The 114,240-nt window shown below is 38.9% G+C and overlaps 1 protein-coding gene across 1 annotated transcript; it reads left to right on the top strand.

The window, feature by feature from the left end:
• The first annotated feature begins 27,932 nt into the window (after positions 1-27,932).
• Positions 27,933-86,827, top strand: LOC120719884 (sucrase-isomaltase, intestinal-like). The gene is made up of 47 exons (XM_040009443.1): positions 27,933-29,170; positions 29,360-29,445; positions 29,634-29,754; positions 30,374-30,483; positions 31,157-31,308; positions 38,565-38,736; positions 39,023-39,122; positions 39,796-39,908; positions 40,032-40,157; positions 42,162-42,293; positions 42,553-42,672; positions 45,717-45,830; positions 46,032-46,116; positions 47,089-47,206; positions 49,873-50,044; positions 51,167-51,283; positions 52,630-52,784; positions 54,240-54,324; positions 59,115-59,171; positions 61,135-61,259; positions 61,450-61,538; positions 61,816-61,865; positions 62,213-62,395; positions 63,738-63,872; positions 64,317-64,523; positions 64,623-64,777; positions 65,446-65,614; positions 67,316-67,412; positions 68,037-68,149; positions 68,441-68,566; positions 70,713-70,841; positions 71,034-71,150; positions 71,294-71,356; positions 71,491-71,607; positions 71,719-71,809; positions 71,950-72,088; positions 72,759-72,892; positions 73,070-73,104; positions 73,726-73,842; positions 77,409-77,557; positions 78,367-78,451; positions 78,546-78,602; positions 79,030-79,154; positions 79,483-79,571; positions 81,727-81,776; positions 83,872-84,036; positions 85,445-86,827. Exons 1-47 carry the CDS (start codon positions 29,050-29,052, stop codon positions 85,520-85,522), a joined length of 5,445 nt encoding a protein of 1,814 aa, XP_039865377.1. The 5' UTR covers positions 27,933-29,049; the 3' UTR covers positions 85,523-86,827.
• The last annotated feature ends 27,413 nt before the right edge of the window (positions 86,828-114,240 follow it).

Here is a 114,240-nt window from a genome sequence, read left to right as displayed (position 1 = left end):
CATATATTTATTCTGTAATTTCAGTGAAGAATTTAATTGTAAAGGTAATGTTAAATCAGTGTATAGTGATTATGCGTCTGGTATAGCCTTCTTAATAAAAACAAACTCTTCAATCAAATGATGAAAGGCTGAATTGGGCAGGGACGTGTGTGTGGAGCACTACTGACAGGGACTATATTTGGTGTCCTGTTACAAAAAGGCATGATGAAGCTCTGGTCAGCCATCATGAGAAAATGCTGCTAGAATCAGAATAACAGTGTGCTAGACAGGAATGTAGTGGGAAAAAACATTTAAACTAAGTTCAGCTTAGTGATATTTTTCAGATTAGTACTAAATTTATATACGTTTTAAGTTAAGTGTTGGTAAGAGAACCAGATTTATTTATTTTTCCTAAAAATTTTTATGTCTATTCATAGTATGCCCTATGGTCTTTACCTGCTGAATGTCTTAGTGTGCCGTTTTTTTCACCTCTACATTGCTGGTCTCAGTTGGATAATACCTGGAGCAAAAATCAAGTGCAATGCCACAACACGTCACGTGAATGCTGCGGGGTTTGAAGTGGATATAGCAGTTGATACCAAATCAGTGAGGCATGCTGCGATTGTCATTATCTAAACGGGTATTGCTGATGTAGGCTAATAAACAGTAATTGAGAGGGTGAATGAAAACGTGATTGGAAGATGCTCTTTGAATTTGCACATCTAATTTCTGTGACTCCCTCCACAGTAGCAGTGTGGATTCGCTCCACTGGAGGGCGATAAAAAGGTGTTCAGATTCAGTTGGGCATTTATTAGATTTGATGCAGTTATAAGGTGATGCACAAATTGTTCATCCTAAAAGGTCATACAATCTCATATTCAGATGAATGGTCATATGAATTATTTTTAAAGTATATATATATATATATATATATATATATATATATATATATAAAACAAAGAAATGTGAATAAAATGCAGTGACATAAATTTGATTAACTTCAGTTTCATAACCGCTTAATTTTTTTCACATTTGTTGCCCTTTTGCTCCACAAACATGTGAGTGTGTGTGCACATGCACATGCACATATACATATATATTTATTTGTTGTTGACAACTAATAAATGGTTTAAGGTAAATTAACCCCCATTATTCTCCTCCACAGGACTCAACGTTTGATTAATTTAATGTTTTGTAATAATTCAAATGTCCATGTTTAAGCCTCATTCATTTCTGGGCCCATGGCAGACAAAAAAGAAAAATTAAGAAATATATGGTTGAACCTGCTACATTTGGGTGAAGATGCTATAGAACAGATGCTGTCATAGGATCTTGTGAAATTCTAATTATTAAAAGAAGAAGTTCTGTGTTTTTGATACATTTGTGATCATCTATGGAAGGAAGCCGTGTTTACGTTGTTTTTGAAAATGGGGATGATATGTACTGGGTTTTGTAGGAATGGTGAGAGTTGGTTCATATGTGTCAGCCTACACTAAGTGAAAGAAAAGTAGCGCACCTGATATTTTCCTGTTAAATAAGAATGCCCTTAGCTAGTCAAACAGTCATCTCCAATATCAGTGATCTGGTCTATAAACTCGCATAGTATGTAACATTTTACATTGTGTTGTATTCATTGTTTATTTTCGAATTATTATTGCTCAAATGTGTAGAAGCCACACTCACATAAAGCCTGTAGACGCATGGTTGCATAAAGTCAAGGGTCTTTGTTTTCTGCTTCAGAAAGCTTTTCACTGCTCCGTGATGAAATTTGCTCTTGCTTTAAATTGTATCACTTACACACATATGCAGATACATTTATGCACAAATGCAACTACACACACACACACACACACACACACACACACATGTATGTATATATATATATATATATATATATATATATATATATATATATATATATATATGCATAGCAACACACATAAAAGCTTCCTTTATCTGACTGACCCTAAGGTCAAAATATATGATCAGCATTTTTAGTGTGCACTCAATTTGATTAAAAATATAATGCATTACATTGTCGACTCCCAAGTCACACCATCACTTCTTTTTTAATGATTCATAAAAAAAATGGGATCACTGATAATTTGCTTTACCCCAGTATCTTGGCTACCTTTTATCCTAACCCACCCACCATAGTATTTCACAAATGAGTGCTGGGCTTTGTCCCATTATCTCATGCTGAGTGGTTTTATCCCAATAAATCCTCTTGTTATCCTGCGCTAATATCTCCAAGTGATTTCATACTTTAGTGGAATGCTAGATAAAGGCGACCAATAGGAGAACAGGATTGATGCATGTTTCTATTCCATGTGGAAAATTGCTTTTACCTATTGATGTTGAAATTGGCATTTGAGTTAACTTATTCCTTCTCTCAAGGTTTCTACACCGGCAAGGCTAATGTGGGGGGTTTTGGTGCTTTTTTGGTTTGTTCTTTGCTTTCACTGTGTTACCGTATCTCTGTTTTATGGATTCTTTTCTCTACTTGTGTTTTACTGCCTGCCTAAATGCTTCATTGTGATTCTGGGCTTTGGCTCCATTGGGTATTGGGATCACTGAAAATTCTGAAGACTTCCATCTAATTATTTAAACAAATTCGAAATCATATTGAAGGAGAAGATCTGTGCTGATATTGCAAGAGCTTTTGTTTGTTTCCACCTTAATTTTATCAGGCTATTGATGAAAACTGATTGGTAGTTTACTGGTAATTTTAGACTGACTGCCTTTTTTCATCATGCAGTTATCACAAAAATGTATGAAGTATAATATAATATAGGCAAATGCAAGCAAACGAACACAAATAACAGATAATTCTATTTTAACTGACTGATTTAAACTTTGACCATGGCCGTGCTGTTTCATATGAACTCATTTAAGCTATACCATAAGTTTATTAGATAAGCTTTTGTGGGCTCTCCAAACTACTGAGTTTATTCCAAGCATTTGATGTAAATGTAAGTGGAAAATCTTTATGTTGTATGGAATCAGTAACCCAAAAGTGACTGTGACATGCAGACTTTTATTTGATCTCAAATGGTGTTAGGTATGGTGTTATAGGTGGTATAGTTTGCCAGAGGAGAAGGTAGAGGACATAATGATAGGATGATGGAAGATAGATAGAAAGACACACAGTCAGCCTTGAAGAGCCTGAAATGAAAGAGTATAAAGTACAGAGACAGCGTGTTAGGAAGCAAGGGTTGTGACCATGTATATTTTGCATTTGTGTGTGTGTGTGTGTGTGTGTGTGTGTGTGTGTGTGTGTGTGTGTGTGTGTGTGTGTGTGTAATGCATGATATGCTTTCTCCATTTGGGAAACAGAGAATTATCTCCAGTTTGCTGAAAAAGCCAATCTGTCTCTGACCATGGTGCTGAAGTTGCAGTCTATTGCAGGTGCTGCATACAAAGGCACGTTCTACTTTTTATGCATATGTGTGTTGGTGTGTGGTGGGAGACTTGGGTAACACTCTCTCTAGCCTTTCTATATTTATTTTGTTTCTCAGAGCTTATCTAAGTGTTCTGTGATAATGCTGATGACTCAACTAACTTCTGGTTGTCTTTGTGGTGTCATGAAAGTGCTAAATTTAAATCTGCTGTAGGTTTGGCCATAGCACTAGCATCTGTGAACACAAAGACTTTTCTTTTACATGATATAAGCACATTTCATTCAATAGTGATGAGCTTAAGTGATTTAAAATAAACCTGTTCTGTGTAGGAATAGAACCTTTAAATATTTATGCCCTCATTTAGAGCTTTGATGTCTGTATCGAAGCATGTTCTCTAATATATGAGCCCAAAATCTCCCATAAGCGTTCAAATGGGTGGAGCTCTGGTGATTGCAAAGCAAGTAGCATATCATTTTCATACTCACTGATGACCTCTTGTGCCTTGTGGATGTGGACGTTATTGTCCTAGAAGACTACATTTTCATCTGCATAGAAACATTTCATCACAACAACTTTGTGATGATTGTCAGTGACTCTGCAAATTAATATAAGCATTAATATAATTAATATAAGGTTTAAGATTGTCCTTTCTTATAAACAGAGAATTTAAAAGCATAATGAAAAGGCACCCCCCCCCCCCCCCAAAAAAAAAAAAAAAAAAAAAAAAAGCTATAGTTTGCTTACTACTGAGATCATGAAAAACCCTTTAACACATCACTCATCTATGCTGCAGTGCAGGAGCTCAGCTGACCCAGTATGTTGGAGAGAAAGTGAGAGGTGGGGGAGAAAGAGAGAAGAAAGGGGTGCAGAAAATTGTACAGTGAGAGTGAGGCAGAGAAGGTGAATCTCAACCCTCTGCAAGTTCTGCTGCTGCCTTTGCTCTAAAGCTCTGCATTCGTATTGTTTGCTAGTGAATTTCAGGTCCCCTGAGACCATGGCCAACTCTCCTTTCTGAAAATACTGCAAGTTTGGGAAAAGTTGCAGTCATTTGTGCTGCTCAGCAGTGTGCCACAGTTTTAGCTATTGTATGTAAGAAAGATTAACAAATCTGTGTCGTTGTCTCTTTTTTTTTCAGAAAAGAGGAGGGGAGGACAAGAGGCATAATTTCATAAAATAAAATATGGAGCATGGTGTCCCTGGCTGGTGTTCTGAACAGTCCATCTCTCTCTCTCTGTTCCGCAGTGTGGGGCCTACTTTGTGCTTTAGCGTGGAGTAAATTTACTATGGACTGCTGCAGTTGCCTTCTCGTTATTCTGCTCCCTCTTTCCCTCCTCCTTCTAATGAGATGACATTTGCACAAAGTCACTCATCTGTTTCCTCCCATGAGTCCTGATTTCACATGGTTTTCATTTTCCTCTGCCTCACTTTCAACCTGTTTGTTTTTCCATCTAATATTCTACCCTTCTGCCCCCTGGTACAGCTACCCATCCATGTATGTGTTATTTAGTACATATCTACACAAACAGCAAACGGTTTACCTACCGACCTTGATGGTTGTCTGTATGTCTTGGATGGGCAATATTTGACCAATATAAAATGAGTTCAGTTGTAGAGTTGCTTTTCTTTGTCTGACATGGTGGAAATACGTTTTCTAGTAATCTCCAGGGATGAGGCTAGATTACTGTGTGTTTCTGTCTATACAGTGCTAGCCAGGTGCATTGTATTTTAGGGGTCTACAAGTGACCCAACAAAATAGGCAACAATGCTTGAAATGAGAGCCTGCTACCTGAGTAGTTTATTTTGGACATCAAATACATGACTCTCTGCTGGACTGCTGTGTTTCTTGATGTTGCAGACAACAAAAAAAAGGTACATATGATTCCATGATGTTATTGGAACTTTAAATGGAATTCTTTCATCGACTATTTATACTTTTTTTTAGAGAGAAATTAAGTTCAATATAAGGGAGACTAGTTTCTCTTGTGCTTTTGTGTAGTGGTTTGACATTCAGCTGCTCCACTCAGATCATGAATAGTTTAGTTGGCCAAGGTCACCCGCTGGTTGCTTGTTTAGCTGATGTGCCTGGTTGTTTAAGTGCATAATGTAAAAGCTGCCTTCAGGGGGTTGATTGCTGATGCAGATTTAGAGATGTTTGGCATTCAGAGATTTAGTGAAAGCGAAATGTAGCTGCTGATTTAAAGATAAAAGCATCAAAGCATGTGTTTAATTTCTGCCAGTACACCCAGCCTTGAATGGTGCAATGCCGACCTCTGTGCCAGCATACCGTGCTTATTTGAGTGACATTGCAATTGTGAATGAGGAGCAAAAGAAGTTAGAGGGAAGCAGAGATGATGACTGAAGAAGAAGCGAGAAATGGAAGAAAAAAAGAGGGGAAGTAGAGATGAAGGGAGAGGGTCGGGTCTTTCTCTATCTGCTTTTTCCACAGTACAGATTATGGTGCACTTGCTGGCTGCTCAAGTTGTGTGACTATGGATGGAACATCCCACACTAATGCTTTAAATATGTACTGCAGAGTAAAGCAAATTAGATTTGCATGTGATATAAATGATTTATGTTTTTTCCAGGGTTACCGTCGCGCAAACCTGAATTTATGAGGTCAATTGATGTATACATTCAAATGTAATTATTCTACATGAATATTGCTTTTATACATATGAATAGAATTTATAGCTTATTTGTGTGTGTGTGTGTGTTTGTGTGTGTGTGTGTGTGTGTGTGTGTGCTGTGTGTGTGTGTGTGTGTGTGTGTTTGTGTGTATGTTGTTGGCTTGGACTGTTCAATTGGCTTGCTTACTTCCATTAGTCTGAGGCTATGGCCATTGTACAGAGAGAGGGCAAGTGGTGGAGGAGGAGGCAAGTGAGCAGCAATAGGGGGAAAAGAGTGATGTAGGACATATGGCAGAAGACAGAAAGGGCAGAGGTATGCCTAACAGGCTGGCATAGAGGGAATAAATAACATGTGCGTTTTGATTTTTCACTGGAATATCTGGTATCTGTTATGTTTCCCCCCATGAGGCACAGCACGTTGTTCATTTACGTCTACTGCTAATGTCATAATGTCTTAAGAAGCCTAATGGTAGTTAAGTTACTGTGTTACAGATTGTGTTTTAGAGCCCAGGTAGAGCTGCAGATATTTTTATTTTATTTATTAATGTGGGTGTGTGTATGTGTTGATAGGGTGGGCTTGTCAGGGTGGGGGGTTCATTTGACTTACCAGTGAAGAAAACTGGTGTGTTCCCCACTGATCTAATGTTAGTCAAACATTTCTGCTTGGTTAGTGAGCATAATGATACTCATATATTATGTGTGTGTGAGTGTGTGTAATGATGTGGAGCTGTTATGCTTGTTAAAGTGCTCTGTAAAAACTACTACAGCAGAGAGAGAGAGGGGTTTGTGGAGAGTTTTGCCTAATGTGCAGGGATTGCTTGTGTTGTTAGTGTCATCTGAACAATGGAGGAGTTAGCTTAATTAAGGCCTGGCGGTTTGAGAGGATCAGCGCACCCTCACAAACACACTTCGATACACTTCAATAGGTTATAAGAGTAGTGTACCCCCTCCCCACCCCCCGCAATATCATCTTTGGAATTTATGGAGAAGCCTACAAGTGTGAACTCAGGAGAGCTTGTGTTTCGTATGGTCACTGTTAAGTGATTGTATCATTTCTGTGGTGGTGTAAATAGAGTCACACCAACAGGGTAAACTTGAAGGTAAGCGATTTTTTTTTTTCATTTAAAGGCATCACAGATGACTCTTGGTGAGGTTTCTGCTGCTGCTGTGTGTTGCTGTTGTGTGTGTGTGTGTGTGTGTGTGTGTGTGTGTGTGTGTGTGTGTGTGTGTGTGTGTGTATGTGTGTGTGTTTCTTTGAGCAATGTCTAGAGAGTGTGTGGGTTGTGGAGAGAATCCATAATGCAGCCCTATAATTCAGGCAGAATGCTGATTCACAGTAACAGGTAGGACAAAGGCAGTATGCTTGCATGGGATGGAGTGGGAGGGGTGCAAATGCCTGCATGTGCTGCATGTTCCTTTGCTTACAAATGTAGAGTGTGCGTTTTTACAGATATTTTTTGTCAGTGTACATTCCTGTGTTTCCCTGCAGGTTTTATGTGAACAGTTGTATATAGGCAGGTGCACATGCAAGGTATCCATTGTGTGTGCGCATGTCTGTGTGTGTGTGTGTGTTAGAGAAGCCGAGGACCCTTAGACATACAGAACTCGACAGAAAAGACCCTTGGACTACGTGTGTGTGTATTTGTGTGTGTGTGTGTGTGTGTGTGTGTTAGAGAAGCCGAGGACCCTTAGACATACAGAACTCGACAGAAAAGACCCTTGGATTACGTGTGTGTGTGTGTGTGTGTGTGTGTGTGTGTGTGTGTGTGTCTGTGTGTGTGTGAGAGAAAGAGACAGTTGGATAGTCAGATAAAAAAAAAAAACACACAGGAAAAAAGCCCCCATCCAATTCCCTGTAAGCTGCTGTCACTCTTCTTCCCACTATCTCTTCTTCCACCCTGGTCTGTTTTCCCTCTCCTTTCCTGCCTGGAGATGAGAGGGCAGGGTGTGATAAGAAACCAGGGGAAAAGAGGAAAGAGTGATGAGATGGAAGGAGGAGAGAAGAGAAGAAGGGAGATAAACAATGTAGACACTGCAGACAAGTGAAATTATCGACACCATACTAAAGGATGAAAGGGGAGATGGGGAGGGGGGTACTGTAAAGAGTATACAGTATTTCCCAATGTCCAATGTATATGCATGCTTAACTACTCTGAGTAATTTTTGGAGCTTCTTGGCTTCAAGAATGAGTGAACGGCGAAGAGAAGAGTTGAGCAGATGGACATGTAAATGAAGACGTTGAACTGTAAAATGTAAGGCTGTATATTTTATCAATGCAATCTGAACTTGCACGGAAGGCAAAAGCTAGGGTAATTTATCACAATTTTCACTGGTCATTACACCAAATTATTTTGTTTTGGGAAAAAAAACGAGAGAGAGCGAGAGAGACATCACTTGGGATTTGCAGAGAAAGATTGCTGCTTCATTTAATTGGAGCATTTAGCATTTTTGCTTGCATCAGTTCTCTGAAAGTGAAAAGAAATGGAGGCAAATTAGTAGTTAGGCAAAGGGGAAGAGGAGGTGCGGTTATACCAAAAATAATGAAAAACAGGGATGGACATATAAACATTCGTCAGTTCCTCAGTGGCCTCAGGCCCCTTCTTTTGGTCAGCCAGTCCATTGTCTTCTTGTATCTCAGAAGTAGCTTTGAAAGTGGACTCCCTCTTTCTGACCAGAGTCTCTTCGTCCTCTCTCACATCCTTATCCTTCCCTCCATCTCTTGGAGCAGCAGAAGCAGCATTTGATGGATCGTTTGGGTCGGCAGGGTTGACAGGCAGGTTGATGTAAGAGACAGAGAGAAGGAAAGACATGGTGTGCATTTGTGTATGTGTGTGCTTCTAAAAGACAGAAAGAAAAAGGTGGTGAGGTGGCCGCCTTCTTTCTCCCCTTCACCTGTTTTTCTTTTTCTTTTCATCTCCCTTTGAGGGCCTCATACTTTATGTCACTTCTATCAGATGCTAATACTTTGACCCCAACAAGCTCCTGCCCCACCCTTCTTTGTCTTTCTGTATCAGATTATTGTTTTATAGGTGAGATGACTGCTGCTAACCTGTGGGAAACATAACTTCTAATATATTTACTCACTGAACAGAACAAAAATAATTACTCACAACAATGGCAGCATTATGATTAAGAAAACAGTGCTGATCATCACTTTACAAATCCAATGTTGTGTTGGGGAATTTTCAATTGTGACGGTCGTGGTGGCCCACCCACCACGACACTGTTGCAAACCAAACACAAGCCAGTGGCAGGATCTTTGGCCGTAAAAAACAAAAAGCCCATGCAATCCTGATACTGCAGAATACCCCCACATAGGTCCTGTTTCTGAGATCCAGTGGTTCAGCCGTGTCCTGCCAGCTGGTTTTAATGTTGTGGCTTATCTGTATTAATCCTATTTTCTCCTAAAATGCGTATAGCTTCAAGCCATTGTATTATCGTTGTATTATATACCACCCATTTGCAATATGAAGTGCCAGCCAGGCGATATCTATCTAGTTTAATTTAAATGTGATTACACTAATCACATTATAGCGCTTTTCCTTAAAGAAATGCTTTTCACCTTTAATTTAATCCAAGAGCACCCTGCTTTGCACAATTAACCCTTTGACACATATAATTTAATGCATGAGATGGAAGTGTAGTAGTCTCAGCAGAGCACACGTTTACATGAAATGGCAGAGAGCTGTTGATAGTGTTTTTATGTTGCGCTTATCTATGGTGAGCCAAAACTCAGAGCAAAAAACTATTGATTACAGTCATGGATACCTAAACTGTGCTTTGTGTCTAAGAGATAAAACAGCGCTTTAATGTCATAAACTTCCCTTAATGTCTTATAGAAGCTCTTACCTTCACTTTACTATCATGACTCTGTGTTGTAACACAACACCCAGACTGATCACATATTGTTCAATTGTTGAGTTTAGAGAGAAACAAGAGGACATGGATATACCATCTTTATTTTCTGCATTTTGAACTCTTAAATGGGTGAATGAATGCTCAAGTATGCATGAGTACACAGATCCAGGGTCTTTAAGAGCTTGAAGTGGACTGACACTGAGATTGTGGCCAGGAGCTGTTGGTTATCTATGTATGTCAGAGGGAACTATTATGCCTCAGTGGGCCTCAGTGGGTCTCAGTAGGATATAAAGGACTGAGAATGACTTGCAAATGTATTGCACTTGTATCTTCCACGTTAAGACAGAAACACACACACACACACACACACACACACATATGACATTAGAGTCAGAGCGTATTGTTTTACATTCCTGAGAATGTTGTGTTCATGGGTTTATACTTTGACATCCTCAGCATCTTGTTCCTGTTTTGGTTGTTCAAAATACATGTGAAACACTCATGAAATGCGACTATCTATAGGTAAGCAGGTGAAGCTGTTTGCTGTTTTTTTGTTTTGTTTTGTTTGTCCAGATTTCGCTTAAAAACGTATGTGGGATCTTAAAGGTGCCTGTCACAGTGGAGTAGGATGAGTTTCACTCATTTGTCTGACAGCACACACTTGAGAGAGCTAAATTTATGATTGAGTTCTCAAAAGACATTTAAAATTGAGAAGGGTGTTTTGTAATCTTTACCTTTACCACTATTGTCCTCTCCTATTTATATTCTGTGCTAACCCTGCTTAATTAGCTTTACTTCACTGTTTTTTGTAAATGTCATTTTGAAAGAGTTACATGTCATCTATTCATGTGTTGTCACAATAACTAGCTTTTAAAAGTGTAGCCAAAAGTGAAAAGAAATAGTTCAGTCATTTGAACAAGATTCTCTTTTAAAAAATAGTAACAACAAGAGAAACAGAAAACTAATTTTGAGAAAAAGATGGAAAAAAATGTACTTTCTCATAACTTTGTGTCTGTGTTGATGTGTGTGTTTGTGTGTTTTTTTTTCTGTGTGTTCACATTGTAGATCTGAGTTTAGGCTGTTGTTTTGCAGACCTGATTGAATCACTCCCTTGGATTGGTCGACACATCAGTAAAGCCTGACATGGCAAAGGGCTGCTGCTGAGCTCGCACTGCTTTATTTATCACCCCAGTGTGTGTGTGTGTGTGTTTGCATGTGTGTGTGTGGGTGTGTGTTTGTGTGTGTGTGCGTTCTTGAATATCATGGTTTCTCACAAGGATATCTTTGGTATGGATGCATGTGTGTGTGAGAGAGGAGCTGGAGTAAGTTTGTGCGAATGTGAAAACATCCACATATATACACACGGGCATTCAGGACTTTGGACTCAGTTCAGCTTCTGTGTTCTTTGTTGTATATGTGATATTTATACCACAAGGACAATGGTGAAGTCAGGAACAAAATTCCGATGAAGTGTGCGTTTATTTGCATCTATGTGTGTGTCAGAGTGTGTGTGTATGTTTTTACAACACAAGGACAGTGATGTGGAGAGGAGCTGCATACTGATTAACTGAAGTCGAAGAGAGGGCCTTTGTGTTGGCAGGCAGATCCACACAGCAACAACAAGTCATTCACCTAATTTAGGACACACACACACACACACACGCGCGCGCACACACACTTCTGAATCACAGATCTCACCCCTGAATCTTTCTCAAAATGCTGCAGAAGCTGCATGACGAGACACTTTGAGAGGAACATTTTTTGTCACCAGCTGCTGTGCTGTACTTATGCTGTTTATCTTTCAGTACAGTCTAATAGTTTTTTCCCCTAATTATCGTTACAGCTATATAGATATGCCATAACTCTTCATTGTCTCTGAATCAGCAAAGAGGTCATTAGAAAATAAGGAGGGGAATAGAGTAGAATGAAGGGAGGATAATGGATAGAGGAAGACATGGGGTGAATGAGAGGGAGGACAGAAAAGATCAATGCAGTCTGTACTTTGAGAGAATCTGCATATCATGGAACAATGCAAGGCGGGAGTGTAGTTGCAGAAATACAGGAAAGCACACAGCAAGTTTTCTTGTTTTACTTTCATGGAAGGAAACAGGAAGAAACAGGCAGGAGAGGAGTTGAGAGCAGAAGAGGTGATGAGAACGTAAAGTCTCTTTATGTCAACTTCAGGGAGGGTGAAAGCATGTGGCAAGGGTGTATCTGAATGAAAGATAATCGAAGCTATGGAAAGTGTGGCTGAGAAAGAAAGAGAGTCACGCTGCTGGAGGAGTGAGAGTGACAGACCGAAGGGGGATTTGCAGTCTTCTTCAAAGATAAGCACACTGTTTTCTTTCACACATACTCATGGTGACACCATGTGCAAGTGTGCATGTACATTAAGACACACAGACACATGCACACACAACCAACACTTTCTGTTGGAGCAAGCTCTTGGCATCTGACAAAAGTTCACCCTCTCACGTTTCCATAGCAACGAGGACATCGTTGTTGCTGCACATACGGCCCAACAGCCAGCCTGACGAGAGAAAAAGATAATTAAGGTTTAAATGAATATCCTAATTTGATTGGAAAAAAGAAATGATTGGAATGTCATGGAGGAAAAAGTGTGTGTGTTTTTTTTAAAACTGACATTTAACCAACATGTCATTTGGTAACAACAGAGATAGACAATAGAGATAGTGAAGTTAGCTGGGGTAAACCATCCAAAGCAAAGGTGCACAAGAGAAGTGAAGAAGAGAGTTTAGGTCAAAGTGGAGCAGGTGGAGACGAGTGTCACAGGTGATTTATGACAGAAGAATAGAAGTGAGGTTTAAATGGAAGGTTTGCAAGAAGGTGGGGGTTTGGAGACTGTGGCAATGACACAAAGACAGAAGGTGAAGCTGCAGGTGGCAGGTTTGAAGATTTTTGTATGGAGTGACCAAGAGGGACAGGATTAGAATGAGTAGAAGCATAGTGGACATATTGGAGAAAACATGTTGAAGATGGAAAAGAAGAAACCCACAGAGAAAATTCATGAATGTAGTGAAGGAGGACATGAAAAGAGTTGGTGTGACAGAAGTGGATGCTGTGGATAGAACACAGTGGAAGCAGATGATGCACTGTGGTGACCTCAATGACTGTATAAAAGATGGACGACGCAACACCGCCTCCTCCCATTGTGCAAAAATGAAGCCAAAATATCTTGCAAATTTGGAGCCAGAGTCTGTGCAGTAGTGACTTGAGGTGGAGCGACTGTGTAACGCTCCCGCCCACACACCCGCTGGACGTGACCGCAAACACGCCCCCCTACACTTTTTACGTAGCCCGGCTTGAGTTTTTTTGCTGGTTTACCGCGACTGATGACTCGTTAAATTAAGGTAAATACAACCATGTCGCTGTTATTAAAAAAAAGACACACAGCTTATCGTCTTATAGTTCTGAAACATCTAAAATCACTCTGTTGTTAATTTGTTTGCTAGATTAGCCACTAGCATACGCACTGTGTTGGAGGCTTGTTGCTAGCTAGTTAGCGATGCTACACACCTGTTACTCTAATAGTCTGTGTTATTGAATGATTCAGCACTCCTTATGTTTTTTTTTATCCATTTTTAGACAGCGATGAGATCAGCTGCACACTCCACAGATGCCCAGAGTTACTGTTAATATCAAAAATATAATGCTGTCCTTTGAGATTTTAACATAAGACTGTGAGTGTAATGGATCTAAAACTGTTTAAATCTTCAGAGCCCTCTACAGCCTGGTAAAAACATCAGCAGAACGTTTCAGTAGTGTAGTCTAATTTGTTTTTTTCATTTAATAATAGAATCCATATTATATCAACAGCTACATTCACTCTGGGGAGAAACTACTGAGGGAGACCATCAGGACCAAGCTGGGTTTCTAGGTCCGGAGGTTTGGAGAAACTTCTTCCCTTTCTTTCATCACAGCTGTCCTGTGCCATAAGTTCTGCTGACCCACTGTAAGAGGCATCATTTAAGAAACACCAGGAATACTGAAGCTCATCGCACTGATCAAGCAGGACTCATGATCTTTACCAGCAGCTCCTTCACAGGGAAATCTTCAGCACTCCTCTGTAGGCCCGCCCCAGGAGATGGATGAACCCAGCATTTCATGAACACTGTGATGGAGACCTTTGGTTTGTGTAATATTATAAATACTCGGATACTCCCCAGAGGCTCCAGGCTTTTACATAAAGATATTATATTCAGTCCTGTAGAAAGTTATATATTTAAAAATATATTATTCTCTCTGGTTACTCTGGTATGAATAACTCTGAATCACTTTATGGTAAATAACACACCATCTGCAAAAAACTGTGAAAGAATTCCAGATGACAAGTTTGTAGTTCAACATACAAGTGACGACCTTTGACCTTCATCGGGTTTTATTTAATTGTGTCAGAGAAACTCAAACGTGCTCTTCATGCAGCTGAGTACATCAAGTGTTTAAAACAGAAGCTTTGCAGGTCTGAGATCAGCAGCTCTGTGAAACACCAAACTGAGGTCCTGTTAATGCTGATATATAGTGACACAGTTACATGGATGATTAATCCTTTTGTTTTTTTTGTCCTTAACTTTATCAATAAAACAGCTGCAGCTTTCACTACAGCACATGTGGTACTTTAACCTTTGTACTGTTTTCATCAGTTCGTTTTGCAGTTAACATGTGAACATGTTGGATGATCTGTCTGCTATCATTGGGTGGTGCTGAGGTCTGAATCTGAGGGCAGCCCTTGTAATCACAAAGAGAACAGAACCATCAAACTTAAATATAAATTTTATCCATCAAAGTTTAAATAAAGCTGATTCTTCTGTCCTCACACACTCAGGATCTGAAGTTCTTTTACATTTTTTCAGTATTACAGTACACTACAGTACTTTAATCCATAGTTCCTGATTAATGAGTTACTGAAGTACAAGCTTTTAAAAAAAATGTTACTGTCTTTACAGATGTGGCAAGAGACTGAAAACATGCCGTTGTTTGCACATCTTTAATATTCAGCTCTGCACAGGAACTGAAGCAGGGTGCAGCCTGTTGCTTTTACAGTATAATACTTGTAATAAAAGTACAGTAACAGTAATTAGTGACTGAGTAGCCCGGAGCGTTTCTCTTGATTTCTTTAGTCGGTGTAAATTCATTCACCTGCACAGCTAAACGAACCACCACAGCCGAGTGCTCATTTTAGCTAGCTAGGTCTCAGGACCTAGCTAAGGACGGTAGTTACGGATTAGCTTACAAACACGTTTAACTTACCGAAAAAGTGCAGCGGGGCCTCGGGTCCTTCTGTCGGGTAGTCCAGTTTACTGAAGAACACCTCAGGCTGTCAGGTTAAAACACTCGGTCGTGTTTTCGTAACGTAAACGCTGGCCCTCCTCTCAGAGCCTACGCTCTATCTGCTATTCCCGAACAGAGATACGCAAGTTTCTCCATGACTGCAGCTGTCAGTCAAAGCTGTTATGATGACGTTTCACCCCAATTTAACATCACCGCGGTAGGAATTAGAATCAAACTTATGGGAAAGGAGACCCCTTTGGACATCAATCAGCATGATGAGAACTATTGAAAACAAAAGAAAGAATCTTTGGAAAAATATTATCTGAGGAGAATAAATTTATTCTAGTCGCACCCCCGTCCCATTCACTAACATGGAGGAGGCGGGGTTTATGACCTATACTGCAGCCAGACACCAGGCAGCGATAGAGACGTTTCGGCTTCATTTTTGGGGATATATACCAAGTATCAGACTGTTATAAAAATATTGTAAAATTGGACTGCTAACAAGGGAAACTTGCATTTGACTATTTTTTTTTTTTTTTTTTTTTACAAAAATCTATACAGGCTGAACTTTTGTAAAACACATACAGAACCAGAAACACCTTGTCTCAGCAACATGTCAGCTAGTTTCTTGATGTTTAGATTTCCTTTGATCTCTTCTTCTTTGAGTTTGTTTGGCAGGCAGAGATGATGAGTGAGTGAAGCTGTGGGTGTTTTATAAGGCTGAAGCTGCCAAAAGTAACTGTTCTACAAGTCTCTCTGTACTTGGCAAGATCACACACAAATATAGTATTACACGTATTATTACATGCCATATTACATCTTCTGAAGAAAACTGTATGCAAGAAAGTATAATTAGTTTTAACATATAAATATATTAGATAAATGCAATTTACTGTATATGTAGAATTCCCTTTCTTCAGTTTAATCAAATATGTGTTTGTCCAAACCTACTTTCAAACTCTTTCATTTGCATTCCAACTACACACATGTAAAGTTTTGCTAATCTTTGCTTGTCTACCACATTAGCAAAATCATCCATAAAGGCTTTCAAAAGTACTTCTCCCTACATTAGATGTCTTTAAGACCTGCATTTTGGCAGAATGACAGATTTCAGTCATAGAGTGAATACAATACCAGCCTTACAGTTGAAGTTAATGGTTATAACCATCATTCTATCACCAATGAAGATATGCTTTCATCTTTTTACAGGCGAGTTGAAGGACAGGATCAACAGCACAGCCACACCTCCAGATGAATGATTTTTACAGGGAGTCATGTATGTTATTCCAGTAAAGGTATCTCAAGTGAATGGTGGTCTTTTGTAACAACCACTATAGGCAATGTGCATTCTTTGTATTACACTCATTTCAGATGTTTAAGTTTTGATTACACCAAATATTAACTCACACTGATTAACTGATTTCATGATGCATAAAACAAGCTTTATTTAAATTTAGCGTCATTTAATTTTGGGTGCCAAAATAGCGCTCTTTAGATATTATTGAAAACCTCATAGTCTTCAGAAAATACAGATGAAGAATTTTGATGTAAGATTAAGTATGCTAAGTATGCATGCTCAATTTAGGTTAGTATAACGATTATACTATCTTCTGGTATCTGACAACTAAACTGGGGAAACTGACAGAGCAGTCTAAGCCCTAAAGAGTATTTTATATGCACATACATAGGAGCCATAAATATACACAACACTTTCCTCCTCTCCTGAAGAAAACAGATATGAAATAATGAAACTCTGCTGATACTCCACAGAAGAGCAGTGTATCAGCAGTAAATAAATCTCAGCAGAGAACACAAACTTTTTCTGTATTTTTCAACTTTTCTAGTTTCTGTATAATATCCTTATATTCCACTGAACCTCAGGTCTCCTCAACTTTATAAAGTCACTAGCAGGTTTTATAGGACTGTATAAGACTTACAGGGAGAGGAAGGATATTCACACTTTGACCATTTTCATGCTCGATACCAGCATCTGGTGATCTTTCCATCCAACCATCAGTCACACAAAGATCCACACCAAGATAGCGGTTAATCATTATGCAGCAGTTAAAATAACTGTCACGCTGCACACTGACAGCTGCTGTCATACTCTTGTTTTATAAGCACGTGTGTCTACACGTGGACAAAACACCCCTGCTGTTTTAGAGAAATGGCACATATTAGGTTAAGATATGATGCAGCAGAAGCTTGGCTTGTGTGTGTGTGTGTGTGCATGTGCGTGTGCGCACACTCATATATAGTTAAAGTCACACATATGGGTTGTTCTCCTCATTTACTTTGCTGTTTGTTCCCCCACAGGGGTGTAACATCTGTGCCATGCTTATGGGGGAAAACGGCATAATGGGAACACTTAGATAGGCCACCTGCATATTACGGCTTGTGCGGCCATTTGTGGAATAACAGCTACAGACATATGCACGCCGACAATCACACAGTGAGAACAACCACAACACCACAGTCTAATTGCTTGATGACTTTGTCTCCCAGGAGGTTGAATAACAATATCAACATGGGCAGTTCTTTGTCATGCCACAATTTAGTGGGCCTGATTTCAGTGAGACAAACAAAACAAAACAATATAAAGATATTTCTTTTCGATCACTAAAAACAAATGCGTTATCCCTTTGGCAAAGGAACACAACATAGTGTGGGTAAATTCAGATGTTTTGGGAAACACTGGACAGATTATCACAGTCAATTGCATTTACTGTTTATTAGAAAAGTTTAGCTATTTTGACCAGGATTCATAATTTTTTCTATTTAATTAGCCTGTTGTAACTCAGCAGCACATGGGATCTATAAGACTGTTGCCACTATTTAACAAACAAGCTGAGTTGTATTGGAAAATTACATTATTGCTTTGTGCCATAGTTGACTTCAGCACCTTGGAGACATTCTAGTTATGCAACAGTGGGATTACTCAACAATGGAAAAAGACAGAGAAACTGTGGCACCAACAACATTATGAGTCCAATACATATAATTAGCTGTGTTGGTAAACTTTTATCTGCCTGCTATTGACACTTTTTTTCTTAAATGACAGTGGGGATAACATTACTACAGGGAGTGCAGAATTATTAGGCAAGTTGTATTTTTGAGGAATAATGTTATTATTGAACAATAACCATGTTCTCAATGAACCCAAAAAACTCATTAATATCAAAGCTGAATGTTTTTGGAAGTAGTTTGTAGTTTGTTTTTAGTTTTAGCTATTTTAGGGGGATATCTGTGTGTGCAGGCGACTATTACTGTGCATAATTATTAGGCAACTTAACAAAAAACAAATATATAACCATTTCAATTAGTTATTTTCACCAGTGAAACCAATATAACATCTCCACATTCACAAATATACGTTTCTGACATTCAAAAACAAAACAAAAACAAATCAGCGACCAATATAGCCACCTTTCTTTGCAAGGACACTCAAAAGCCTGCCATCCATGGATTCTGTCAGTGTTTTGATCTGTTCACCATCAACATTGCGTGCAGCAGCAACCACAGCCTCCCAGACACTGTTCAGAGAGGTGTACTGTTTTCCCTCCTTGTAAATCTCACATTTGATGATGGACCACAGGTTCTCAATGGGGTTCAGATCAGGTGAACAAGGAGGCCATGTCATTAGTTTTTCTTCTTTTATACCCTTTCTTGCCAGCCACGTTGTGGAGTACTTGGACGCGTGTGATGGAGCATTGTCCTGCATGAAAATCATGTTTTTCTTGAAGGATGCAGACTTCTTCCTGTACCACTGCTTGAAGAAGGTGTCTTCCAGAAACTGGCAGTAGGACTGGGAGTTGAGCTTGACTCCATCCTCAACCCAAAAAGGCCCCACAAGCTCATCTTTGATGATACCAGCCCAAACCAGTACTCCACCTCCACCTTGCTGGCGTCTGAGTCGGACTGGAGCTCTCTGCCCTTTACCAATCCAGCCACGGGCCCATCCATCTGGCCCATCAAGACTCACTCTCATTTCATCAGTCCATAAAACCTTAGAAAAATCAGTCTTGAGATATTTCTTGGCCCAGTCTTGACGTTTCAGCTTGTGTGTCTTGTTCAGTGGTGGTCGTCTTTCAGCCTTTCTTACCTTGGCCATGTCTCTGAGTATTGCACACCTTGTGCTTTTGGGCACTCCAGTGATGTTGCAGCTCTATGGCCAAACTGGTGGCAAGTGGCATCTTGGCAGCTGCACGCTTGACTTTTCTCAGTTCATGGGCAGTTATTTTGCGCCTTGGTTTTTCCACACGCTTCTTGCGACCCTGTTGATGATTTTGAATGAAACGCTTGATTGTTCGATGATCACGCTTCAGAAGCTTTGCAATTTTGAGACTGCTGCATCCCTCTGCAAGATATCTCACTATTTTTGACTTTTCTGAGCCTGTCAAGTCCTTCTTTTGACCCATTTTGCCAAAGGAAAGGACGTTGCCTAATAATTATGCACACCTGATATAGGGTGTTGATGTCATTAGACCACACCCCTTCTCATTACAGGGATGCACATCACCTAATATGCTTAATTGGTAGTAGGCTTTCGAGCCTATACAGCTTGCAGTAAGACAACATGCATGAAGAGGATGATGTGGACAAAATACTCATTTGCCTAATAATTCTGCACTCCCTGTACTGGAGTGAGTGTGACTCAGGAGGTAGCACAGGTCATCTAATAATCTGGAAGGTTGGTGGTTTGATCCCTGTCTGCTCCAGTGTGCATGCCAAATATCAAATGTAGTGCTAAGCAGAATAATAATGCACTATAATAATATTTTATTACAAAAAAGTAAAAATGGTACTTTGAAAGGTTTCTGTTGGGTTTTACCAACACTATCTTCCACCTGACTTAGGTATCACTAAGACTTTCATTTTAAATGCAAAAATCTAGGACAACAGGTTAATTATTGGTGCTGCTGTCTGAGTGCTCAGTACCATGTTTGCATGGACTGTGATTATATCGCACCTTTAAGCTACCAACTGAATGTAGGTACTTGTTAGGGAGGCAGACCCACATTAAAGTAAGCAAAGTGGTAAACTGTGGAGTCCTTAAGAGCTTCTGTGTCACAGGAGTTAAGTTGAGTGTGAATGTATGAAGGTACTTGTTGAAAACATTAAAACAATGGTTATATTATAGTAAGCATAATGATGGTAAGTAGCAGGATCATAAAAAGGTGTTCACAAAGGCCACTCTGCACTCAGTGGAATATTATTTTTACCACCTGGTACTAATAATACCCAGCCATATGCGTGTAAGAGTATGTTGTAATAGCATATACAAAACGCAACTGGCTATGAAGACTGAGAAAATTCATGACTGTTTAGAAAATTTCTCAATCTAAGAAACTCCACAGAAGGATTTTGACAAATGGAACCCTGCTAAGAAGAATCAACAACCACATCCACTCTCACAACAAAACTTAACAACATTCAACCCATGTGCACATACTACATGACAATATTTGGAGAGAGCTCATTTGGTAGAAGTAGAGATACAGAATTCAGTTAAGCTATTTGGCAGAAAGGAATCCGAATTTGATAGGAATTAAGACATGACTCCCAGGAATCTAGATGTTGGTGGTGGTGAATATGAAGATGGAAGCTAGAATGGAGCTCTGAGTGACTGGGATCAGGCAGAGATGCAGGGGAGGCAGGCAACTTTATAAAGTCACTAGCAGGCTGCCTGAAAGGAAGAATTACAGAAGGGCACTGAGATTTAAACTACGCAGAATGAAGGCTGATTGGCTCAGGGAGGTAAGAAAAAGATTAGACTAGAGCAGGGGTCGGCAAACCTGGGCACGTGTACCACAGCTGGCACACGTAGGGTTAACTGGCACAACATTAGCTGGACTGGCTATCTGGGCCGATGGTGATTTTTCGTTTTTATGGGCCGAAGATTTTTTTTTATTTATTTATTTATTTTTAATTTAGTAACGGTATAAACAATGAAAGGTGGTGGATTGGCCAGATGCTGGCAGATTTGTAAAAATAACTCTGTTGTTTGGTGGTAACTATGGCGGAGCTTCCACAGAGGCCAGCAGGTGGATGAGGGAAAGAGGAGGCAGGAGGAGCAGAGACCGAAGGCAGCCGCCGAGTGTCAGGTGAACTGAACTTCAGGTAAGATGTTATGACCTGCAGTCTATCTGGGTCAGATATAAACCAAGTTTAGGTGGAGTTTATTTTCGTTGTGCTGACTTTTTACAATCAGTTACAATAACTTGTACTGCGTACTAGCTAGCATGACAGAGTTTCTATACAGCTGGGTGGGTGCTGTGATGTTACTGATAGTGAACTTTATTTTATTCATAAGCTTAGTTAGTAGAGTTGCCAACCGCCCCTTAAAAAATGGAATCATCCCGTATTCAGAGAAAATATTATGTGTTTTGTATTGAGCTGAAAAGGAAAGCAGTTTGTCCCTTACTTCAGCTAGAATGGAAAAAGACACAAAGCTGGAGATATTCTGCATCTTAAGCTGCACAGCTGCCTCTTCTCTCATTCTCTCCCCCTCCCTCTCCTGTTGCTAGAGGAGATCATAAAACTGATCAATGATCAGCTGATCGGCTTTTCTCTCTTGTTTGTTTATCGCCCACTTTGCGCCAGAAAGAGGAAATGCTAAACAACAGCAGCACGTTTAAGCTTAATTAGCTGTTGGAAAAAACAGCGGCCGACAGCGCTGTAAACAACGGTAGACTTGTGTGTAACAAGCAAGCGAATAATGCAGAAAACAGATTTTTAGATGGGAAACTGTTCTTGAAGTATACAGAGAATGCGAGAGAGAGAGAGAGAGCTGTGCATGAAGCATGGTGGAAGCAAAACAGCAAAATCAGTGGGAATTCATGACGATGTTTTTGTGAAGCGTAGTTTGGATCTTCTTTTGCTGCTGGTTCGGTCAATAATGTTTGGAGAGAGATAAAACTAACAGCTTTAGAATCAGCGCAAAAAAGGCGTAAACACAAAGCGCAGACCGCTGAAACATCGGAATCAGCGAGCTGTCGGCTTTCAGCCCCGACTGTGTCCGTGCCGTCGGGTGAGAAAGGCGACATCTCACTGATTCTGATCCGTCGGTGGGTCTGAGCTTTGTGTTTACGGCTTTGTGCAGAATCCGTGTTTCTGCTCTCATCTACTGTTTTAGCTGTTTGGTGGTTCTTGAAATTTTGTGAGGTTTAACCTGAGATTCTGGCGTTTCCGGCAAAATAAATTAATATTAAAAAAATCGATTCAGGATTTTAATGAATCGATATCACGTTATCCAAGCCAGAATCGATTTTAATCGATAAATCGATTATCAAAACCCACCCCTATTTTCTAAGTAGCTGAAAGCTGGTAACTGTGAAGGGGCGGGTCTAGCAAAGTTTTGCCAGGGGCCAGGTAGGGCAATAACAGGGAAAGGGGGGCACAAAGAAATACCTTTCTTTCTTGTTCTCATTTAAAATGTCTAGCTTTTACTAAATAATTATCTGAAGCTTATAACCAAAGTTTTTATCTGATGTAAAATGTATAGAAATCATACATATACCAACAAGACTGTACATCACTGTCACAACAGCATTTATTTTTCATTCAAAGGCTTTATGGCTTTTCCTATAATACCTGGTGGGCCGGTCCCTAGTCAAAATGCCCGGGTCGATTTTTTGTCCCAGTCCAGCTCTGGGCACGACACGCAGTGAATTAATCTAAGCAGGTGCATTAAAAAATAAATGGCCGGGCCAGCGGTGCACATCGCAAATTAGCTCGCATAGACACATTAGTTGTGCCGCTTCTTAATGACGGTTCAACTTGTAATTGGCTAAAAATCACTGAGAGGGATGTTGCTAGCTGGCAGTTTTTTTAAGCGATGTTGAAATTTCCACATTCCAACTCTTCAAATGCTTCAGGAGCTCTCCGCTCAGCGCAGCATCAGCACCGCGGAAATACACGGATACATCCGTAGACTCGAGACAGAATTCACTATGCGTTTTCAGGACTTTCAGGTGTATGGGCCAATGTTTTCTTTTCTGATCAAACCAGAAAGCTTTAATGAGCAGCTGGATTTGTCTCGCATTAACTGGCTGGACACAGAGGACATCGAAATGCAGCTGATTGAACTGAAAAGCTCGACTCTGTGGGGGTCAAAATTTGCAGAACTACAAACGCAGCTGGAATCCACAGCTGTGCGTGTTCATGGAGCTTGCATTTTCACCTGCTGGACATCACTACCTGACAAGTTTAACTGCTTTCAGAACATTGCAGAGACCTTATTGACAGTTGGCTCTACATATCTGTGTGAGCAGATTTTCTCTCACACGAAGAGTGTCCTCAGGTAGCCGTCTGAATGCTGGACACTCGGAGACCTGTGCCTCTGAGTGGGAGACCAGAGATCACATTAACGTGTATCTCTGTATTAACAAACATGCCATTTTGGCCCAGTTTATTTTTCTTATCATTGCTGTGAGGAGACAATAAATAGCATTTGGATTTTCTGTTGTACAGTTCATTTGCTGTTATGGAGTTCTTGTTATGAATAAAAAAAAGTCTTTTTTTGTTTCAAAATAGCTGAAAACTATTCGCTGATAGCTGCCAACATCTGCGAACAAATATAATTCTATAAAGTGGTTCTATATAGTGTGTAACTGTTAATATAGAGTGTTATTAAATTTATTGCTAATGCAATCATATGGCACACTGACTTCTGATGAAATTTTAGATGGCACTCATCATCAGAAAGGTTGCCTACCCCTGGACTAGAGCAATGACATCATCATTGAGTTTGTCAGTGTTGTAAGGAGTAAGCAATGTAAAGAATACACTAGGTAATTAAGTAAAGTTACCTCCAAATGTGGTGCCATGATAGCTAATAAAAATCCACAATAAGACACAATAAAATAAAGAGGTGGTTTAAAAAAAAATAAAACTATGCCACAGAGTCCACAGAGTCAGTTAAATGTAGTTGTAGTGGTAAACTGTTCCACAGCTTTGGTGCCACAGACCGACAGAGGTTCTGTCCCTCTTAGTCTTTAGTCATGTACAAGGAACAACTAACAAAAACAGCTTTCTTGGTGTATAAGAAAGTAAATACAAGAATTTAAAAATGAATCCTAAATCTGTTGGGAGTACCTTTTAAGAGTACAAAATTGAACTGATGAGAACTCACTTGCTAGCAGCCAAACAGCCCGGAAAACAGGCAGATGAGTGATTAAAGATCTTGCTTGATGAACTTACGCCTAAATTTCACGTGTGAATTTGCTGAACTTGTGCGATCAGTGCATGAAAACTCCATACAGCTCCTCGTCTGCTTTGTATTTTTTATATTGTCAGTACTGCCGTTGTTTCACTTCATAACACAGCAGCATGTGAACACCTAGCAGCCATGGTTAGCAAGTACAATACTGAAGAAAACATCGAAGGAATACTGAAATAAAAATGTATAAATAAGCTAGATAAGAAATGGCACATTGTGCACATGAAAAAATACAAAACTTTATCCTCATGAAAAAGTAAATTAAAAAAAAGATGTAACACACCAGTTACAGGAGTTTTTACATTTCAGCAACAGTCCATATGGTGTCATGCAATATATGTAACAGACAGTTTTTGGTATGTGAAAGTGTTCCAGTTCTTCTGTTGATCATTATGCTCCTGGGGATGAGTTGAGTCATTGTATTAGAACAGCAAAATCAAATCAAATGAAGAACATAACAGCACACATTAAACAGAGAAAACATATTAGTCTGAGTGGTATATTATTTCGGTCAATTAATTTTAACTGGAATTTATTGTTGGTGAGAATACCTTATTATAGAAACATTATCAGAGAACTGATGCCATATCTGAAACTGTATTACTGTGTTTATAATATTGAGACCTTGAGTGTTTTATTGTGTCCTGAGAAAACAGGTTGGTTGCAAAATATCAACAGCAAAATGTAGAAGCACACATGTTCATATCTACACACGCACACAAGGTCTTAGTCGTCCGATATGCTGTACAGGTTTCCTTTCTAGACCCACAAGCAAACAAAAAGAAACACAGGTATACATGAACCCCATATATAACTTGGTTGGTTGGCAGCTCTCAATGTTGAGTGCCTAGTTTTAAAGTGACTGGATCGATACAGGGGAGTGAATTGCCAATTTCAGTTTGTTCTATTGAAATTGGCTGGCAGTGCATTCTTGAGGGAGAGCACCAGATATTGGCAGTGACAGAGTGGAATTGGATTTGTAAGGAGAGAAAGACCAAGAGGGAGCATAATGATCAACAGAAGAACTTGAACACTTTCATCCCCCAGCATGTACTACATGCAAGCTAAATATGCTCTTATGTATTTGCTGGACAGTTAAATTATGGCGACAGGGATAGAAGCCTCTCCTGCTTGAATGATTACACACAGAATGGCTCATTGCATTGTTTATTACCATCGAGCTCTATATTGGAAGACTACTGTGCCACTCATGTTCTTCCTCACTATTCTGCTTTGCAATGGTATAGAATAAATTTATTACTAAAGTATAACATGAAATGGCATAGATTATGTCTTGGATGTCACGTTTTGGATGAGCTAAATCAAGCAGCACTCGATCATGGAATAACTTTTCTTGGTCTCATGAATACGAGGCCAGGGAAACTTCATAGTCATGAAATTATGTGGAAAGGAAGCCCCCTGTCAAAAACGGGACTGCATCTTAACAAGGAAAATCATGAAACTCATCAACAAGGAGCAATGTTGGTCAAGTTACTTGAAAAAAGTAATCAGTAACTAATTACTGATTACTTCCCCAAAAAAGTAATCCCGTTACTTTACTGATTACTTATTTTCAAAAGTAATTAATTACTTAGTTACTTAGTTACTTTTTAAAAACACGATTTACAACCTGAAGAGGTGATAAAGCAATAGATCTTTCAGCCCAATTCTACTTTTTCTGCATAATCCATCATACAAAATGTAATCAAATGGAAAAGTCTCCTTTTTTTAACTTGTTTTATCAGTTTTAATCTTTTAACTTTATGCATCAAGCAAAAATTTAATTATATGCAACATTCTCTGACTTGAATAAATTAGTTTAACATTTAAACCTATTTTCTGCACATTCCAGCACATAAAATAAAATATTTTTTGTGTTTACACTCACTCTTTCAAATAGATGCAAGTAAGACACAGCAGAAAATAAATAAAGTCAAAGACTCAGCGGTCCTGTTGCTCTATTTTCACCTGTAAAGCAGGACTGGGTAGGCGGAGGTTTACCCTGGTGCAGGTGTGCCGCGGTCAGTTGAAGAATCCGCGAGTTTCTCTGTGAGTTTCCCATTACGTCGTTGCACACTCGGTGCTTGCTTGGAAGTTTAGGGGTTTTTTTCGCTGTAAAAAGTTTTCTTCCCACGCACAACGGACGCTAATGTTTTTGTCACTTTTTATGGAATCAAACTCAAAGTAAGGTCAGTACTTCCACGCTTTAAACGCTGCACGCTCATACTCTCTCCCACAATCGATATGTGATCCACTGTTGATCTGCACACAGCTGTTGTCACCAACGGCGCACTTGCTTACATCACTGTCATGAGACATTCTTGCAAAAAAATCACGGTTTTAGTAACGCAGTAACGCAGCGTTCCTACGGGAAAGTAACGGTAATCTAATTACCGATTTTGCAATAGTAATCCCTTACTTTACTCGTTATTTGAAAAAAGTAATCAGATTACAGTAATGCGTTACAAGTAACGCGTTACTGCCCATCTCTGACAAGGAGTGCATCATACAACTCCTTAGGATAATACTTAGGAAGTGCTTTTATAATCTCTTATTTCAAGTAGAGCTCTGTAGTATGTTGACATAATTCACAAATTCTCATCCTCGAATGTAAATATCCACTTGCAGCCAGCTGTGGGGGGTTCTCCAAATTGAATTATTGGATTTGTTGACCCTTTATTTGCTAAACTGATATAACCTGAGAGTAATGTCCTCACATTTACACAAACAATTATTTCCCAATAAATTAAAATCTTTTACATAATATTCTATGTTCTAAAAGTTCCTAAAAAGTTTCTTCTTCCTGGTATAAAAATTCAGTTTTCTACTACCAACTGAGTGAATTTGAATCTGTACATGTGTTGACTACTGAGTTGAAGTGCTATAGCAACAACGGTGTAAAGATTGCTCTCTCTAAGTCACATCTTACGTAAACCATTGAAAATGCACAGTAATCTTTAGTTAAACTATAACCATACAAGCATAAACATGCAGACACACCCATACAGACTCCGTGACTGTGGTAAATGAATGATTTTAACACCCAGATGAGGGGATTTTGGGTTTTACTTCTTCTCTCAAACAGTAGATGGTTTTCAGGCACACGTACACAGCAGAGACACAGCCCTGCACACACACAACCATTCATGGAACAGTAAAGGGGGCTGAGCCTCCTTGTCCATGTGCAACACTTCCACATCCTGTGGATTGAAAAGCTGTTATCTCTCTTGAACTGGGCACACTTTGCTCCAACCTCCAAAGAGAGCCAAGGTAAGATTACAGAGGCAGGCAGTTTCAGTCAAAAACTAATAACAATACCTTACAGTGTATATTACAGTCTTTTGATTGTACTGCATGAATTATGATTTTGCTGAATAATGATATATAAACAGAAAAGACAATTTTACATTCAAAGATCTTTCTTGTTATGACTACATACCTACAAGAAGCTGATGTTCAGTGGGAATTTTCTTCATTTTTTAACATTTTGTAGATTGTAGGCGCTTAAATTATATAATTATACTCACATTAATGTGGACAAAGAAAGACTGCATTAATGATTATGTTGGTTATATGAAGCTCTTTGCCAGTGGCATAAAAGCATAGTGTAAACTATATTGCGGTTCCATTGAACAGATATCTTATGACGGTTCTTTGATGCTGATTTTCTTTTCTTTCTTTTTTTTGTTGTTGTTACGATGCACATCACATACGCAATTTTTATGCTAGTCTTAAACTTAATTACAGGTAGCTAACTGCCTCCTGGTCTGTCATTGAGTTTAATAAAAGTTCTATTTAAATATAATATTTTAAACTGGCTGTACTCAGGGAACCTCAAAAGTGCAGCTGTAAAACAGTGTTAGTTTCAGGATTTCTGTGTGTTGGAAGATTTAGTGAAACCTACTTTTAGGTATTCAGTGGAAGCCAAAAGGAGGAGTAGAGAGCCTAAAGAATTTGTACTTTAAACATACACTATGTTTGTGTATTGTTTTCTCTGTGCCTTACATTGCATGTTTGCAGGTGCTTTTCAGTGTTTCTCTATAATGTGCAGCTGATTGCTAACACACAGGGGCATGCAGACATTTGGCTCTCTGTCTCTCTCTACGCCCTCACCTGCTCTTCACAGCACATTAAACAGGATAGCTATAAGCTTCTCACACACCCAAACAGACACATAGCCACACACACACACACACACACATCCAGATATTCACCTTGTTTTTGTCTACAAGAGTAGACTATACTGGGGTGAAGCCTAATTGCTTGAGCTGTATGTTGGGTGCCTTTGCAAAGAGTAGGCTAAGCCTGTTGGACATCTTTCCTTTCCAGATTCTCTTTTTCAGTCTCACTCCACTCTCCTTCTCGCTTATGGTTTTATTTTACTGAATTTAATACCTATCCCACCTTTGTAAGACTTTTTGCCAAAAATTCAAGGTTAATGGAAGGAAAATTCATGTGTGTGTTAAATATGTTTTTATTTATTTTTATTTTTTTGCACGTCTGTGAGTGTGCCTCCTGCCAATGGGCATCATTAAGCAGCTAAAGGTTTTTGTACCTCTGAGACCTTGCCTGTAGTAAACTTGCTATCATTAACGAGTGTTAATGATGCTGGCCTTTGTAATCACTGTGTACGTATGAATATTTTGTTCTTGTGCATTTTTTTCTCTGTTAGATGGCGAAAAAACGCTTCTCTAAGTTGGAGGTGATGTTAATGGTGATGTTTACGATTATGACTGTTATATCAATCGCATTCATAGTTCTGTTTGCCACGGGACAATCTGGTGTGAAAGAAGGTAGGTGGACCACAGAGAAATACACATCTAAGTTTTAAGCAACATAAAATCACTTCCTCCTTTACTTTTCTTTTGCTCACATGATTATCATTTCTAAACCAGAGAATAATCTGCACACTAATGTCAGTTTGTAAAATTACAAGGTTTACCCTTTATAATTGTGACTTAGTTGTATTGTTCTTTTCTCAGAAATTACAGATACATTTGTGCCAACATGTCCCAGCATGCCTCTGGGTGAGAGAGTAGATTGCTTCCCTGATTCTGGAGCATCACAGGTAAACTAATTTCCTAAAGTGTAAAGTGTGTGTATGGGGATTTTTTTTTTATTTATTAATTTATGAATAATTAAATAAATAAATATTATTTGCACAATTTAAGCATTTGCTATTGTGACAAAAATCACTTCTAATAGTAACAGTAATGACACTACAAATAATTATATTGGCAACAATACTCTTAACAGGAGAAATGTCAGGAACGTGGCTGTTGTTGGAGTCCACGGGATGAGAGTAATGTTCCCTGGTGTTTCTTCCCAACTAACTATGGATATACTGTGGAATCACAGGAGACACCAAATTCTTATGGTAAAACCTTAAACCCCCTCTGTATTCTTTAATTCAGAGTCATGTGCTCACTAACTGATAAAAATATGCACATAAATAGAAAGAAGTCTGTATGTGCTTGGACTCAGTAGAATATTCAAAAACAGTCATGTTATGCCCAGCCTGAGATTTGTATGTGTTGGGAATTGAACCAACACATAAAAATGAAAGCATTCCTTTTTTTTTTATCCATATCTAATTTAAAATGTCATGAAACATTTTGACATCCATTTGGCAAAGGTATTGCTTAAGGATACTATGCAAATTAGTACAACAGAGCCAACTAAGTACTCTGTAACCTTTTATCATGGCGGTAAAAAAAAGTTGGCAATACATATTGTTTAAATAAAGTCCAGTCTAAGTTCACCTGAAGATTTTAATGTGGTGCTACACCTGAATTGAACGACTGACCCTGACGAATGTTTGCTCACACAGTTTCTCTTTATAATAAAATATAACAAAACTGAATTGTTGTTTTGTTTTCATTTTTTAAACTTATGTTTCTTATGTAACTGATTTCTACATTATGTAAATATATTGTATTATGTGGATGATATATTAAACTTCTTGCCATCTTACTGTCATCTGTTTATTTTTGCAGCTATAAAGGCAAAACTGACAAGAATGGAATCTCCATCTCTATTTGGTCAACACATAAAAGAACTGGCAATTGACGCAGAAATGCAGACAAAGAATCGACTCAGATTTAAGGTGAACATTGACACCATTCTGGCTTTATATTCTTGTATACATGTTTGCAGAGCCAGATTTTACAGCAAAGTAAGAAATTATGAGATACACTATTCATTTCAGAAGCAGTTTAATCAAAGTATCTTTAATATAAAAGATCATGGCTCAAGAGTTGGCAGTTCATCTTGTAATCGGAAGACTCTTGGACAGTCTCGGTCGTTGTGTCCTTGGGCAAGACACTTCACCCGTTGCCTACAGGTGGTGGTCAGAGGGCCCGGTGGCGCCAGTGTCCGGCAGCCTCGCCTCTGTCAGTGCGCCCCAGGGCAGCTGTGGCTACAATGTAGCTTGTCATGACCAGTGTGTGAATGTGTGTGTGAATGGGTGGATGACTGAATGTAGTGTAAAGCGCTTTGGGGTCCTTAGGGACTAAGTAAAGCGCTATACAAATACAGGCCATTTACCATTTACCATAAAAGCTGCTGAGAATGAAGAATAGAATAGAATAGAATAGAATTCAACTTTATTGTCATTGCACATGCACAGGTACAGGGCAACGAAATGCAGTTTGCATCCATCCAGAAGTGCTTTAGTGATATAGATAGAATATAGAAAATAGAAATATACACAACTGAGTATTACTGAGACAGCGAGAGTTCTGTCTCACTGCCTAAAATTACTGTTTCCTTTCCCTCAGATCTATGATCCCAACAATAAGAGGTTTGAAGTCCCCCATGAGCACATCCTTAGCCTCAACCCTACACCATCCAGTCCCATCAACAACACACTGCAGATCACACAGAAACCCTTTGGCCTTACTGTACGCAGAGAGGAGAACCAAAACGTTGTGTAAGTGCTCATTGTGTGTATATACCATGTATATTTGCTGTTTCAGATTGGATATACAAAAGATATCAGACTATGCAAACTGTGTGTATTCATTAAAAAAAACATGATTTACATTAAGGTAATTGTTATTATCATTTCTTATGTACTTTATACATTTTTTTCTATACTATGGTTGCGTTAGTAAAGAGGGATAAGGGCATTTCTGAGTTAAAGCATGTATAGCAGCAGGGGATTGCGTAGTGTGGAGGAGATTTTTCATAATAATGCTAAGGTGCCATGGTACTGAAATTTTAATATAAGATAAATTGACTTACTAAATATTTATTTAGAATTACAATTATTACTTATCAGAACTGTCCCCTTAGACATTTGACACTGGAAATTCGGAGCCACAGGTTATGTGTATCACTTGAAGCAGATGTGTAAGAAAGCCACAAAGGTGGTCTCAGCAGCACACCAACTCGCTGTCATGCAAAACTGGCAGGTGACACCATTCCATGTTACAAGACAGTTTCTCAAACAATAAGTCATTGTTTTCGTGTTGATTCAGTGCATGCTTTGTTGGCCCTGTGTGACATTGCAGTGACAAACTCCTCCACAGAACACACAAACACAGATAAATAGAGCAAAACAACAATTGCATATATTAGTGCTAATGGTGTTTTGTACATCATTATTGGCTTTTATGGTGCATGACAAATTTCCCTACTACGTAAATGTGGATTTATTTACAGGAAAAGTGAAAGCCAAAGCAACCTTTGAAAATGTTTAATTTATAATAGGGGTGCAAATTGTGTGGATGTCTTCGATATAGGTATCACTGCGGCTTATCAGTCTTCCTTGATGTAACGATAATGAAACTTACAACCAGGCACCAGTCAATGTGCTCTTTGTGCAGTTGTTTGATAAAAAACTAATTATTATTATCATTGGTGGGGAAAGGTTAAAAGGAGGTTTTTATCATTTCATTCAATGTAGGAAAATATATTTATTTTTAATAAATTCCATTGGTATAATAAATAGTTTGTAGACAGAGGTCCACAGTTATTTCATGAAAAAAATAGGAGGTCCATATTTTTTTCTGATTCAAACTCTCTACAGTGTACGGGGATTTCTTTGGTTGATTGCAAATGTTCAATACTTAGAATAATCTCTGTGCTCTAAAATACTGATAACGATAGTTTACACTCCTGTAGTTGATCTTTGCTCTTGGCAGAAAGTGCTGAAACAAAAGTTACACTGCCAATAGAGAATTCATATTGCTCAGACATGCCAACACACTTCAAAATGACAAAACATGTACAACAGTCATTTTATCGAATCCTTTGCTTTTAGTGTTTTGTCTTTTATTGGCTTTCTTTCATTGTTGAGTTATGTTTCTATAAGAAAAAAAAAGAGTCAGTTAATTATTTTCTTTGACACTCTTTACTTACCAAAAATAAATAATGAAAGACAATTAAAGTTAAAGTCACAGTTACATAAAATGACAGCTGTTGGCTTGACCTGCTTATAAAAGTTGCTTTTATCTTTCTCAACACTGCACACAACTTTTAGTCACAGGCCTTTAAAATTATTTTCAAGATAAATTTTAAGATAAGCAGATGAAGATTATTTGTGATTTAGCAACCAAACTGATCCTTTTTGGCACTGTGGATGAAGCATAGCTACAGAGACTACCATTGTGGGATTTTTAAGCACATGGAATGTTTACCAAGATCTAAATTATTATAATGTAATTATAGTTTGATAAGAATATGAGAATAAGCAGGCCACGAACTGTAAAAGGTCCATAAAATACAGTGATAACAATATTTACATATTTACTTTTAAATCATAAAAATTGCAGCAGGTTACCCCAGGTATTTATTATGGCATTAAATTCCACCGAGATCTGTTATTTATTTACTATATAGATAAATGGACAATGTTGCTCATAATCATTCTATTAAGCCTGTGTGCCTGTCATGTGGAAATGATCTTTTTGAACAGAATTAGGGTTAAGATGTTAAATGAAAATAATATCATATATTTACTGCATTTAAAACCTTTACTTGTAATATCTGACAGCTGTTTGAAAGTTCAGCAGGCTGTGTATTTCAGTAACCAGTGTATGTCTTGTTTTGAAGACTACAGAAATGCTACCCAGAGGGCTTATTAGAGCTTGATGGGATGGCCTGTCTACTGTTTTTTTTTTTTTTTTCTGCAACTCAATTTGTCAAAATGTCTCTGCTTCAGAAGCTCCAGAAGCTAGGTGAGGCTAGAGTCTGAGTAGGCAGGACTGGGGAGAGGGTTGGTAGAATTTTAGTTAATGGTTGTCTTGACACAACACATTTTATATCGCCTGTTTTTGGTTGTGTAGTGAAGGTGTTGTGTGGCCCTTGAGTGGTTAGCTTGTGTTTTGCGGGCCGTTTTGAGTTTCATGGCCACTTTTGATATTGCTGGATTTATGGCAAAGCCGTCGCTTGCCCTGCTGGATGTTTGTAGGAAGAGGGATATGGATGAGGTGGCAACATATTACGGGATCAGTGTCTCCACTGGTCTACGCAAAGCGGAGCTGAAGGCCGCTCTGGTGTCTGGGCTGTTGGAGAAGGGGGTGGTTGTAATGCAAGAACCCCCGAGCACACCCAGTCCGGTTGGACCAAGTACAGCGCCTCATGTTCCAAGCCAGGTCGTAGAACCGCCAGTGTCTACACCTGTGGGCCAATGACACTGCCCCATTTTGATCCGCTCTCCACCCAGTCATCGGAGGGTTCTAAGCAGGATGCTAGGCTCAGAGTCCGTCTGGCTCGTCTCCAACTGGGAAAGGAGGAGCGTGAGAGAGAGTTCCAGCTGAAAAAGGAGTTAGAGCTTAGGCGTTTGGAGGCGGAGCTGGCTAGCGCTAGGGAGGTCGAGCTGAAGAAGGTGGAGTTGGAGGCGGAGACTAAGGTCAAGCTGCGACAGCTGGAACTCCAGCAGGCCTCCTCCCCTCCTGTGGCGGCCTTGCTGTCACAGACAGAGGTACAGTTTGATGTAGGCAGTAATAGTCATCTGGTCCCTGTGTTTCGTGACACTGAGGTGGAGGTTTACTTTGAATCATTTGAACAGATAGTGACAGCCTTGCGTTGGCCGCGGGATGCGTGGGCCATCCTGCTGCAGTGCAAGCTGGTGGGCAAGGCACAGGAAGTTTGTTCCTCATTGTCCGCTGAGTGCAGTTTGGATTACGACAAACTGAAAAGTGCTATCCTGTTAGCCTACGAACTAGTCCCCGAGGCTTATAGGCAGTGATTTTGGGGGTTGAAAAAGGTGCAGGGTCAATCCTTCCTGGATTTTGCGAGGGAAAAGATTGTCCTCTTTGACCGATGGTGTATGGCCTGTAAAGCTGCAGACCTAGTTTCGGTACGGGAGTTAATTCTCATTGAGGAATTTAAAAACTGCATCTCCGAGCGGATGGCAGTGCATCTGAACGAACAGAAGGTCTCCGCGTTGCAGCAGGCCGTGACACTGGCTGACGAGTTAAGCATGAGCGACGCGGCACCCTAGCGGTGCTAGCGGTGCTAGTGGTGAGCAAGACACAAGGGGAGAGGTACCTGTGCCTTGTCCCAGGTAAGACCGGAAATGTTTTTACTGTTTTAAATCTGGCCATTTAATAGAGGACTGCGAGGCCTACAGACAGCCAGCCTCAACACCACGTAAGCCAAAAGGGATGGGGCTGTTTAAAATCACTTCTCCTGTTAACAGGTGGACCTCAAAGCCAGGGGAGGACTGGAGTGTAGTCCAACAGATAGTGGTCCCGGCTAGTTTGCATCAGCATGTGCTACAATTAGCCCATGATCATTCATGGTCAGGACATTTGGGGATAATTAAAACGTTTGACCGTATTCTGCAGCACTTCTTCTGGCCAGCAATGAAGGCAGATGTTACAAGGTATTGTAATACCTGTCGCTGGGTTTCGGGCAGGTTCGCCAGGTAGAGGCAAAAGTCGAGGCTGCCCTCAGCTACCCAGCCACTAGGCGGGAGCTAAAGCGGTTTCTGGGCATGAGTGGATACTATCGCTGTTTTTGTAAGAACTTTGCGGTAGTTGTGGCCCCTTTGAAAAATCTATGTAACCCCAAAATCCCTTTTGAGTGGTCAGGGGAATGCCAGCATGCATTTGAGTCTGCAAAATCTCTCCTTTGCAGCGCCCCGGTTCTGGCAGCCCCCAACTTCTCTCAGCCTTTCAAACTGGAAGTTGACGCCAGTGCCACCGGAGCTGGTGTGGTGCTGTTACAGGACGACACAGAGGGTGTGTGTCACCCAGTCTGCTGCTATTCTACAAAGTTCAAGCGTCATCAGCTAAACTATTCCACCATAGAAAAAGAAGCTCTAGCGCTGCTGATGGCCTTGCAGCACTTCACTGTGTATGTGGGCTCTAGCTCCTTTCCAGTTACGGTGTATACAGATCACAATCCAGGGCTCGCAAAATTTCAAAATCCCTGGTAGCCCTTCGGGCAGGGACTCTTCAGTTTTTGGTAGCCCAAAATAAATGTAAGTAGCCCGAATAAAAAAGAGCAATTTTTTGATTGATGTTTTGTTTCCTGTTTTGTTTCCTTTACAATATTATACTTTAATGTATAATATTGTAAAGGAAACAAAACATTAATCAAAAAATTGTTGAAAAACAAATTACAACATTGTATAAAAATTACAATCATCAACTCAAATACTTGGTTCTAATTGAACAGAAATTTCTATGAACTTGTAAGAACTGTGTAGGACATGAATCAGTCTGTGTCAGATCCTGAATTTGAAATTTCCGCTGAAGTCACGGGTAAGAGACAAGTGGAACCAAGATCGAGGCCATTTGCTTTTTGAAGTTTGCAAAGACTGCTAAATTTTGCCAGTGGTAGTTCACTCTTTGCAACATAGTACGCTGTTCTAAACAGATTTTTCAGGTTTATTTTTAGTATGTTATTTGCAATTGGTGTTTGTTCTGGGAAAGATATTGCAGACTGAGCAATAATGCATTTCTTGCATTTCTCATGGGTTCTAATGGGGCCTTTCTTAAAATGACTGGTCCCAGTAACAAAGGCGCTTGTCGACTCAGAAATCGAGAGAAAACCAACAACACACCCGGCAGAACATTATGTTATTTACACGGGTGCACATAAGTGGTCCGCATGTGCGCATTCGCTGTCAAAATAAAAGACGCGCACCAGATAAGAAGTTGCAACGCGCGTTTGCGTCCATATAAAAAGCACTGTTTTTGTCCGCTAGAGTGGGATTTTCACGGCACATTCCGCACCACATCTCTGTGCGTTCATCATTTGTTTGAAGCCAGCTCACCTCCTGCAACCACTTTTCCGAGAATACGCGCTTCTTTTGTGGTTCGGACTCCTTCTGACATTTGTTTGGAGGTGGAGGAACACCAAAGTAATTGCTTAAAGGAGCTTCTTCGACATCTTTAAGAGTTTTAAACAAATTTCTGTCCTCCTCCAGAAAATCGTATGTATGCAAACACGCGTTGCAACTTCATATCTTGTGCGCGTTTTTTTTTTTTTTTTTTTCCACAGCGAATGCGCACCTGCGAACCAGTTATGTGCAGCCCCGGTTATATAGCTCGTCATATTGCAGCCACAGAAATTCTTTTGTCCATGAAACCATAAAGCTGCACTTTCTTTTTGCCTTATAGTCTGATTTGTCATAACTTCTTCACCCTGACCTGTCTTATTTGGCTCAGCAGAACTAAAATATATATCCTGCTGCTTTTACACACACACACACACACACACACACACACACACACATAAGCTCAGCGATTCTCTGCGCGATCAACCTCTCACATGTTTAAGCTTGCTGCGGGAGATTTCACTCGTCATGTTTGCATAGTAAGCTAACGATTGATAAGACGATGTCAGAGGAATTGGTGCGCAAATTATCATCACTCACCAATCAGTGCTGTCGCTCACTATACACAGTTCACGCGATTGCAAAGTGAAAGCAAAAAAACAAGCGCAAATTCAAACGCGATTTCAATATGTCACATATTGACAGTGGCTCACCGATGCCAATGACATAATTACCCAGCTACATTTCCGAAAGAATGCAAAAGCATTGACATATATTTTTCCTTCCTACAATAGCCCGACGGGCAGGGCAGAGATAGATTTTGGTAGCCCGACTGGAAAAATCGCTAGCCCCGGGACGTCGGGCTAGCGATTTTGCAAGCCCTGCAATCCCCTTACATTCCTCCAACGTATGTACAACCACAACCAGCGACTAATGCGCTGGGCATTGCTGGTGCAGGATTATGATCTGGTTATCCAACACCAGAAAAGGACTCAGTATCTGGTGGCTGATGCACTCTCGCGCAGCGCATAGTGATGCGTTTGCTCTGTGTTTTGTATAGTGTGAATGTAAGGGGGGGGGGGGAGTTACATCCTGTGAGGACGTGGGAGTGTGTGGGCATAGTGTTGTCCTCTCCCTCTCCTCCTCCTTCTTTCTTGCCCCTCCCCTTATCTCTCTCTGCCCCTGCCTTCTCCTTTAGAGCACACCTGCTGCTCATCTGCCCTCGTTTACCACCAATTACCCTCCAGAGGTGATATAAGCTGGAGGAGAGTAGTGAGTCTGGTCTAGGTGTGGAAAAGGCCTGGTGTGTGTGTGTGTGTGTGTGTGTGTGTGTGTGTGTGTGTGTGTGTGTGTGTGTGTGTGTGTGTGTGTGTGTGTGTGTGTGTGTGTGTGTGTGTGAGAGAGAGAGAGAGAGAGAGAGAGAGAGAGAGAGAGAGAGAGAGAGAGAGAGCAGCCAGCCCCACCATGCGTGGCTTTTTGTGAGTAACTCAACTGGTTATTCCTAATAGCAGCGTTGCTGTCTTTTTCTATTGAAGCCTTATAGTTGTTTTCTTAGTTGAAGCGGTCACCATCTCTTTGGGTTGGCCTGTCTGATTTGTCATTAAAGCAGCGTTGCTGTCTCTTTCTGTTGTTACTGCTTATATGATTATTGGGTTAATTAATTATAATAAAGATTTATTTTGTGTTAAACACCTCTGCCTGGCGTCCTTTTCATTTCAACCCGGATCCAACTGTTACTGTCCCCCTCCCTCTTCGCCTAGCTTTCATGTGGGGACGTAACAGTCTCTGTCTCATTCCCACTCTCTTCTTGCTCCATCTCATGCTCATTTTCTTTATTTTTGTGTCTCACACAAATTCACTCTTATCTGCTCTCCCTTATTCCACATCCCAGTGCATCAGTGTGTCTCTTCACTTCCTACTTAACTTTACTTTTTTTCTGGTTTGACATTCAGGTTTGACACTAGAATGGCTCCAATTGTGTTTGAAGACCAGTACATACAGCTGTCTGCTAAGCTCCCATCCCATAATATTTATGGCCTGGGGGAGCATGTCCATAGGCAATATCGGCATGACACAAACTGGAGAACCTGGCCAATTTTCACAAGAGATGCTTTTCCTAATGGGGTAAACACAGCACACACACACACACACACACACACACAAACACAAAGAGACATATGTGCTTAAAATAAGGCCTGCTCAAATCAGGCCTGCTTAGTTGTGCGTGTGTGGCATGTTTACATGTGTGTCTTACATGTGCATTTGCCTTCGCAAAAGGCTTATAATTGAATGCCTTGTAAGCTGATTATGCCGTGTAGGCACCCCCTCAGTTTCAGTAAGTCTCCCACATGGTGGTCTCACAAGGCACCAATGCCCTATATTCATTTGTCTCCTCCTTTCTTCTCTACAGGGAACACATAACCTCTATGGACACTATCCCTTTTTCCTCTGTCTGGAAGATAATAGTGGGAAGTCATTTGGGGTCTTTCTCCTGAACAGCAATGCTATGGGTAAAGTTACGCTAACACAAATGCAAGAACACTTGTTGGTACTTGGATAAAAGCAAATACACATGGGTTCGAGCATGCAAACAAATGCACACGTACGCATAAAAAAACATTTGAGCAGCACTGTGTTTAAAAACTACAGAATATATGTGCACAAGCACTCTCATACATACTGCCAAAAAAGTACAAACATACCGTATGTTTACACTGATACATGTAACATCGGGACAAGAAAATCATCTCTAAATGGTTCAAGGGCATACGAACCGCCAGTTAATCCTCATCCCCCAACACAAAAGGAGCTACTGTTGCATCAATCAAAGAATTGTGCTGACAAATCAAAGAGAATATTTCATGACTGCTTTATTCTGAGAAGGAGATGACTGAAAGCATTAGTGATTCCCACTGACATGTTTCTGTCGCTTATGCTTACAGTTGCTTCATGTAAGTTTTTTTTAATATATTGATTTCCATAGGAATTGACTGATACGTCCTCCTTATACAATTGTGTTTAGGTCTAAAGTAATAATTCTCTGAAGAATTAAAACAACAAGAAAGTTGTTTTATCAAAGCAGAGGACCGGTGGTACACAATGGTTTACAATCAATTTGGGGTTGTAATTTATTTTTAAACATAATACTGATACTTATACGTTTTGTCTCTGTGTTTTCACCAGATGTGACACTGCAGCCCGCCCCAGCTGTGACCTACAGGACAATTGGAGGGGTGCTTGACTTCTACATTTTCTTTGGTGACACACCAGAACAAGTGGTGCATGAATTCCTCGAGGTGATTTTCTAAATTCAGAAATATGTCTGGCAGGTTTTCTGGTTAATACTGTTGGGTGAAGTGGGTTTTGTGTTGCCTTGACGTGGTAATTACATTAAAAGTATTTCCAATTGTTCTATTCAGCTCATTGGCAAGCCTGTCATTCCTGCCTACTGGTCACTGGGATTCCAGCTTTCTCGGTGGAACTATGGCAACCTCAGTATAGTCAAGGAAACAGTGGAGAGGAACCGTGCTGTGGATCTTCCATATGTAAGATTCTGTCTGCTTGGTTTTTATTCCTTATTTGTCTTTCATAACATGCATATTTTAGAAAAACATTTTCTTCAAACTATGTAAAATTGCTGTCAGAGCTACTGCCGCCCCCTTAAACATCTGTGATTTTGTCCTTATGATATTTTGATAAAATGTTGAACAACTTTGCTTACATATTTTACCTCCATTATATCACAATATCATGCATTGTATGTAATAAATGTAGGGTCCATTTACATACCACTGTTACTGACCATGTGGTCATGATGAACATTCTGGAAATGGAAAACATGTGACTTGGTGTCACTGACATCACCTGGCCTTTTACTTCTTCCTAGTTCTTTGTTTCTTCCTTAGAAAACATGCATTTTAAAACTCGAGGGTGTGAAATGTAGTGGCAATGCATGGTTTTTATAGAGAGGGATTCCTTTGACTACTACCACAATTGTAAAGCTTTCAGAGGTCGGGGAATGTGGGGAATCAATACTTCACCTTGTGCACCCCTTGTTAAATTTGAAGCACTCATGCACCACTGTGTGGTTCCGGAGGCAAGAGCCTTAACCACTACACTATCTGTGGAGACGTGATACGAAGGTGGAAACAGGAATTCGACAGACAGACAGAATGATAGGGATGGCCTTTAGCTTACACAGGGTAATCCAGCTTTCTGTCAAATAATGGCGAGTCTGCTGGGCTATATAGGTTCAATCCTGGGATCACTATTTTTCATACGTCACTGAATGTTAGTGGCGATCAAAGATCAATCGATCGACTTCCTTTCATTATCTCATTCACGCTGAACTGAATGCTAAAACTACTCCAGTGCCTATTCCTTTCTGAGACATTTGGTAAATATCAATTCTAGTTGGCATTTTCTTTGGAATGAGCCCTACTGCTTATCTTTGTCGAGCCATGAGAGGTAACTGCTAAGAGTTTTTTCGATACCGAGCCTTTTGCAATGCTGTACATTTTTGTCTTTAATTACTAAGGTAGACTCCTATCCATGTTCTTTATGTGTCCCAATAAAACATTTTAACTCTATCACAACTCAGCAGTGATGGCAACAGTCGAGGATGTCATTTGAACTCTGTTTTATCTAACGCTCAAATGCAAACAAATTTCCAACCCATCTCAATATTTCACTCTTATAATCTCCAATCTCTTTTTTCATATCCAAAGACATTAGGATGCAGCTGCTTTCTCTCCGGCTGTACTCAGGGACATGTTTGATAACCATTAGATAGACCACAGAGGGTATTATCACATTCTCCCTAATATGTCTGGAGCTGATTACCATTAGAGGAAGGATCTGGCAGAGCCTTCCAAACCATCTGCTCCATCGATATGAAGTAGATTTTGGCAGGCAACAGACAGAGAGCAAGCATAAAGTCACACCCTGGCAAAAAAGGAAGACTGTGTTAACATTGCTATTGTCCTCCCAAGGTTTAGCAGCACATTACCAAAGTTGTTTGCACTCACATTAGGTCTCCAAAAGTCCATCAGAGGTCTTTCTGTTAGTAAGACTCTATGCAAATGTTCAATATTTCTTTTGCTAGCTCTGTTAAGATGAAAATATACAGTGTGAAAGACACATTTAATTAATGCTGAAAATGATGATTCTTTTTAGCAGATGTGCCTAAATTAAGCACAAAAAGCAAAAAAACACGAGTGGGTACATTTAGGAGGCATTATGAGAAATTTGGAATCTATTACGCTGCAATCCAAGATGCAAATTTAATTTTAATAAATAGAAGCCATGCCAAAAGTTTTGTATTTCAAAAGAAGCTTTGAATATCTAATGCCCATTTCTAAAACTCATTTGAAATTAACTCACAAGGGTCAATGCATATATAAAACTTGGTAAATGAACTTCATATGCTATTAGATTTAGAGCTTTTTTTGAAACACAAAGATTTTGGCTATGCTAGCCTATATAATTTCTGAAGTAAAAAATGCATGCACATCACATACCAATGCAGCATTTTTCTTTACCCTATGCAGGACATTCAATATACTGACATAGACTACATGGAGGATAAAAAGGATTTCACCTATGACAAGGTGAAGTTTGCAGAACTTCCACAGTTTGCTGAATACCTCCATGAGAAGGGGCAGAAATATATCCTTATCCTGGTAAGAAATACTTTGCTGTTCACAAAATAATTTGTGTAATGGACATGTTAACAAATATTACTACATGAACTTATTCTTGTATTACAAGCAATTTTGTGATATGAGTTCGGTATATAATGTGTGATGATACAATAATACAGTACACAGTAACATCTTTGTAACATCAGATACAACAAATAACAATTCAAACTCATGCCAATGGTGCTGTGTAATTTGTATGTATTTACTGATTTGTTTTCAACTTATATTATTATGACAGGATCCAGCAATAGCCACCAGTAAGAGGGCTGGGGATGCTCCGTATGAGTCCTATGACCGTGGAACTGCGAAAAATGCTTGGGTCACTGAATCAGATGGAGTGACTCCTCTAATAGGAGAGGTGAGCCACATTTGTGCACAAACCTAATTTAAATAATTACATGCACACAACAAACAAGAGGAAACTCACTTAAAAAGAAAATTACTTAATTAACTTTGAAACTTCAACTGTTCTTTCAATCAAAATTAAACACAGGAATGAATGGGAACTATTTTCAAACAGTTTAGAGTCCGCTACTTTTAAGGCTTATGAAATTAGAGGTTATATATTAGCATATTCTTTCAGTTATCAAATTTGGCTTTTTAAGATAAAGCCTTTCAAACCTTTCAGCTGCTTAACCCAAAACATAAAAAAGCATAACAGATTTTGATCAAATCAGACAGTCAAACAGTTTGACTGGCATCCAAATGACTCATCATGGTCTGTTATTTATTTAACCTTGGGGGACTCATAAAGGGTTAACTAATAATAAAATTAACAAAACTATGTGAACTATAACTATATAAACTTTTATTTTACTATATAAACTTTTATGAACAATTTAAAACAGTTGTAAAAAATAAAGGACTTTATGCAGCCATGTGAAAAACTAAATATAAGCATCAGTAGATATACCAGTAGGGTTGTGTGTGGTATGGTTCCCACTATATAGATTCAGTCTGGTTTAATTCCTGAAAGGCACGCAATGATGCAAAATAATCGATACCTCCCCTAGAGGTAATGAATCTTTTTTGAAAATGTAAGCAGTACAAATATCTTTACTTCATATATAGTTTGTAGCTCTGTTGACTAGTAGCTCCTTCCTGCTACTTATCCTCTTAATTTCTATTGAAGCAATAATAGCACACATAGCTCTTTACAGGACTGCTTATATTACTGACACAATCAACTGATATTTGATGCAAGGTCACAGCTTTGTTCTCGTGGAAAATAATTTTCCATAGAACAATCATAGAACATAAATGTATTCATTGAGAGATCTTTTTCCCCGTTGAGAACATTTTTTAAAAAAGAGAGTGGAAGTGCGGAGTAAAATGTATTGCTCAATACTTTCTTTAGTGTTGCTTTTGATTATGCACACAGCGAGACCCTGCCCCACTGTTAATAGTTTTTCCATCCTGTTTATAACAGGTCAAACATATGCATTGATTCTGCATTAGTGCTTAATCTTAAAAAGTTCTGCATCACCACATCACACATTAGCCATGGGTCTGTGCGTGTGTGCGTGTGTGTAGGCCTGTGTGTGAATGTGTAATGGTGAGAAAGACAGAGAAAGGTAGAAAGAAAAGACCCATAGTCCCTGCGTTCATTTATGTGCATCCAGCTGTGTGGGTTAAAAAAACTTTTTTGTAATTTGTGGTTTGTTTCTGCACACAAGTGTGGCCATACTTGTGTGCAGTTTATTTACATATGCAGTTCTATGTATTCTCATTGTGAACATTCAAGTGTCTCTGCCAACAACCTCTGCTGTTGCTGCCTCTGTAATCAGGTAGGCACTGAAACAGACCTGGTATATATTCTGCTTTTAAAATAGATAATAATTGCTGAGAAATATGTAGATAAAAGCTTTTCCTGGTGGCACCCATGTTGGAGTACCTTAGTAAAATCATAGCAGGACCTCATTCAAACAGGTGGACATTTCTGTTCATACCACAAAAGTAAAGATAGATGAGAGTTAAAATAAAGGGCAGTGGGGAGAGCTAAAAGAAACCTATGTGGATTTAAAGGAAGGTTTAACTGTTGACAGAAACATGCACAGAGAAAGGGGTATGTGCAGACAGTCAGAGAAACACAAATAATGGATTAGATGAAAATGTAAAGGGAAACAGACTGGCTGTCTTACTGTGGCATGGTGACAGAGACATGCACAGGAAGCAAAGAGACAGAAGAGACAAAATAGATGGGTTATCAGATACAGACAAAAAAGGAGGGGGTAGACGATATGCGAGGTAGAAAGAGACTTTGGAAAGAAGGTAGGCAGAGGGACTGATAGCGGTAGAAGAGAAGAGAGACAGGTGGATAACAACTTCGAGAGACAGACTGACAGACAAAAGACCATAAAAACAGTAAAAGAAACAGTGAGATATGCAGCTACAAATGACAGCACTTTACTTATCCTGTTGTCAGTATTAGTACGCAGCTGGAGATCACAAAATCTGGTCTTGAAGGTAGGAAGGGCTCAAAAAAAAGATGCAAGGGAAAGCATCTGCAAGTGACTATCAATAAGCTTTGACCTTGGATTTCTGACCATCTGCCAAAAACATCTGCCTATAAATCTTTGTGTGTGTGTGTGTGTGTGTGTGTGTGTGTGTGTGTGTGTAGGTGTGGGTGTGTGGGGGGTGTCTGTGTGCGTGTCTGCAAGCACATGAGCGTACATAAGTATGATTCATGTCTTTGCTGAAAACTAGGTTGTAAAGTTATTGCCCATGGAAGTAAAGGTAAAAGATAGCTAGAGTGGAGCAACCTTGAGATTTAATATCTAGTGTGCTCTTCAAGAGTGTTCACATACAGAAATACAGCCACATACACACACACAAACATACACACACAAACGCACAAAAACTCTGCCTTTCTCAGTGGATTAATCATTTTTCTCAATACATGTCATTAAGGACGACTTCTAACACACAGTCACGTCTGGAGATTTCTATTGCATTATCGATTTCTCCTCTCCTTTCTACTCTTCCTCAACTCATTTGTCTCTTTATCCCTTTTCTCCTTAGCCATCTCTCTCTCATCAATCCCTCTTCTCCTGTATTTCTTCTGTCCTCTATTTTCTGTCATTGCCACTTCCCTAAACTGGTCCTGCAACATCTACATAGGAACATTTATATTTTTCTTGCAGAGCTCATAATTTTGACTGATCGTGCCCTGTTATGTTGATTGGTGATGTTGTGTTATGTTGATATAGATTATTTTGCAGACTAAATTGCTGCTTTGTTTCAGCCATGTTTCACATCCATATATGTTAAGTGCCTAAAAAATGAGCACATAAATAAAAAAAATTTTACTTACACCTACACAGAACCAGAATTGAAAACTGTGAGTGATGTTAACTAATGTAGACTAGTCAAAGTTTTTTTCTCACATTCTCTCCCTCAAAGGTGTGGCCAGGAGAGGCTGTATTTCCAGATTACACCAGCCAAGCCTGCATAGATTGGTGGGTGGATGAGTATGAGCGATTCTACAGGGAGGTCAAACATGATGCACTGTGGATTGTAAGTCAGTTTTGAATACAGAAAACGGAGGTATGAATAGTTGTGGCCTGACCGAAAATTGTCAAAATGGCCAAGGGCCAAGAAAGAGCATTAATAATAAGAATTTTGTTAACTTAACAAACATGGAAAAAATTTTACTTCATAACCGGCTTTAAACAAAACAAGAGTCCTCTCACTGAAATCTACTGTATGTCCTTGCAGGACATGAATGAGATCTCTAATTTCAAGCAAGGATCAGCAAAGGGCTGTGCTTCAAACAACCTCAACTACCCTCCATTCATTCCAAGTAAGAGATGTTGTTTTTTATCTTCTGAGCCATGATCATGCTAATCATTTGACGTACTTAGCTGTTCTTATAGCTGTAAATTGTGGCTTTTAGAAGGAAAAAAAGAAAAAAAGAAATCCAGAAAAAGCTGGGCAGTCATTTAAAATATAGCTCAAGAAAATGCAAACTGAATATTATGCTACTAAAATACCAAAGAAGAGGCCCTGAACTATAGAAATTATATTTCAATAAAGAGTAGAAAATCATTTACTATGGCAACTAAACTCTGCAGTTATAATTAATTATAATAATTTTTAATTAGTAATCTATTATTATTAGTATTATTATTAATTAAGTTAATTATTTATTTATTTTGTGGCTACCTAATTCAAAATGGGCACATGTCAGTAAAAGATGCAGGTTTTAATGATTTTCATTTTTTCCCCATTTTCTGCCTTTTCTGTGAAAACTAGTCATACTGGTATACATTTAATACAAAGAAACAAAGAAGGATACCATAGAAATGCAGGTCATCGCCCAAATATTGTACACAACTTGATAAATTAGCTACACTAGCACACATAATAATAGAAAAGCCCTTTATTGTCATCGTACATGCACAGTGTATCCTAGATGGTTTTCTAGAAAACTCATCTAGAATCGTAGATCCCTTAAGAAGAATTTAGAAAATGACTCTTCTGCCATGTCTTTTATTCTGACTGTGTCCCAGATAGGATGATCATAACTGGAAAAGGCACGCTCCCCTGATGCCATCCTTGTTATTGCCCTCCTCCTTAGTCATCTTCCTGCATTGCTCTCTTTTCTGTCATTTCCTCATTGCTCTGACATCCTATAGGAGTATACATCAATGTCTATCTCATTCTTTCTGTCCTTTTACTTCATCGCAACACCATCCCTGTTTTTTCGTATTCTCTTCATGCCTCCTCACCCCTTGTTCCAGCTCTTCACTCCTTTATCTTTTCTCTCCCTCAGACATTCTCGACAACTTGATGTACAGTAAGACTCTGTGTATGGATGCCAAGCAGTCTTGGGGAAACCATTATGATGTCCACAGTCTGTACGGGTACTCTATGGTGCTGGCTAGTGAAAAGTGAGTACATCAATAATCAATGACAGGAAGAGTTCAGGTTGTGCTACGAAGGCCAACTTTCTGCCACCCATTCAGTATATTGAGACTCTGGGAAACTCAAAATACACTGTGAAAATAATGTAATATACATAATTTTCTAAATGAAGAGTTGTAGAATCAGATGTTACTGACCCATTGTGCTAAAGTCCAGAGCAGTTGACTTGACTTCAATGTGTTAAATCCGAAAACTTGTTTTAATGAGTCTAGCTTCCAGTGTGTTTGAATGAATTTCTCATTGGAGTCTGGCCCTGAAACAGTTTAATGACCCATTATGTGCACAAACTTAGAAAGGAGTATTAAATATATTGTTGGTGCTGGCAATCTGTTGAGGAGGGATAAAAAAGTGCTTCACCATACTCAGGTTTATTATTATTAATGTTTTATACTTGCTAACCAGTTAGTATTGGTTCATCTTATTTCCTTATCTGAATGCTGTTGTAGGGCTCCATTGTCTTGAACTACAGTAGTCCTTGTTCTCAGCAACCTTGCTGAATTTGGCATAGATGTGTATGAGCCATTTTTTGGCCTACTGCAATTTCTTATTACAGTGGCCTCTGAGCCCATTGCTGATCCTCCAGAGAGCAGGACAAGGCCTACCATCACTACCTGCAGTCCAACGCAATGCAGTGGGAGTTCTTCTTAGAGACAAGATACTCAGTAGACAGAAAAACACTGGGGAAAATAAAATAAAGATCCCTAGCCAGCAAGCATTTAAAGAACCAAGAGATTAGGGATGGGTACCGGTTCTGACATAAACGGTAGTAACCAGACCGAAAAGCAGCGCACATTTTTGTGCTTTATTTCGGTGTTTATTTTCCCTGAGATGTCACACACTTTGGATTCCAGCCAATCATTTTACCTTTGCAAGCGTAGTAGGCGGGCCCAGGTACATATGTTCTTTTAGAGCAGAGCTACAGAATAAAAAGTCTGGCTGTACTTCACAGCAAAAGATGCAAACTCAGCAGCCTGCAACAAGTGCTTTAAGCTGATACTGTGCAAAGGAGGCAACACCTCGAATCTGATGAAACACCTGACGACATATGGCGTTTTTTTAAAAGCCGAGAACTGCACCGTATTTGATAGCTTGCTGCGAGACCTCACATTGAGCACATCTACTGCGGGTGTGGTGCCTGTTATCGGTCCCGGAGTTAGCAACATCCCCCAAAAACCCGAAGAGGAGAGTCCTGGCTCCTAGCCCTGCCAGTGTAGCAGAAATGATGATGGCAGTAATCTAGAGATGATGGCAGCAGCAGCCGTTCTTCTCTGGGTCAGTAGCTTAATGTTGTTCGTGTGTAATTTACGTTGAGTAGGCTAACCACGTTATTACATTAATGCATGTAAGGTGAACTAGCAAACACCGTCTTAGTTACATGAGGCTGTCTTCGTGTTTGATGGCAGATACTCCCTTCACCCTGGCCAAAAAGGCTAAAATGACCAAAGAAAAAGTGGGAAAACAGCTAAACATGAGCGGTTTTTGGACAAAGTTGGTGTTTCTCCCCCCCCTATTGATTAAGCACTTTTTCCAGCCAAGAGTGATACCATAAATCCCCTATAGCTGCAGAAAAGGCTAACACTGTTATCTTTTTTACTAAAAAACAGCTAAACATAAGAGGTTTTTGGACAAAGTTTGTGTTCTCCATTCTTTAATCACCGGTTCGAGCACAGTTTAAGCACCGGCACCGTTTCAAAAGTACCGGTTTGGTACTGGTATCGGATAAAACCTAAACAACACCCATCCCTACAAGAGACATGATTCAAAGTTACAGTTTGACAGGTTGGTTTAATACAATTTGTAGACCTAAGACAGCACTGTGGATCCAGAATAATGGTGAAGGAAACTGTTGCTGCTGATCTGTATCAGAAACCTAGATGTCAAATTTTCCTAACAATGCAGCCAGTAATATAAAGTAATATAAAACTGTAATATTCTTCTGCTAGTGTATCCTGACTCATCAGTGCATAAGCTTTAAGAGCTAACTTGAATGGCAATAAAAATCATTTACAAAAAAATCTCATAAAACCATTTTGCAGCCTTGCATTTTCCTCAGTGTGGCAAATGTTTTATAACTTTTATTTAATGTTTAAACTCTGCTCATGTCAATTCTCCGAAGTTACATCACTACCCTCGTAACCACATTTACACTCGAAAGAAACAATCTGCCTATATATGGTAACACACACATACACAGACACAGCCCACTCAAGACCATGAAATACAAGCTCCCTGAAGTGAGCTTGCTGACTCACTGTTTTGGTATTAAAGCTAGCTCATCATTCTTTTGTCAGCTTTCCTACTCATTTCTTTTCTTCTTTCTTAGTCTACTAATTAAAATGTATTACTGGCAGGAGACACATTTTGTAAACATCATCAGGGCTTTATATTGTCGTGGAGATTGATAATGCTTCGATTTTGTTTGAATAAAATATTAATGTGTAGTGGTAAATCAATTCTGGCTACGCTTCCTTGCGTTATCTATCTTTCTCTCTGATCATTTGTGTTTGTGCATATGCATGCGATATCTGTTTCTCCCTTGTGCTCTCTCTGACTCTCTTTTTTGTCCCATTGTCCTTTTATCTTAATGACCCTGTATCATCTGCTTGTCTTCTTGTTGAATTCTCTGCCACAGAGCTCTGCAGCGTGTTTTTGGAGCAAACCGTACCCTGTTGCTGACCCGCTCCTCCTTTCCAGGTGTGGGAAAATATTCAGGTCACTGGCTGGGGGACAATGGTGCCAACTGGAATGACATAAAATGGGCTATCCCTGGCATGCTAGAGTTTGGCCTCTTTGGAATACCCTATGTGAGTAGCAAACATTCAGAGAAGGTCATGTAATGGTCATATCATTTTTAAAATGGCTAAAATCATTTGATAAGACAAATAAATATGACCATTCAAGTTTTTATTTTCACTTCAGCAAAGCATTGAAGAATGAAAACACACATATATATATAATAATAAATAAATAAATATGTATATATATATCTCATTTGTACTCTACAGAAAGCTCCAGAACCAGTCATAGAACTTAATCTGTTTGTTAGCGTGTGTTTCTGGCACTTGGATGGTTCTCTCTTTTGCTTTTTTTAAAGAAGATTTAGTTGTCATTGGGATGTATGTGTCTTGAATAAGATCCATTAAAATGTCTGCACCAACAGCAGTTTTCTTTCCTGGAACAACACCACGTTCAGAAAACACACTCCTAGCCAGTAACCGAGTGGACCTTGTACTTTCTTGTGTGTATCGCTAGTGTGCAGATTTCAAACTGCAGTAAGAAAACGACAGGGAGTCCAGTGCACATGCAAACACACACATGCACACGCCTCCAGCTGTGCACAGCAGGTAGTCATATATACATGCCAACTTCTCCTGCTGGGACTGTGTCAAGCAGATTTTGGGTTCCTCAGTAGACACACGCTCACACGAACGCAGAGAGAAAGACGGAAAGAAAGCAGGAGAAATAGGATTTGGATCGATTCCCTCCCATTGAGGCTGTTGTAAAATGTGGCCGGTAGTAAACAATAGAAAGCAAACAGTCTCTGCAGACTGGCCTTTGACTGAAGTCTCTTTCTTGGACTCCATGAAAGCAATTAATGTAAATAAAGATTACAACCCACATCTACTGTTTGCCAGTAAATCCTCACTAAATGGAGCCAGCATGAAGAGAGGCATTTTAGAAGATAAATATAAAGGCAGTTATCACACTGGTGCTACAAGAGATTTGTTAACCTTACAGTTGGACCATTTTTTAACCAGGCCATAATGAAACATTAGTAATCTAGAGATCTTTTATTTTCAAGTTCAAGTTTTCTCAGAGTTTGTCAAATGTTATTCCAGTTTGATTTTTCCGATATAACAATATTAGGATGTTGTTAGAACTGAACCTGTAGGTTCTGGCTAAATGTCATTGTAAATGTTTTTCAGATTGGAGCTGACATCTGCGGTTTCTTTGATGACTCCACTGAGGAGTTGTGTCGTCGCTGGATGCAGGTCGGGGCTTTCTACCCCTTCAGTCGGAACCACAACGCTGAGGGGTACAAGGTACTCCCAGATTTCTTATATTAGATTGTCAATCTATATATTACAACTTTGCTGTTTGGTGTAAAGTACTGCAGGGTATACACATTATTCCATAACATTGTATAGGTGCTATGAAATCCGAGCAGTTAAAAACTTTTTGTAGCCGTGGAGATTATCACCTCACTGGTGCAAGTACAGCTGAATCTGTGTTTAACACTGAGGATGCAAGCTGCTGAAAAACACAACATTTGAGTCTGAAATAAAATATTACTCACAATCTCAATGGTGCAATGAAATTTAAAGGAATTGATATTGATATACATAAAGTTATTGCAATATGGTGGATTCTCCACATCAGCTGCAGTATTGCACTGACTGCCTTTCTTAACTTTCTGACTGGACAATCGCTCTTCAAGAAGAGAGTCAGTATTCATTTTCAGTGACAATGATTTTCAACAGGTGGTAATATTAACAGAGTAAAAATTATGTTTATATTTAACAAGCAGGCTAAAACGTTAAATGTCACAGGTCAGATCAGTGGCTTAATGTCACTGAGAAACACAGGGAAGGCGTCTGCTGAGCCTAGAAGAGTGCTTATATTGCCACTGAGCTATTTATATAGATGAACACAAATGGCTTATGCGAAAATCATTCTACACTATTGAATCGCATGAAAACTGATGCTCCCACAACATTTTCCGTTTGGGGTGGGGGTTGGTGATAGTACTTGCTTGAAGACAGGGACACGATGATGATGAATCTGATGTACAATTTCCACTAAACAAGACAGCTAAAGTGTGACCTTTGCTTTGCCCTAATCATGGCGCTCATCACATCCCATACAGATAGTCCAAACACACACACAGACACAAATGAGTTTTCATCAGACTGTCAGAGTTGCTGGAGGCATAAATGATTAGCCAGATGAGAGGACCACGGCCTGTAAGCAGCTAATCACCCTCACACTTACCACACTTACCACTGTCATCAAATTAACATCATACCTCTGTTTCTTTCTCTCACTTTTTCATTTATTTTTTCTTTTGCTCTTTGTCTTTATAAACTGTACTTTTAGATTGCTCCAATGTAAAGGTAATTTTGTGGTTATTCATTATGATTAAGGTTAATGTGTATTTGCTCATGGTAATTTTCCACTTTCTCATCCCTCCTCTTTACTGGTTTATCATCACTCACTTCCTTTAATTTCAGTGATTTTTCTTTCCTTCTCTTGCTCAAACATATTCCCTCCTTTGCCATCTTATCTCGTTCCCATTGTTTTTCAGTAACTAATGGACAAATATGTTTTATTTTCTCTATTATTTCTTGTTCATTAACACCATCCCTTTACTCCATCTTTCTGTCTCCAGCCTCAGGATCCAGCTGTTTATGGTGCTGACTCAGCACTGGTCCGGAGTTCCAAACATTACCTGAACATACGTTATACACTTTTGCCTTACCTCTACACGCTATTCTACAAAGCCCACACTGCAGGAGAGACTGTTGTACGTCCTGTTCTGCATGAGTAAGTCCCATCTACTATTGAGTTAAGTCATTATGCTACCAATTCAAACAGAGACACAAACAAACTGCAGTTGCTTCAACTCACCTGTGGACATACCTCACAAATACCTATTCCTAACCACCAAAACCTTAAATCTTCCAAAAGTATTTCTCATGTACTTCATACTGTGTATTGCTGGAGACCTCAGTAAGTGCAGTGCTAAACCGGGGCGTTCTGAGGAGTGGATGTCTTTTCATCTCAGCTAGGTCACTTTGGCATCATCTGACAGATCACAGATGATGTTACACTGCTGTGACCTCCTAATGACCAGATCACACAACATAGTTGATAAATCAACCTCCAACGATGGTGACATCCATATTTGTTGATGTCCTTGTGATTCCTGTGACAGTGGGCACTGTGCTAGTTGCATACAAGCAAAGTAATTTATTCAATAATAGGGCATTTGTCTTGGTCACTACCATCATTCTGATGCCACAGAAGAGTGTGACATTATCATCTGCAAGGTCATAGGTGATGTCACAGTACCTCTGAAGGTGTTATCTAGGAGCAAAGAGAAGACTAGCATCATGTTGTTTGGATAACTCCCTGGTTATCCAAACAACCTGATGCTACTATACCGTAACTCTGTCCACAAATACTCCCACCAAGACGGAAATAGACAGTATAAACAACTGTCAAGGCAGGCAAAAACAAAAATTCCTTGATTTCCTTTTTTTCCTAAAGAAAGAAAATGAGCAATTTTACATAGTGAAAAGCTCTGTTCCAAGTGCCTGAAAGCTAGTAGCTGAAACCTGGCAACCCTGGCCTATAAACTAAAAAGTGATGTCACTGGCAATGAATGAAAGGACAACATGCCAACAGAAACTAAGACCTTGGCAAGACAGCAATTCCAAATCGAGTGAATACACTCCTGTTTGAGTGGTTTTATTTTTAAAAGCACAAGAAAAATTAAATGTTTTGGCAATCAAACAACCAGCAAACCACATGATAAACAGATAGCGAGAAGCACAAGGACCGTGTTGCAGTACAACTGTTCATCCCTTTCACCATTCAAAAAAACACCAAGGGCATTAACAAAACATAATGGCATCCAAGTGACAAGTTGTAAAGTATATGCATGACTCTACGAGCTACTTGTAGAGTTCAACAGGAAGAAACGGACTGGAGATTAGTAGCCACACAGCTTAAATGAGCCAGCCAGGGTAAAACATGGAAAATGTGATCTAGTAAGACATGAACTAATAAATTAGAAAAATCAAAGGGTGAACATTAATTTAATGTTAATATAAAGTTTAGAATTGTAACAAAGCATAGACATCCTAAAGCTTTTCTAAAACATAAACTGGAAAATAAAATGTACGGTCTTACATTACATTTTTACAATTACATTTTGGCTGGACACAGCATAATGACAAAGATGCCTAATTTAATATATATTCTTCCTTGCCCAAGGTTCTATTCTGACAGCGAAACCTGGACAGTAGATCGCCAGTTCCTCTGGGGAAAATACCTGCTCATCACACCTGTATTGGATCCAGTAAGTTAAAACACAGAGAGAGAGACATATCAGAAACAGAATACATATACATATGAAGATACTTTGGTCAAAATGACATCATACACATTACTTAAAGAAATGTACATAGAAAATGGAGAAACATGTCTTGCAGCTGAACAGCTACTCACTCACACAGTCACACACACGCACACAGCGTGACCTCCACTGGGAAAACATGACATGGGATTTTCTTTGTTGCCCTCCCCTACTCTCATCCCTCTTTCTTCTCTCTTCCATATCCTCCCTCTTTTCTCTGAGCTCTAATGAGAGCACTGACCTCATTACGAGCAGATTAGAAGTGTAGATAGAGTGTGTACTCTTGTGTTTGTTTCAGTGTGTGTGTGTCTGTGCGCTTGGGGTTTGGTGTGTGTGTGTGTGTGTGTGTGTGTGCATGCGTGCAGCTGCCTGCATATGTAAATGTGTGTGCCTGTAGGCACATATGTATGTGTGCATATGCAGTGATTGCGGTCATGTCAAAGTGGCCTGAATAATAAGCAATTTAGTGCGGCCTCTCGTGAATTACAGAATAGTGGAAAGCGAATTGGATTCATTGTCGGGCTGAGGATGAAGTAACTTCAATCAGTGTAATTGTGAAAAAAGTTTCTAATACAAGAACTGTGTGTGTGGGGGGGGCTTTGTGATGCTTTAGAGTTTACGTCTTACAGAGTATAGGGAAAGGAAAGGAAGAAGCATGAGGCAACTGTGCAGGATGTTATTTTTGTGAACCAAGACAAATGCACCTATTTGGGATGCCTTCACAGCCAGAGACACAATTCAACTGCTGTTGTGCAGTTGGAAACAGGATAGGATAAAAAGACATCCATTATCAGTGGGTGTGTTGGGGCATCAATTATGACTCACTGCTCATTTCCCTTCTCTTTAAAAGCAATGTGCTTTCCATCAAAGTGCCCTGATAATTGAACAGAGAGAAATGTTTAGAAGTCCTCCAAGGAGGGGAAAATATGACCTTGCTTGTGATGGTGAAGACATGCCCTTGAATAAATTTACAGTAGGTAAAGTTATTCAGGAGTTGGATTAAACATTTGCTTTACAATGTTGTCTTTGTCTGTAGGTGGCATTGGGAAGAACTGCAGGGTTACTTTGGGTAAATAGGGTCATCTTCCAGAGTCTGACCTATAGAGGTCATGCGTTTAAACGTACACTCTATACCAGCGGTCCCCAACCTTTTTTGCGCCACGGACCGGTTTATGCCCGACAATATTTTCACGGACCGGCCTTTAAGGTGTCGCGGAAAAATACAACAAAATAAAACTAGTACCGGTACCGAAAAAAAGAAAATTTATTCATAACATGCGTGAAAAGACCAAGGAAAATCAAGTAAACGATAAAAACAACAACAAAATAACGCTGAAAACCGATAAAAACCCTGAAAACTATACATTTCACACCTGAGCCTCAACTGTGAGCCCGGTACCAAACGACTCATGGACCGGTACCGGTCCGAGGCCCGGGGGTTGGGGACCACTGCTCTATACCCAAACGTATTTGCTTATCTGGCTTCATATGTATATGTATTTGAGTGACGTCGCATCTTAATCCATAGGGTTTAATATAATGTCGGCCCACCCTTTGCAGCTATAACAGCTTCAACTCTTCTGGGGGGGCTTTCCATAAGGTTTGAGAGCTTACCATTATTCCAGGAGAGCATTTGGGAGGTCAGACACTGATGTTGGAGGCCTGGTTCACAGTCTGTGCTCTAATTCATCCTATTAGGTTGAGGTCAGGACTCTGTGGAGACCAGTCAAGATCTTCAACACCAAACCTGCTCATCTATGTCTTTATGGACCTTGCTTTGTGCAATGGTGAGCAATCATGTTGGCACAATGCAGTTAGACAAGTATTGGTCTCTGACAACCACCAAATCCAGACTCAGAAGTGTGACTCATTACTCCAAAGAACACTTCTCAATGCGCCCTAGTCCAGTGGCAGCATGCTTTACACCACAACATCTGATATGTTGCATGGCGCTTGGTGATATAAGGCTTGGCTGTAGCTGCTCAGCCATGGAAATCCATTCCACTGTTCTTTAGAGCAGCGGTCCCCAACCTTTTTTGCGCCACGGACCGGTTTATGCCCGACAATATTTTCACGGACCGGCCTTTAAGGTGTCGCGGAAAAATACAACAAAATAAAACTAGTACCGGTACCGAAAAAAAGATTATTCATACACCGTGAAAAGACCCACGAAGACCGAGTTAAAGATAAAAACAATTAACAAAATAACGCTGAAAAAAACCGATAAAAACCCTGAAAACCATACATTTCACACCTGAGCCTCAACTCTCGCGGCCCGGTACCAAACGACTCACGGCCCGGTACCGGTCCGAGGCCCGGGGGTTGGGGACCGCTGCTTTAGATAATCTGAAGGCCACATGAAGTCTGGAGGTCGGTAGCGATTTACTCTACAGAAAGTTGGTGACCTCTGCACACTGTGCACCTCAGCATCTGTGATTCTACATGGCCTACTGCTTCATGGTTGAATTGCTGTAGTTCCCATTTGGTTCCACTTTGTTTTAAATCCATTAACAGTTGACTGTGTAATATTTCATAGTTAGTGAAATTTCACTACAGGACTTGCTTTACAGGTGGCATCCCTTCACAGTACGCTGGAATTTACTGAGCTTCTTAGAGCAACCCATCCTTTCACAAATATTTGTAGAGTTAGTCAGCATGCATAGGTGGCCACTTGTGGCCATGGAGGGGATTGGAGCACCTGAATTCAGTCATTTGGATGTGTAAGTGAAAACATTTGGCAATATAGTGTATGATCCTGACCAGTCTGCATAGTTATTTATGCATACCGGTACATGGACATTAAAACTTTTGTACTATCATTTATGTAAGGTTATGACTTTTACAAAAGGGTCTAAATTCTCGTTTCACCATTTTGGAAAAGGGTGCCATGCAAATAATGTTCAGGTACAGAGCCCAGCGCCCTAATGGATGCCCCTGTTTCTGTCTGTTTAGACAAAAACAGTAAATTTTCTTTTACCATGAAAATTGTTTTCATGTGATTAATCAGCTTAAGAAGGGTTATATTGCAGTGTCGTCGAAGTGTTTTTGTCCTCTTGTATGCAATTTCAAAAGGATTCGGGTGGCAAGAGTATGCTCACTATATGTGACGGCTGTGTCATGCTCTGAAGGGCAATATAAAGAGATATCATCAAGGGTCAAAGGATGATCTTTAACAACCCTTGATATTCTACACTCACCTTTTTAACTATTCTCTACTATACTCTATCTGTTCTTTATTTAATCCTTTGTCTACTTGCCTATCCATTTCTCTAATGATGCTTTCTCCATCCTGCAGATCAATCAATGCTTTAACCTTGATCTCTGTGATAAACTGAAGAGATCTCCTGCACTCTATCTCTGTCATCCCCTCTGGTCTTCATCCATACTTCTACTCTCATGCCCGTTTCTCCCTTTTTCTTTTCAGCTCATCCTTTCATCAAACGTTGGCTCCCTCGTCTCATCTGCATTCTCTTAATCAGCTGCTGTCTACTCACCCTTGTGATCCCATTTCATTTCATCCCACTTCTCTTTCACTCTGTGTCTCATACTCTCCCTCTCTTTCTCTCTCTCTCTCTCTGCCGCTCTCATTTAATTCAGCTGCCATCTGATCATTCTGCCAGTATGAATCTTTGGCTCACCTGATCAAATCTTACCTTATAGCTAACTGAGATTCAGTGCTCCAAATAAGGATACAGGCTTCGTGCTGTTTCCCTATCAAACGCAGTTAGCAGCCATGCTAAGTCCTGCAGTCCCTTCCCGTTAGTCAGTGGTGTGAGTGATAGGAGCCGCGAGCAAATCCGACACCAGAAAACGAGGTATAGGGGGAGCATCCATTTCCCCAGGCTGTCATCCCACAGGCTGTGCAGCAGTTGTGACTGGTGATTTACGTCAAAGTGTGAATCTGTGGCCCTTAAGGGGGTGTTAAGTCATTTAATTTGGTTAGCAGGCCATTATTTTTATATATTTGATCATATTTTAGTCTTTCTTCTTTTACTATGTCCTGTTTTTTTTCTTTTACTTCTCAAATTTAATAATTTGGTGTTATTTGTCATTGTTTAAATATGCCTCGCCACTATTCTTCTTGTCCTCCTGAATCCCCTATTTCATGTTCCTAATGACAGACCTTAACAGTCCACAAAAAGGACAGCGTGAGAGAGACAGAGAGAGAGAGAGAGGAGGTGAGAGAGTAATTGGAAGGGAGATGCTTTTGCCATCAGTGCCCGTGACAGGCCTTGGCCTGTGCAGTTGTCACACTGTATTTCACAATATAGAATTTTTTTGAGAAGGACCTGTAGTTTGCGCTTTCTTTAGCTGTGCCCCCTGTGAATGTCTCTCTCTCTCTCTCCCTCTGTTCTGCACTGTCACAAAGAACAGTGAAGTGACAATGCTATCAAAGGCTTGGTGCTCGTCTATTGATTGCCCCCGTCTGTCCACCACCTTAAGCCATCAAAGGCTGTCACCTATCAGTTGTTGCTTGATGCCGTCTTTCCCATCGTCTCTTACATCATAGTATTGTAGACTGAAATGTCACAAGGCCTGTGTGGAAACTTTGTATTGGATGATAGGCAATTTAAGAATTTTTCTTTGATGGGGACATTTTATCTTCATTTTTACAATTAAGTGGCAGTTATATATAGCAGAAAGGGCTATCCTCACTTTCTTCGAGGCACTTTCTCTGGAGATATATGCAAATAGATAGTCATGCAAGTGTTGTGTTCTTGTGTTTTTTGTAGGGTGTGGATAAGGTGTCGGCATATCTACCTGATGCTCGGTGGTACGACTACGAGACGGTAAGGATATTTTTTCCTCATTGGAAATGTTTCCTCTAAAGTAGCACAACTATCTGTTAGATGTATGGGTCTGTAACTGTATTTGTAAAGTAGCACAACTACTGCCTTTAATGGAGTTGTATACATTAATTTACACACTTGTAGAAACCACAATTCTTTAAATTCTTGCTGAAATGTTCACTTTACTTAATAGCAAAGGTAACTACCAGAGGCTTACTGGAGGTTGTCCAAGTTAAGTGCACATTCATAAATTGCACTCTTTTTATGGTTTGATGGTCATAAAACTGTGTATAACCCACAATGCAGGAAAGCTGGGTTTTAACTTCAGACATCACAGTATAGGCAGTTTTTAAATCTCATTTAGGGAAGCAAAATAATAAAATATCTTCAATATAATAAACTCTCAATCAAAAACAGCTTCCTTAAAAATCTCATTGAGCTGAATTAACATAATAAGCCTTGTAATCAAAATAAATCAGATAGATTGGGGGGAGGCTTACATTTGTCACAAAAACATGTAAAACACAACCTGTCACATGAAAGTTGATGCCTCAAGTTGTTGTTTGAGACTGAGAGACTAAAGTGATAAGACAGAGTAGGAATGAGGACAAAGAGCGAGAGAGGGGACAAGGAAGAAAAGAGAGAGGCTATCTCCCTGACAGAGAGATAAAAGAGGTGTTAAGTTCCTTTGGGACCTTATTTAGCCGTCACAGTGGCGATGTAAAGCGCCCACTGATCAGATGAACGATTAGATTGCCTGTCTTACTGCCGGCCCCTTGTCCTGGTTGGTCCCCTGTGATTATCTGGGTAGGAGGATAGAAGGGTGGGGGAGCAATGATGTAGTGAAAATGACCATGAAAAACAAGTTACAGAGCAAAGAAATACTGGAGAAACACTCGGATGAGAACAAAACAGATGGGATGGGAGTTGAATGAAAAGAAAGGGGAAAGGATGGGTAGCGCAATTACACAGAGACAGAGGAAAGCATAAACAATAGAGAGGATGAGAAAGAGGCAACAGAAATGAAAATTACAGTATGCAGAAAAGAGGAAGATTGCAAGACTAAGAGGAGGAAGAGAAGAGAGGGCTAGAGAAGACCTCCTTAAGGCAGACAGTGAGGGGGAGATAAGATCTGAAATTGCTTATAGATGCTCCACTAACTCTAGCCCACACACACGCCCATATTGTACTGCATAAAATGACACACACGCACACACAGAAACAGACACATGCACACCCGGACACACCCTCACATAGAGCTCAGTGGGAATGGAGGAAACGGGATAAAAAAAAAAAGAATTAGAGCATCACAAGAGAGAAAACAGGACACGGTGAAGGAAGTAAGTAAAAAGGAGAAAAGGAAGAGATTGGGATTTTTTTTGTTAAATAGTTTTAGGCTGCTCTGAGGATTTAGTCCTCAGGGGATCAAACAGCTGAGCTCTAACTGGACCAGAGATGAATGGAGGGACACGTTTAAAAAGAGAGAGACAGAGAGAAATGTGAAGTTTATCATTATAATATTTTGAAAGCCAGTTTAACATCCAGATTTCATAAAGCCTGTTGTCAAGGGTGAGACAGGAGAACACCCTCACAAAAGGCCCAGTGTTCGTTTGTTTCCAAATCAGATGTCTTTTATAAATTACAGGGTGGTCACTTCATAATTGTTGCATGTGTTTACATACTCATTTGTGAGTACCCCCCACCCCCGCTCTGCTTATAGTATGAGACTAGAGTTTGATTAACAATTACTGATGATGACTAACTGGTTTAAAAGATCGGTGAACTCTGATTAAATACGATGAAGTAAAAAGCAATTAAAATTACATACCCTACATATGTATGGTATAAAAATAATTATATTTTTTCAATAAAAAGGAAAAACAGTCTGCATCGCATAGATTCTTTTGCCCACAAGAGGGAATTCAGTTAAATTAATATTTTATTCTGCTATCCTTCTGATCAGATGGAACAAGTGGCAGACCGCAAAAGGCATGTTGAAATGTACCTACCAGCAGAGAAGCTTGGATTACACATCAGGGGTGGAGCAATCCTCCCAACACAGAAGCCTAATGTCACCACAACATACAGGTACACACACACACACACACACACACACACACACACACACACACACACACACACACACACACACACACACACACAGATTATCACAAACATGTACATAATGGCAAACGTTGTATTCTTACATTTGGTGCATTTGTTTTATTCATGTGAACGCTATTTGTAATTTTATGTGTGTTTATGTATATTTAACTAGTCGGCATAATCCCATGGGTTTGATCATTGCTCTTGATGACCATGACAGCGCAGCTGGAGAGCTATTTTGGGATGACGGTGATTCCCGAGGTATTGTCTCCTTTCTTTTTTTTGTCTGTTTGCTAGTATGTTGTGTAATGCTATTACCACTGACTGGATTCTGGATACATTTTTTTTTCATCAAATGAAAGTTCTTATCTTTTTGAGTACAAAGAAAGGATATTAGCCACTGTGACTCTTAAATCACTTTCAGTTAGCTCATACGTATCAACAAGCTGAAGCTGTTACACTTTGCTGTGTAACTATGCATCATTTGTGTTCAAGTGCTGTGACAAAGATAAAGCTCTGCGTGTGCTTCTCTTTACAGACACAGTTAAGAATAGCAACTACATCCACTACAAGTTCACTGTTACCCAGGTAACTTTCCCTCACAAGTTCATACATCCTTTCTTTCAAATTGAGCCAACATATTTCTTTCAATCTGAGCTTAAGTCCAAAGTTCAAAACCACCCAAGAATTTTGACTTTACCACTCATGGTTGACCAATGTTGGGATGCTAAAGTATTGCTGGATCAAACTTTTTTTATGCTTTAAACTGCACTGAGGACTAAATTGGATGTTTAATGTATACATGACGTTACATTACATTACTCTGGGGTGGATGGCACTAAACTTATTGTGTGTTTGCAATTTGCAAATCTGGGATCATTTTTAGAAGGTCAAATTATGTGACTGTGTCATAATCATAGTCTGCTGTCTTGTAGGGAACACTGACGATGCAGGTGACCAACAATGGTTACAATGACCCAAACAACCTTAAGTTTGACAACATTATTATCCTTGGGGTACCTACTGTTCCCGCATCCGTCTCTGTGACTCATGTTGATGCTACAAACACTACTACAATATTAGATAACAACAATATAGACTACGATGGAGCCAAGAAGGTAAATTCAAGCATGTTTCTAGACATAATTATGCAAAAAAAGAAGCAACCTTTATTGTTTTTGTCTTGTTTGTGTTTGTCACACAGTCTTTATTTATAACACACGTGAATGTAGATTTTGTCAGACTATAGGTTATCTGCAGCAGCAGAAACCATTTTCTGAGTAAAAAAAAATCAAATATAGGAATAATAAAAAGAAAATCTTTAATCTAATATCCACAAAAAAGCAACATATATGACAGATATATTTAGTGACTAGTTAATGGAAACAATCAATATCAATATTATCAATCAATGAATTAATATAATAATAAGAAAGCACAGACTCTAGTATTGCATGACTGATGCAGAATGGACGACTTCTACAGCAGCCACACTTCTGTCATTTGTTTCAGTTTGACCAGGAATGAAACCATTATTGTTCACTTCAAGGTTAGCCTCTAAGTGTAACAAATGTTATCAATTTACATTGGGTGAAAATCATAAAAAAAAAAAACATCTGTGAGAGTGTGTGGGGGCATGTCATTATGAGAAAGAGAAAAAAAGAGTGAAAATGAACAACTAAGAGCAATGATTCTACAATAAGTGCCCAGGGTTAGGAGCAAAAGGCAAGAGTCTGTAAAGTGTCGAGAGACTCTTTAAGCAGTACTTTTTAGATTTTGTGTGTGTGTGTGTGTGTGTGTGTGTGTGTGTGTGTGTGTGTGTGTGTGTGTGTGTGTGTGTGTGTAAGTAACTGCATGTACATACACTATCAAGTATATGTGGCTGTGGCAGTGTTTGTTTAAATCCTTGAGGTCTCCTTGGTCACGGGCACAACCTTACATTTATCACAAGACACTGAGTTGTAATAATTTCCTGCGGGTTAAAGGCATCTGTGCTGTTAAACCTAAATTCTGGTTTGTCATGTTCATCAGTCTCCTTTTGCCTAGTCTGACCAATGAACATAGCTCACAGCTGCTAAAGATCATTAGTTTCATACACACTAAAATAAAAATCAATATTAAACAAGTCAGCCTGGAAGCTAAAATGTGTTTTATTTGATTACTTTATTTGATTTTTAAACAATTCATTCTTACTGTATGTTAGGGATGTTCTTGGTGACTAACTTGTTAGTGATGTAAAGAAGAGAAAAAAATAGACATAATAGACGAAAAATAGAAAAAAAAAAAGTGTGGACACTTTGGCTAACCTTAGCAATGCTAGCAGCGGTGATGCTGTCCACATCCCGATGTGTCATAAAGATGACACAGTCACATTGCCAGGCAGATCTGGGCTTTGTTCTCAATGGCTTCTGTAATCCCTGCACAAACACTTTCCTTCCTTAAAATTTATCCAATCCACAGGTGCTGACCCTGCAGAACCTTGACTTGATCTTGGGGGAGACCTATGTGGTAGAGTGGAAAGTACTACGTATTAACTGTCATCCAGAGGACAATGCAGATCAGGCTAAGTGCGAGGCCAGAGGCTGTATCTGGGATGTAAGTAGCCTACTGAATTTCTCATGTCGTAGGCTAACATACACATATCATTTTATTTTTCTGCCAAATAGTTGGAATTCTGTGTTAAAGGTAAATGATGAAAAGTGCAAATGCTTTCATTATATGGCAAATACTACTATGCAGACCAGCAGAAATCCAACTCAAGCATATTTGGATAAACATTTTGCTTTCAAAACTGCAGTAAATGAGCATCATCAGTGCCCAAACACTTACACTTACCCAGCTTCTTTGAAACCTGTTGCTGGCATCAAATTCAAAGTTAGCACAAATTAGAAATGCAATGACAATATCTCAGTTTGAACATTTGATTTGTTGCCTTCCTAACAATTGACACTTAAATATAGCCTTTTGGTGATTTGATGGTGTCAGTCTTGAAACTTTATTTCATAGTGCTCCGTTATGTTTTCTTTTTTCCCTACATAGCCAATTGCCATTGAAGGTGCCCCAAATTGCATCTATCCAGAAGACTATGGTTACAATGTCACATCATTAAGGGAAAGTAATGAGGGGATGACAATTGATATCATTCGGAACACAAAGTACAGGAGCAGTGGCCGTCCACAGTCCCGTGATATTGACACACTCCGTGTTGACATTAAATATCACAGCAGTGACATGCTGCAATTCAAGGTGTGTGCCTATTTTTTTGTTTTGTTCACGTAGTGGGGCAATAATTGATTCATGATTGATGTGCACAAATTGATGCAATAACAATTCCTCCACATGCAGATCTATGACCCAAATGATGATCGCTATGAGGTACCAGTGGAGTTGTCGGTTCCTGCAACTCCTGAGACTGAAGAGAGCAATAGGCTTTACAGGGTCGCTATTGTCCATTACCCATTCGGCATCCAGATTATTAGGAATAGCACCGGGACTATAATGTGAGTATCCAAAAGTTTTAGGTATGTTGAGGCTTTTCTTTAATGGATTTTTTTTTTCATGTGTTAAAATGTGTTTTCAACACTTGTATTTATTTGTTAAATAAAGCATAAATAGATAAAGCATAGATAGATAGATCGATATTCTCAGTTTTTCTTAAATAATACTAAATTATCCCACCAAGTAATAAAGTCAAAAATAGGTTAAAATTTCCATTTCAACTATTTCAACTAGAAACTCTTTTATCCTAAAAGATTAAAGTAACAATGCTGAGTCAAACCCTCTGGTGCAGTTACGCAGTCACATGAGATATGCTCAGGAAAGTTTCTCAGTCCATCAGTGCCTGAAGTTGTTTCCGCTTGTTCAGCATTCATGATGATGTCACATGAAGCAGCACAGGTTTGGAGTCTATTCAAAGAATATCTCAAAGCAAGGGTGACATTATTTTGTAGTTAAACCTCCAATGTTTTTTTTGGAACCGTCAGCTGAAATTTTACTAATTAAAATTTATGTTGAAGGGGTGCCTGCAGTTCCCCATGGGTCTTTATGCCTATTTATTTAAACATAATGTGAATTACTACCTTTGACTACTCCTTACCACAACCACCACACGCCTTCTCTTTTCTTTCTCTCGTCTGTCATTGGTTTAATTCCCTGTCTTTTCTCCTAGTTGGGATTCATCTGTGCCAGGTTTTACCTTCTCAGACATGTTCATCCAAGTGACAACTAAACTGCCATCTCAGTATGTTTATGGTTTTGGGGAAACGGAGCATAAAACTTATAAGCACGATCTAAACTATCATACCTGGGGTATGTTCTCCAAGGACCAGCCTCCTGGTGTAAGTATACTGTACCATAAACACGTAATGTTTGTTTCATTGAAACCATTTTTATGCTTGCTATGACATATGTAAAAGTTATGCAGTGAGTATCTTTTACCTCCTAAGACCCCAACTCTTCCACGGCATGCATTTTTAATTTCTCTTTGATATTTGGGCACATTAGGGAGCGATGAATGTAAAAACAAAGAATTACCAGATTTTTTTTTACCTTATTTTTGTTTTTAAAAAAATAAGAGCCACATATGAGGATATTCGTTCAAAATTTTGATTGAACAGTAGCAGTATAATGTCCTCGTAAGTGGATATCAGGCCCTTGTAGAGCAAAATTGAGTATTTTGGTCTAAATAACCCAAAATGTGATGTCCACATATGTGGATGCCAGGTCCTAGGAGGTTATATGACTTGTAGAAATTGTGAAGAGTAAACCACTTTCTAGACTACGTAAAGTTCTCTCTTTTTCTTATTAATGATATTTGTGTTTCCATTGACATGACCATTTGTCATCACAATTTCAAGGTCAGATAGGATATAGTTCACATCACCATTATCAAGGGTAATTGCTGAGCTTTTAAGATTACACCACAGGGTTCAGATAACTGTTATGGGGCTTCTTGGAGAGGAAGAAAATTAAAGTTGGGGAGGAGGCCAAATAATTTAAAGATGGATAATGAAACACTTAAAAAATAATAGCTGAATCCTTGGTATATCAGAGCTAAAATATACTGTGGAGAGGGCATCTTCAGTCATTAAGCATGTAGAAATCCAGAGCATTTGAAGGAAAGGTTTTGTAAGGCACCTGAAAAACTGGTTAACCCAAATGTTGCTTTATTTTGAAGAGTGTCCATGGTTGAACTATTAGAGTCCATGTAAATGTTTCCAGAATGAAAATCCGTGTCTGCACATTTGTTATGACAGAGTAGTCGAGAGAGACCACAAGGCTTCAACTCTGTTGCTAGTGAATTATCTAATGACCTTTCTCCCTCTTAAGCCACAGCCATCACACTATGTACCAGGGCCATAAGGACACACTCACACTTATCAAGAAGAGGCACACAAGTGACACAAAGGCAGAGCAGGTCCTCGGCGACACTGTATTACAATTCAACAACTTCTTATGTACCAGAAGTGCAAGAGGCTGATAGAGTGTAACGTGCCCATGAGTCTCAGGATAGTGACATCTGAAAGTGGCAGATTCCCTGTCCCCCACCACCTTTCTGTCTGTCTTTGCCATGTCTGACTAGTTCTATTCTAATCGAAGCACTGAAGACAAGAGAACCTCTTGGATTTTTACTAGAGGAACACTAGCTTGGCATTGAATAGTATGGTAGCAAACAAGCTACAGTCTTCTCATAATTAACTGGCTCCTTTACTTAGCATGCAAACTTTATATTTAAAACTTTTATTATGTGCACGTTAATTTACATAGAAGATAGCTGTAGGAATATGTTTCTCTTACTCACTCTGGGGAAAACTTCAGAATACAGAGAGTGCTGGGAGCAAGCCCATTATAGCTGGGTTGCTGTCATATCCATAAATAAAATTAGAAATGTACTGTCAGGTGAAAAGAAATGTGCTAAAAAAAACAAAGTTGTGCACAACTCAGCATTAGCACAAACCACACAGGGAAATTCCTTATCCAGCATTCACCCATTTCACACTGTGAACTTGATACTTACTTTTTTTGTCTCTCTCCTACAGTACAAGATGAATTGCTATGGAGTCCATCCCTTCTATATGGGTCTTGAGAATACAGCTGATGCTCACGGTGTGCTGCTGCTAAACAGCAATGCTATGGGTGAGAGAAGCACACACACACGCACAGAGTCCCACGGAACTTGCGCATGAACACTATTGCCAGGTCATGCGTATACACAGATTTAAGTGCATCCATTCACTTTCACATGTACACACAATCATGCTCAATTACGTATGCAAGTAAGCATTTAATAATTAATGATGAATTGCATCTTATAAGGTTTGAGAACAATTGCTTTGATATTTGCATAATGTAGTAAGCGCATCGCTGCCTCTGTATATTGTATTCATCCCATGAAACACAAATGGACATGCATCACACAAACTGTCCTCACATTTCTCATGAGGATAGTTATGCCTTCTGTGACATCGTGCTTGTAACCTATTGGATTATTAGACTGAATATTGTAGTCTAAATGTCTTCACTAAAAGTTTTTGTCGGCATTACTGTACACTGCTAATTATGCTAGTACACACTGTACCAAAATGAAATAAAATGTTTCGTTTGTTACTTTTGCATCTTCTCCCTCCTTTCTTGAATGCATGCTTTAAACACTAAAATATATAGTGGAAACACACACACACATACCTAGGCTTCATGTAAATTTCTAAGTAACATATAAATTTTTAAGTAACAAAAATCTCTTTTATGCTTTGTTTGTAGATGTGACTTTGCTGCCTAGTCCAGCTTTAACCTACCGAACTCTGGGAGGCATCCTGGATTTCTACGTGGTCATGGGTCCGACGCCTGAGATGGTGGTGCAGGAGTACACTCAAGTAAGTCTTCTTGGACTTGTGGTTTGTTTGTGCCTGTGTGCGCCTGTGTGTTTTGTGTCTGGCCCTGGGCCGCTGTTGATGGACTGCAGCAGCTGTGACTTCTTCGCTTCATTGCGCTCTCTCATTTAGCCAATCTAAACACACATATGCACACACACACACACAGTGATACACACACACAGACACAAATAGTCAAACAAACACTTTATGGACACTGTCCCGTTTTCCTGCAAAACAACTTTTGCCTGTGCTTGACTGTTTTGGTTTCCTTGTTTGCTTTCTTCTGAACAGTTGATTGGACGACCTGTTCTACCTGCCTATTGGTCCCTTGGGTTCCAGCTCTGTCGCTATGGTTACGCGAATGACAAGGAAATAGAAACGCTATACACAGACATGAAGACAGCTGGTATCCCCTATGTAAGTTCCTGGTGAAAGTTTTTTTTTTTTTGAGATGTCTGAAATCACCATAAGAACAGCACCAAACCAGCAAACTAAATGCAGTTCAGAAAATATCATTCAAAGAAAGTTCGCACATGTATAGTCGTATATTTGTTTATATTAAACACAAGACTTTTTTTTAAACTTTTTTTTTTATTTTTTTATTTAACATAACATGTGAGAAACAGAAAAAGTATGTTTGTAAGATCCTTCCAAAGGAAGCAAGATAGGTTGACACGTAGAATTTTCCTCAGGAAATAAATTATGAAAATAATCTTATTATACACCAAAAAACACATACAAAATAATAACAAAAAAGTGGAAGAAGGAGAATAAATTAAGAAAGATATTTAAAAAACGGATCTGTTCCAGATGTCCACTAAACAGTAGGCAAAATACCTACATCACTTGAATACTGGTAGCACTGTGGGTTTGCTACACCATAGTATCATTTTACCTCATTTTGGTCCCCTTACATACACTGATGTGGTTCTGTAATTTGGATTTATTGGTAAATAGAACTTCTTTCCAATTATCCACAGTGCAATTTCAGTATGATTTAGTCCATCTTGAGTGTTTGACCTTTTTTCTCTCTTGAGAAATGGTTGGAGATTGCTACTTATCCTCTGAGACCATTACTAGACCGCGTTCATTTGACAGTAGCGCTGCTGATTGAAGTTCTGCCTTCTTTATCTAGCAAATCCTTTATCTGTGGTGACGATGCTTTTTTTGTTTCTTATAGAACAAACCTGCCTAATGCTTTGGATCCAAGTGATCCTGTTTCTTCAAAGAGTGCTTTGCCCCTTTCTCTACAGTCAAACTATTATGTTCTGACAATATATTTTGACATCTAAGACAATCCCATATTTATTTATTTAGATTGGTGAACAATAATTGTACGTTTCTTAACTTCTTTCTCTGATAAATTAAAAAATTCCCCTGCCAACCAAACACCTCCTTCTGAGCAAGTGAAACAACTTAAGGAATTCTGTCTGCAGGACACAATGCTTATACTCCCTATAAAACATGTGGCTCAATTACATAGCAGTATATTTGTCTGCTTTTGTCTGATTTCATTCAGTCAGTGCAACTGCACAAGGAATTATTTCATTGGCTTCATCTGGACAAATGCAACCTGAAAGCTTATCCATTGTAGGTTGTATAGTGCAGAGCCATACACTCAGTGGAACAGACAGAACTAAACCCAACACAGTATCTAGCTATGTTTTTGCAGTATAATGATTGTATGTGGCCTGTAACTGAATTACATGAAATTGGGTTTCCGGGAGAAGAAAAATGGAGACGTGGACTTTGTGGATTACACTGGGTACATCCAGTTTAACCTAATCAAATGTGACCTATAATTTTATTTGAAATTCAATCAATTGTATGTTTCACAGCCTCTAGACATTTCCAGTTTGTACTACACATTTCCTCACAGTGAAAACTGAAGTGCATATTAGGGTAACATTTTGGCCAAAGATGTCCTATGAGGAAACAGGCCAGAACCGAATCCTCTTCATTATGCAGAACAGAACACAAGACTTTCCATCAATAATCAAGTGATCCCCAGAATATGCTTTCACAAAGCCCTAACCTGCAAGAAGCTGACACCAACCAAAAAGATTCCTGCATCATTAGGTGGAATGAAGGATTGCAGAAAATTCAGATACTTAAAAATGCTACACATCAGCTAGCTTTATACACGAGCCAGCTTTTATCTTCCACAGACATTTTAGGCAACCAAAGCAGATCAAGTGTTATTTTCATTGTAAGAAATGAGACCCAGAAACAAATAAAACTCTCACGTCCCCTACATCCCATGTGTAGCATGCATTATAAGATTAGCGCAGCCGATTTGACATATTTATCCGCTACAGCCCAGCATATGACACCTGTGTATGAAAAGTTATCAGTTGTTATTATCATTATTTATTAATTGTTATTATTATTATCATTTGTTTCCAAAGTGTTTTAGCTGTTTAGAGGTTTAGTAAGAAATGTGTTTTTAAAAACAGCTTTAATTTAAACGTAATTGTATCTACTAACTCTGTACACAAAAATGAACATGCAAGAAAATGTTAGTTTAAAATTTCATTTAAGCTTCAATTGGCATCTTTTGCAGGATGTGCAGTATGCAGACATTGACTACATGGAGCGTCAGCTTAACTTTGTCCTGGACAAAGACTTTCAAGGACTGCCTGCCCTGGTTGATAGCATGAGAGACGAGGGCATGAGATTCATCTTCATTCTGGTAATAAGATATTGAGATCTTTACATTGAAGTAATGCTTAATCATTAGCAAACACAAGGCAGATGTAAATACAATAAAAATTGTCAAATGTCAAATGTAGCGTAATTTCCATTTTATAAAGGATACATGTTACTGAAAATCTGCATTCTCTCATGTACTGAATACACAAGACTTGTGCATTTCCAATTCCAGGATCCCGCCATCTCAGGTAATGAGACCCAGCCCTATCCAGCTTTTGAGAGAGGGATAGCAGCAGATGTTTTCATCAAATGGCCCCAAACCATCAGTGATGACATTGTGTGGGGGAAGGTAAGAAGGAATGAATCTTCACAAAAAGTTAAACAATATATACTTCAGGATTTGCTGTGTTGAAAAAGAGAGATTGTGCATGTTGTGTAGCAATCATTTGTGCTATCATTATTATTATTATATTTATATTATAACTGTTACAGGTGTGGCCTGATTATCCCAATGTCACTGTAGATGAAAGTCTGGACTGGGATACTCAAGTAGAGGTACAATATTTTCCGTATTCCATATATATGTGTGTGTGTGTATATATGTGTATGTGTAGAGAGACAGAGAGAGAGACATTAATCATTACTGGGCTCTTTCAGTTTTCATAATTTCATTTTCTTCTAATCTCCAGCTCTATAGGTCATACACTGCATTTCCAGACTTTTTCCGGAACCAAACGGCAGATTGGTGGCACACAGAAATTAAAGATTTCTATGAGAATACCATGAAGTTTGATGGTATTTGGATCGTGAGTGTCCTGAAATAGAAAATCCAATAAAGGCACCTTGTTTCTGTTTACCACTGATTCTACCTGATTTTCTTTTCAGTTCCATCATCTATACTTTATGTTTTTTTGAAGGACATGAATGAGCCTGCAAGTTTTGTCCATGGCACAGTTGGAGGAAAGTGTCTTGGTGATCCAGTTCTGGAAAATCCGCCATATATGCCACGTAAGACAGACTACTGTATTTGTTTACCATGAGAAATAATTAGGTTATTTAACAATATCAACATAAGCTGTGTGTGTGTGTGTGTGTGTGTGTGTGTGTGTGTGTGTGTGTGTGTGTGTGTGTTTGTGTGCATTTTGCAGCCTTGGAGTCAAAACATCTTGGTTTAAACCATAAGACTCTGTGTATGAACAGTGAACAGATACTCAGTGATGGAAGAAGAGTCAGACACTATGATGTCCATAGCCTCTACGGCTGGTCCCACTCCAAGCCCACCTATGAGTAAGTATATATGCATTTGTATGTGTGCCTGTTTGTGTGTGTGGTTTTATGTGTATTTTATATATGTGCTTTTGTGTATTGCTGTTTTCTTTCCTGCCAGCTTCAGAAGCTGCTATACGGTATTGTTTTATATATAACAAGTGCATTTTTCGCCTACAAAAACACAGTTCTTTTCATTTTATTTTAACATGAAAGCATAAGCTATCCATGTAACTCAACAAATATGAGAGCTGCTCAGGTTTTATGACATAATAATCACAACATCCAGGCCATTTCACCCGAGAAATGTAAATCATCCCAAAGAAATGCTGATGTTGATGATGAATCTAAATCAGAAATCCAGACATGGAAGGTAAAACACTGATATCTTAAAGCTAGAAAAGTATTTAAAAAGACACTACTAATTTACATATAAATACATATTAGCCACCCAGCTTAATCATTTCCAGCGATTAAGAACCCTGGAATATACTTTCTATGTGTTTGGTTCACTAGCGACTTTTTGTCTTTAAATATATTATCACCCCCTGCTGGTAATGCAGCTTCTGCAGAGGCAAAGTGTGAAATCGACATGCAGAATTGGTGTTTCTATGACACGTTTTGTGATATTGGGTTGTTTATTTCCATATCCATTTATTTCCAAATTTCTGTGTCCTTCTTCTTTCCACAGTGCCCTTCTGGGTGTGACAGGTAAAAGAGGCATAGTGGTCACCAGGTCCACCTACCCCTCTAGTGGAAAATGGGTTGGACATTGGCTTGGAGACAACAATTCTGGTTGGGATCAGCTTTACAAATCCATTATAGGTACATACAGATATACATTTTAATTGTTTTCTTTAAGATAAAACTTGTTATTTATAATTAATGGTATTCAACAATAATTATTTGGGTCTTTTTTACTTAGAGAAAAAAAGTGACAAAAAACCCAAAACAAAAGAATAAATACAAATCCACAACTTTCCATATTCCTTTCTTCTACAGGTATGATGGAGTTCAGTCTGTTTGGCATCTCTTACGTAAGTATCATCATCTGTCCGGCTTTTGACAAGATGTAATCTTATTGAGCAATCTTGCCCTTGCTAAATAGATTACAGTAGCTTGAATTATGTTATTTTGTTTGCTTGACCCATTTGATCAGAGGACATTGTGAAATACAACGCGAAGCATGCGACTAGAAGCCCCACCTCAATAAAATTCCCATGTATTTCTCCGTCAGGACATGTTATTAAATTAGCAGTCCCGAATGAATCGTACATTTTATATTGTTGTCCTGGCTCTCTCTGTCTTTACTTGTTTGCTCCTTTTTCTCGTTGCGCCTCCTCTCCCCTCGCATATTGTCTTTCTGTCTTTTCTCCCTTCTGTCCGTCCAATAATAGTTATAAACTGACACCTTATTGATTCTTAATTGAAGACTCATTTGCATGTGTCCAGCCCAGCTGCAAGGTTATACGATGGAAAGACATCTCAGAAACACGATGATTGCAAAATAAATAAACTAAAATACCATGACCCCAGTTCCTGTAGATCAGAAGTTCTTTGTAGATACACCTGCTCTTTGATACACATGTTTCTTCTTTCTGTCTATCTCCATCTCCTCACACACACATTGATAAACTCAGACTCTTTGTCTCTTTCAGACCGGGGCAGACATATGTGGGTTCTTTAATCCAGCTGAATATGAGATGTGTCTTCGTTGGTCACACCTGGGTGCCTTCTATCCATACTCACGCAACCACAATGGCAAGGGTAACCCGGTGAGTGAATTAAAAATAAACTTTTGTAGACTCAAGAGAATATATAAAAAATGTTTATATATGGACTTGGTGTCTTTCTTACGGAAGTGGATTAGGGTCACAGAAAAAAAAAAGTGTGTATGTATTTTTTCTTCTTTTCCAGAATTCTGAGAAAAAAAGTCAGAATTCTGACTTTAATCTCTGAATTTGGACTTTTTTTCTCAGAATTCTGGAAAAGAAGAAAAAGAAAGACGTACCAACTTTTTTTTTTCGGAAGGCGCCCTAATCCTCTTCCGTACTTTCTTCCTCACTGTCTTTGTTTTTTTTTTTTTAATCATACTTTTTCGTTTCGTAAAGTGAAGTTATGCCCAGGAGTCCAGGAACAATTTTTTTTAAACCACTGAATAAAAGCACATAAAATGTCCTTAAACACATTTCAGAAGATACAGCATCGGCTACTTATATGAGTATATAAGAGCAAAAACAAGATTAAATGTCACCAGTGCAGTGTATATGTAAAATATAATGTTGTTGTAATGATTTAGATATACATTAATAAATTTTTGTTCAACTTTTAAATTGCATTTGTAAAAATTAAATATCAATCATCTGGGGGGAAAAATATCAGCAATTCCACGAAAACTGTGACATTGGATATTCCAAAAGTAGTCATGTTTTTATATTCATGAAATCTTGTAACTTGCATTTGCCTAAGATTAAACTTCACAACATTCAGCTCCGAATGTTTGATGAAGGGTATATGAGCTGCTTCTTCTGGCCTTAAATGACACAAATCAAGGTGCTCACTACATCTGAATTCTCCTATAGCCAGCATGTGTTTGTGTTCTGAAAATACGGGGTCAAATTCTACTGATATATTACGAACACATACCAGCTTTTGTGCAAACTAAGTTACTTCCTATTTCCTTTGCCATCTCTTTCTTAATCTCTGTTTGACATACGTGCACACCCACACAAACACACAGAAGGATAGACCTGTTCGGCGGTGTTGTGTTGGTCCCATTCATTCAAGCGCTGACCTTTAAAAGCGTTGGAACACATCTGAGAAATCCAATAACGCCCGTCCGGAGATCGATCCCACCAGGCGAAATTTCTCTGCACTACAGTCTGCAATACTAGACAGGACACAGTTGTGTATGTATATGTGGGCGTGTGTTTGTGTGTGTGGGTCAGTGCCTGTGCTTTTTAACAACATGGAGTGGGGATATAATTGAATTCTCAAGGTGATCTGGGCACCACTGCACACCACCTAACCTCCACACACACATGCACGCCATGATACCAATCGTTTAATAATGGGTTGCAAATGGATGTTTAAACATGGGTAAAACTGGCAGGAAAAAAAAGTACTCACACAGCAGGAGAGGGTAGCTCAAAATGACAATTTCAGAGGAAGCTGTAAAGTCAGAGAGAGAAAAAGTCAGAGGTATTAGGAGAGAACTGATGAGCATGCACACTGTGTATTTATAGCAACATGGAGAAAAAAAACACACACAAAAAAACAGAAGACCTGTCAGGGAAAATACTGACATGCAAAAAAAAAGAGAAGGAAGAGCTGAGGAAGTCATATGCTTTGAGAGAAAGCAAGACAAACTACGGATAAATCAGTGGCGATGTACACAAGATGACAATTGAGTAAGTTAAATGGCCTTGACACAGGCTAGTAATAATGATGTGAGAGGTGGGAAAAGATAAAAAAAAAAGAAACTATTTACCACTTTTGAAGCACAAATCTGAAAAGGAATGTATTGGATGAGAGTAAAATGTGGCTTTTATCTAGCACAGCCAGATAAAAGCCATGCAATCATCAGGCAGTTAGTGACTGCAACATCTAGTCTGCTTAACAAGCCATTTGACAACGAAGTATGTAACAGCACAAACCAGACTGGAGGGTATCCAAGGTCAGAAACAGGGGAGACAGAAAGAGAGAGGAGAGTTTTTGCAGAGTCATTCCCAGAGCTCCGTCACGCCTAGTGTCTCTTTGCCCTCAGACAACTTTCAGTGTTGACCTCTAGATAATTTTCACCGCACTAGCAATATACTGCCGTGTCCACAGTGATATCAGAACAAAATTAATTAAACAAGAGACATTCTCGACCAAGCCTTGTTTCAGCAGGGCAGTTATATTGGAGTCATGTATATTGTTATTCACCCAAAGGGACATATTACTCTTCATCTAAATATATTTTCTTTTTCTGATATGAGCTATGCAAAACAGAAACTCAGATGTTTATTAGATAAGGTGAGGGGGTAGATTCGAGACAGATAAAATGAAAAGAATGACCATATACTGAGGAGGATATAAGAATGGGTAATGCAGCCAAACAGATGGCATCTTTATTTTCTTTGAAGGAGCGCATGTCTTGCCTTTTTTCTTTTGCATTTTGCCACTATAAATTATATGAATTCATAACATATGGACCCCACTTTTCTTGCACATCTCCATCAATCCCATCTCTCGTTTTCTATGAATGAAAATTCTACCTTGAAGGTTTTGCAGAAAGTGGTATAACTGTCAGGCCATGCAATATATGTGTGGTGTTTTAGATTGTGTGAAACAAGTTTGGGGATATTTTATGTTGGTTATTGTAATTCTTATGTGCTTTTGTTTAAAATTGTTTGGCCTTTTTTTTTTTTTTTTTTTTTTTTTTTTTTTACAAATTGTGTTTCAATATTGGCATCCCCTAAATTTATTATCAGAGAGTTTGGGTGGCTTTAGGTACAAGTGTAAGAGCTTTAGAAAAAGATGACTGAACCATGTTTTTGAAATTGTTTCACCTTGCATCCTTCTCCAGTTCTACAACCAAAAGGTGGAGAGTCCCAGGTATTTAAACCCAAACTAGGGTTTAAATATCTAGGACTGCTATTTGGTAACTGTTAACCTGAATATATTGTGATGATGTTTAGACAGATTAACACATGCTGATAAGCTTCTAAAGTACTTAGAGTAATATAATGTTCACACACACATACACAGCACACTGTAACAGAGACCAGGAAAACAGCATAAGAATCACCAACCAAACTAAGTTTCTGTATCTTTTTGAGTCTTCCAGTGCACGACCCAGACACACAGCCATATAAGCTTCTAGATAATCCAGATAGCAAAAATCCACACAACTGTGAAACACTGTAGCCAGTGATTGATGGGGTGCTGTGTCTCTTTGTCAATGTTTGCCAGTGGTTAACAACTCATTGCTGTACTAGATCAATAGGCTAATTCAACACTGCATTTGTGTTTTTAATTTCTTTCAAAAGGCGACGCATATCGACTTGCTAAGCGCAAAAACAATATATTTGTCTGTTTGCCGTAGACAAACATAGACACAGACAGTTACATTTAAGAAAATGAAAAAAAAAAAAAAATCAGATCAGATCCAACTTGATCCTAAAAGTTTATTAAAAAAGGGAAAAAAATGCCTTGAAAATTTGGTAAATGGTGATTGGTGTATTCATTCATGTGCTGTTAGGTTCTGTATTTAGTTACCACTGTCCAACAGTTTTTTTTTTTAAAAATACAAATTTTGTTAATATCATGTTTAATGGTTTGTTTGTTTTTCTTTTAGAGGCAAGATCCTGTTTCTTGGGATGCGGCATTCGCCACTGCAACCCGGGATGTTCTGAACATCCGTTACACCCTCCTGCCCTATCTGTACACTCTGATGTTTGAGGCACATACGACAGGAAGCACAGTGATCAGACCACTTTTACACGAGTAAGTGTAAACCGACAAAACACAAGGCTCTTATCTTTGATGATAATTTTTGGGGCGATTTAGCATTACATTTAGTCACTTTATCAAATAATTGCGTTATTACCAGCATGGATCTTTCATCCTGATCACTGGCAAGATGACCTGATTTTATACTATACTGCTTCTCATTAGAGAGCAGTGTGCAACGTAACATGAAGAAGTTTCTGAATTTAAAAAAAGGAAACTTTCTCTTTAGTGTACAACATGTTTTCAACCCCAGTATCTTTTAATGACCGATAACACAAGTTATATCATGTTTCTAAAAGAAGGCTTTCACAATTGGCTACAAATGCTAAGTTAAATGGGAGATAAAACTGAATTTAACTGAGTGTCCATGAATTTTGTAGTGAGGTAAGGTTGCTTTGAGAAATGGGCTCTTGAGAATAACTTGAACTGGTAAGAAAATTAGAGTTGTATTTCTTGCCACAACAGCTGCCTTTAAAAAAACCCTCTGAACAAGGCAATGTGACTGTGTAGTGTAGAGGCCAAGCATAGATGATTGTGGCTGCACTTGGTAGCTCCCAAATGCGAATGTGTGAAATTGTTTGAAGAAGAAGACATATTTATTCATTTTAAGAGACTCTTATAAAGTCACAGATGGTATTTAAGGAGGTGGCACGGTGAGTCTGCAGGGTTAATTGGCTTGCATCTGCAAACCGTTGAATTCTGAATGAGTACTTGAATAGTCATCTGGGTTGAGGATGCATAAGAGAGCAGTGGTAACATTTCTTTCAGTCAGGTTTAATGGCCTCTGTGGTTGTATGTTGTAGGTTTGTGGATGATAAAACTACATGGGAAATCTACAGACAGTTCCTGTGGGGACCTGCCCTGCTCATCAGCCCTGCACTGGACCCAGTATGGTGCAACATGTGCACATGTTTTGTATTGTTTTTATTTTTTTTATAGCTTTAAGGTTGGCTCTGATTTTCTTTAACTGATTTTTTGACAGGGAGTCACAACTGTAAGAGGATATATTCCTAAAGACCGCTGGTATGACTTTCACACTGTAAGTACTTGTTCGTAACAACAGTAAAGTATTTAGTGTCAAAGTTCATGCAGAATGCTGAGAACTAAAAGGTGCCTCTGTTTTACTGACTTAACAATTTTAACAGGCTAAAATAAAAACTACAACAAACATTCACCTGACAGTAAATACAGTATGACAACACCATCACGGAGCTACAGCTTAGCCACTACAGAGAGCACCTTAATAATAAAAACCTACTCTGTGGGGCTAAGGGAGTCCCATCTGTTAAACAGCGTTACAACCCCTTGTCACTATGCGCACATACTAACACATTTCCACATATGCTAGTCTGTGCTTTTAGTCTCTACCCTACCGATGTAAAGGACCTGTTGAATTAAATTAATCAAAGATAATAACCTGTAGTATTTCTAGTACTTTAATAGTATGTAATTATTTCTTTCATCAGGCCAAAGATGTTGGAGTGAATGGCACAATGGTTGACATGCCAACACCCTTGAATCATATTAACCTTCACGTCAGAGGAGGATATATCTTACCCTGGCAGAAACCAGAGAACACTACATATTACAGGTAAGTGAGCATACATTATGACTGATACATCTTGAGAGTTTGCAGCTACAGGTCAGCATCCTGTGTGTAGTATGACTTGTGTGTGCACGCGCGTGTGTGTGGGGCTTAGTGCCTGTGCAGAAATGCAGAACGGAGCATATATCACTTGTGTGTTTGAATGAGAATGAAAGAGAGCGAGACAGTCAGAGGGCGATGACTGTTCCAGCAGGAAAGAGGTCAGATGGATCCCCTCAGCAGGAATATATTTGTTCTCAGCAGCAGGTATAAATAGACATTGTCCTCTATTACAACAAATCTATTACAACCCTTTCTGCCCCTTTTGTTTTAGTCGGAAGAATCCTTTAGGACTGATCGTTGCCCTGAGTAACGCTGGAACTGCCAAGGGATCATTCTTCTGGGACGATGGTGAAGGAATAGGTAAGCAAAAGGTTACTTTTGAACACGTACAGCCACCAAAACAGCAAATACTGTATGTGTTCATGGAGTCATTATTCCTGAATAGTAAAATGACTCACTAGAATTAAAAAAAATTTCTCTCTCTTGTTTCCTTTTGTTTTTTGTGGAGTTGCCATTAATAATAGCCATAAATAAGAGTTAGCATAAGAAATGCAATCACCAGACTAGCAGCTTTTTTTCTAGGCATTAATAGCTTCACTGTCTAGTGAGGCTGTGCCAGGCCTGAAGTGGACCCAAATGCAGAAACTTGTGCACGGAAAAAGAAACTTTATTAGCAGCTTTTTCTAGCAAATAAAGCTGCTAAATAAAGTTTAGCAGCTTTATTTGCTAGAAAAATCATTCATAGTATAACTTACAGAAAACAAATTAAAAATCTAGAACATAAAACTATGAACAAAATACTGGGAAACTAGAAGCACGGAAAAACCAAAACCAGAAACACAGCGAGACTTACAACACATGAGGGGGTATGATACGACAAAGGAAAACACAGGGCTTATATATATACGAGGGACTAATGCAGGGATGAGAAACAGGAGGGAAATACAGCTAGGACTAATAAGACATAAGGAGACAACAGGGTGCAAAGGTAGATACACTGACATAGGACATGGGACCGTCAAAATAAAACAGGAAATGACATGCACATTGAACCAGGACACAAAACACAACACCAGGAACACAAGGCAGGCACAGAGACTAAAAATCACAGAGGTGCTAAAGAATAACTAAGGAACACGAAATACAAACGACTAAACCACAAAAAAGCCCACAAAATCCCAGAACATAGAATAAACAAAACCTGACTCCAGACCATGACATTCACATCAATATCATGGTACTGGAAGAGCAGTAGAACATTTTAGGTATTTGTATCACAGTTTCTAATCTTACTTACAACCCCGTAACCAGATACGTTTTCAAACAGGAAAATCCTTTTTTCATTCTTATCTTGAAATTTACATTTTCTGTTTTTTATTAATGGGTTTAAATCACCTATTTGAAAGACTGATATTTATACCACAAAAGACAGAAGTGGATCAACGGCCAGTACTTGATGCTTTTTAGTGGACGAAAGCTGCTAAGTTGGTGTGCAAACAAAAAAGATCAAGCTTGTTGACGTTGTATGATAAGAATAACAGGCTTGCTGTTTAAATTACAAGATGTGCACTGATTAATGAAAGATACAGAACATTTTGGAAAATTAGAAAATCAGAATCCACTAATGGCTTTTCCTCCCAGTGTGTGTTAAGCTCCTGCACAGTTAGTTATTCAGTGAAAGTAATTCTGCTACTTTCACTGAATATGAAATTCAGTAAGGATTTTATCAGAAAGACACACTGAGCTACAACACGTCTATCTCTACTTCCTCGCTTATTCTCAGACATGCATATTTACACATACACGAACAGAATCCGTCTCAGAAGTGCTTCTGTGAGAAGATGCACTCGTCTGTGCACGGTCTGTTTGTGTTGGGACAAAGGAGAGAAAGGCAGATAGTAAGCAAGTGAGGAATGCATAGAAGGGGAGTGACAGAAACCATTACAGTAATTCCCTGTGTCGCAGCCTAGAGATATGCTCTCCATCACTCCTCTTTTATCTGGTCCCTTGCTTCTCTCTTCTGCGTCTCCCTGTCTGTCTGCCATGTAGCCTTCCTATGTCTTGCTTGCTTGCTTTGCCTCTCAGCGTATCGCTTTCTTACCTGTACTATCTACTTTTCTGCTTGTTTCGGCTTCTGCATTTTTAAGTTTTACCTCAGAGGTTTAGCTATTCTCTCCGCTGTCTGTCAGGTCAGTCCAGCTGCAGCACTCATTGTGCTACTCTGTCATTTACTGGTGTTCTCTCGTGCATTCAACTGGTTTTACTTTCAAGCATTAATACCACCTATGTATATTTAAGTGGCATAGCCAACTGTTTATTTTACTTAATTGGGTTTTCTAAGGTGATTATTTACTTGCCCTTTAAGTAATATTAATATGAACTTAAACCTTGATCAACACAAATTTTTATGCATCCCTTATTTGTCGCTGCGTCGCTCATTGCATAGTCACATACTCCTTTGCATACCCCCCATGCCTCTGCTCTGAATGTAATTCACTCCTGTTTCTCTCCTCAGACACAGTGGAGAACAAAAAATATCTTCATATCACATTTTCAGTGACGTCGGTGAGTTCAATGGCCAAATACAAGCCATACTTCTTTTTTTCCCCCCATTATCATCATTATTACTATTAATGCAGCAAGACAAGCAGATCAGCTGATACCTTAGCATTTAAAAAGGCTGTGGTGGTGTGTGTGGCTGTGGTCAACGTAATTTTGATCAGGTGCAAGGCTTTTGTTGTGCATGAACCCTCATTAGAATTCTGTGGCCTAAAATTAACATGCTTAGACAGAAGAGCCTGAAGTTGAGTGGATATGTTAATGCAGATTTCGGTGTGTTTCTGGCATTACAAATGATTTAATAATCCTGCCTTTTTAAGGCAACCTCTAATGTAGAACAAAACATTTTTTAGGGATTTATGTGGAAAGAAACAAACTAACTAACAGAAACAAACAAAAAAAATCCCAAATAATCAGACAAATAGTTCCCAAAGGTATTAGGACAAACCGATTATCTACCTTGTATAAAACCTCTAACCAGTAAGTACACTGTCTCCAGCCTCACAAATCAGAATGATGATGAAATGCAAACCTTGTGACTCACCACTCAACCCAGTTTTGAAGTGCATTTTAAACAGGTTTTCTGACTCTCTATTAGCTCTCATGTTTCTGTTTTAAAGTCTATATGCTGATGAACATGAACAGCTATATGCTTTCTGTTTGATTTCCTCTTGCTGTTTTGGGGAAATCAGAAAGGAACATGCAATACTCCAGAAAGGTCACATACAGTCCTTTAGTTTATACACTTTAAATACTTTGTCTACCTAAAGTCCAGGATCATGAAGGATAACAGAGTAAAGTCATGCAGGTGCAGGAAGAGCATGTAAGGACTTATTCCTTGAATTTTGGTCTGAGACAACAGTGCCAACCCCGGCAACACCATGCCACCATGCATAAACAACTATCAAGCTTATTGAGTGAAGTGGATGAACGAGTTTTGTCCACTGACATGAACACATTCTTAAATCAAAACATAACCCTAAAGAATGTGTTATCTATAAGGAACAAGATAGTAAAGGATTCACTTGTGATTCTAATGAAGTTTTACAAAATTGAATTCAAATTTGGCACCAGCAACAGAGTTGCCTCATTGGTGTCTTTTGGGGTAAATTTTAAAATATTGCTGCTATGTAAGGATCATATCCTTCTGCAAAAGGTATTTCAGTTAGTTGAAAAAAAGAAAGAAAGGTGGCCTATGTGTTATGGCAAAGTTTGTTTGGTAACAACTTGATAGCAGTTCAGGTCGGACATGTTAAAAACTCCCAAATAGCTAGGACCAGTGGGAATAACCCAGCCACATTTGCCTCTTTGCCAGGCAAAGACCCAAAGGCACACATTAATACACACATCTAAACCCAAACACACACATATATGCAAAACCCTACAGCATACACTTAAAGCTACTGTGGCCAAACATCTGTGGCTGTCCTCTGCCTACAATCAGGCTCAATTCAAAGCAATTTCACACAGCGATAAAACAGGCACTGCCTGACAGCCAAAGAGGGAGAGAGAGGAAGTATGTGTTTGTGTGTGTGCACGTATTTTGTGTGTGCACGCATGCGTATGTAAGTGACTGTGGGGATGTATGTATGTGCGAACAGGCAGATGTGAGAAGATGAGGATAAGTTGAGCAATGAGGCCAGAAGCAGCCTGGCAGATTAGCAGATCGTATGCCACTTTGGATGTCTATCTGAATGTAGATGTGTATGTGTGTGTATTCGTATATGTGTGTTCTCTTAGCTCTGTATGAGTGTTGGACCTCAGTACAGCTAAAAGGAATCAGAGTAAACAACATTACCTGTTGGATATAAAACTATAGGACTAAAAATAGAACTATATAAGGAAGAAATTCAAATAGTAAATCTCACTCACTGAAAAGATGAAGCAAAAAATAAACAATAATGCATGACTGGGTAAATTTCATGACGCAGCTTAAACATTTTTCCAGCAAAGTGAATATGAAGTTCATGATTGTTGTTATCTGTCCTGTCATGCAATTCCTATAACAATACATATATTCCCATAACACAACAAAATGACATTGTGTTTTGTACATATACATATATATGATTCCCTTTGTCTTCATCATTTTCAATTTTAGAACACTTTGACCAATGTTGTGGGAACATCTGGCCTGGATGCTGCAAATTATTTGAAGCTGGGTGTGGTGAGGATTTGGGGCGTGAGAACTGAGATCACAGAGGTTACCATAACTTTAAATGGAGACTCTCAGCCACTAACCCCACAGCACAACCTTGAATCACAGGTCAGTACATTTCTGGAACACTTAATTCAATTATGGTTAATGCCAATGTCTAAATATTGTGTATATCTACATTAAAATAAAATTAATCAAGTATTATTCATTAAACTACAGATGACCGTATAAAACCTAAACTGCATATAGGAAATGGTCTATCACCACAAAAGCTCCTAACATAAATTAAATGTTGAAATGAATGTTGTGATGTTCAAAAATGAGCGCTGGTGCTCTGTAGGCAAGCCAGAGGTTCATGGTCAATAAAGTTCAACCACAGAAGGAGGGTGTGTACCAAAACATGACATGAAACACAGATTTTCTAAGGCCTTAAGATACTCAAAATAAAAGTATAAATAATAGCAATAAAATTCTCAGAATCCAAATACCCAAATTGTAAATAAGAAAGAAGAGTTTGGGTCATGTGTAAAGATCTAAAGCTGTTTTGCAGTGCTACATTGGTTTGAGGTGGGAAATGAAAAAAAGGAATTAACAGTCCAAGAGGATAGCATGTATTCCCTCTCCTCATTTGGCTTATGATAAAATATTCCTGTCAAGGTTGTGTACTGTACTCAGTGCACTTTTCAGAAGCATGAAAATGATAGCTACTGCAGCTCCATAAATAATGGTAGATGAAAAAGCTGTACATTTATACTGTTCTTGAGAAGATGGACAGGGAGAAGCCAGACGAGAGGGCAAGAATTGCAGATGAAGAAAGTCAGAATGACAGAGGACTCAGTGTTTGTGTGTGTTGGGGATGCAAGGATGGGTTACGAATACTGAAAAGACAGAAAGATGGTTCATCTGTAGAAAGAAGGGAAGGACAGGCAGTACTGGTGGAGAGAGGGAGAATGCATCACTGTAACTAGATGGAGGGAAAAAATAGAGGTGAAAGAGATAAACGTGAAGAATGAAGGATGTGTGGGGGTGGGGGAGAAAAAGGGCAGCGAGGAACAAGAGAAACGGAATGAGGATGACACAGTATGTGCATGGTAATAAGTAGTTTTTCAGCATGAGACAATCCATTTATCTTCTTAAGTATTGTCTGATGGGGTAACAACTTGAAAGAAATAGTAAGCAGCTGGTGCTGTGTCAGTTAAATACAGTGAGGTGGGAGAGCTATTTCTGTCTGGCACAGGACGAGATGTTTCATCCTGAAGACGTATAGGCCTGCTCTTACTGTCATGCACAAAACACGTCTCAGCGTCAGCTTGTTTAACTTTACTGGAAAGATGTGCTGTGTATATATTAGAAAAACTGAATTATTAGCCTTTAGATCAGATCCAATTTATAGAACAGAACAGAAGGCAAGTGCTGTACATTCAACTCTTAAGTCCTGGATGATGTTTATTTAAAAACTAGTAAACGTGAGCCACCAATGAAGAAGTAAAACTGATGTCTCCTCTTGCTTTTACAGGAGCTGACCGTAGATATTACTGATCTGAATGTGAATGTGCAACAGACTTTTCAGTTAACATGGAAGACCAAGGCTTGAGTGCAGTATTTGTGTTCACTTGTAAAAAAAAAAAGATATCTTAAAATAAGGGTTCATTAATTTAAACAAAGATGTGAAGAATACATATTGTTTTTGAACATGAAATGTGAAACCTCAGTGCCTCCCATCAACCTATAAAACCGAATAATGTTTTCCTTTTTACCGTTACACTGTGCCTTTAAAACAAATGTTTGATTTACTCTAAATAACTTCAGAACTTTATTGTCATTCAATATCCCAAAATGTGTGATACCGTAGACAAAATAATGACTGCCAATCATGTCTATGGTAGGAATATTTTTTCTTGCAATCATGTATACATGCTGATTACTTTTAAGAAAATGAGAATAAGGTAATGTTAGGATCCAACTGCAAGGAACTCTGTGCATCATATGCATGTCTGTTCCTGCAAATAAGATATGAATAAATCAGTGAACTAAAAACTGTGTTTGGTCTTCTTCTCCAGTTATATGTGTCTCTGTTTTCATATTGGTCTTTTAATCCAGTTATAATCAAACCTGCACAAAATCTTAGGAATGATGATTTTGATAGGTGCAAATGTGACGCATCATTGAGGTTTTGTAGGTACTAAGAATTTAGTAATAGTAAATTAAGTTTCATTAACTCCAGTTTGTACTTTGCGCTTGTGTTATTGCCATTTAGTGCTGTGCTTTTGCCACTTGTATTTTTCACAGTAGATATGCGCAGACTTGTGCATGTATGGGTGTTTGTGTGGGTGTGCCAGCATCTATTTATAGCTCTCACCTGCAGCAAGCTGTCTACCTGTGCTTTGTCTCATCCCATTATTTTCCCATATAATGATACAGCCATCCATTATTCAGCCTGCAGTAAACCTAATGATGTCAATTTAGCCATGGGCACCTCAAATTGATTTCCACTCTAATCGCCACTCCACGGGAAGCAATGTGTTTGGGGGTTGCTGTAGAACGTTGTGTTTATGCGCTCATGTCCAAAAAGTTTAGAACTGTGATGAATCATTCTAAGCCCTGTGTTCAGGTTAGCTATTGTTTTGAAAAGAGAATTTTTACACTTTGACTGTGAAAACATCCTTACCTTCAGTGCCTCTGGGACTAATTGAGCTGATGATCTGAAGAGGCATTCTTCCTGGATTCATACTGAAGTCATTACTGGTGTAAGAAAAAGAGATAAAGACTGTAGACTGTGAATGAATTCGAAGTTTTGTATTTTTCACATTCCTGGTGGTTACTGGTTCCTTTTTTTACACATATATATTTTCTCTCTTATTTTGTCAAAGAAAGAAAGTTAATAATGAATTACCCCTGACACTACCATGTTTTGAATTTGTTGTGAATGAGACTTAAATGCTTTCTTTCTGTCAAACATTTGTAAAAATTGACAACAGCATTGGCTCAGATTTTTCTTTTCATCATTTCTGCTTTCCTGTAATTTCCAGCTCAATTTTGTTCTCATCATTCTGGTCAAATCTCTTGCCTGTCTTCTGTGAATCAATCAACCTCACTCCAGTTCCACATGGATGTAGCCCAAACTACATGTTTTGGGAGGGTGACTGGTTTGCAATTAGTTGGCCACCAAAGTTTTCTGCTCTGTACCACACAGAGGCTTGTCGAATCAGTGTAGGTTAGAAAGATTTGGGGTTTTTTGCTCAATGTTAAAATTTCTAATGCTCAGAAAAAATCACTGCTCTCACTTTTCTTTTGTTTTAATATAATCCCCGTAGTCAACCCATGTCAAATACGGGTCTACTCAATACTTTAAAGAAGTGTTCCTTAGGCTTGAACGTCTCTCTCTGGGCCTGACCCACTAGATAAACACGGCAGGTTTCCTGTTCTCAAATATGTCATCATCCCTCTGGCCCAATCATTTTTACCAATCTTCTGTCTGCCAATCAGCCTCTGTTCTGTGCTCTTTAAATCTCAGTGCTTAGTGCTGTATTTATGCAAGATACAATATACTCCAATAAAATCCTATTAGAATGTTCCAGATTCCTGAAATTTGAAAAAAAAAAAGGGGGAAATCTGATATAAATTCAAAATACCTAAATTTATCTTTAAAAAAAAAAAGCTATTGAAAGAGAGCTGTAACATAAGAAAATGTGCATAATCATGTTCATTTATTCCTCATTGTTGGAGATAGTCGATACAGCTAACCACGAGCCTGCTATAAGAGCAGTTAGTTATCAAGGTAACTGCCAGCCAAGATTAGGCTTAAGGGTCCTAAAAATTACAGTTTGCCTGTGATAAATAGTTGGATTACATTCACATTCAGACTTAAGTCAGTAAGTCTGACAATATTAGATGCCCTTCAGAGAAAGTTTAGGTAACACTGCCAAAACAGCGGTGCTTACACTGCCAACAGAAAACTTCAGGATATCTTTGACAACTCACCTGAATATCACTGCCATCAGTCATAAGTGAGCTTCACTGACTTATCGACCCGTATTGGAGCCCTTTCACAAATTTCTACATCTTCCTCTGGAGTAAATAGACAACAAATACTTCAGACACCCACCATTTTGAGAGCTGAGGTAAACAGTGGACTGACAAGCTACACTTACTACAGATGAAAAATTGGAAGTGACTCAGATAAAAACACTAAATATTTATTTGACACATATCTGGGATTTTTGTTGTTGTTGTTGTTGTTGTTGTTGTTTTTTATCCCTGAGTTATTTCTATATAAATATGGTGTGTAAAAAGTGTTTTTCTTATTTTATACACAAACAGTAAAATAAACTTGCTGGCTGTCTATGGGTGTATAGCAGGGGTCTCCAACTCCAGGCCTCGAGGGCCCGTGTCCTGCAGTTTTTAGATGTGTTCTTGATCCAACACAGCTGATTCAAATGGCTAAATTACCTCCTCAGCATGTCTTGAAGTTCTCCAGAGGCCTGGTAATGAACTAATCGTTTGTTTCAGGTGTGTTGACCCAGGGTGAGATCTAAAACCTGCAGGACACCAGCCCTCGAGGCCTGGAGTTGGAGACCCCTGGTGTATAGGGTACAGAGGGCTAAATGTCAAGCAGATGTTAGGTAAACAAAAAACTAGAGCTTATAGAATATATGTATTTTATGAACCACGAGGATTTAAATTTAAGGATTTAGAAATTTAAAAAAAATCTACATACAAAAAATAAAATAATTAAAATGCACTGCAATAAAAATTAATCTTTAAAATGTATACAAAAAATATATACATAATATATATGTAGGATATTTTTAACAAAAAAAACATAAATAGCATTCTCCATCAGTGTTCAAATAATTCAATTCTAGTTCCAGATTGTCAAAACATGATTTTCGCATGATTTTTCTAAATTAATGAGGCCCAACGCTTCTTATGGATAGTCGTCTTTTTCTCTGACTTTCTAAAAGAGAAGCCATCTTAGCAGAAAGCATGCCTTCAAGTAAGTTGCAGTAACAGTAATGTGTCTTTGTTCCTGGGGTGAATGACAGATACAGCAGAGGCACAGATGGGTGATGGGGGTGGGGAAATGAAACAACATAAAAGACAGAGAGAAAACACTGTGGCAAAATCAAAGTCTGTCAAATGTGACAGGCGCATGGGTGCGTACACGTGTGCTATTAACATGTTAGCAAATGGTGTGAATTATATATTTCATATCTTTATGTATGTGCCATATTTGAACTATTAAGAGCTCGGCAAAATCACCTGTGAGGTGTTACAAAACCAGTAATAATGAAAGTCAAATCCATGAGCACATTTCTGTGACAGTCACATCAGAAAAACAGCAAGGTGCGTAAAATGTCACCTGTCACAATAAATTCATATGCTAATTTTTCAGGACAAGCTGAACCTTGAAAAATGAGAAATAGTTCATCTCTCATGGATTCATAACGCCTTCCCCCCCACAATCATATACACAGGCCTTAAAATGCAAATATAGAATATAGACTTGACCTTGTCCAACTTTTTTTCTCCCTTTCTTTCTTTCTTTCTTTCTCCCACACAGTTTTTTCTGTCATACTTTCATCTGATGAAGACAAATAGTTTAGAGACAATGAAGCAGAACCCTACTGAACCAGGTCCTTACAGCCAGGCTCACCATTTGACACACACAAGCACTCTCACTTACACACAAACACATAAAAATGTCACCTGTTTGACATGAGTAGTTTCACCCCTCACATTCGCTGATCTGTTGCTCATTTAGGGAAGTCATCTGCCCAGTGAGAGCTAACAGTGCAACTTTTATAGGTGCATGAATGGTTCCTGACCCTGTCTGAAACACGCAAGGAAATGCTTTCACAAAACCTTCTGTTGTAAGTAAATAAATAAATAAGAGGGGGAAAAACAAAAAAGCAACTCTGGATAGACTCGGTACAAAAACTGAAAAGGGAATGAGGAGGTGGGTTTTAAGGTTGGGATGCAGGGGGTTGTGAAAACATTAAAAACTAATAAACATAATGAAAATAAGTAATTTATGGTATTTGTTAGTGTAACATAGCTTGATTTTTATGCATGTTCTTCTAATAATCTATTATTGAGAAATATCTGGCTAAAATGCCATTTTTGTCTGTGATAAAAACTTTTAAGCTGGCAGTTTTAAAACTGAATGAAGAACCTGCATCACTTTTCCCCACTTGTTCCAATTCGCTGATCATTTGAATGAAGTCACATTGAGAATATTGATATTTCACATGGACAGCCTGCTAGCAAGTTGTTGTAGCACTTCTAACACGATTGTCTGTATAAACCAAGTGCAACCAAATAAGAAACAAGAAGAAGAGCTGCGTATTAAATATAGCTAATGCTTCCTTTGATGTTGTGCAGACACAAAGTAAACATGTTTGTTTTCTTGCTAGAACTGATTTGATTCCATTCACTGATTCTGATTGGCTTGTCAGGGCAAGAATGAGCTGCCCCATTTTATGGCACTGAAAGAGATTATGTTGAAGACAGACAAAAAAACAAGACTGAATGTGGAAACCTGTTTATATTTGCTGAAAAACCTGGTAGAAAATGTAATTCAGAGGCGTTAGCGTTTCTTTTGTACTGGAATGTAAATTGTTTCGTTTTAGACCTACGAACAACATGGCCTGTCAGTCGCACTGTGCTGCAGACTGAAAAATCTGCTACAAAGCTACAACTGCTGAATTGGTTGTGACATTCATGGTATCCATAATGCTCTTCTGACATGTTTTTCCTCTGTTGAATCAGCATGTCAAACTTTGTATTTATTGTGGAACCATCTCCGACATGGATAGCCATAGAATTCCAGACAATGAATCCTTATGACTTTAAGCCTTTCTTAGATTCTGTCTTAGATTTTTTTACATTCTTAGCCATAGAATTTAGCAACTAATGACATGCCTATCATTTCAGTAAACATGGGGGAAACACTATAGCATCAGCCAGCATCTCAAAACAATATTAATTCTGTAGCTGAATATTGTACATGAGGAAAAATTATGTTGATTTAAACATATGTGTGACTAACTTTAATCAGTAAAGATAAAAATTTGATCCATAACATTGTTTTTTTTTTTTCCAACATAAAAACGAGGATTAATTTAAAAACATGACTGAGGGGACCTTTTCCTTCAAAGGGGACATTTAAAGATGAAGGATACAAACTGTGGAGAGCACTAGACAGCCATTTTGTTTTATATAAATAATAAATGTCATTAAAGCACATCTGTCGACACTTGTTCGCTTCCCCTTCAGGTATCATGGCAATCATAATTGCACCATTACCATCATCATCTTGATCACTATTGTCATTATTCTTAACATGTCTCATTCAAGAGAAAAAGCCCATTCCACTACCAAAAGACAAATGACACTTTTCTTTAATTGTGGAATTTAATTAGGCATAAAACTAAGTATTAATATTATGTTGAATAAAATCTGTGCATTATATAGTACTGTGTCACACCATTGCTATAAAAACATGTTGGGAAATATTGAATAATTTCTAGACAATGTTTTGTTTTTTGTTTTTTTACTCTTCCTTGTGTGTCTGTTTGCTTAGAAAGAACCTACTGATCAGTGGTGCACAAAGATCACTTTAAACCTAAGGTGGACACAAGAGTTCACTGTGTTAAGCTGAGAGAAACCAGAAGGTTAATTATGAGTCAGTGCAAACTGGAACAAAAATATTTCTCTCTTTTACTGGATAGAGCACTGAGAAGAAAAAAAATATTTATTTCTGCAGATAGTGGATTAAGCACCAAAGGATGGCCACATGCATGCAAATTTATAAATCACATCAAATGGCACAACCGCACACCCACACACTTACACACTCATATAAACATCCCTTACAAATCAAATCAAAACAAGGCAAACACAGAGGCGGAACCATTTTTGAACTAGCCAAACCATCCATGCAGAAAAGGATTTAAATAGCCTCATGATTGCATCACTTCCGGTTCAACAGAGCTAGTCAAATGCCTCTGGTGGCCAAGTAATTTAGTGCAGTAAAGTGTGCACAAAAGCCTGCAAATTATCCAACTTGCATGATCACCAACAAACTCAAAGTGCAAGTTAAGATCACATGGTAGGGTATTCAAAAAAACAAAAGAAAAAAACCCTCAATTGCCCTCAACACATGGGTATCATTCTATTTATCTATTTAGCAGCGCTTATGTAGCCATCAGCTAATAAAATAAGGACACCACAAAAGACGACCAATGAATGAATAAATAATCCATGTTCAAAATATACACTGTCAAGGCAGTGAAAAGTCTCCTCTAAGCTTATTCAGTTTATTCTGGGCGCTGCCATAGAGATGCAAGGACTGAAGAATCTAACTCTAGCTTCATTGTGGATTGCGATCACCAGCTTAAGGACACATACGTGAGTTACCTGCATACTTCACACACTTGTGTTGGCTCAGTTAATGAATGTTTTTGGGAGAGACATGTTACATTCTCAGCACAAGAAGATGAATATAGCAAAAGATGGCAGTCATGCATGGTAGTAATTGCAAAGCTAAAAACAGGGATGTGTTTTTTTTTTAGATAGTTTACGAGTAAATGTTGCCATGACAACACGCATTGCCTGATTGACATTTAGAAAGGACATACTGGGATTACGCTCATCTTTTTGTGTGTGTGTGTGTGTGTGTGTGTTTGCATTTCAAAGCATCTGATTCTTTCAAATTTCAAGAAATCCAGAGCATTTCCATTTCTTAAAAAGCATACTTTTTTTGTAAATGTGATGCTTTTTGCATACAGCTGATGACAGCAAACTTGAGAGTTCCTGAGAAAAAGAGATTACCATCACAGAACAATACAGCGGATGATGACAAATTGAGAGTGATCACTAAAAGTGGATAGGGGAAGATGAGAAAGGAGAGTAGAACACAAGAGAGGGATGATGAGAGATGGAGAGCACTGGCATGGTGAGGGATCAGGTCAGGAAGAATAAAGGATGGTGGATGATAGTCATGGAAATACAGAGTAGAAGGGATAGATGGTAGGAAACAGAGGGGGGGGGGTCCTCTTGGTAGAATAGTTCTGATTGAGGTCAGTTTTCCTACCAGATGAGATACCACTTTAATCACCCTCTGCCTGTCTCATCACCATTGAGGGGATGGCCTCATCAGGGAAAGAAGAAAGACACTGCTTAGAGACAGAAAGAGAGACAGACAGAGAGAACAAGACATATCAAGAGAAAGAGAAATTACAAACGGAGAAAAACATACAAAACATGAGTGAGATATGGAGAATAAGAGACTAGGGGCTGATTTCCAGAGAGAGAAGGGAAGTGAGAGAGAGAAAACATATACTGCATGAGTTACAATGCGAAAGTCGCTTCCAAAAGTTGAACTTACATTTAGTAGCTATTCACTAAATCTCTCAACATGAGGTTCAAAGAGATGTCGATGCAAGTGAATGAGGCCATTATTAAGCTGAAAAACCAAACAGGAGCAGTCTGGTACATAAAAGGCCCTGCACAGATCCAGAAAAAAGAAGGAAAAAAACAGTCTTTGGACAGATAAAACCTAGATGAACTTACTCTAGAAGGATGGGAAAATAAACACTGGAGAATGACACGAACATGAGCTGTTCTTTTCATTTTCATACCACATGATCTGAGGATCTGAGGCATGATGGAGTATATTTTATGACATTGGCATGCACTGGTATCATTGGTGTTTACTGATGATGTGTTTGCTGATAGAAGCAGTGGGATGAATTTTGAAGTGTACAGGGCTGTACTCTCTGCTCAGATTTAGCCAAAAATCTGTAAATCGGATTGAAAAGCACATCTCAGTGCACATGGACACTGATCTAAAGCATATTGCCTGAATTATACCAGAGTCAAACCTCTCTTTATTGCTTTAATTTAGATAGCTGGTCTGCAGTGTTGGCACATGGCATTGAAGAAAACAATGGAATGAATCAATCACGTCCCTAAATTTAATTTAGCACTTTCAGATAGATATCTACAGTAAGAACTTTTCCCTAGTGCTGTGTAGACCATTATGCTAAAATGGTCAAGCTAAAGAGAATTTTCAGGAAATATTGGTAAATGTTCAGTTTCTATGCCATATGTCAAGACAAGATTGAGGGTGCCTTAACCGTTTTGGGGTTTTTTTCTCTTTTCCCCTGTCTCGGCCAAGTTTTGAGGATTGATTAGAAACGTGAATGGGTTGGTGGTGTGTTGAGGGCTGCTTTGGATTATTATCCCCACAGTCACCCAGCTAGCTTGGCTTCCAGGCTGCTTGGGGAGTTTTGCTGAGTTTTGAGACCCACGAGCTATGTCTATGTTTTAATAGTTTAGATAGAACTTAAATCAAGCTAGCAGACCTGAAAAGTTTGATGAATGAAAGCTATACCTACAATTTGCAAGTGATTAAACAGATTCAGTGCTTTGATAAGGCATCCATAGTTTATAATATAAAATTGATTGCTATGTAAGAGACTGCAAGTTATCAAGCTAGAGAGATCAGCTAGCAGAACACGACTCTTTGTTACAACAGACAGAACAGGAACAGGAAGTGATACAATAGCACATCAGAGCCAGCACCAAGTGGGAGAACTACCAAGTCTTACAGCCAGGCAGAATAATCAGCCTGTATGGAGACAAAGATAAAAATAAAGAAACAGGCAAACAGCGAGAGATCAGAGAAAAAGATGAATAGATAGGATTCTGGTTTCAGCATGAGGTTTCCCATCTGTCTGTAGCCAGAGTGACACCTGCTCAGCTTTGATTCAAAACTGCACACTGAGCTTTAACAGGAGGCACACATCATGAACAAAAAGAGCAGCGTGCACATATGTTTGTTCTCACATATGCCAACAAAAAAACTGAAAATCAGAGTTCACAAGGCCCTCAAAGATACAAAATTCTGAGAAAGCATAAAATATATGGAAACTATAAGAGAACAACGCGTTTTCTTGGTGAGGATCTAATGCTATGGAAAGTAGAAACTTTAGAAACTATTGGGTAACTAGTAGTCTATGAATTATTTCCTTCCTTACTTAAAACGATGTAATGATTCCACCCAGCCTGTGGAAAGGGTTCGGAAGTAGGACAAAACATGTTTACAATCACAGGAGTCTTTCGTACACAATCACCCTCAAGGCAGAGAAATATATCACATTTGTTGAATAAATGAGGACTGATGGAAAACCTCTTTGCAATTCTCTTAATTTACAGCTTGTTTGGAATCAGCTTTCCTTTGGTATTAAGGGGATGATTATCCTAAAGTCTTGGGTGGGGAAAAAAACCCATCAGGAAAAGAGATCATCATGCCTGCTTATACACAAAAGACATGCATCCCTTAGTTTAGACATCATAAAGAAGTACTTGTCAAACAGAGGACTGTTCTACTTACAACTTGTTACACACATTTGCTTGGTCTGATCATCTCTTAGTTTCAATTGCTCTTCAGTAAGATTTATGCAATAAAACATGGATTCGAATAATCTGCACCATGCAGCTTCATTTTGTTATGATTCTGGCAATCATGTGAAAAAGACCGTTTTAAATGGACTCTGCACCTTTAAGAACACCCTTACTGCTTCCACAAGAATTAAGAGTCCAACAGCTAAAAGCTGACTGAAATTGGCTCATGGAACAGTAATTTTTTTGATACTAAGCACACCAAAAGATCTATATCACGATGGCTGATAAAGAAAAGAAGTTGTTGCAATGACCCAGGTCCAGACCGCAACCCAATTCAATTTCTCTGGCAAGACCTTAAGAGAGCTACGCCTGTAAGGCGAGAGACTGATTTCTGAAAACACTTACCTACCTACGCTCCCATTCACATTCCTTGGCAAGTTTATTGGATATTGCTACAATATCCTACCTCATTATATATACCTCTGGTTGTTTGTAATAAATATTCAAAATGTATCATCTCTCTCTGGGTTTGCATCTGAGTCCATAAAACAGTAAATGGTGATTTTCTTTTTTCTCTTTTCTTTTTTTTTTCTTACACACAGGTAGGTTTTGTGTCAGTGACAGGGCCAGCAGAAAACATTTGGTTAGGGACCAACGGTGCCTTTTTAAGCAACCGAGGGACTCCTAGTGAAGTCTGGCAAGCTACCCTGCATGTTAAAAAAATTATGCTAAAGGGTTACCTGGTGTGTTAAAATGTGACGGTAATAGGTCCTGACCAAGTGTCATTGGAAATGAGACAGCTCTCCTTTAAAAAAAAAAGACCAAAACCAACAATGTGTTAACCTCTCTCTCTGTGGCTCTTACCCCCAAGCCTATGAATTCTCACTGAAAAACATGCTTTAACTTTCAGTAAAGGCTAAGTTATTACTAAAGTTAGGTCCTGTATCCGTTAAAAATAATAGATTTGAATGTTTCCAGTCATGTGTTTCGTGCATTAGTGAGTAAATGTTAAATGGAATGGTACTAGAAAACTAGTTCATGCATTTATTGCTTCTGTCCTAAAAACTCCCTGAAAAACCTTCAGTTAATCCAAAATGCAGCACCAAGAGTACTGACAGGGACTAGAAAGAGGGAGCATATTTATCCTAAATTTGCTTCGCTCTCAGACTGCGGGCTTACTTGTTGTTCCTACAGTATTTAAAAGTAGAATGGGAGGCAGAGCCTTCAGTTTTCAGGCCCCTCTTCTGTGGAACCAGCTTCCAGTTTGAATTCGGGAAACAGACACTATCTCTACTTTTTTTTGCTAAAGCATATAGTTAGGGCTGGATCAGGTGACCCTGAATCTTCCCTTAGTTATGCTGCGATAGGTGTAGGCTGGTGGGGGATGATTCATTGAGCATTTCTTCCTCAGTCACCTTTCTCATTCACTATGTGTTGTACAAGTCTCAATCACACATTAATACAGTGCTTAAGCACTTTCTAACCTATCCGAACACATGGATAAACTAGGTGGAACTTGCCTGATATGTAGGAACATAGACTGGGTTTGTCAGAGTTCGATCCACTGCGTTTCCAACTAGGAGAAAGCCCACTCTGCTACTGGAGTCACAGTCACCCTATAGTGAGTATAAAGTCAGTTTATGAAGAATTGTGGCCAAATGTTTTGACAGAGTTTGTTTTTTCATGCATTTTGATGCTTCAGTTTTCATTTTGATTAATTTTTACACAATTCTATGATATAGTAAAAACAATGACAAAGATTCAAACACACACAAACAAAGAAAAAATGGGGCACAACTGCAAGGAACAAATCCACATGATGTTTTGACAGCTCATATTTGTTAGAATAATCCTTACTGTACTTAAGGTATCGCTAGTAGAACTTTGCTTTTACTCGGTTGGCTTTAAGACAAAGGATATCTCCGTAAGTTAATGGATGACCACATGCATATCAATAACTTGATGAGTATGGAAAATGCTGTGTTTCTCTATATGACCGTTCATTCTGATTTAGAGTTTTTTCTTAGAGTATACAACTTCATAAATCACTAAATGTCAAATATTTGTTTTAGTTTGATCCTAAAATCTCAAGGAAATATGTGTACCTTTTAAGTGAAATCAGTGCTATCAAAGAACTGGGAATACATGTGCACAGGTGTGTGCAGTGTGTGTAGTGTGAGCACTCTCAAGCTGTATACATGTATACAGCTTGAGTGTGACCCTGGTTTAATGCTTGTGTCTGATGTCATCCCAGAGATATATTGGTTTGGGAGTAATCTAAGCCTCAACACATTAAGGGAGTGTAGCTTCACTGAAGGATTACTCTGCACAGCAGGAGCCTGCCTTTAAATGTGTTAGCATAATGCTGGAGACAGCTAGGAGTAGAGGAAGGAGGCAGACAAAGGATAAATAGAGCGAGAGACAGTTTGTGAAAAGGAATAGAAAATCAGACAGGAACCCTACTGAACTGAAATGTTCAGTTCAGTAGGGTTCCTGTGTACTCACAAAATGTACTAAAGTCAGTTGTAATCTTGTCCATATATAGAACAAGATTGTTATTGTAATATAGTGTAATATACAAAGTAGACATTTTGGGTGATTATTGCATTAGCCTTCTTGAGAAATACTGTCCAGCTTTAGCCTATAATTGTCTCACAATTAGCCTAAGTAGAAAATTACATGGTGTGTTGTAATCTTGCTCTCTTTTAACTCTTCTGCACCTTCGTTACTAAACTTTTGCAGTCATTTTTTTTTTTGACTGGTGAGTACAAGTATTCGTTCAGTTTATTGTGCTTGAAAAATTATTGTATTGGGAAAAATCTGAATGTTTTAAGATGTTTTTAACTGAAGCTGAATAACCATTGATAAGCATTTTGGAAACTTATTTCACCACTATCTACAGTATACATAGCATTTGTAAAATATCACAGCATTATGACACTGTGGTGTTTGACTCACCACAGTGTCATAATGTGTATTTTGTGTCTTTGGCTGACAATTTAGCATATCTGTTATATTTACATTAAAGCCTATTTTACTTTATTTATGTGTCTGGCATTCATATGACTCATCATGCTTTCACCATCTGCCCAACATTTTTGATGTCTGCTTGCACAAATTAAGCTGGAAAATCTGGTGAACCCAGTTAGTGCTTTAGACTCGAGGAATGTCTATTGCTATATAAAGAATTAATTCGTTTTAGGGTAAAAAATGAACAAAAAAAATTATGACAAAGGGTTTTATATAATTGCGGATATCAAAGAAATTTTGAACATATATTACTGCACATTAAGATGGACAGGCTTCTGAATGTATGAATATGTCTTATTTGGATGAACCAGATAAAAGGTAAAATTCACTGGCAACAAGGTGGCAAATGTTCGTGTACATTAAGCATGAAGAATCACAGTGGATGTGACACATGTAATCTTATTTGAAATTTGGCCATGCATGCACCCGTGGTATATGCGAGAGAAAGCCTAATGTGTGAATGTTGCTGTGCGTGGGAAGCAAGGGTAAACAGCTAAAGCAAATGCCAGTTTAGATTATGCATGAATAAGAGATGAAAATATAAAGTTGCATGTGATGGAATTTGTGATTAACATGCATGTTTAGATAGATACATGTAATACGAAGAGCATCCATGTTTATTGGTTGCAAAAAGCAAAATCAGTTCTGGGTTCACCATTTTTGATTTTGTGGTATCTATCTATGCATATATATATATATATATATATATATATACTAGGGGTGCAACAATATTCGTATCGACATTGAACCGTTCGATACAGTGCTTTCGGTTCGGTACGCATATGTATCGAACAATACAAAATTTTTAATTTATTTTATTAACTTTCCTTCTGACGATGCTGTCTGTGTTGAGCGTTCAGTGGATCTGCGTTCGACTACTCCGCCTAGGCTGCACTGTCGAGCGCAGATCCACTGAGCGCAGCACAAGCTAGCAAGACAGAAGCTAAGCTCGTTGCAACATGGCAAATTGAACCTCCCCCACCCTCATTCAGATGTGGCGTTTGGAACTATTTTGGTCTTCATGTGAAGTATGGCCCTGAAGGTAAGCGCGTCATGGACTAAAGTAAAACAGTATGTCGGATGTGCCACGCAATGCTCAATTACATGGGTGGGAACTACTGCATTAGCGCAGTTTGCTCGTTAACGTGTTGATGCCGTCCAGCCCCACGCATGCGGCGATCCGCGGTAGCTCGTTAACGGAGATTTGCCGTGTTGTCGCGTTAACGTCATTTCAGATTAATGCTGACAGCACTAGTGGGAACAAAATGAATATGACTGCACATTTACGCCGACATCATCCTAGTGCAAAGACAAGTGAAAGCAGACAAAAACAACAAGCACGCATGCTACAAACTTTACCAGAGTCATTTAGACAGCCGTTAGCACATGATTCTCCTTATGGGGACCTGATATGTTTAACCCTTGTATGGTGTTCGGGTCTGTGAGACCCGTTTTCAGTTTTTTTCAAAAGAAAAATTAAACAATTAATTATTTTTTCAACCTGAAATTCATTGGCTTTGGCTTATTTTCTGTGAAGAACATGAATCTGAACAAATTTTCAATGACCTCATACTGTACCTCCCCCCACGCATTTACATTACATACAAGGTGTTCGGGTCCACTGGACCCAGGTCTAATAAAAGTGTTGAAAGTGTAGGTCCTGTGTTCCCACACTCTGTCTTCCTCCTTTCTGGTGCTGCTGATAGTGTTTTCTTCCCCTCCTGCTCCGCACAAAGTTGCAACATTGTTGAAAATTCAACTATCGACACCGTCTGCTCTTACATTCCCACACATTTTACCCTCTTTCTTGAGGGATCCAAATTTTATTTTCTCATACCCTGTCCCACCTGCAAATTAGGGGCATAATACTATAAATAAGATTTTGCCAGTGTGGTTCTTTATCACAACTGATGAAGATGGCAAAAGATTATCTGCTGCGAGGGCCATCCAATTGATTTTGGAAGAGAGAGGGGCTTCTGATGATGATGTTGACAAAGAGGTTTCAGAATATTTCACATTTCTGAGTCTGACAGTGACTTTGAAGAAGAGGATGAGGTTGAGCACCAATTAGTAACAAAATGAAGACGAGTACCCCATCTGCAGCCAGCTCCAGGACCAGAACAAGCCCACCAGACAGCAAGTGAAGAAATATGGATGCCAATAACTGGTGAAATTGAATGGTCTTCTTGCCCAAGAAATGAGCCACCTTGCAGAGCTGTTACTGTGATAAGCCAGGGCCAACACAGCTGACAGGTACTCATGTGCAGGACATCAAGTCTTCATTTGAGCTTTTCATCCCAGATTCCATCCAGAAAATTGTTCTGGATTGCAGTAATCTAGAAGGAAGGTGTTTTTTTGGAGAGAGGTGGAAGGAGATGTACCAAATTGATCTACAAGCCCACTTTGGGGTTCTTATCCTTGCTGGAGTCTTCAGGTCCAAAGGGGAATCCACAGAATACCTGTGGGATGCAGAAACCGGCAAGAACCTTTCCGTGCATCAATGTTTCTGGAAAACTTCAACAAAATTTCCAGGATTATCCGTTTTGATAACCAAGACGACAGACCAGCTCGACGGCAGAGAGACAAGTTACCTGCCATCAGGACAGTGTGGGATAAGTGTGTGCACCACCTCCCCCTGTTTTACAAACCTGGGCCTAATGTCAGCATTAATGAGCAGCTGATCCCATTTAGTTGTGAAACATATTGCTTCACGTGTAAATGTGTTGTGTCTTTCCACTCACTCCACTTGATTATAACTGATTTTTTTTTATAACATTTTATATAAAAGAAAAACGAGAAGCACATTAATTCATAAATGTGATCCAACAAAGGTAAAGGGAAAAAATTAACCATGTTTGCTGTTCATATGGCTTGTAATTGGGATGAAGTAAACATCTGATGAGTAATTTAACAAAAAATTGTTTGATAGTGTTAATTTGGAAAGCCAAAACTCTAGCGGGTCCACCAGACCCATGAACACTGGCTGAGTAACAAAAATACGAACACCACACAAGGGTTAATATGCTGCTGAGAATATAGCCCAGAAGAAGCGTATAGTATAGCTTTTATTTTGGAAAGAGCCATTTCTCTGTAATAAACTCTCTTCTCCAAAGATGAGTGTTTTCTCAATCAGATTTATTTTTTTATCCCCTTGTTGTTTCAGCAACATTAAATTTAAAAACTGTATGTTTGAGTTAAAATATATATTTAGAATTTTAATAAATGACAAATTAAAAAAGCCTGAACATTTCTTTGTATCGAAAAAATATTGAACCGTGGCACCAAAGTATCGAACCAAACCGTGAATTTTGTAATGCATACTAATAAAGAATCACAGACATATTATTTTTAAATGGGAAGGGAAAAACAATACTAAGAAGTGCTTCATAGTTTGAAAAATGTGCCATAAAGCAGGGGACATCTGAATAGAAGTGTTTTCAAATATTTCAGCTCTGTAGAAAGTTTGAAGGGCATGATTCATAGAGAAGGCTGCTTTATTACAGAGTCTGTTATATTAACTAGAAATGTGTGTGTAACAGCTGACCTGTGGGATGTAGGATGCAGCTCTTTCTAATAACAGATTCAGTGTGTCATGTGCATAAATGTGCACACTGGTCTTTTTTCCTGAAAGTCAAAAGAAAGAATATGCATTTTGTTTGTTGCCCACTTTAGGATTGAGTCATTATTCTATCACAGCAAGTCACAATAATACCTGTGTTTTAACACTGCAAACCATTTTAACCAACTAACTTAACTAACTTTATTACATTCATAGCATATGTGTTTCTTACACTGGTAAACAGTTATTTGCTTTCCTCTGACACTCCACATATGACTTAGCACTACTGTATCAGAGTACCAGTACTGCTGAGGCCCTGCTGCAAATATTTACATCCAACTTTGGGAGATCAAGTTACATTATATGCTTGTTACTGGCTTCCAAATAAGTCATCACTCATAGTGACAACTATGCATGCTTATGTTTGCTGTTACATTATACATGATACTCTTAAAATGTTGCTCCTTATATGAATGTGCCCATGCTTTCAGTCGCAAAACTGACAACGTTCTACTTTGGTAAATACTGACAGTAGTCCTTTTTTTTGGCAAAAACAGCTTATGCTGAAAGACAGAACACTCTGTCAGAATAAGTGTCTCTTAAAATAAACCAAAAGTTATTTTGTATCATTAGCATTTCAGTGGGTGTTTTTGTCCGCACTTAATGGGAGACCATTCAAACAGCTCTCTCGGTTCCCATAGTCGGACCATGATTTTCAAACATCAGCACAAATATGTGTGTGTCATGGTAAATAAACTGAATGTTTTCTCTTGAAAAAAGTTCTGCGTTTGGGTCCACTTCATACCCACCCGCCTTGACAGTATGGTGTCATTTTTCACATGTCTGGTCCTCTTTGAAGTAATCATGGACAGAAAACTTTTTAGCATAATCAAAATGATTGTTTAAAATAATTTATTTTCCTGAACTGTAGGACAGTTACAGTGAGCGATTGTTGCTTTTTTACTCACAAATTTTGCAATTCATTTTAAGATTATTAACAACACAGAAAGAAAGTGAAAGTGTCTTTTCAATTTTGTTTTCTTTATTGTTTTGTGAGTGAAAATGCAATCATATCTTTTGCAAACTGAAGGTGGAGAAAAAAAAACTTTACGGCATCATGCTGACTTAAAATTAATTCCTGGATTATTTTTACAAAAATCAATGGAATGATTGAAGAATGTCAAGTTAGACTATAGTTAGACAATCAGTTAAAGCAGACCAAGCCATGAGAGCATTTATGTTACCACTTACTGACAGGAATACTTGAGCCTCTGACACAAGATCCAGGTAATGGTTACAGTAAAGAGGTAGCAGATTGTCTAAAGCATTTAGAATGCGACAACAGCATTGACAAGATTTCATAGTACAGATTATAATTCGTGAAGGCTTCATCAAATATATATTGTTGACCTAAGCTCTTTAAATAGGAAATACTTTGAATTATATATATATCTCAGTATTATCAGTTCTGTTATGTACAACATCTCCAGGTTTCTGGCTTTGGTCCACAACCCAATGGCAGAGGTAGCAAAAGTACAGGCATTCTGTACTTCAGTAGATGTACAGATACTTGTGTTAAAAACTCTTTCAAGGACATTTCTATCATTTATTTTTATGCACACGCCACTGAACATTTTGTTATATTAATATAGTACAAAAAATAATATTAGGATGTGAGAATACAAATGTTATTTGAATCTAAATTCTAATCCTAATACTTCAGATTCAATACGTGATAACTTAGACCACTGACAGTGTCATTATCAATTTGTAAGACTTTGAGAAAACATGGTAGAATATTTGAATATGTTATTTATGACACAAGCACTACAAGCGTTTAAAAAAGCATAGGGAAAATACTAACAACTCACCAAAACTTCTAATGTGAGCTCCAGTAGACTTTCTTAGTGGACAAGCTGTGATCAGTTGGCCTGTTACTATTTGTGGATTTACACATAAAACAAGATGTAAGTAGCTGTTTCACAGCTATTTCAGCTGAGTTCCATTTCCTACACTAATATTATACTGTGCATAATACCGTATACTATTAGTAATACTATTATAGCATAATGATTGAATTAAATGAATGAATGAATCTAAGTCTCATCAACTTAAATGTAAATTAATCTCTGCTACACTTGATGTAACCTAAGACTGACCACAACAGCCACTGTGTAGAAGTCCAACGCAGTGCTTTACTGCAAATTCACCACATTAGTGGAGCTGACCTGTTTATCCTGCACAAAGTTACCCAGAAATGTAATCTGAATAACACAAAATTAGTATACCTTGCTTGTTTTCTGAAATGAAAATGCATGATTTGTCAAAAAACATCATATACTAATCCAATATGTGATTACAAATTATGACATTGCGTGTAATTTTAAATCTGCAGTTTATCAAGCTTCACTGAGCAGTCCTTACCTTTAAATATAATCTCTCTTCTTCCTTCCCTCTCCTGTCTTTTCTTACACATTTCTCCATCTCTCAGTGAAGTTAGCTCTCTTTCTTTTCTCTCAGCAGCTGGACCTTTAGCTAGTAACATACCAACTGCACATTAACAATTTGTGTGTTTGCTGATGTTTGTTGAGCTGAATATTTTAGACATGGCACCTATTTGTCAAGTAAAAATGTTACTCCTTTTTCGCTCATTCCTTTTCTGTAGAGCTAGCATGTCCGTATGCTATACGGACATCTGCAGAACAAGTATACTGGCCTATGTTTACCACGCGTACAAATGCCATAAATGATACCACTGAACCTAAAGTCTGTTTTAAAATGTAGAAGAGTAATAAGATTAGAAAGTACATTTGCGTTAAAATGTAGCGAGTAAAATGTAATGCAGCACGGTGGCACGGTGGTTAGCACTGTTGCCGCACAGCAAGAAGGTCCTGAGTTCAATTCCAACATCTTTCTGTGTGGAGTTTGCATGTTCTCCCCGTGTTTGTGTGGGTTCCCTCCGGGTACTCCGGCTTCCTCCCACCATCCAAAGGCATGCACCGACATGTGGGGATAGGTTAATTGGAAAATCCAAATTGCGATTAGGTGTGAATGTGCGAGTGAATGTGAGTGCGAATGGTTGTCTGTCCCTGTGTGTTGGCCCTGCGACAGACTGACCTGTCCAGGGTGTACCCCGCCTCTCGCCCTATGACAGCTGGGATAGGCTCCAGCGCCCCCCGCGACCCTGAAAAGGAGAAGCGGAAGCGAGTGGATGGATGTAACGAGTAAAAGTCAAAAGATGTCAGAAGAAAAATAACTCAAGTAAACTATGGATACCTAAGAATTCTACTTAAGTACAGTAACAACTTATTTGTACTTAGTTATTTCCCGCCTCTTCCCGTTGGTAGTTGGCACAAAACATCACATGCATAACACACTGGATTTTGTGGAAAAGGTGAGAGACGATGTCACACAGAAACAACATTACCAGTGAATTCGTGGCTGTCACATAATTATGTTACATCTCTCTTCAAGTGTTCCACATACTGAAGCACTGGAAGTAGTTACAAAAAATTACAGGATGACCCCACCCTTAACAACAGCAAGTGTTACTGACCAAGTGTGTCCTTTCACTCTAAATATTTCACATATAAGGGGCAGTACTAGAGGCAGAAACATGGGTACACAATAGTTTTCCCTGTCGCCCATTCTAACTTGTACATAGAGAAAGTGGAAAAGAGGGTTGTCATATTCTATGCTAAAACACCACTGATCGATTGGTTCAGGTATGTGGATGTGTAGGGTTTTTTATGAGAGAGAAGACAAATATGCTTAAATTATGAGTTTTCACAATCTATTATTAAACGGTTAGAATTTAAAATTTGTTGCACCATGGACCTCCCCTCTCTGTGGCTCAGAGACAAAAGGCTGCTGCACCCAGGCAGTAAACACTTTTTTATTGCATGTCTCAAAAACACACTGTTAACACGGTGGGTTGAAACAGCTTAGGGTGGCCTTAGGTCTGATGTTGGCTCACATTTCTTCTGCAACTTTCTGGGCATCTCCTTATTTGGAGACGCCACTTCACCCATCACCATAGCAACCACCTCTTGCCCACCGACTTGCATAAAGAGGTTGGAGAAAGAGAGCTTCTCCAACCTCAGAAATTTACGACCATGTTTACCTTCTGGTGCCTTCAATAGTGAGACAGACCCTTCCCCTCAAATTCCTTAGAGAAGGGGGCTCGTCTCTGTTTATGTCTGTTAGTATTTGAGTATAGTAATCTACTTCTAATACTACTCTACAATGCTTAACTTTGTGCAGTAAAGTATAAAACACAAATATGTGTGCTAATTATGAGATATTAGCCTTAAAGATAAAAATTAATCCCAACAGATGATACCTGGGTGATTATCAAACCTCAGGATGTACCATAATTCATCAATTACATTAATTCAGTACACAAACACACTGGGAGGGAAGATATGAAAAACGACATGCTAAGATTCTGAGACAGTGAAAGTATCATCAGGAATGAGGGGCATTTGAAAGTTGATGTATACTGTGATATATAAACTAACGAAGGTCAGATCAGTGTTTAAGGTTTGGCTTTCATCATCCAGTGGAGCCCAAATTAGCTGTCATAAGGATACTGCAACACAGAGCAAACACCATCCCTACAGACACAACGGCCAACAAAGCAGGGGAACATTATATCAAAGAGGCCCTGAGTAAATGCAGTTATCCCACCTGACAATTTCTCAAGCAGAGAAGACACCGGAGGAATGCTTCAGGTTATCCAAAAAAGAAGTAGGACAATTCATGTTTAAGCAAAAACCACTAGTGATTCCATATTTGTCAAGAATACTGGAACAGCTGATATGCATATTTTCATTATTTTCATCAAACATAGCTTTCAAACCCTAAAACACGAAATTGGTCCACCCGAAGGATCGTTGGGTGTCCCCAGTTAAGTGCTAGGAAGATTGCCATGAATTATACATCGGGGTAATCAAAAAACAATTGGCTGAGTTGATGGCACAGAACAAAAAAGAGCAACTTCAGAGGCCAGGGCTCTGCAGTCTATTTGTACCTACAGGCCAGTGGCCACTCTCAGTGATACCAATGTACACATCCTGGACAGGGAGCATCTCACAATGCTGTGATTGCAGCCATTTCCCAATTCTGTGCGAATAGTGCTCATGGCCATCGACTAATGGTATGACAATTTGTATATCAATGACCATGAAACTAATCTTGTGGCTCATTGTTATGTGCTGGTGCTGGGTGTGATCGTCATGCAACTGTACTGTTAATAAGGTTGGGGAAATCTGCAGTCAGTTGAGACTGAATGGGTCACTAGGATTTAAAGCTTCCCCACAAAAGGTGCTGGGATCGAACAGAAGTTACACCTACCTGTGTTAGCACACTTGTCAATCAAATCAGCCATCTAAATTTAAGGCTTACTAGTATTACCCCATTAATGTGCTCACACACACACACACACACACACACACACACATACATATATATATATATATATATATATATAGATATATCTATACCTATATATATATATATATATATATAGATATATCTATATCTATATATATATAGATATAGATATAGATATATAGATATAGATATGTACATATATATAAAAAAACAAAAAAACACCCAGCACGCCCCTGCGGGCGGTTTATCTTTCAAGCTCGGGTCCTCTACCAGAGGCCTGGGAGCTTGAGGGTCCTGCGCAGTATCTTAGCTGTTCCCAGGACTGCGCTCTTCTGGACAGAGATCTCCGATGTTATTCCCGGGATCTGCTGGAGCCACTCGCCTAGCTTGGGAGTCACCGCACCTAGTGCTCCGATTACCACTGGGACCACCGTCACCTTCACCCTCCACATCCTCTCGAGCTCTTCTCTGAGCCCTTGGTATTTCTCCAGCTTCTCGTGTTCCTTCTTCCTGATATTGCTGTCATTCGGAACCGCTACATCGATCACTACGGCCGTCTTCTTCTGTTTGTCTACCACCACTATGTCCGGTTGGTTAGCCACCACCATTTTGTCCGTCTGTATCTGGAAGTCCCACAGGATCTTAGCTCGGTCATTCTCCACCACCCTTGGGGGCATCTCCCATTTTGACCTCGGGACTTCCAGGTTATACTCGGCACAGATGTTCCTGTACACTATGCCGGCCACTTGGTTATGGCGTTCCATGTATGCCTTGCCTGCTAGCATCTTGCACCCTGCTGTTATGTGCTGGATTGTCTCAGGGGCATCTTTGCTTGCACCTGGGGTCTTGCCTGGTGTGATAGACCCCAACCTCTATGGATCTTGTACTCAGAGCTTGTTCTTGTGCTGCCATGATTAGTGCCTCTGTGCTGTCCTTCAGTCCAGCTTTGTCCAGCCACTGGTAGGATTTCTGGATATCAGCCACCTCCTCTATCTGCCGGTGGTACATACCGTGCAGGGGCCTGTCCTTCCATGATGGTTCCTCGTCTCCCTCCTCTTTCTTGGGTTTCTGCTGCCTGAGGTATTCACTGAGCACTCGGTCAGTTGGGGCCATCTTCCCAATGTATTCTTGGATGTTCGTTGTCTCATCCTGGACTGTGGTGCTGACACTCACCAGTCCCCGGCCCCCTTCCTTCCGCTTAGCGTACAGCCTCAGGGTGCTGGACTTGGGGTGAAACCCTCCATGCATGGTAAGGAGCTTTCTTGTCTTTATGTCAGTGACATATATATATATATATATATATATATATATATATATATATATATATATATATATATATACTACTGTAAGATTGGGTGTTTTAATTTGGGAGTCACTAAGGGCTAATTTTCTTTTGGAAGCAGCCATCAGAAGAAATGGAGTTTTTAACAGTTCACTGTGGCTGTCATTTATTTAAAGTCATTTTGAGATTCTTATTTTTTTTAATCCCTTGCCTGACTTAAAGGGAATGACAGTTTATTATCTATTGTAGGATGAAGTTCTCACACAAGGATGCACCTGCCCACAAGCTGAGTGAGAGCTGTCCAAGGTCCTGAAAGTTAAGCTCCTTTCTTGGCATTGGCTGCATAATGAAGCTGCCGCTGGCCATGGTGCTAAAGTGGCTAGGTGTTCTGGTGCTCTTGTGTTTATTTAGTGTGTGTACTTTGCAGCTTTTGTAACAGGTATGTGGCATTCCAGTGAATCAGGTTCCAACTACATTGGATTCAGCACTGCCAATCCCAAACAGCTTCTCTCTCAAAGAGACTAAGAATAGAAAAAGAATAATCTCTCTCAAAGTAGGACTTTCCAGACATTTTCAAGCAGCAAATTGTGGAGCTAAAACATACACAAAAATCCCCCATCTTCTTCTTTATAGACACTTTGTCAGTGGCCCTTGATGAATTGGAGTTCACCCTTTGCCTGGTTAAAAGCCGCGTAAGCCTAATGATGACAGGCATCTGGGGAAAAGAGATAAAGACAAGATGTCCTCAGACTTCATGACCCTAAGAATTTCTTTCCTTTCATATGCCCCCTCTAATCACTACAGTTCCACTCAATCACCTTGTATAGGCATCACTCAGATCTTTGACAATAAATCTGGATAAATGGCAGGCTTGGACTGTCCATTCATTTTCCTTTGGTATCCTATAGACATCTTCAGCTAGTGGAGAGAGGAAACAAAATAAAAGATTCGCATCTGAATAATGCAATAGCCTAGTGGGAGTTAGGAAGAAACAGTGTGGAGAGAAGTGGGAGGCAGATAGAGAGATGATTGACAGAGGGAGGAGAAAGATAAAAACAAAGAAAGAAGAGTAAGAGTTGAAAACAGGGTTGCAGGAAAGGGGGGTGGAAATAGATATAAGAGGGAATGTAGAAGAGGAATGAGGGGATATATAGGAGACAGTCGAAAACCAGGATCACAGAATTGAAAATGCTGCGTAAAGATGCAAGACAAATCAAAGAAATAAGAGCAGAATGAGAAAGCAAGACCAATAGTGGAAGTGGGAAACAGAAAGAATTTGGTAGACAACAACTCTGTGCCACTTTTGGAAACAAGAACTGCAGAGCAGAGAAAGAACAGAGTGCAGTGCTATTCTCTTCTCCGACTATGTTGTCTTCTTTCATCATCGTAGCGTATTGTCATTCTTGATGTGCCTTCTTTTTTTGTGGTTGTTCAATTGTTTGTGGCTTTTCAATCACGCCTGTTTCAATACCTTGCTCTCCTGTAACATTCCTTACCTCTTAGGATGTCTTTGACCTTTCTCACTCCACGTTTCTCCTCTGTTTCTATGACCCTCTTCTTATCCTGCATTCCTGTATTGCTAATCATTTGTTGCACTGTTTTGTTTGCCAACTACTGCAGTGGCACCTAATATGACAAACCTATCAATGAAGTATGTTGTCGGATCAGGGTTTGATTAATGCATTTCTGTGTCAGACAGTTTCTTATTATCTGTGCCTTTCTATTTTTTGTGACTCCTACTATATTGCCTGTTGTGTTTCATATGTCATATATGAATAATAATAGCAAACTCATTGTCTGATAATTCATATGGCCTACTGAAGCCTACTTAAAAAAAAAAAAGGAAAGAAATTAAGAAATTGTAACCTTACCTTGAGGAAGCTTTAAAAAAATGATTTCAGTGGCATTTCCACATTTACCATATATAAGACACAGAAGACATCTGCCTTCTATGGAGGCATCCTTAATGCTAAATCATATCTACAACCTTTGGAGCAACATGTGCTGCCAGCCCCATGACGGATTCTTTAAAGGAAAAATCCTGCTCATTTCAACAACACAAAGTTAATCAAATCAGCTGTTCTACTTTCTATGACACTACATATGACAGGACGACACTGTACTACAAAAGTCCAGGTGCTACAATAGTCTCATTGCAGTCAAATATGCCATTATGTCAGTTTGCATTGGCTGATTTAAGTTATTCTCTGTTAGGTTGCAATTGTTAAATGTTGTCCTTGTTTTACTTAAATTTGTAAACTGTGCCTTAAACTGCATGGTTAGATATTCTTCTGTTCCTCCCCTACACATCTATAATGCTGGAGGAGGTAATTAGGTGTAGCTGTTTAACTGCAGACACATTCCATGTGAGATTCTGGTTTCCTTATCTTGTGAAGGATGTCGACTCCCAGCCATTTCGGGGCTCGCCTATGCTTGCATATGGTGAACCATTAAAGTTAAGCCATATACGGGTAATACAGGAAATGTGGTTAAACAGTTGTAAGCATATATTGTGTGGCAGGAAGTCATGTACACACACACATGACATGGCTGGTTCCTACCAGCCTCCCTTGCTAGTAAGTAAAACCCGGTTACGTTGTTGTCTTGCTTTCCTCATGGGTGATAAGACTCTGAACTAGCGAGCCTACTGAAGTGCAGACCCAACATTCTCTCTAGGTGTGCAGGACTCCATTAACTTTAAACTTCATTTATTTATTTTTAAAATTTACGGGATACTACTGAACAATTTTGAAAAGTCTGACAGTCTCTTTTTCTTTCAGTCCTGTTTTGTGTTATCATTCACTAAATTAAGAGTTTAAAATGTTTGAAGTGTTGATTTCTATGCTAAAATATGATAAAAAGAAAGATGGGAAACAACCGGGGGGATGTAGAGTGAGGGGACATCTCACTGAATAATGCAATAATAGACACCATGGGCTTCTCGTTATCATTACCTATTTATTTATTTTCTCAGAAGAACAGTACATCCACTCCTCCTCTCAAGCAATTACTTTTAATTGGATAACCTTTTCGTTTGCTGAAGAGCACTATTTTTAACTTAGAAAGCACAAGGTGTTGAAGCGCCATGCTTTCCCTTAGGAATAGTGACTACATAGAAGGGTAGAATGAAGTGGAGAAAGTCTGTTAATATGGAAAGGAGATGCAAAACTGGGAGGGAGACAGGAAGAAGCACACACATCAAAAAGATTGAGATGCCTTGTTTAGGACGATTTCACATAGAAGGAAAAGTAAAATAGACTTTTGAAGGAAAGCAATAACAAATAGATCTTACCTCTTAATACATATGGACATGCTGAATTAATTATATATGAAGTATATATTGTATAGGGGACTTTGTTTCCTTGACAAAAAAGGAACCAAATGGGAATCTGGAGTCTGATAGAGTATTTATTAGTAGTAAGTCTTAATTAGGATTTGTCACAATACAAGCAGTTCTGGGTTTTCTTACCTTTTATTCTCTCTCTCTTTTCTATCTGTCTCCTCTCTTGCTTTCTTTTTCTCAGATGGAGATTGGCTCCGTGGTTGCCCTAACTGTGGGCGGAGCCTTTCAGTTCCCTGGCTCCAGCCATCACACCTGTTGCCAATTTCCTCATTAACCACGTTGTTTAAGGACTAGACTGAGCAGCTTTGCTCCATGCATTTATTGTTGCTCTATTGGTGGTAATCAGGGCTTCTTGCTTTTTGAGCCTGTACTTACCTGCCTACTCCCAGTGAAACTTTCTATTTAGAGATAGCTGGATTTCTCCAAAAAAAAACATGCAAAATTACCATAAGGAAGTAAGACTTTCACACATGTAACTACTTACTTGACTCCTAACCTGGACTCCTTCCTCAAAAGGGAAAAACTGTAAAACTAAAAAATATCAATCTATCTAAAATACAGTTAAAGTTCAAAATCTATATGCATTCTTCACATTTGTCTGGTGGGCTGCATTTGAGTCTTTGCCAGGCTGATTCTGGCCCCTGGGCCTTATGTTTGACACCCCTACACTAACCTGCATTCCCCTTTCTGGATATTTCCATCACCAATCCAGGCTCACTAGCCTGTTGTTTGAACCCACAACTGATCTATTCTTTTACATATTTTAAAAATCAGTAAGTTGTCATCTGTCTCCAGATCTGCTATTTGAAGCTTGTCAGTATCTGATGTTTAGTAGTTATCATTGCTGTCAATGTAATATTTATAGAGTAATTTTGAGCTTCAACGAACTTTGTACTGTCACACGTAAGGTTCAGTTTAATTCACTTTTATATTAACTGTATGTAAATCAGAGCAGCAGTCACCTCAAGGAGCTTTATCTAGTAAGACAAAGACCCTACAATAATACTGAGAAAATGCCAAGAATCAGATGACCCTCTTTGAGCACGTACTTTCGTTAAACTCCCTTTTAGTGCAAAAAAGCCTCTTGCAGAACTAAACTCATGGAGGGGTGGTCATCTGCCATGACTAGTTTAGTGTGAGGGGAGTAAGACAAGACAAAAGACGAGATGTGGCTAAGAGCCAGAGATTACTAATAATTAATGATTAAATGCAGTGAAAACAGAAAAACAAATTTGCTATAGTAGATTCTACATGTCAGACTAAAAAATGATTCTCATTTGATAAGGGACTTCCTGTGGAGAGGTCATCTGTGGTTCATCTCTCCTCTTTTACTGAGACTTGCAAGAGAATTGCAAGACAGTGGAGGAAGCAATCCTTTTCCATTTTTCTGAGTTGAACACTAGATCAGGTGACTGACTTGACCATTAAAGAATATCCTTGAGAAACACTCCAGTTGCTTTTGCAGTTTATTTTATGTTATTATCCATTTGTGCCTGAATCTGAGCAGAGCGTACAGCCCTGTACATTTTAGAATTAATTCAGCTGCTTTGATCGGTAGTCACAACATCAATAAACCCTAAAGACCTAAAGATCTATTGGCAGCCTTACCAGAACATTAGCTCTGTTTAACAGATTGCGTGGTATCCTTCGGATTATAAACCATTCCTGGCCTTCTCTATATTTTGATCAAATATTGGAATGATGAGAATCTTAGTTTCAAGAGACTAAAGATTTTCTTTTTTCTTGATTGTAGGCCCTGACAATGACAAGCTTTATCACTTGACAATGAATCTGCTTTTCAGGATGTCAGTTTTACTTTTTGGTCCCTGAATGATTTTAACTGAATTAAAGGTGGAAATGTGATGGTAAATCACATCTTAATTGTTTGGTTGAAAATCCATATTGGTCCTGTACAGAAGCAACATAAATTTTATCATAATGGAATATTTTTAATTTGACAATCACATAGACTTTTTTTCTTTCTCATGTCACTACATGAGAGTAATGATAATATTGTTAAACCAAAACAAATCTCAAATAAATAAATACATACATAAATAAATAATAAATACATCTCTCCCAGTTAAGATTACAAATCGCTTCCTACATTATGTAGATGTACATCTACAGTGGTATGAAAAAGTCTTTGCCCCCTGCTTGATTTGCTATTTTTTTGTGGTTTTGTTACACAAATGCAGTTTTTTAAATGCAGGTGTTTATTATTAAGGGGGGAAATAATCCAAACCTACCTGGCCCTGTGTGAAAAAGGGCGATCTTGATGATCCCCAAGAC

Source organism: Simochromis diagramma, unplaced genomic scaffold (assembly GCF_900408965.1).
Source record: "Simochromis diagramma unplaced genomic scaffold, fSimDia1.1 OVJJ01000344.1, whole genome shotgun sequence".
NCBI classification, from domain to species: domain Eukaryota; kingdom Metazoa; phylum Chordata; class Actinopteri; order Cichliformes; family Cichlidae; genus Simochromis; species Simochromis diagramma.
The sequence above is the reverse complement of the archived record's forward strand: the minus strand, read 5'-3'. Positions and strand labels throughout refer to the sequence as shown.

What these genes read in the sequence shown, in the direction of transcription:
- LOC120719884 (XM_040009443.1), top strand. Translation starts at nt 29,050, where the DNA reads ATGGCGAAAAAACGCTTCTCTAAGTTGGAGGTGATGTTAATGGTGATG. An exon ending in TGGTGCAGGAGTACACTCAA is followed by an intron (nt 68,150 to 68,440) that starts GTAAGTCTTCTT and finishes TCTTCTGAACAG; the next exon opens with TTGATTGGACGACCTGTTCT. An exon ending in AAATCCGCCATATATGCCAC is followed by an intron (nt 71,810 to 71,949) that starts GTAAGACAGACT and finishes TGCATTTTGCAG; the next exon opens with CCTTGGAGTCAAAACATCTT.